The sequence below is a fragment of the Argiope bruennichi genome, chromosome 7 (assembly GCF_947563725.1).
Source record: "Argiope bruennichi chromosome 7, qqArgBrue1.1, whole genome shotgun sequence".
Lineage (NCBI taxonomy): Eukaryota > Metazoa > Arthropoda > Arachnida > Araneae > Araneidae > Argiope > Argiope bruennichi.
The window spans coordinates 103,190,704-103,334,882 of NC_079157.1; the positions used below are offsets into that span (position 1 = coordinate 103,190,704).

Genomic DNA, 144,179 nt, shown 5'->3' on the forward strand with positions numbered 1-144,179 from the left:
TAGAAAATATTTTGCTGTTTCTATTGCAAAATAAAAAAAATGAAAATATGCAAGAAAAGGTTTTAATAGATGATGAATTAAAGCTTTCAAATGATAAAATTAATATAGGAAATCGGCATCTGTTACCACATTTTTTTAAACATGAAAACAACAAAGAAACTCTCTTAAATTAAAGCTATTGTATTACCTTCTCCTTGTCCTTTTCAAAATAAGAATTCTTGTTAAATGTTTAAAAGTGACTCTTTGAATTTAATCGGAAAATCGAAAATGATATCGAATGGTTAATCGAAAATGATACATAATAAATCAGATCCAATCACTCATACACCAGTTAATAAGTGATTAATAAATTCAAATCATCAGAATGAAGGAGAATGTGAAGGTAAAACTTATTTTTATAAATGTAAATATAATGCGTTTGACTTTGCTTTAATTTGCAAAATTAAGGCTGATTAAATTAAATTTTTTTCTAAAAATATGACAAATAGTGTACAACATCTTATTTCCTTTAATTTAATTCCGAAGTTATCTTCTTAGAATATGTCTTAATTAGAAATGAGACCTCGCGGTACATAAAAAAATCATTTCACCTTAAGTAAAATTTTTATTCAAAACTGAATGTTTAGTAATAAGTTAATTCCAATTTGCACTGTAGTTTGTGAAAATGCGATTAACATCACAAAAACATTTTAAAAGTTAATTATGAAATATTATTAAATGCACTGAATGTATAAAATTATACTTTAATATCTTTTTGTCATTAAACAAAAAAAACCGTTTTTTAATTGAAAATTATTGCAAGATTTTTAAAATTGTTGTTAAAGAAAGCTTGCGACACGACCTCCATAGCCGTCACCAATATTGCCTGCTCCTGCTGCGGCTGCAATTTAAATAAGAACATCATAATTTTTTAAAGAAATTTTTGATGGTGTAAATAATACTTGAAAACATTGTTATCTGCTCAAATAAATGAGAATTGAAAATATACAAGCAAACTTTTTAAAAGATGCTGAATTTTATATTCAAAATGATAACACAAAAACGAACCTAAATGATTGATTTAGAATGTGTCTGATATTTTTTAAGGCCTCAATCAAGAGCGATTATAAATTGCAGATATTATCTATAGAAAAATTTGCAATAGGGTAATTCTTTTCTTTATTAAGATTCTTATCTCGAAGATATTTTAATTTATAAAAAAAATTCTAAATTAATACAAATTTATTATTATTATTATTATTATTTCCTTTTTCTTTTTCATCGGTAAAAAATGAATGACATTATTGATCCTTTTTTATATTGATTTCAATAGTTACTTTGACGAATCATTCGGATACAAATACTTTATAGAAACATGCAGGATAATAATAAAAGAAATATAACATAAAACATGCAAGATAATTATGATAGAAAAGTATTTTTAGTTTAAAGCAAGATCTTCGTTTCTCTTAATTCTGAATTCATCATTTATAATTTTTTTTAAATTAAAGCAAAGTTGCTTGTTTTAAAATTTAATCGTTTATATTTAATAAAGTTATTAACTGATAAATTTATAAAGTTTTTGTTTGGTTACGCAGGAAATCAATTCCTATCCTGCCCTACAATTAGTGAAAATGAATTTAATAAAATAAGATCAAGCAAAACAAACAGAAGGTAAAGTTTTACTCAAAGAATCAATAAAAAAAACAATACTTGAATATGCTTTACTAATAGACAAAGCAAAATATTTTTAATTTATCATTAGAAGTTTTATACTCTTCCTAAAAATGTATTGGCTTACCGCTTCCAGGTCCACTTCCAAAACCACCTGCAGCTCCGGCTGCTATATTTTAATATCTTTGTTGAATAATAACAAACATCAAGTAATAAATAATAATAGTGATAGATCGACAGATCGATCTTTTTGACATATAGACAGACAGACATTTCCCAAAAATGTATTTTTCCGTACTCGAGGATATTTAAAACGTGGAGATGAAGGAAAATCTCGTGTTCGAATTTTTTGATGATTACAATATTTTCTCTATACCTGGTATATTAGAAAGTAAGAAAAGTCGCTTCGTACCAGCTTAAATGCTTAAAGAATTAGTTGTCCTAGTTCCAATTAAAGGGGTTTGGAGTAGTGTTTTCAAAGGACATAAGGTGGTACTAATACATGGTTCATAATAATTAAAATTTAACTAATAAACTGAGTATCATGGAAATTTAATTGAGAAATTAAATTGTAAATTGAAGAATTCTTGTGCATTCTAATGTTTCTGAGAAAAATGTGCAACACACAGTTTCTATAACATACAAAATATTTATGCATTTCTCTTCGATTTATATATATTTAATAAATATAAAATATTTTTCATAAGTTTTCAATATTGCATATTTTATATCAAAACAGATATCTCCGGATTCCATCCCCAAGTCTAAATTATGAATACAAATTAAATTTCAGTTACGTAAATAAAATGCTGCTTTGGAAAATCTACATTACGCAATCAATATATACTTTCAGGTAAAAAAAAAATAATAAATTATTATTTTAATAACTGATAAAATTTTCTAAATCTTTTTTACTTATTCCACAATTTTTTTTATCTCGTTATTGATTTAACTTGAGAAACTCTCTAGTATTTATTATTGAAAATAGTTTTAATGTAATCGTAATTAAATAATTCTTCTAATTAATTGTTTATAGCATATAATACACCAATATAAATTCTGATTAAGTCCGATTTCCCCTAGAAAATATATTGATTATTATATTTTATAATTATTCAATCATAATCTCTTCTGAATACGCAACGTTCAAAATAAGAAAGGCAGGCCATTAAAATTCATTGGGAATATTCTAAAATATTGAAATAAAATATTATTTATCGATGAAAATGAATGTTATGAAAAGTAACCTCAATTTCCATATTTCATAATATTAAGCTTATAGTTAATCTCATCAGAAATTTAAACGTTATTATTAAAATGAAAAGTAGACTGCTAATTTAAGACTGAAAGAAAAAATTATTATTTGTTCGATATGCTGATGATTTACCAAAATAAAACCCTCTCTTAGTTAATTTTACATGATAAGTATTGTATACTTTATAAAAATGAAACAACTCACCACCTGTGACACCAACTGGGGTTAAGCCAGTACGCCGGCCATATGCTGGGAAACAGAATAGAGATTTTAAATATAGTTGCAACACTCAAGTTTGGCAGTTTTTACTAATTTAAAAATAATAATTCTTTAATGGTCAATTTTCAGAATAACACAGCACAAATTTACAAATTTATTCATTCACTTTACAATGTTACAAAAATACACATTGTATTCACAAATGACTGTTCTATTTCAATTTTACAATTTGATTAGCTAAAAAGTGAACAAACCAAAAGTTAACAAAGGATTGAAACGAAATTGGACGAATGTAAAAACCAAAATATTTTAATAATTAAAGGCGAATATATTACTTACAGTATTCGTTATTGATTTAGAAAAATCGAGTCTTAAATTAATTTTATCATATTTGCATATTTTCTAAAAATGCAGCAATTCATCGCTTATGGCAACATTTCACAAACTACCTGCTATTATTAAAATAATAATTTTACAGTTTTAAAATATGAGTTTTAAATTTTCAACGAAATAAAATAAAAATTAATAACTTGAAGTTGTTTTGATAATACTATTGTAAACAGTAAACTGTAACGGAGAATTGTTCTCGAAGATGATGCGATCACATGCAGGAGCTAAAATTTTGCTTTCTTATTATACTTTAAAATACAACAAATTAAATTTGACAATTTAATAAACTGTCATTCTGTAACTGAAAAAACAACGAAGATTTATGAAGTCTTTTGGTGTTTTATACAGACCATTGGGTTTGCAATTAACATAAAACAGAGAATGATAAGTAATAATCCAACAGCAGCTCGACGTTGAAATGGGAAATAATTTATTTTATTTATGAATTAATTTAAATTTTAAGGTATTATTTGGTACAAAATATACTATGCACAGTGAAAGTTTATAAGCATTCCTCAGTAAAACAAGATTTTTGTCATATTAATTCTGATCTACGAAGATCAGACTCTAAGATAAGAATACTTCAACTTCAATTCTTTAAAATTTTACATTTTGGTCGGCTGAAATGTGGGGATTAAAATCAGGAATGGAACTAAATATTGATAGCAGAAATTCGAGAGTATTCCAGGGGGAAAAAAACTAGTTTCAATGTAAGTTCTGAAGAAAACCACATTTAATTTAACGATGCATGAACAATATTGAATAGTTTATAAAAAGCTCTTAATTCACAACTAGTGAAAGTGATTCATAAATTTAAAAAAATCAAACGATAGCTATTTTAAAATTTAAATATAGAAAATATAGAATTTAGCATTTTAAATGAATCGAAAATAAATATTAATTACGTTAAAATTACTACAAAATTGCTAAAAATGGTTTTACTCACCGCCTGCAACACCAGTTCCGTAGCCACCTCCCATACCACCTGCAGCTCCAGCTGCTACAAATAGAATATCGAAGATTTAATATAACATTTTGATATGTGCAATGAAGAAATTTCAGAAATGAGCATAGATTTTTAAAAGGAAGTACAAAGTTTTTTTTAAAGGAACGGAATACTGAAAAAAATATTTGAATTTAGAACAAGTTTAATTTTATAATTAAAAATATTACACTTTTGGAACATATAGAACTGTAGTTTATAGAATCGAATTGTATTGTGAATCACTCGTCTCTTTTTTAAATTGTCATTAAAACATCTTAAATCCTAAATATTTTATTTAGAAGAATGTCCATTATCAAGATTTTTTTTCCATTTAATGAATTACATTTCAAATAATAATAATTTTTTTAAAAAAAATAAGTATGTTAAATTATTGTTACATTTTTATATCTCGTTTCCCTAATTATGGGGAAAATATAAATTTTATTTCATATACATATTCTTTATTTAATCCTCGTCAAAATGCATTTGAATTGAAATAAATTCTGAATTAACCTTATCATCTTTTAATTAAAATAAGATATGTCATTGCATATAAAAATGATATAATTCCAATTTAATAATGTTTTCAGTCTTAAATGTTTGGCTAACTAAATAAATAGAATATCAAGTTTCTTCCTATTCTTTTCATATTTTTTAATTTCCGTAAATATAACATTTCATATTCGTTAATTTTGGACAGCAAAAGCCTTTTCATTCAATTTGACACGGAAAAAATTGCACAGTTACTAAAAACGTAGTAACTCACCGCTTGCGGCACCACCTCCGAAACCGCCTCCCATTCCACCTGCGGTTCCTGCTGTTGCAATTTTAATAAAATAATACAATTTTAAAATAAGCTTGATTAATAAACAAGAAAGAAATTTGAAATTTAGCTGTAAAATGTTATCAAAAAACATATTTCAGTTTTATTTTTAACGGTAGGATTTGGATTTTAATGAAAAACTGATTAATACCACATTAAAATCAATGCGACAACTAGAATGTAAAGTTTTAATTATGACTTTATGTAAAAACTCAATGCTCGTTGTCATAACGCAATACCTTTTCAGCATTAAAAGTATTATGCAATTATTAAAAAATTTAGCGGCACCAAATTTGTAGCCATACCATCTGCAGCTGAGGCTTCTGCGAGTTGCATAATATCATAAATTTCAAACAACTATTTATGCTGGTTTATGATAGAAATGCGCCTATTCACCAGAGAATATTAATAGAAAATATGACGGTTCACTTGATGAAAATACGGAACATTGAAATGCACAAATTATATTGTCAAAAGTTAAATTATATTTTATTTAGAAAAGAAGAATGTTAATTTTGCATTGTTCCTAAAGTAAATGTTTATAAGCTATTCATATTTAAGATTTGGTATTATATTTTAAGATAAACTTACTGCAAGTAGAAAAGTATTTCTATTTTAACAAAATACATGTTAGAAACTAAATTCATTTTGCAATTCGATTAGCCAAACCGTGATTGATAACCGAAATTATCAGAACGGAAACAAAATATGGATAATGTAATAGTTGGTATTTATAAGATTTTAATTTACAAAGTATGAATTCTATTATCGTTATCAATACACTAAAATTATCATACAATAATGCAATAACTTATCGCTTATGGCACCACAGTTTATACTACCGTTAACCCCAGCTGCTGCAAAAAGAATAAGAATATCTAAACTAACACTTTTAATGATAAAGTTTTATAATAACCAGTGCAGATGATGTTATCAAAAAATTGCTATATAACCTAATTTCCACAAAAGATTTATATTGTATTTTCTCAATTTTTACCTTCTTGAGTTCAGAAATCTTTCATAAAAACAAATATTATTTAAAGAAAAAATTTTCCCAAATTTTGTAAGGGAACAAGTTGCACAATTTTTACACAACACAAAATGTGCAGGTTATTCCCATAAAAGTTAAATAAAAATTCTTCTCTTAATTTAATTAAAATAAAATTAACCGTATAAGAAGATCTAAAAACACTTGTAGAATTTTTAAAATAAACTATTTTTAGATTGATAAGTTAAAAGTTCTAATGTTGATAAGTTAAAAGTTCAAATGAGTTAAAACCACAAAACATACAATTAATTTCAGATTAACCAAATAATTAAACTACTTAAAATGTAGTAACTCACCACTTGTAGCACCACCAGCAAAACCACCTCCGAATCCACCTGCAGCTCCTGCTGCTGAAATTAGAAAATCATAATTTTTAAATAATCTCTTAGTACTTACAAAAGTGAAATATCGAAATGAACATAGAGTTTTGGGAGGAAATACAACGCGTTTTCTTTTGAAATATGAAAAACAAACCTTCGAAAGTGTTTTTTTTTCAAAATGCTTATTTTTTTTATATTTGCAATAATATGGCTCATTGATCGTTCTTTCTCACATATATTTTTTAAAAAAATGAATGCAAAATTTCCGCTTTATTTTTAGATAGTAAAGCAAAATATTTATTTTTCAGGAAACGCTTTCATTTATCCTAGTCAGAAAACTTGAAAAATATTATATCGTCATAAAAAAATATATTAAACTCATCGGTTCTGGCACCAACTCCGTAGTCCATACCACCTGCTCCAACTACACTGCACAATTAAAATTTCATAATTTTAAAATAACCTTTTTTTAATTTGCAAAAATTTTTGAAAAGTGATCTCAGAATTTTAAAAGGAAATAAATGCGTTTGTTTTTGAAGCAATTTGGAAAGTGAAAATGTTAAAGTAAAAGTTTTAAAATATGTTTACCTTTACATGTTTTATAAGGCCAGCCAAAGGAAAAAAAATCATCAATCGTTCCTACAATCGACCTCTATTCTGAATCAGCCCTCACTCATATAAATCAAGAAGAATGTAACAAATTTACTATCACTAAAATTATAATAATTTTCCGCTTAAATTATAACTACCTCCCATACCAGCTGTCTCAATTAAAATATCATAATATTCAAATGACTTTTTTTTAATTGTGAAGAAATAATTTCATTACTGACAGTAGAATATTAAAAGGAAATAAAATACGTTTTCTTTAAGAAAAGTATAGAAACGAGCAAAAACAAAATAAATTTTGAAACAATGTTTATATATATTTTATATTACGTTTCATTTATTATATCCATTTTATATATTTATATTTTTATATTCAAAGTAATACTAATAAAAGGATATATCTTAATTCTTGCCTATAATAGAACGTTGTAAATAAGCGTTGTAAATTAAATAAATTATCATTTATAAAATTATTTAAAATTTACAGAATATATTATATATATATATACAGAAATTTATCATATTTATACAAAAATATTATAGAGAGGACTGTAGCTTCAAAGGTATTCTACGCCAAGATATCATTTGGTATCTATCAGAAAATGTAGCCTGATTAGCAAAAGTACCTCAATAATGCAGGATTTTAGTTATATTAATTATATATTTTAAAGTTTTTCACTTTTAATATAAGAATTTTTCGCTTCAAGCTTATCAAAATTCTGCATTCCGTTTGATTGAAATGTGACATAATTTCATATGAAATTACATATGAAAAAATTACATATGAAACAAAATATTGATAGCATAGTTAAGAATTACTGAAAGGAGAAAAAATTTAAATTGTTAATGTTGGTAACCGAAAAACAGCACTTAAATTTTATCTCACATGAAAAATATTGCTGAGATTGTAACACGGTAAAAGCTTACCACTTGCTGCACCACCTCCAAAGCCACCTCCAAAACCACCCGCTACACCTGATGCTAAAATTTCAATAAAATATAATAAATATAAAAACAAATCTTCTGGAATATGGCAGGAAAAAATTGAATGTGGGGGAATACACATTGTTAAAATAAAGAAACAACAATTTTCTCTTGTAAAATAAAGAAAATGATAATATACAACTAATTTTTTTAATTATTTATCTTTAACAAATGGTAAAATTAATGGAAGAAATAAGCATTCAACTTCATAATAGAATTAAAACATTTTTTGACATATCTATATTAAAGCATTAAGTAAAAAAGCCTTTAAATTTACGATATTATATAAAGAAAAATTTAAAATATCAGGTATTTTGAAAATCAACAAATTAACATGAGTAAAATCATTCCAATTTTCTAAAACAACTTATTCACTTAATGTCTAGATTTGAAAAAGTCAGAATATTAATAGATATTGTATCTTGCATAAATTTTAAAAATCATTTATTTCTGTGCAATATACAATATCCAAGATTACTGAAAATAGCGAAGTAATTCTGCATTAAAATATAACTTCCGTTTAATCACTGTTAAAGAAAACTTCTCTTATTCACACTGAGAATAAACTTCTTATTAATGCTTAAAAATTAAATCTATTCAGTGTAATCGGGCTGTTCTTTATTTGAAAGAGAAAGTTTCGTATGACAATAACTCTTACTTTATGTTCTGGTTAGCGTTAGAGATTAATGAATTGAAAAAAATCAGACAATTTTGCAATTGAAATTTAAAATTTATATATTTGAAATTTTAATTAATCTGGAAAAACTAAAAAAAATAATTACGTCAAAAAATTACAAAAACTGCTAAAAATGGTTGAACTCACCACTTGAGGCACCACCTCCGTATCCAACTCCCATACCACTTGCAACCCCGGCTGCTATTTTTTAAATATCATATTCTTAAAATAAGCTTTCGCATTGTACAAAATACCAATTTGAAATTTTACTGCAAGGAATTATCAAAATTCGTATTTTTTTTCTCCAAAGAATGATATTTAAAAAAGGTTATGTAAACTTTTTATACGAAATATTCCAATTTCTGCTTAAAATAAAAACACTAGTTGAAAAAGACTGAGCGCACTTTCCTGAATCGAATTATATTGTGAATTGTCCATATCTTCTTTAAATCATCAGGAAGAATTCTAAAAGCCAATATTATATCTAGTAAAGTTTATATTCGAATGCATTCCCCCCCCCCTTTAACATATTATCTTTGATGTAATAATAATTTTTTTCTGAAACGGTACTTTTAATGTAAAGTAAAATAATTTGTGTCTTCATTTTTTATAGAAATAATTATTAATATTTATTTTAATTCCAATACCTTATTTAAAGTTACCATTACGCAATTCAATTAATATATAGGATACTGAATGATCATTGGTAAGCGTTTCTACATTGAAATACGATTTCAGTTTATATTAATAATAACAAAGTTATCTAAACTTCTTTCAATCAAAATAATACTTATCATACCTGCCTAAACGTTATAAATTTTCACTATTTATTTCAAAGTCAATGATTCGCGTTGAAATCCAGTTCTGCATTAAGATAAATAAAGGTTATTCAGGAAAATGCTATGAATAACAAAAAAAACATGGAATAATAACAAAGAAGTAAAATATAAAATTTTATTCTATGATTTTTCAAAAAGCATAACTCACCACTTGCTCCACCAAATCCGTAGCCACCTCCCATACCACCTGCAGCTCCGGCTGCTGCAATTTGTATTATATGCATTTAAATCAATTGCTTATGAAGAATCTAGATAGAAACTTATACATTATCCAAACAATATTACTATAAAATATTATAGTTTATCTGATGCAAATAAGGAACATTAAAAATATACAAATTAAATTTTTAAATAATGTGGAATTTCATAATGAAATGCAGAACACTAATTTATATAATAATTTTTTCGTATTTAATATAAGATTTCGCATTGCATTTTGCAAGATAAACTCACGGCAATTAGAAACTAATTTTAATGTTAAGACCATATTTATTAGTAATTAAATCAAATTTTACACTCAGGTTAGTTAATTTATGATAAACAATATTAGAATTAAAATAAAATATGGTAAATGAAATAATTGGCATTTATTTTAAGATTGTAATCCACAAAGTAATACTTTAATAGTCGTTATCGATTTGCCAAAAAAAACAATTAAAGGTGTTAGTATACTAAAACTATCCTAAGATTAATAAAAATGTAAGAACTCATCGCTTTTGATGCCACCTAAAGCAGCAGCTGATGCAAATTAGATTAAGAATGTTAAAGTTTAAAAAAAAACTATTCTAGAAAGCGCTATCGAAAAATTTGAAATATAACCTAATTTCCACTATACAATTAATTATATTGCTCCTTCGCAATGTCTACCTTTTAGAATTCAGAAATCACATAAATGCAAATATTATATCTATAAAATGTAATAAAAGCATTTTTCAATGGAATAAGTTCCATCTCTTGTCCTCTATAAAATTTTCTAAAAGGAGGAATTTGTAGAAATCCACAAATTTACATCTTGTTGCCATTGTCCACTTTTAAGGAAAAATAACGGACAAGTATTACAAAGCGTTTTATGCTATCAATTATTTTCTAATGAAACTAAAATTTACCTGACAAATTTATGACTAACAGACATTTCCTCTTTAAAATATGAATCTGATTTATTATTTTCGAAGTAACAGTTTTTAACATTGTTCCTCATTAATATAAAGTTTTTGTACCACATTTTTGGAAATTAGATTATTTCAGACCAACAAGGAATTTTATCTTAATAATTATATTCCGCTTAAAAGTAATTCAAAATTCTTCTTTCCATTTAGTTGATATTTTATTAGTAGACGCAGAATATCTTATGAAACTTGGAGAATACAAAGTATATAGCTATTTTCTGATTCATACGGTAAAAATTATTTCGGTGATTTGCCATAAAAGAAACCGTCATAGAATTAATTTCACCATATTCCACGGTCGCTAAAAATGTAGCAACTCACCGCCTGCAGCACCACCACCGTAGCCACCTCCAAATCCACCTGCAGCTCCTGCTGCTGTAATTAGAATATCGTAATTTTAAAATAACATCTTGGTAGGCATAATGAAATAATTTGAAAAATTAAAATAGATTTTTCAAGAAAAGACGAAACATTTTCTTTTGAAAAAAAAAATTGTTGTAAACAAAACTTCAAAAGATAAATTTCAAATTATTAATTTTTAAAGGTTGCAATAATATCAGAAACTGATCGTGCTTCCTTACATATATTTAAAGAAACAAAGATGAATACAAAATTTGATCTTTATTTTCAAGTAATTAAACAAAAAATATTTATATTTTTCCGGGAAAAAACTCGGTTATACTGATCAGTTAACTTGAAAATTATTACACAGTCACTAAAATTGTAGATACTCACCGTTCATAGCACCACCTCCGTAGCCCATACCACCTGCAGCTCCGGCTGCTGCAATTAAAATACTATACATTTAAAATAATGAAAAATTTGGGTAATTTACAAAACATTTTCTAAGGGAATGTAATGCGTTTTCTTTTTAAGAAATAGTGAAAATTAAACAACCAAAGGTAAATTATTTAAATATATATATTCTAATATTTACAATAACATCCCTAAAAGGATAAATCATAATTCTTTCCTATAATCGATCTATACTGTGAGGGTCCAATTTTAATATAAAACGTGAAATAAAATGTTCAAAATTAAATATTATCTTTGAAAGTTTCGTATTTTCAAATACTGTAATAAATAAAGAAGTAATCGCTGTTGCAAATGATCAAACCTTTAGAAAACTGCATCTACATTGAATGCAAAAAATCTACAACGTATTACCACATTTTCAGAAGAGTATAATATGGATGTCTGTAGGTTTAAAAGGTTTTTTAAGAAATTGCTTTTTTATCAAATTTTTGGTGGTAAATTTGTCATTTGCCACAAAATATAGCATTCTTTAAAATAGTGTTTTAGTATTACCTCAATATAGCAGGATTTTTTTTTTTGTAATATTAATTTTTATTTATGGATGTATGAATTTTTCCCTTTTAATAAAAAAATGTTTCGCTGGAAATTGATTGAAATTCTACATTTCAGCTGGATAAATGCGAAGATTAAAATCAGATATAAACGAAATATAGATAGCATAAATTTCAGAGATAATGAAAAAGAAAAACTAACACTTCTAATGTTAATTATCAAAAAAAGGCATTTAAATTTAATTTCATATGGATAATATTGGTAAGATTGTGAAACACCAGTAGCTCACCCCTTGCGGCGCCAATTCCGTGGCTGCCTCTGAAGCTACGTGCTATGCCTGATGCTATAGTTTCAATAAAATTATCATAATTTGAAGGTAACCGCTTTGAAGAAGTAGGAAAGGTTTTGAACGTGGAAGACCGTACATTTTTATAAGAAAACCCCAGGCATTTACTATAGCAAAATAAAGAAAATGAATATAGTGACGTTTTTTTATGAGATTTTTATTTCTTTTATCAAATGATAACACTAATGGAAGGAATCAATATTCGATTCCATCTATTAATATCAGACATATCTGCATTAGAGCATTAAGGAAAGTCTTTAAATATTATATTAAGCCTTAAGATATTAAATTAAGAAAAATCTGCATTACCAAGAATTTTATAAATCAATGAACTTAATTTTAATATAATCGTTCCAGTTCTCTAAACGATGTATTCATTTTATATCAAATTTTAAAAAACTGCAAGAATATTAATAGAAAAAATTATAAGTTTCTATATTCCATCTGTTTCAAGAATCAATTATTTTAATTAAATATAAAATATACATGAAGGTAATATTAGAGACATATTTCCATATTAAATCATAATTTCACTTATATTATTTCTGAAAACATTTTCTCGTATCCTCATTTAAAAACACTTTTTATTAATATTTAAAAATCAAATCGCTTCATTTTATAAGATTTTATTCGAAAAAGAATTCTTTGTTAGAAATTAATTCTAATTACACATGCATATATGTTAGAAATAGACTAAAAAAAATCAAAAATTCAGACTACAACTTTTTTTATGATTAAAACGCAGAAAATAATACGTTTCACGTTGCTATCAATTTACAAAAAAAATTAATTAAATTCTACGGTAAGAAAATTACCAAATTGCTGAAAATGCTTTAAGTGACCACTAGCGGCACCACTTCCATAGCCACCTGCTATACCAGCGGCAGCTCCAATTGCTACAAGTTTTAAGCAAATCTAATTTTTAAATATCCTTGCTAAGCATATAAGAAACAAATTCGAAAATGAGCCATAAAATGTTATAAAAAACATTAAATGTTTTTTTTTGCAAAAAGTAGAAGACGGATATATATAATTACATTTATAAAAGATGATCAATTATAGTCTTAAAATAACAATACCAAGAAAAAATTGACACACGATTCGTGAATACAATTATATTGCAATTTAGTCCTCTCTTTTAAATAAACCAGGAAAAATTCTAAATCCCAAATACCGTATTCAGTAAAATTTTCATTCCCAAACTTTTTCCATTCAAAATAATATTTTTGATATAATAATTCATTTTTTTTGTAAAACTATGTATTTAATACTTTATCTACTTCATTTTATGAAATATTATATGAACAGATATTAAGAATTCCAATGCCTAATTTATAGTTGTTATCATGCATTTAAATAAAGTTTGTAAGTTTTTATGCATTAATATATGAACTGAATTTATATAAAAACGAAATTAAATTTTCCAAGTTTTTCTCAATTAAAATAACACTTTCCATTTCATGCTTTAAAAATTAAATTATTCAACTAATAACTTTCAAAGTCCATAATTGTCTGAAAATAAACTCCAGTTCTTCATTATAGTAAGCAATGTTGATTAAGAAAAATACGATTAATATCATAAGAAAATCAAGTACAATCAGTAGTAGGTAAAGTTTTATTCTATAATTGGAACCTAAAAATTAAACTTCGTTATCAGCACGATAAACCCCAACTTATTTGATATTGAAAGTAATACACAATTATTCAAAAAGGTAGTAACTCACCGCTTCCACCACCAAATCCGTAGCCACCTGCAGCTCCGGCTGCTGCAATTTATAAATCATAAATTTAAATAAACTATTTATGAAGGTTCTAGATAGAATCTTGTAAATTAACCAAAGAATAATACAATAAAATATTATAGTTTACCTGATGCAAATAAGGAACATCAAAATAAACAAATTAAATTTTTAAATGATGTGGAATTTCATAATGAAATCGAAAATACTAATTTTACATTATTTTTAAAATATTTAAGTTTTTTGTATTTAATATAAGATATTAGAAATGAAACGAAAATAATATTTATAAAATTAAGTATGGAAACTATAAGAGTCGACCTTTATTTTAAGACTATTAACAACAAAATAACCTATGATTGATTAGTCATAAACAATTTACCAAAAAATTTCCATGATAATAAACTATCAATATCACAAAGTTAATAAAAAAGTAAAAACTCACCGCCTGCGACTCCACCTCTCATTCCACCTGCAGCTCCGGCTGCTGCAAATAGAATAAGAACATGTAAATACAAAATAACCAGGGCTGGATGCAAAATAGAAAATTTCGGAATATAGCATAATTTTCATAAATTAATCATATTTTCACAATATCAACTTTCAAGAATTCAGAAATCTTTCTTAAATGCAAATATTATATAAAAATTATAATACAAGAATTTTATATTGGAACAAATGACTTTTCTTATTGTCTTTAAAATTTTCTAAAATAATATATTTGTCGAAAAATATAATTTTACATTTTGTCATAATCGTCTACTTCTGTACAAGAATTACAGAGAAGTCTGTAGTATTTAAGTATTTTATACAAAGCAATTACTTACATCAAACTTAAAATATTGCTTATGAATTGAAGACTGGACCCTATTAGCAAAAGATTTTGTACAAAATCTTAATGATATTCAGTTATTCTAATACCAGCCAATATCGTGTAGGTATCGTAAACACTGTTATTGGGTATTTTGTGCTGATAGAGGAAAGCATTTCCATGTTAAGATGTGAATATGTTTCGTTTTTAAATTTTGAAAAAAAAAAACACAATATTTGAGAGTTTTCCTCATCAAAGTAGGACTTTGCATTTCATATTTCAAAATGACATCAATTAAATTTAAAAAAGAGTTTTATTTGAAAAAGAATGTTTCGCTAAAAATTAACTGATAATTCGTCCTGTCATTTAGTTGAAATATAATTAGTAGCATCAGAAATTTTAACTAAATTTACAGAATGTATAGAAAAAATATTTTCAGATTCAAATATTAGAAGTTCTTTCTAGTGTTCTCTAAAGAATTGATAAAAGAAAACATTACACAATTAATTTTGCTTTAACCATAATACATTCATTTAAAATATGGTATCTCACCGCCTGCGGCACCACCACCGAAGCCACTTCCGAATCCACCTGCAGCTCCAGCCGCTGAAATTAGAATATCACAATTTTAAAATAACCTCTTAGTATATGCATGGAAGAAATTTGAAAAATGGACATAGATTTTTTCAAAGAAATACGACGCGATTTTTTGGGGGTGGGGGAAGGGGAGTGATAGAGGAATTTGGAAAACAAAATAGAAGTTAAATATTTTAAAGATGTTTATTTTATATTTTCAATAATATTATTAAAAGGAAAAAAATTATTCTTTCTTAAAATCAAACTCTATTGTGTATTAGCCATTCCCATATATCTTCGAATATAGATATCCCATACAGATATGGCATTCAAGATATTTTTAGTAAGGATATCATTTGGAATTGTCACAAAATGTCCCGCGCTTAGTAAAATTCATACGCATCTACTCAACAAAACATAATTTTTTCATATTAATTCCCATCTAAGCATATATAAGTTTTCCGCTCTTAAGATGCGAATATTACGCCTGAAATCAATTAAAATTCTACATTTATTTGGTTAAAATGTAATTAATAAAATTATATATGAAATGGAGAGCCTAAATGTATAAGTTATTGAAAAGGAAATATTGAAACTTTTAATTTAATTTAAAAAACCGCATTTAAATTCAATCCAAATAAACAATATTGCGAAGTTTACAAAATGAAAACAGCTGACAAACGGCACCACTACCGCAACCGCATCCGAAACCACCATCTACTCCTGATGCTATAATTTCAACAAGATATCCGAATTTGAAAAGAATATTTTTGAATATGGTAGGAAAAAATGAAGAATATACACAGTTAAAAGAAAACATCATGCATTTTCTATTGAAAAAATACGAAAATGAAGATATACATGTAAAATTTTTTAAATTATTAATTATATTTATCAAATGGTAACACGAAAGAAAAAATAAACTTTCGATTCTATAACAGAATTAAAGTTTCTTTATGATGTCTTTACATTACTATGGGACTTCCAAATCAATTAAATAGCATTAATATAATCATTCAAGTTCTCTAAGACGATATATTCATTTAATGTCAAACTATTAAAGAGTATAAGTGTAGGAAAAGGTTTGTGTATCTCATGTGCTCTAAATAACAGTTATTTCGGCTTAATATAAAATATGCATGATAATTTAAATTAGAGCAGTATTTCTAAATTAAAACATCATTCTAGCTAATAATATCACTGACGAAATCTTCTCCTATTCCCTCTAAAAGAGACTTCTTATCAATTTCTAAAAATTATATCACTTCAGTTTTATCAAATTTTCTTTTATTTATTTGAAAGTGAATGTTTCATAAGAAAATCATTCCAACTATACGTTCACATTAGATAAAAACAGTTCAGTAAACTAAAAAAACCGAGCATGTTAAGAGTAGAGAATAATATATTTAGCATAACTATAAATTTACAAACAAAAAAAAATTAAATTTTACGATAAGCCAATTACACAACTGCTTATCGTACAACAACAAAAAAAAGATGGTTTAATTCACCTTCCGTGCCATAACTTGCAGCTCCCACTGCTGTTTATTTTATAAAATATATTCTTAAAATAAACTTGCTCAGTATACAAAATACCAGTTGTAAAATTAACTACAAACTGTTACCAAAATTCGTAATTTTATTTCTTTTTGCAAAAAATAGGAAACAAATATATAAATTTTATTTATAGAAAACACCTGAATCTATATTTAAATTTTTTAAAAACTAACTGAAAGTATTGAATTATTGTTTTCTAAATAGAACTATATTGCTAATCGCCCATATCTTCTCTAAACCATAGGAAGAATTCCAAATTTCCAATATTATATTTAGTAAAGTCACATTCTCACGAATTTTTTAATTTAGTATATTAATTACCTTTAAAGTAATAATAATTATTTTTCTAAAAGTATACAATATATTTTGTACATTCTTTGTTTTTATAGAAATAAATATCAATATTTATTTAGATACCAGTAATTTATTTACACTGTCATTTTACATTCAATTTAAAATAAAGTATGCTAAAAAGATTGAGAAGTAATATCTCAGTCGACAAATAATATCTCATTTAAATACGGCTTGTAATTTATATTTAAAATGGAATTAATTACTGTATGTTTCTCTAGATTAAAATAACATTTCTAAATACATTTTTTATCTTTAACAATTTCAACATAATAAGATTTTTGATTCAAAGAAAATGATTGGTGGTGCATAAATTAGAAATTCTTCACTGTAATAAATCAAGATTATTATGGGAAATGCGATTAATAGTATCAGAAAATCAAGGAAATAAGCAGAGGGTAAAATTTTATTCTATGATTTAATGTAAAAGCTAATAATCGTTATCTATATACAAAACCAAACTTTTTTGACGTTAAAAGTAATATAAAGTAATTCAAAAGATAGTAACTCACCACTTCCGCTGCCAAATCCATAGTTACCTCCCATACCACCTGCACCTCCGGCTGCTGCAATGTATATATCATGTATTTAAATCAACAATTCATGAAGGGTCTAGAAACTTGGATATTAACCAAAGAATACTTCTATAAATATTACGATTCATCTGATGCAAATAAGGAACATTAAGTTATACCAATTAATTTTTTAAAAGACGTGGAATTATATATGGAAATGAAGAACACTAATTTTGTGCTATCCCTTAAGCAATAATTTATGTTATTCATATTTAATATGGGATTTCTAATTATATCTCCAAGATAAACTTTCTGCATGTATAAAAATATTTCAACATAAAAAAATATTTCTTAGAAATTTCAATCCAAAATATGGAAAATGTAATATTTGGAATTTTCTTTAACCCTTAACTGTGGAAGTGAGACCACTAGCGATGGATTTTCTATCACCCCTATTCTATTTTTAGCTCAATTGAATGGATGGACCCTGTAGCTTCCTGTTTTGTGACCTTCAATACACGTGCACTTTTTCAACCGATTTCAGCAGATACTTCTTAAAATAATTCAGCTATTTCTTCGAGGGCGGTCTCTAAGACCGCATCTCCCTGTTAGTGTCCCGGTAATAAACAAGGCTTAGCAGATAGTGCTAAAACTTGGGCCCCGAAATATCATCCAATTTACTGGTCCTATTATGAAGCAGTGCTCCAGACACTTTTAAATGAATCAGACAGTGATTTTAGTGATAAGGATAATTGTACAAAAGAGTTTTTCGATGAAAGTTCGCATTGAACTGATTTTGATATATATGTTCAAACATAATCAATTTTTCTAGTGATAAGTTATTTTGAAAAATTTATAAAATGTATTAATATAACAAGAGATGTATATACAGAATTTATAGATTGATTTTTATACTAGTTCTTAACTTGTATATTTAAAATGCCCTAGAAAACTGAAAGTCACTCAAGTCGAAAGTCACTCAAGCCGATAAAAAAGGGCCAATTTTACCCATTGTAATTTGAGAAGAAAATGTATGCTCAAACGCAATTTACTTTTTTCAATGACAATATATTTTGAAAAATTTCTAAAATTATTTAGCCTTGATATATAGATATTATTTATCTATATATCAAGAAAAATATCTGCAAAATATATTGGCAGTTTTTCATACTAATATATTCATTAGAAAATTTAATTTGAGTCTAAATGAAATGCGGTCTCGTAGACCGCACCTCCCCAGTTAAGTCCTAAAATTTCCCCTCCCCAGTTAAAGGTTAAGATTTTAATCGGTAAATTAATTTTTAATAAACTTTATCAAATTGGAAAACATAATTTGTAAAGATAAATGTTATATTCAAAAAAAGTAAGAACTCACCGCCTACGGCGCCACCTCCAATACCACCTGCAGCTCCGGCGGCTGCAAGTAAAATAAGAACATCTAAATTTTATAATATCCTATGCTACTTCCGCAATAAAAAAATGTTATAATATATCCGCGAAATGCTGAAAACTATATGCGTTCTCTGTTGCAAAATAATGAAATATTATTTTAGAAACATATTTAAAATATGTAGAATTCTATATTTAAATCATTAACAATAAGATGAAAACAAAGCACTTATTTCCACAACAGAAGCGCATTGTGCTCTCTCCGTGTCTATTTAGAAACATTCAAAAGTTGTTCTGAAATTCAAATATTATAGTTTTAAAAATAAGGATGTTAAATATTTTATAATGGACAAATTTACAATTCTCACCACCATAGCCACCTCCGAATCCACCTGCAGCTCCAGCAGCTGCAATTAGAATATCGTAATTTTAAAATAACCTTTTAGTATGTGTAATGAAGATAATTGGAAAATGAAAATAGATTTTTAGAAGGAAGTATTGCATTTTCTTTCCAAAAAAATAAATAAATAAACGGAACAATTAAATTTACATTGCTAAGATGTTTATTTTTATATTCATAATAATATTACAAAATGATCGTTATTTCTGATATATATTTAAAATTACAATGACTGAATACAAAATATGAGCTGTATTTTTAGGAAAAATGCACTTATTTATCCAACTCGGATAACTTAAATATAATACATAGTCACAAAAAATGAATTAACTCACCACTTGATGCTCCACCTCCGTAACCCAGTCCCATACCACCTGCAGCTCCAGCTGCTGCAGTTATAATAAAATATATAATTTTAAATTATCTTTGACCATTTTACAAAAATTTAATTTAAAATTTGACAGTAAAATGTTACCAAAAATCTTAATATATTTTTGCATTAAAGGGGGAACTATATAAATTTCATTTGTAGAAAATGCTTAAGTTTATATTTAAAATAAAAGTACTAATTGAAAAAAAATCTACGTTTTCTGCATCTAATTATATGCTGGATTTTGCATATTTTAAATCTCAAATATTATATTTATTAAATTTTACTTCTTATTTTCCAATTTAATTCATTAACTCTGTTATGATAATTAATTCTTTTCGAAAACATTATATTTAATAAAAGACAGAAAATTTTTTATTGCTTTAACTGTCATCAAAAAATACAAATATTTATTTAAATTCCAATATCTTATTTAAAGTTATTATTTTGCAATTAAATATTTATTTAAATTCCACATTCCTATTTAAATATATTGTTTTGAATTTAATTTAAAACAATGCATGCTTAATAATAATCTCCGCTGGAAACAATCTCACTTCATATGAATCATTAAATTGCTTTTTCCAATTATAATAAAAATATAAGATATTGTTTCATATAAAATAACACTTTTCATTACATGTTTCATAATTAAATAATTTCAACCTAATAAGGGCTTTTTTATTTAAAAATCAAAGAATTTGCAGGAAATTAATTCCAACTGAGCACTTAGGTAAATGACGGTTATTTTAAGGCCTTTGTTAAATAAAATAACGAAATCGGGCAATATCAGTAGAGTGTTGAATCTCATATTGGTCTATAAAAAATATTTTTAAAGTTCTTTACCATTATGAAATATCGAAGTTTTTTGATATGAAAAGTATTACACAGTTGTTAAAAATGGAATAACTCACCGCTTGCGCCACCATATCCGTAGCCACCTCCCATACCACCTGCAGCTCCAGTTGCTGCAATTTGTAAAATATCATATATTTAAAATAACAATTTATGTTGGTTCATGACAGAAATTTGAATATTTATCAGAGAATATTATTATAAAATATTATCGATTACTTTAAGCAAATAAGGAACATTAAAATATATAAATTAAATTTTTAAATGATGCAGAATTTCATAATGAAATTGGGACTACTAATTTTGCATTTCTAAAGTAAACATTAGTATAAAACAACTAAAGTATAAGTTTTCGCATTTTATCTTTAAAATAAACTCACTGCCACTAGAAATGGATTTTAAGAACGGATTTACTAGAATAAATGAAATGTTACAATCAGATTTTTTAAATTGTGATATACAATATTAGAATTGAAATAAGAAAATAGGAAAATGTAATAATTGGTCTTTAGTTTAAGATTACAATCAACAAATATACAATATTATATATGAATAAATACAAAATAAATTAATATATCAATATACCAGTAGAGTGTAGATAGAAATAATATATATAATAATTAATAATAATTGTATAATAATATAAATAATATTGTCAATATAAATAAACAAATATAAAGTAAAATTTATATTATAATCAACTGTAATAATCGTTATAAGTTTACCGAAATAAAACTATTAATGTTTTTATTACACTAAAATTATCATGAAATTAACCAAAATGTAAGAACTCACTACTTATGGCACCATCTCTTATTCCTCCTACCTCTCCATATGCTACCAATGGAATAAAAATTTCCAAGTAGACTCTACTTTCAAGAATTCAGAATTCTTTCATAAATACTAATATTATGTCAAGAAAAAATATAATACCCAGTACAAATTGCCTCTCATCCTGTCTTTAAAATTTTCCAAAATGAAATATTTACAGAATACTACTATTTTACATCTTGTTGCCATCGTTTACTTTCATGCAAAAATGACGAAGGAGACTGTAGCATCCAAGTGTTTTATGTGAATTATTTTCATCGAACCTGATATATAGCTTACAAACTAAAGACTGGCAAGCATTTTAGATTTTTTAATTTTCAGCATTTCGGATTAAGATGTTAATCTGTTCCTATTAACTCTTCAGTAACAATTTTTTAAATTTAACCTCATTAATACAAAACTTTGTATTGCACATTCAAAAATGAAATTACAAGGACATTCATCAGAAAAATTATATTCCACTAAAGTTTAACTCATATTTCTTCTCCGTAATTTTATATAATAAAATTAATAGTATAAGAAATTCTAAGAAAACTTGGAGAATATATAGAATGCAACTATTTTCAGATTCAGACGTTAAAATTTCGTTAGTTAACTTAACAAAACATCATACAATTAATTTTAAATTAAGCATATTATACAATAACTTAATATGTAGTAACTCACCGCTTACAGCACCACCACCATAGCCACCTCCATATCCACCTACAGCTCCAGCTGCTGTAATTATAACACCGTAATTTTATAATAATCTCTCAATATTTGCAATAAAGAAATATCGAAAATGAATGTAGAATTTTGCAAGGAAATACAATATGTTTTCTTTTGTAAAAATATGGAAAATGAAACTTCAAAAGTTAAATTTTTTCAAGATGTTTATTTTTTATATTCGCAGTAATGTATCAAACTGATCGGGTTTTTTTTTACAAATGTTTAAAAAATAAACAAAAAAATGGATACAAAATTTCGAACAACATTTACGTTTTCCAAGGAGAAATTCTCTTCCATTCTAGCCGGTAAATTTGGTCAAAATAACGGATGATAAGTGTGTATACATGAAAACGAGTTTTTATTCATATTGATTCTGCAGTAATTTTTGTAAAGTTCCCTCTCAAAGATTCCTCATTATATCCTTAAAAAGTAAGCTACAATAATTAAATAAGAATTTCATTTGAAAGCAAATATTTCGCTAGTTAAACCTTCAAATATTCACTTTAATTAGTTAAAATATAATTAATAACACAGAAAATAATTCTAAATAAGTAATAAAATATTTATACAGACGTTAAAATATAATAAAAATACAGAAAATAATTTTTAGATTATAAAGTTAAAAATTATATAAAAATAACAACTAAAAAATGATACTTTTAATATTCTAATATTTATATTTTTACTAGAATTTAATTTCCCATTAACAGCATCACACAATTATTAAAAATGTAATAACTCACCACCTGCAGCACCAAGTCCGTAGCCACCTCCCATACCACCTGCAACTCCAGATGCTACATTTGGAAAAAGATTATAATTTTAAAACAACCTTTCTGATTGCATGATAAACAAATATAAAAATTAACCACAAAATCCCGCCTGAAAACATTGCGTATTTTGTATGAGAAAAGGATAGAAAAACAAAATATACAATTAGATTACAATTAAACTAAACTACGCAATAAAATATGCAAAATATACAATAAATATTCAATTGAAATAAATAACAATATATATAACAAAATTCTTAAAAGATTTAAATTTTTTAATTAAAATAATCGCCTTGGATGACCAACTGATTTTCTGAAAACACAGAGTTTGTTTAAATTTAATTAAATATTATTCGCTTAAACTGATATATATTTCCTTTGTAACGGCAAATAATAATTATTAATTTTTACAGCATATATTATAAGTTTTTAAAGCATTATTGTAATTTTTAAATATTTTCCATTAACTCATTGCAATAATATTTTTGGTATAACCTGATTTGTTATGAAAAACGTGCTGGCGCGCGGATTGATTCTGGCGTTGCTTTGGTAACCTGTAAGACATCGGAATCGGCACTTTACCAAATAAACAACTTGGAATTTAGCTAAGAAATAGTGGTGGAAATTATTTTTATTCCAATTTTTTATTGATCCTTTCAATTAAGTTATTGAATCTCAATAGTAACTAATTCAACATGGTAGTAACGTCACTTAACACCTTCAAGAAGGCTTTTTAAACATTAGATTATGAAAGATATTAAAGTCAGGTAATTTCACTAATGTTACATTTGGTCAATCATTTTGCCTATGACCATTTTTATAAAGTTTCATGGCAAAATTCTATTATATACTTCATCGTCGGGTATTGTAACTTGAATTTTTCCGCCATTAACCAGATATTAAATAGAATCCTTCTTTATTTTTCAACAATGGAAGAAATTCAAGCGATGAAACATTTGACGAAACAATAAAAATACTTTAAATTTCAGTCCGATAATGAAATCTGTTGTTGAAAAATATTTTAAAATATGCATTTAAAAAAGGCTGAAATTCAGATGATATTTTAATCAATTAAATTTATTTAATTTATAAGACAATTTTTTTAAATGATGTGTAAGTTATATCTATACATCAATAATTTCGAATACTAATGTGAAAAGTTTTCATTCAATTTTTATTTTTTAAAGTTTTAATCAATATTTAAAAAAATAATTCTCATATATGTATGTCAAGATTCAGATCTGATGATCTTTAATATTAACAATAATTACATTAAAATGAAAGATCAATGTTATTTTTCAGAATCGAATTTTACTGCGAAATATCTATCTCTTCTTTACAACATTGCAGAAAAAAAAGGTTTAAATTACAAATATTAAATTTAGAAATTTAAAATGAAGCATTTTAAAATGTCATAAATTGATATTGTTAACAAATACTATAGAAATCATGATGGGAACTCAAAAAAAGAATTACAACGTATTAGATAAAGAAAAATGATATTTTATTCTACAATAGTTGGAATACAAATATTCAGAAAAACACGGAACAGAGGTGGCAAAAATTCATAGCCAAGATAACAAAAACCGCAAAAGCACTAATAAAACAAGTGGACATCATGCCACAAAGTAGAAAACAGTAAAAGAGCAATTAATATTTCAAACAGATAATTGAATAAACTCCTTCAGTCCTCTGATTTTAAATAAATTTCCAGACGGGTCATGGAATTTTCCAGAAGAATCCATAGATTAGAAAGAGCCAACATTCTTGCATTTTCAAAAACCTTCATTTTTTTTTTTCACCAAATGATCGAAAATTTGTAACCAGGATTCGGAGTTATTCACTGGCATCTATTCAACATATATCAAGAATCGCTGTAAATCTCTCTTCGCAACCATGATACTATTTGGGCAAGGAAAACAATATTTCAAATTCTTAACATTATTGTCCTCCTCAAAGATTTCACATCTGCATTGTTTCATAATATAGAGCTATGATAAGTAATCCGAAACGGAAGTAGCTATCTACTGTGATTAGCTTTTGACTTAACATTGGAGGATTCTGTACTCTGTTGAGAGAATCATTCCATTTCTTGCCAATAATGTAAGATCTTTTCTGAATGATATTCTTCTGAATGCTATTGTTCAGGCTCAGATTTCTCCGTCGCTTCAGGCTGTATTGACTAATGGCGTAATCAGTCGCCATTCGTTCACTAGATAAAATAATTCGCTATCTAGCAATTCCTAAATAGGAAATGGTGAAAGAGGTCGCTTAGTGATCAATAATCCAAGCAGAAAATATGTGAATCGCTTTAGCTTCCCTCTTTTATACAGGATTTCCTACAGATAATGGAATTTTCCAGAAAAATACCTTAATTCTCAGTTCTTGAAAGCTATAGTGTCAAACTTCTTGCATTTTCCAGAACATTAATTTTTATCGTCAAGATCATAATACAGTGAAAAAGTTTCTCGCCAAAATCAGTTATTGACCAGGCATCCATTTAGTATCCATTAACATCTCATTGTAAAATCATTGGTACTTACGTGGGAAAAAAGTGATATTGCTTATTCGAACAACATAATCATTAAAAGTTTCTAAAAAGATAATTCAGAGAAGGACACGTTGTGCATCTTTTTCCATTATCTGTCCTTCCTTTCTTCATTTCCATCTGTTTTCATAAATAAGAAAATTTCTTAGCTTCCAAATGTTTTGTGTTAAGTAATTAATTTGCAATACAAATAGAGCATGTTAAATAAATAAATGATTAAAGTTTAGCTAATTGATCAAAGTTATCACATAAAAATATGAATTAAATTTATTTTAATTTTGAAGCAGCCTTCTCTAGACGTTTCGAATTTAAAATAAAATTTTATATTTCATCACTGAAATTAATTTATTTCGGTATTATAAAGATGTCGATTCAAAATGAATATTCCTCTAAAAATCAATTGAAGATTTACATATCGGTTCGTTAATAATCGATAAAAAAAATTTTTTAAATCTAATGAAAGTGAGGAATTTTAATGTCAACAATTATTTTTAAAAACAAATATAAAAAGGACTACTTTAAATATTTGTTATCAGTTTACCAATAAGAAAACTTTTTAAATTTAATCTTACATCATTAATATCATACATTTATTGAAAATAAGTAACTCCCCGCCTGCGGTAACACCTCCCATACCACCTGCAACTCCGGTTGCTGCAATATGATTAAAAAATATCCTTGAATTATGCAGGAGAATTAAAAAATATTACATCAAAACTTTATGTATTTTCGTTAAAAAACACCAAAAAACAAAAATATAAGAATTACATTTTTTTAATGATATTAAAATTATAATTGAAATGGCAACACTAATAGATAAAATAATGATTCGTTTTCATGATAGAAATGGATTGTCCCCAAATTGGCAAACATGGTAATTATATATTTGCTATCTCCACTTTAAAAATATCAAGGAACACATTTAAATTACAAATATTGCAATTAAAAAAAAGTAATATCATCAAGCATTTTTCAATTTAAAAAATTATCATTGGAATTGTTATTAAAATTTTATAATTTATACATTCGATAAATACTGCATTTTATATATGATCTCTGTTATTGAATTCGCTGGAAAAAATTACGATAGCATCTAAGTAATTTATCATGGAAAAAAATTCGTATTTAACAAAAAATACAAAATGTTAAATGTCGCTTGGCATGTATTCATACATTACAATAAAAACATCAATTAAAATGTGATTTGTAATTTATATTAACTCAGAAGAAACAGTTTCTGATTTTTATTATTGAAAATATGATCTCATGGCATCATTAAAATTTAAATTAGTCAATCATTTTTTTCATATGAAAGTCAATGAGTCATATTAAATAAATATCAATGCTACACTCAGGTAAATCAAAAAAGTAATAAATGAAATGAAAAGGAATAAAAAAAAATATTATGTTGTAATTTCTTTACGATTGAAAAATAAAAAGTAATATACTTATAAATCATTGCCAATTTATAAATAAAAATTTAGATTTTATTTCATATTAACAATGATATTGTTAATTGCAGTCTAATGTTTAATAGCATCTGGAAGCTCATCATTTGCTAAGAAAATCATAATATAAAAATAATTTTTTTTGAATGAGTAAGAAATAAACATTAAAATTTACCATTGTTACAAGAAACTTTTTTTCCCTAATGACTGCAAAACGGAAATACAGAATTCGGATTTTTGAAACATGCAAAATTTTATATTTAAAGTTATAATATTAATGCGGAAAATGCACTTTTCTTTTAAAGGCAAGTTTATATTGTGAATTGTGCCTGTCAAAATTAAATCATCGAAAAATGTTCTATTTAACAAATATTACATTTAGAATCATTTAAATGCTTCACAATTTAGTAAATTATCATTGATATAATAATTAAACTTTTTTAAATAATAGATTTTAAAAATGATAGCATTTTTTAATCTTTTCTCTGCTTACTATTTTTATGGAAGAAATTACAAAGATTTTTTTTTAGCTTTGAAGTGTTTTACGCAAACCTGTTATTTTACTTTAACATAAAATATAACATGATCAATAATGATAGATAAATAATTCGACATTAAATGCGTGTTCAATTTTTTCTAAGATGTTCCTGTTCTAAATATAACATCTTTAAAAATTAATTTACTTCAATTTAATATAATTTTCATTTGAAAGCTAAAGCTTCTGCAGAAATTAACTTCACTTCTGCACTCGTGTATGTTAACTGATTAAAAATTATTGCTGAAATATGAAGAAAAAAAGTGTTTTATATTTGTTATCTATTAGTAAAAGATATTTTTTAAATTTTATTTTACATTAAGAATATTACATAGTTACTAATTTGTAATAACTCACCGCCTATGGCACCACCTCCCGTGCCACCTAACACTCCGGTTGCTATAATTAGAATGAGAAAATCATAATATTAAAATAATATTTTTGAATGTGCAATAAAAAATTTGGAAATTAACCACAGAGCGTTACAATAATACATTATGCATTTTTGTTGCATATTAATGGAAATTTAAAATATGCATTTTACATTTTGAAAAGTTTTTGAATTAAAGCACTCAGTGCTCAAAATATTACTTATTAAATAATGATTGAATAAATGTGAATATAATTTTGCTAAGTTCAAAGTTAAACATTTTATTAGAAAATTTTATTACATCTTTTAATATTAATATATTTCATTCTAGGAAAATTCTTATTAGAAATTGAATGTTTCGCTAAAATTATTTCTTTATTTTAATTCTTATCAGCTAAAATGTATTTAATAAAATCAAACGAAAAAGGGAGAATTTTAGTGTGAAATGTAAAAAGTAATTATTTCAGTATTCATTATTTATATTCCAGAAAAAAAAACTCAATTTGATAGTATAAAAATTACTACATAGTTATTAAACCTGTAATAACTCACCGCTTGCGGCACCACCTCCACTGCCACCTCCCATTCCAGCTCCAACTCCAGAAGCTGCAATTAAAATATCATGATAGTAAAACACCTTCAGCTGCAATTTGTATAAGAATATCAGAATTTTAAAAAATAATATAAGATGGGTCAAAATAGAAAATAAGAATTCACCTAAGAATATTACTAGAAAACAAAATACTCCTTTGTCAAAAAAGAGGAGATAAAAATAAAAAAGAAAATTTTTTTAGATAGTTAATTCTGAATTTGAAACAATAGCTTCTACTTTCCAAGCCATGCAACTTGTTACTGATCAAGGCAGTCTCTCTAAGATTCCTTGATTTCATCCTATCCGCTGAAACAGTCCTCTGTCCGTTTATTTCTATCTGTTTCAAGTCCTTTTCAACATTAACCAGCTATCTTTTGGAAGATCTTCGTTTATCCTCCATTCTTAAAAAGGATTTTTTTTTTTTGTCGAGAATAAATCATTTGACCCAAAATTCTGATACGAAATACTTCTACTTTTTTGACAAAATCGAATTTGCAATATTTTTTATAAATTTCGTGATCATGAATAATTCTCTACACATTATTTCGTTTTATTGATCCAAATTACTTTAAGATTTTTGTTTCAAAAAATTCAACAGTATGTTCTTTTATCAATTGTTAAACATTCATTCCATTAGAGGGAAATAGATATGGCCAAAATCTTATACAGATTAAATATTTATGCTGTCCAATTTTATTTTAAGTTGGTTTCTAAGGCCATAAAACATTTATTGGCCATGAATAGCATATTTTTATTTCAATTTTTTTTACCAGTACAATTTAAAATCATTGCGCCCAGATATTTAACTTACTTTAATATTTCAGAAAAATAAATATTGGTTTTCAAAAATAACATATACATAGTTTTGTTTTTTGTAATCATAAATTTAGTTTTATTCCCATTAATGATTAGACCCATCTTTCCTGCTACATTTTCAAGCCAAACAAAACCCTAGCCAGCAGTCTGTTTTGTTCGCTGAATAATATCCATCCAGTAATAGGATTCTTCTTTGCAGAATAGTTAAACATAAATTTAATTCAGAGGCTCACAGCATTGTCCAGAGTCAATTATAGAGCAGTCATCATAGTGTCGCAGACTTTTCTTAGTATAGAATGGTTCCAGGAAATGCAATATAATTTTTAATTATTCAGTTCGTCTTCTGTAATTAAAAGCCATCCTTATAAAACTCAGTAATTTATTTGGGAATGTTAAAACACAGCCTTGCTTCGAATATTTTAATCTTTTGACACTCCCATAAGCAACTTCAAAATCAAAGGAAAGATAGTAAGAAACAATGATGTATTCCTTTGTTCTTTCCAAAATTTAACTAATAGAGTTAATTTGATCAGTCTCTATTTTCCTTCTCTAAAATACATCGATAGTTCCCAAAAACTTTGGAGGCTTACAAAAGCAACCATTCATATAATACGACAAAGAATATTTCATATGCTGTATTCAATAAAAGTAATTCTTCTATAATTAAAACATTCCAGTTTGTCTCCCTTTTTATATATATATATATACGTTAAACAGATCCTAGTACCCAAACGCAAGAGAAGAAAACAGACTGGAAAATAAATTCAGGATGAGATTTAGTATTATAATTAAGTTTAAGTTATTTAAATTATTCATTCATACAATTATTTATATCTTCAAATATTTGGCTCTATTTAAGCACAAATAAGTTGACAAGTAGCCAAGCAGAGCAATTGTCAAGTTAAAGGCTTCATATCCGTAAATCAGGAATCAGTTCTCGATGCGTTTTTTTTTAACTTTGAAAACTATTTCAATTTAATTAATTATTTGCAAATATTTTTTTTAAATTTAAGTTACTCATTCTTATGCAAAAATAATTGGGCATGACTTATTATTTCAATTACATTGGGAATTAAATTTTTAAACAGTGGAATTATTATAAACGGCTTTAAGGGTGATAAATAATTTAAATTACTATTGCCATTAAAGAGTGATAAACTATTTGTTCTAATCAACGAAACTATGTTTGTCTTGCAAATTTAAGAGAGAAACTCATAGTTTATGAAATACATAAGTATTGTAATAATCATAAGAAAATGGAAGACATGATATACGATATTGAATGTGGCGGCAGATGATCGTAAATTTTAGCGACCTTTAAGGACAAAATTTAGGGATTCAAACAAAATTTAAGGAAATAAAGCGTTTTTCATAAATACAACATTTATTGGAGGAGAACCAACAAAGACTGAGAATTACAGCAAACATCGTCAAGTTTCCAACTTTACAAATTTTTGAATTCAATTCACCCATTACAAGTCTTAGATCATTCGAATGGCTTCGAGTATAGATCCTTCCAAGATAATCATGAAATTCAGCCTTCTCTTCCTGATTTTTATCGTCGGTGGGGGATGATTACAAGTAACTGAAATATTTTGAGTCATCTTTAATGTGCAACTTACAAATCTTCCCATTCACAGCCTTGAATTCAATAACTCTATTCCTAACTTGTATGTTGACAATTAAACCCGATACAAAATGGTGTGTCTCACCATAACAGTTATCATAGGCATTGTCATTTCGTTTATCAATTACGCCTTGATTTGTACGTTTCATTTCTTACGCAGCTTTCTGCAGGGTTTTTTTTCTGACAAAAATTGAAGGAAAGTGGACATCATTATTTTTAAAAAGATGTTTCATTCTCTACATAAAACAATACTGTTAAGAAATAATGAACTTTCACTTTGACAATCGAATTATATAGTAAAGTTTCTATTCAAATATAGAATTACATTGTGAAATTACAAATAGAATTATGTAATTTGGAGGAAACCTTTTTTAAATTGGCAATATTACGCAATAACAAATATCCAGTAACTTATCGCCTACATCCCTACCATACCATTTTCAGCTATGAGTACTGTCATTTGAATAAAAATAGCATAATATTAAAATAATCTTTTTTGAACTTCCAGTAAAATTTTTGGAAATTTGTCACAGAATGTTTCAATAAAGAGTATGCATTTTCTCTTGCATGTTAAGGGGAAAAAATTTATACATTCCAAATTAAAAAAAAATATCCTGAATTATATATTTAAAATGGTAACACTAATGGGGAAAAATCAACATCCACTTTCACAAAAGTATTATATTGTATTATATTATCAATAAAATGTAAATGACGTTTATTAAGTACTTCAACAGAAAAATGAGATAAATATAATTATTTCTCAAGTAAATTTTTCTTATTTTTTTTCTAACTTAAAATAAGGCTTTTAATTACATCATTCAAAATTAGTGTAATTCAATAAAGTTTTCATTTGAAAATGCTTCATTAGAAATTTATTATAGTTCTGCGTCCTGGTTAGTTCAAATGCTATAAATAAATTCAGAAAGGAAAACAAATTTTGGTGCATATAAATATAAAATAGATGAAAATAATATCTTTAATATTTGTTATTAAATTTAAAAGGATTTTTTTTTGCAAATTAATTTCACATTCATAATAACATATTTTTACTAAAATGTAGCAACTCACTACCTCCATAGCTACCTCTTACGCCACCTGCATCTCCAGCTACTGCAATTAGGATAAATATATCAGAGAATACGCATGATTTTTTATTACTTTGAATGTATATTTTTTTAGGATGTTTGTGGGATTTAACATCGTTTTCCATCATCCAACTTGTTGGATTAACACTTAGCACCACACATCCGTTTCTAGAGCTTATTTGGCCCTTTCCAGTCGTAGGTTTATTTATTATATCAAAAAAGAATTACGCAGCAATCAATTTGAACGAAACAAATGACCGAGTCACAGTTTGCCATTAGTAGATCCTCGTAAAAGTATAGCGAAAATTTCCTAAACTTTCTCAAAAGATATAGTCATAACAACCCCATACTTTTGTAAATTACCTTTATTATTAATCATTGGTAAGAAATTGCAAAAATTTATGTAACTTCCAATTAATTCATCGACCTTTTTCTTAATTATAATAAAAATGTATCTGAATAATGATAAGATAAGAGTTTTCACTTTAAAATGTGGTTTTAATTTAATACTAACTCGGAAGACAACGATTATTGAAATTTTTTTATTAAAAATATTATTACATCTTCAAAAAATTAAATCAGAAATGTTTAAATTTTCATTCAAAAGTAAATATTTCATAAGAATTTAATTTTAATTCTCATTCCAGTTAATTAAAATTATTAATAAACTGAGAAAATAAAATGAAATTAGAACATAACAATATTGAAAGTTATTGTACGCATAAGGAAAACAAAACAATAAATATATTTTATTCAAATATATTTATACTTAATCTGTAATTTGTTATACTAATACTTAATCTGTAATTTGCCAAAGCAAAACCATTTAATTTAAAATTTAAAATATTACAATGGTATTAAAAATTATAGTAACTCACCGCTTGCGGCACCACCCATACTAATACGTCTAACTCCGATAGCTGCAATTTGAATAAGCATAGTTAATAATTATTTTATCAAATAAATAATTCTGGGATTTAATCGAAGGACACAGCACTGAAAAAATACGTTTCATTTTGCAAAAAGAGAAGTATACAAGATAAATTTTTAAATCATATTAAATTCTGAAGTAAAAATAATAAAAATATAAAAAATGAAGATTTGTTTCGGCAATCGAATAATATTGCTAAATCGCCATTTAAATACCGAATCATATGGTAATTAAGGAAAATAAAGCATTTTAAGTTTATTTTCACATTAAAAATATTACTAATATTATATTAAAATATTACTAATATTACTAAAAATTACTAAACATGCTGTAACTTACCAACTGCTGCGCCATGACCTATGTCATCTGTCTCTCCGGCTGCTGCAATTAAAAATATTATAATATTGAATAAACCTTTAAAATGGGCTAAAAAAGGGAAATTAACCGTACTATGCTGCAATTAAATAATATGAACTCTCTGTTATATTTTAATGGAGAATGCAACTATACGCGTTTATTTTAAAAATATGTCATATTTAAAGTGGTAACACTAATGGGGAAATTCAACATCCATTTTTACAACAGAATTATGTAATATCTTAGTCATTTTTACTTGAAAACATTTAGAAATATTTCTGAATCACAAATATTATATTGAAAATAATTTGCAGTACCATGCATCAACACATCACATTCGAAATCAACACATTATTATTAATATAATAATTTAATTTCTCAGAAATGACATATTCGTTAATTCCACTCTTTCATATCGTCGTCGATTGCTATGGAAAAATTTACGAAACTTTTTGCAGTTTTCGAGCGTTTTATGCAAAACTATTATTTTGCAATTAACATAAGATATAGAATGAAAAAGGGCAAGTAATAAACATACATAAAAAGTTTTTTTTTTTAATTTCCAAATAAATGAGAAATAATTTCATTAATTCTGAAGTAGCACTTTCTTAATTTTCTCATTAAAAAAAAAAGACTTCTCATTGCTCCTTTCAAAAGTAATTTTCCCCAGTTCATTAAAGTTTCGATTTCATTACAACATTATGATATGTAAATGCCATGCAAAAGCTATTTTACAGCATGGGTAAGGCATCATCAATACCATTATACATCCGCGTATAAATTTTGGATTGGTAATGTTAAAATTGAAGTTAATACCTATATTTTGCTTTGAAATTTTAGTTACTACTATGAAGTGTATCAGAAAATAATCCAATTTTCTGTATATCAGTATTTGTTTGCCATTTATCAGCTCAATGTTTAATGTTTTATGAATTTTCTTTCCCTTAAAATCTAAACACATATCATAGAACGGATTTTGTAATATGGAGCCATTCAACACTAGAAAAACTCAGCATCGTGAGAGAAAATAACAATTTATATTTATAAAAGGAAAGGAGTTCGTGTATATCGATGATGTCCACATAAATCTATTGCACTTACCAAGCGAAATTTGGCACTCAAATAGTCATAATAGTGAAAGCACCTTAGCATCAAAGCACCTTATTGCCAGAAACTTACAATTTAATGTTAAATTGTTTTTATTTAACACGTTCAAGGACAAGACTGACATTTAAAATTCAGTTTTTCTATCGAATTAAATGATCCATTCGTTGTTATTCCATACATTTATTAGATAACGGTCGAATCATTTAATTAGATAGGTGGCTCGGTACAATAAGATAGTAAGTGTGAAACACAGACGAGTATCACGACATTCAACGTACTAACGTTTAGTGACGTTTTGAATGAATTGACGTTCTCTTCTAAAATCCATTTTGTTAGATTTCAGTCACAGTTTACCACTGGGCGATTTTCGTAACTATATAGATATCAAAATTTTCTAAACCGATATAATCATGAACTGCCACATTTCTGTTAATTGCCTTTATCTTTAATTATTGGTAAAAAATTGCGAAAAGTGTGAAAACGACTCTTCCCATGACAAACAAATTATTGTTCAAAAAAATTTGCTTTGCATTTCTAATGAATTTTGTGAACTTTTTAAAAATAATTAATTCATACCTAAAAAATTAGAATAGAGATTAAAATTCCTGTCTCTGACAATTATTCTTATTATTTCCAAATTTGTTTTAGGTTATTATTCTAGCATTTCTCTCTAACTTCTAATAGGAACGATCATATCTTTAGACATTATCAAGAAAATATTTATTATAAATTAATCTCAAATATCTTCTGTGATTATCATTTGAGGAAAATCCGATGTGTGTGTGTGGGGGGGGGATTTTTACTTTTTCATAGATTTAACAAGAACCCAGTTTTTTTTCCTCTGACTTACCTGCAGAAGATCGCCGGTAGATTTCATCTATTTTTAGCTAGTTAACACATACAAGAATATATTAATCAATCGTATGGATCTTTAAATTATGTTTAATAGGACCTGGAGGTTATATTGAAGTTATTGAGGATATATATGACATACCATGTATCTAGTTTTGATATTCTAATCAACTTGTAAATTAACCATATATGAATAAGCAATTTATTATTTGACGGTCAAGACATTAGAAAAAAATAATCTATTAGCGCATACTTTTAAGCTCTTACAAGCAATACTATTTTTAATTCCATACCAAACTTCGTTCTGAATCGATTGCAAAAGCATTAATCTAAGGTGTTTATATAATTCAATTTCGTTTAGACGAAAGCAAAATATTATCAAAATTCAAGTTATGATATTTATTTATGAAAGGTTGAACGAAAATTTAGAGAGGAATAAATTACCTTACAGCCAATTACACGTATTTCTTCTTCTTAAAGGTACATAAAATAATAGAATGTAAGAATTTAAAGGTTCATAACTTCGAAAAAAGTAGTTAGCAAGATTAACTTCGGTATTTGTGTTTATAGCATTATTTCATTCTTGTTCAATTTCTTTAAAATATAAATTTCTATAGAAATACAATCTTACCTCGAGAGCTATGAAGTTCTATTAGAGGAAATGAAAAATAGGTTAAATTATAATCTAAAATATATTGAAATATCCAAAAAATTTGAAATGTATATCAAAATAAAAAAAGAAAGGATCAACTTTAAAATAACATTTCAAAATTTATCTTTTAGTTGGATCTCGAAAATTATTTTCGTATTTTAAAAAAAACCGTTATGATAATAATTTAAAATATATTTAAATGTACGCCAACTTTTATATATTCATTTTCAAAAAAAAAATGAAACGAACATGGAAAACATTTTTTTTCGTTCAAATATTAGTGAAAAAATTTGATTTGATTATTCTATAAAACTTTTTTTAAAAAAATATGAATTAATTTAAAAGTTGAAGTTAAAAAAAATTGCATTTCACCACTTTTTATCATGTGAATTAAGATCTTACATTAATTACAGAGAAAATTTCTAATTGTTCATCAAAATCTATTATCATTGGTCCTTTTAATTTTCCGTTTTTGCTTGATTAAGCATTTTTCAACTATGTTACTAAAGATTGGTTGTGTAATTTTGAATAATTGCATATGAAAGTATTAAACATACATATTTTATGGAAATAATTGCATACGAAAGTATTAAATATGCATATTTTATGGAAATGTATATTTTATGGAAATAATTGCATATGGAAGTATTAAATGTGCATATTTTATGGCAATCATTGCATATGAAAGTATTAAATATGCATATTTTATGGAAATCATTCCATAAGAAAGTATTAAATATGCATATTTTATGGAAATCATTCCATTTTTTAATCAAAAAAAGCAATCGTTTTTTAGAAAAATTACAATAATCTGAGAAAAAATAGCTTCCTAATACAGATGAAATTTTTTTCTATACTAATTTCTGTATAAAAAAATTCTATATAATGATATTACCTTGATGTACTTTACTTCCTTCAGCTCCAAGAAGCTCTATATACAAATAAATTAGGAACATAATAAATTTCAATGTTATATACAATAAAATCATTGCATGACAAAAGAATTTATATAATTTCATTTTAACATAATTTTTAGCATAATATGTTCAAGGAAGAAATTTAAAAAAATTAATAATAAAAACGATATATTTCATAGTAATAATATCAATTGTAATCATAATAATAATAGCTTTCTTTAATATAACAACATTAAGTTTTTGTATAAAATTCCATTACGAATTTTTTTATTTATTTTCATTTTTCTTATAAAATATCCTAAAATGTGAACTTTTAATAATATGATTGCTTTCTATATGCGGAACCTTCATTGAATAAGAGTAAAAAATATGGCGAATTCATAAACATAATTTAAAATTTAAAAATTAGGTAAAATACAAACTAAAGTACTATTTAAAGGTGAAAGAAAAACAAACTACTGAAAATTCCTGCACTAACACAAGAAGATATAAAATTAACTGTGGATTCATTAATAGAATTCAAAATTTGAAAAACAATCACATTATACTTCTGAGCAATACTTATTAAAGTTGAAAGAAAAACAAACTATCGAGATCCTTACACAATTGCAAGGACAAATAAAATCAAATAAAAATAAAATTTACGGTGAAATCAAATGCAGAATTCGGAATTTGCTGTCCAATTGCATTTATAGTTGAAAGAAACAAAACTGATTAGAAACCGCACACTAACACAAGAGTGAAAAAACAAACAGTTCAAATGTTTAAAACACTTAGTAGCACAAATAAGTTGAGCATAAAAATTTATTATGCGTAGTTATACGACCAAGAAAGAAAATGTATATTTTATGAGAACGCATTCCACAAATTAAATCTTTTTCGCAAATTCTCGACGGGACTACCATTCGTTGTTATGAAAGTACACTATTGATAAAACCGACTTGTCGTATATCTGTGAACATGCTCACGATGATCAAACCTACAGCCGGACCTATGGGACTGCAAAGGGTTCTAGCGTAAACGGCACTGCGTTTCTGAGGGCTCTACATCACGGACTGGTTTTACAAATGGAAAATATCACCGTTTTTTTAAAAAAATTATATATCGAATATAAATGCATCTAAATTCATGATATTTTTGAATATTTCACATCTCCCACCCCCAAAACAAGTTACGTTATGCGCTTTGAAATTTCCCACAAAAATTCAATATAATGAAAAAAAAAAATTCTTCAAATCCCTCATTAGTCCAAGAATGACTTACATCCTTAGGCATTTTAGTTATTAGATCAGAAATAGACAAAAAAATTAAATTATGATATTATCAACGAAGCTACTATATGTAAAAAAATGAAACAAAAACAAATATTCCAGAAATTGCATTGTTTCTGTACCAAGCCTTTTTACTTTTTGTTATTTTAACATTTATTTTGAGTATAAAATATCACTTTTATAAAAATAGTTTTATTATTTATCAGTTTTATGCATTCCTCAGATCTTTACTACACCAATTTCTACAATGAAATATATATCGAAATGCAATTTAACATCATTTTATCGTGTGAAATTTATTTTTAGGACCTGAAAATAAACTTTCTAACAGACGCCTCTTTTGTTCTGCCCAATTCAGATTAAACTTAAATTTAAAAGTTCTGATTAAACCAACTCTTTTTGATGTTTTTAAGTAAATATTTGCTGCAATTTCCTTGATCTTGCTTAACGGAATGACTTTTATGAAATAATAAAAAATATTTCACATTTTTTCAGCTATTACGCATTATCACCCTTAAGAAAAAAAATGAAACATCTCGAAATAAATTTCATTTTCATTTAGACTTATAACACTAATATTCACACGTAGATATTTATTAACAAACTTCAAACACAACACTACTAATATGACGATGAACCTGTACCTTGTAATTAATATTTTAAGAACTACTCCATTATGGAACTAACCAACATATTTGTAACATATTTCACATTAAGAAAAGTAAACAATCAAGCTTTTAAATAAACATCTTTCTTTCTTTTTATTGTTTAAAATATTTATTTTCATTTCTTGTATCAGTTTTGAAATTAAAAATAATTCTTTATATATTCCAATAAAGTATCAAACGCTTGTAAGTTTGTATAAAATAAAATCTCACCATTTAGGCTTCCTTGGAATTGTCCTAAGAGTAAAAAAATTTAAATCATTTCATATTTGAAAACATTATTATTTTTATATATCATATACACACATTCAAAAGTGAAAAAGTTTTGAAATTTTCAAAGAGAAGTCTCTAAATTTACAGTACTCTTATGCTTGAGTAACATACAAGTTACAATATTATTTTGAAGGAGATTTAACATAACACTTTTTCAAATCTACAAACGCATCTTGTGGATCCAAAAATAATAATTAGAAATTAAAATTGTCATGAGGTATTAAGTACACTGGAATGTATGTTAATTAAAGATAAAATATATATAATAATATATATATATTCTTATACTACAAAAGTCGAAAAGACGTATTGTAGAAGTATTTAAACGATTTCATGGTTGCATCCTAAAGGAATCAGCTGCCAAGACATTCTGGGAAATCTGAATTACTTACGTCACGACTGCATAAGCGAAACAGTATATAATCCTGAAGGTCATTGTCTGACACTGCTCTTCCCTTGTTGTAGAAAGTGGAGTCACAAAAATAAAAAGAGATCTCCAGCTTTATTCTGGGCTCGTTCATTGTACAATCATAAAAAAAGTATTATTCAAAAAAAAAAAAAAAGGGAACGTACTCTTAAAGATTTTTGAATTAAAAACAATTCATGTGGGAATACGGTGAACTTTAAAAGTAATAATCATTTTTCTCATCAAAATTCAAAACTACATTTAAAGTTCTTAGTAGAAACTTAATTTCATTTATCGCCTATTTGTTTCGCAATTTTGGGCTGAAAATGTTTGAACTTCTAATGTTAAAAAATAATTTTTGACTTTTATTCATAACTTTAAAAATATATTTATTGGGCAAAATTCATCTTGCTATGAAAATATAGTCTTCTACATATTTTGCTTAATATTTAATCATTAAAAAGCAATTTTTAATAGAAAGAAAAAAATTCAAAATTAGAATTAAGAAATTTAAATGACAGCATACTTAAATGTGTGCATAATTGAAGGACAAGGTCATTTTATGGGGGTATACAAATTTCACCCTATTCTTACGAGCTGTTTTTCACTAAATTAAGTTTCCTATATTGTCTCTAAAACGATGCATTTAGGAGCGTCCGCATACATTTTAAAATTTTGGCAGCAATTTTTGGCATTATAATGCTACTACTCATTCATTTCTCGAATAATTTCCTATTGCAATAATATATTTATTAAAAATTTCGTCAGAGGCAAAATATACGAAGTCAAAGAAAAAAAAATGTTTCCCATTTTAATATTTTATTAATAGTCGCTGTTTAAAAAAAAAAAAATTTCATTGCAGCTTTTATAGAATGATGTTGTCAGTTTGTAAAATGTTCCTCTTACATTCAAATATGCATACACAATGTTTCACGCTGCTATATAAAAAAAAATTGTAGAAATATTTAAAGGCAAATTTATTAGCTTACACAATTTTTTAATAATTATTTGATCGAATCTCTTGTTGCACATTTCACAAAGGTTATGTAAAAAGAGAAATTAGAAAATAATATTGCATTTATTAATTATTATCACTGTTTCAAAGTGATTAAATGACACATTAATCAGTATTATCCAAACGCTTTTTTTAAATAAATACTTTTGATATCTATACAGAGCTGTTTTTTAATAGTATTTGCATAGAGATATAGCTAGCTGCATTGTACACATACACCGTGAATCGTACTATTTCAAAATATTTTTCGAAGCTGAAATACCTCATTCTCTAGGAAAGTTTATTACTATGCGCGCAACTGCGAGCAAAGAATTTTTTTTCTGTTCGAAATTATACCAGTTATCTTAGGTACCTTAACTGTTCAATTTGTCAAGTTTTTTTTTTTTTCCTTTTTTTTTTAACCAAAATTGCAAATGTCATATAATAAAAGTGAAAAACGATATTCATTATTAATAGTTTTTTTTTCAAGTCATGTTGCATCCGTAAATGCAACATGAGCAATGTTTCAAGCATTAAATAAATTTGCATTTCTAAGAGAAATATTTTTTTATCTACAATTGTGAAAAGGCTCTCTGAATTTAAAACTATAAGCATCCTGCAATTTTTGTAGATAGAAGTGAGAAACTTTATATGTGCATAGATGAATGTAAAAAAAAAAAATATTTTACTACCTAACAATTTTAAACCACATAATTTTTTAAAAATCTTTTATCACCAATCTCCCCAGGAATCAAAACGTTTTTTTAGAATTTTGAAATCCATTTAATGATATTTAGTGACCACGGAAGTCAAAATATTTCCTTTGAATTTTAATGAAAATTAATAGCTATAAGTCTACATCAATTTTTGAAAAATAACAATTTGTTCTCTCTGTATAGCTCTCTATATATTTCACCAAACTTTTCGATGAATAAAAGAATATGAAATTAAAACTATCCTAATATTTCACAAATTCTTACTTATAAAAAATTATCATTAGAAAAATTATAATGCATTATAGACTGATAAATAATTAGGTATAAAAGGAACTAATGCTTTTTCCCACGATCATTTACAACATAATATTAAATAGCATACTGTTTTAAAGTAAAATAAAATGTGTAAAGAAAGTGCTACTATATTCTTTAAGCTAGTAAAAAAATATCTTTTTATTGCTATTAATCGTAATTTTTTATCTCAGGGTATGTGAATACTCCTGATGTTATATATTTCAGTATATTTACTCTTAAAAAGAATAATATTACAAACTAAAAAATTACCTGTTGGCAGCCCTACAAATAAAAAAATAAAGTTTTAGTAACAAAATAATAGTTCAATAGTTTCTACTATAGAAGTGCTTGACAAAAATCATTTAATAATAATCTATTAATTATATAAGTTAAAATCATGGCTGCAGTGTTTTCCAACTGGAAATATAAAATGTTAAATTTTTAATGTTACATTTATTAAGTAATTTTGATAATTTATCTTTTTATACTATTAATTAGTTTTTAGGCAATGTTAAATAAGTCCTAAAGCTTAAAAAATATTCCCTTAAAATTCTAGTTTTCATATTGCTTTGAAAAATAATGATATACATTGTTTTAATTTTTAAAAAAGATAGAGCTACGAATTTCAGCTGCAAAGACGATTAGAAATAGATTACTCTATGAACGACATTTTCAATGGTATTAAGCACTGAAGGCTTAAAATTCAATAAATTGCATGCCAATTTGAAATGTATGTATTTAAAATATATTTCGTCTTCATAGATTCACTTATTGATAATCATTTACTACATTTTTTTAATTCCCCAACATTTACTAACACATCTATGCGCATGGAATAATTATCGCAAAATTCTTTTAAAATGTAATTATTTTTCCTTTTTTCTGTTACGTACGACCTTAATAGCCTTTCTGTAATAATAAAAAAAAATTTTAGCGATATCAAAGCAGTAGTTGAATGAAAGTATATTTCTTAGCAGCCAAAAGTAACTGTTTGCCTCAGAATTAACTTATCTACCTTGAAATTTTTATTCATATTATTTATACACGTTATATAACTATATCATTTCTAATAACAATTTCACATCAACAGGATTTATTTCGCCTATATCATGACATTGACATGAATATCATAGCTGGATTAAACAGTGTCATGATATATATTATGGAAACGATTACTTAATCCAATGTTAGAATTGTAATAGAATAGTTATGAGTATTGCAGTTAAGAGAAATAAAATCAATCCTATTCTTATAAGGAAACGTTATGTTAAAAAAATTATAATTTCTTTGAACAAAAATAATCTATAATGAGTTATTGTACGACGCATTTTTAATATTCCTATTCTTCTAATATATCTTTTGACAACTAGCATTATAAAATTTTTATGCAATTTAATAAAAAAGGAACTTCAAAATTTAAATTAATTTATAGTTGGTCATTTCAAGAATAAGTTAGTTTTAATTCATAATTTCTACACGTGACTTGTCAATTTGCATAAAATTCCAAAAATAATAATAATAATTCTTACCTCCGGGGACAGCTGACGCTAATTGCAATAAAAAAGAACTATATTAGTTGTGGTTTTAAAATGTGATAATTTGATATTCCGAATACCTCTGAAAGATTACTTTCAACCATGAAATGAATGGCATATCTATCAATGGATATTTATTTCTTTTTTTTAGAAACTGAATTGAATCTTCTGATAACGTCGTTCTTAGCATATTATTCCATGCTGCTTTTTAGGCTAAACCAAAATAATTCTCCAAAGACATTATAAGCGTCAATATGTAAAACATATATTCTATTCTAAAATCATGAATCAGATTTATTCTAAATTTATTAAATTAAGAATAGATCAAACAAATAGAAACAAGTTCTTTTTTTGCAACAAATATGAGGCTCAGTGAAAATAAGATGGCTGAAAAGAACGGATACACCTGAAAAAGTATGTTATTCATAATATTTTTGATCGATACTTGTTTATTTTTACAACCTCGCATGATAAACGCAAAAAAAAAAAATGCGATCTATCGTCAACTTGGCGTTGAGAATCTTTGCCGTCTTCTCAAAATTGTCAAATAAATCCGGGAATACAACTATCTCGACGAAATCTTGGCCTATTATGTATAAGAGAATAATTTCGGGAGCAATGGAAATAAATACGGATTTTAATTTTTAATGGCCCAACAACTCAAAAAGAAATAAGAAAAATGCAAAAATGATTAGTTTAATACTGTAAATTCTTTGAACGCTTAAAGTACTTCTCATTTGCATATTTTTAATGAAGTTCTTTATAGTGTCAACCAGCTGGTTCGTTTCATTATCTTCCTTAAAAATTGTCAAGTAAATAAAATTCTTATCCCTCAAGCCATTTCATAATATGATTATTATTTACATTTCAGTTGTCTATGAACTTATTTTCTTTGCTTTACTAAAAACAAAGAAACATGAATACTTTTCATTGTAACAAAATAGTAAAAATGTGGAAACCTTTTCTTCTTAAATTCTACAAGCTAATGCTTGCTTTAAAATGATTTATCTCATTGTCTGAATGACCTTAAAAGTTTTTATTATAATGAAATTTTAAAAAAATTTAAACTGTTCATTTTTTTTTATTTTAATATTATTCGTTCCGTTTAAAATTCAAAAAATTGGTCCGATAAAAAAAACACAATGAAAGTGTAATCAAGCAAAAATTAAGATAATTTTATATTAAGACACGAACCTGGAATAAATATTCTACGGACACCTGGAAAGAATAAAACTCAAATTAATAAAAGAATGCAATAATAAAAACTTTAAATAAATCAGTATTTTACAAATGAAATACAGTAAAAGCCAATCAAATTATTTTTGCCTGAATTTAAAAAAAAATCATTTCTACCATAAATTATCTAATAAAACTCTTTATTCGTAATTATTCACGGCATAATAAAGATTATGCTCAAATCTTTTTAATTCAATAAAAGTGAATTCATTACTATACAGAGCATATAAAAAAGAATGTAAATTAAGATTTTATTCTCCTATTTTAATTTGCTGTGAAAACGAAATTGAATCATTATCGAATTCGGGATAAATCGGAGGCAATGCAGTTAGCAATATCGTTGAAAGAAGTAGAAAAAATACCTGCGCTGTGTAAAATTCTGATATTTGGGAGTTTGAATATACGACGGATTGTTTTTTGCACTATCCCGTAATTTTTTTACTAAATATTGAACGGGTAATGCTAAACAACATATCTAAATAGTAACTTTTAAATCGCCTAATGTAGTCGGTTGTGTAAAGGCGGTTTCTTGAGATGAATTCCTTGAGATAGAGACCATCTTTAAATCAAGTCCTAATAATTGACCAATATTACAAGACCCCTTTCGACAAACCGGTCAAGAGAATGGCACGTCGAATCAGCACACGGGACAATGAAATGTGGCAATTATATAATGAGCTGACACGCATGGTCCATCAAGTGCACGCAATATGAAAAGTAGACCAAATCACCCGGATAGTTGGGAATCGTAAAGATTGTCACACGTGAATAAGACGTGCCCCTGAAGGGCAAACACAGAAAATAAGAAATGAAAAGAAATATAAAATGTTTATTCACAGTGTCGCTGATAAGTGTGTAATTTTACAGTAACTGTAAAATTGCAACCACCGATGGTAATATATATTCGAACCTATAATGTAACTTCAATTTTATATATATAACTTCATTTTATATCCTTAAATTTCTTATTTCCTATGTTTGCGTTTCAGCGTATTTACTCTCATACATCTCTGCATAATAAATGGCCATTGCAGTGTTCCGTACCAGAACTATAAGTTTCTACCATGAATTCAGGATTACTTTTTATTTTTTAAAAAGAATATCTGTTTATTTCAGTTTTCGACCGATCAAAGAATTTTTCATAAGTCGATATTGTTCCTATTTTTTGTACACATCACTTTTGTAGATCTCTTTCCAATTTTGTGTGTAATTCATAGGCAGGAAGGTTATGGGTTCAATTAAAAGAGAACATGCTAACTACAAATTGTAAAATAAACTGAAATAAATGAGATGGAATTGAACAAATTATATTAAATAAATTTGATGGGAATTTACATATGCTATTTATACAAATAAATCAATTTGGCAGTGCAAGAACTAACAATTTAGAAGAATAAGAAATTCAGTCATGAAAAGAAAAATTCTTGATACTTACGCCAAGCACCAGAAGGGAGTCTTCTACGACCTAACGTATGAAAAAAAAATTATTGAAAATAAAATTACTGCGCACTTAAGAATTTAAATATATATTAAATGCTTTGTTCCATTTTTTTATAAAGTAATAAAGTCTGAAATCTTGTCATATTTCAATAAAAGTTCAAGTTCACTCAATTACGAAATCAATAATGGAAATAAAAAAATTATGTTTGCGATTTAAATAATTCATATCGGGAATATTCAAATAGCTTCATTTATGAAAAATTACTTTCATCGTAAAATAAAAGATACAGCTACTTTTTGAAGAATTTTTACATTCAGATATGTTAACTTTCAGTTTAAATTTGATACATAACCCAGTTTTTAATTGCATGTGTTCCTCCAATTATGCAAATTATAATCCTGAATTATTATGAATGAACCTGCGAATTTCCATAACTCATACAAGTCTAAGAAAAATATATTAAGCTGACACGATATATCGAAAGGAAGAAATATCAGCAGATAATTGTTATTCAAGATTATATATAAAAGTAAAAAAAACAATTTAAATATAACAATAAAAACAGTAAACAAAAAGGTTTCAAAAGTGTAAATTTTCATAGAAATTTGTAATAAGTATTTTCAAATAACAAATTGCAAATGGATTTCATCAAATGTTTATTACAAATATTGATTTTTAGTTAAGTGTTTTTTATTATAGAAACATTATTCAATGAAATTCTAAAAAATTGCATCAAAGAAATTCTGCAATTCTATTGTTTAAAATTTAATAAAAGTTTTTTTTTGCACAGCTACAGATATTTGTTGCTATCATATACTGGAAGATTCTGTAATATAAGAAAAATAATAAAAATATCCTTTAAGAATGCAAAAATTTAATAATCATAAATATTAAAATATAGCCATTTAAAATCGTAAATGTGTAGTGATTTTTCAACGAATTACATTTACATATTGAAGTCATGCTCATCACCGGCTTTACAATATAAGGAAATATTAAAAATTTATTTAAATATTTGCAATTAACACATATTTATTCCTTTAATGTCAAACTTTATAATTGAAGCAGAGTGTGATGTGATATTTTCAACAAGAAATTTCAAATTTAATATTAAAAACAACATTGTATTTCGAACAATGAAGAGTTTGGAATTAACTGATAGAATTGTTTAATTGATTAATTAAATTATAAAAAAAAAGATTCAGGAAGTTGTTCTCTGACATGGTGCTAATAAAGTGTATATACTACTGTTACTTAGAAGCCAGATTAAGATTTAATGTCCCATTAAGATAGGACCAATGTGGAAAAAGCTGCACTAATTGGAATTTGGGTTTTTTTTACAACTCATTTAGATTACGACTCATTTAGATGATCATAGATTAATATATTGAGTGACCAACCTATCTTCTATGATTCTAGGCATGTTTTAGATTTAAATAAATGCAAAAAAAAACTGAGAAATCTTAAGTTTTAATTAATTCGAAATAACACTAATATTTTTCTCAATGATTAAATTTAACTTTGCGATTAATATATTGTCATTACTTTATATTTTCCTTCAAAATAATAGAAAAATTTTTCAAGACATTAAAATGTTTGGATCTGAATTATAAAAATGCATATTTCTTTCCACATTTGAAGTTTCTAAAAGTTTTATTCATTTGTTTTTAAAATTGCTTTTGAGGCTATTTTTAATTTATTTAAAAATGTTATATATTACTACTGTATTATTACTATTACTAGTTTACATCAAAATATTTTTATCCATTTTGAAGATATTGAAATATTTATCACAGTTACGCAAAATAGAATGCCTACTTTAATGTCATAATTGCGACAGAACAATTATAAACATTGCAAATAAGCTAATGGAAATTTAATTATTCATTTACAATAAAACATTACATTAAAAAAATTCTAATGCTACTATACAAAAATTTGAAGCGGGTTACTGTATAATATATTTCTAATAAAAACGTTCTTTTAATAGTCACCTCAACAACTAACATTTTAAAAGTTTTAACCTTTTATTAAAAATAAAAAATTTCAAAATTCCCCTAATTTTTTTTAAATTCAAATCTTCATTCATCATCATTTTGGGAATAAGTAATTTTCAATTCATAGTTTCAGTACACCATAATAAATTTATATAAAAATTTTGGATGAAAAAGATTAATTCACACTTTTGCTAATAAGTGACGCTAATTGCAATAAAAATAAAATATATTAATTTTTAGATTTAAAAAAATGGATCTTTTGGTATGGCAAATTTTTTTTATCAAACATGAAATTAAAGAAAAATTCGGAACCTATATACTGTACTGTAAAAATGACTTGTTCCCATGAAATACATTTAATTAAGTATACTCTACTTATTTCTACAAACGAACGTATAAATGTATTTCTTTAAACGAAATACATTAATACATCAAATTAAGCCATGGTTTTCAAATTATCCTGTATAACTCCCTCAAACTTCACAAATGTATAAAAAATGCCTAGATATTTTTTTAAAAATTCAATAAATTCTATTTGATCAAAAAATAATTTGTAAAAAAATTCAATGCATACTTTTGTGTATGAAAAAAAAAATATATTACAAACAAATGATATAAACAAATAACAAATAAGAATTTCTCTGGGTGCAATTTCATTAAAAAAAGCGTATCAAAATATCTCTAAATGTTATAGTTTATCATTTCAAAAATAAGCAACTCTGAATTCCTAATTTAAATGCATAGTTATCATTTTAAAATAATATTTCAAACTTTATTTTAAATATATTCACCTTTAGAAGCAGCAGTTGCAGATTGTAACAAAAAATAAACATTAAATTTTGCTTCCTTAGGATAGTTTGATTCATTTGAAAATGGGAAATAAATAAGCCATCAAATCGCTCATATACTCACTTCAAAGTTAAGATCAAAATGAAACGTATTCCAAGAAACTAATGAACGCACTTAAATTTAATTAGAAATTTCTAGAATTATCTAAAGTGGATGGTTTTAAAACATGTTGCCATTAAATCTTTAACAATTCAAAAAAACTAATTAAATAAAAAGCAGAAACATTTTGTTCACGTGCATCTAGTCTCGTAGTTTCAATGTAAGAAAAAGAAATAAGTAGAGATGTTTATTACTTTTTTAATGTGGCAATGTTTTAACTAAATAATATTATCTTTATAAAACAAAACAAAAAAAAAACATTTTGAATATGCGATTTATGCTTCTAATTTCTAAATAGAGAAATTAATCACTCATTACAATTATTCTGAAAAATTATTTTTAAGTGTAATCTGCTTAAAACTCTTGATTAAGAATCCAAAATCTCGAATGCCTCTCGCTAACTTAAATAATAAATAGTTTTAAAAAATTTACTGCATATCGTAATTTCTACAAATTCTTGTTTCGATTTTTTTGCTTTGGTTCTAATTTTAATCAATCTTTGTAAAATTTAGAAACTTTTCCAATCTTATTATTTGTATAAAACCTCAGAAAAACTGATTGCATAATATAAAAGTCTTAGAAAACTCTTTTCTATAAATTTCAGCTGAAGTTAAGCAAAGTTCATCCTTTAAAGTCAGAAATTCAAATACTGACAACAATAAAAATGTTTTAAGAAATTCTTGTTAGTTACAAAGAACAGAGTCTTTTTTTCCAAAATAAAATTCTCAACAACATTGAAATTTTAAAGTTGATGGAAATTTACTGATACAGAATATGAATAAATCTGCATACATGTCACATCTCATTTCCCTTCGTACTTCAATCAGTCCTCTGCACAATTTTTAGATAATTTACTTAATAAAACATTTTTGCTGTTATTAAAAATTTAAAAAATGTTGTGTTTTTAAATATCTGTTTTATTCTAAAAGTCTAATTTCACAGAAAAATATGAAGAATAAACTTTTTTTGAGGAATTATTCTCTAACATATAGAAGAGTTCATTGACATTAAAATGATGACTGTCAATACATTACAATCCAGGTCTATCAGATTTCTCCAAAATACGGGATGGGCATAAAATACCTTTTCCTGTTTGATGGCATCTGCAACTAAAGCGAATGAGCAAAATGAAGTCATATTTCATATACAGAATTGTGGAAGGCATTGGGAGATGAATTCAGCAGAAAAAAAATTGCCCCAAAAGTTGCCGATAAGTGAAATACTAGCGCTGTGGGTGTACAATTATGAATGGATTCATGAAACTCACACTCACAGAAAAATAATTTTTCATTCATCAATATTAAGGTCCTCTGGACGCCGTGCAACATTTTTAGTATTCTGACCTTCACTTTGCACAACAATTGCATACCGCGTACGACGTTCTCCACTTCGGAGTGTAACCTGTCAGTTTCGATGTTCATAACAGCCCGTCTTATATTCTGTTTCAAGACATGCAGATTTGCTTAAGAGCAGCCACGATATTACAATGTATAGTGTAGAACAGTTTTTATCAGCAAAGCGTGCTGAGGTAAAGTAGGACTCATTAAACACACATCAACAGTCAATCACGAAAATAGTCAAGAATGAAATGCAAATAGGTGATCTTTCTTTCTCTTTTTACCATGAATGCACAGTACTGCTGTCACGCAAGCACTAGGAATTTTACATAATCCTTCTTGATATGCAAATTTCCTCTTTCGTACGTGACAGCATGCCAATATTTCTCCTGTAAGCAATTATTAGTACTAATTTTTTTTTCTGCGGAATTTTTTCCCCATTCCTTCCACAGTCTGTATATGAAATGTGATTTCATTTTCATTCATTCTTTCTAGTAGTAGAAGTTATTTTATGCCCATCTTGTAAATAACACGCAAAAAATCTGCATCAATGTACATCATAAAATATAATAAATAAATCTTTACTGGAATTTAAGTTACTGTCAAGACTCCTTCTCCTACGCTTGAGTTCTTCCTCAACAATCTCCTCCCAATACACTTCTTCCACTATATATCCAAATTCTGGGGAAGATAAGGAAATAGATAAGCCGAAATGAAGCATGTAATTTAAATTGATCAAAATTATTCGATTAAAGCAATTCTTCACCAAATAATTTCTTCTTCCCTTAACCCCAAATCTGGACTGGAAGAAGTGTATTTTTTTTCACGATAATACTTTGCATGTCAATATGAGTTTACCGAATATTTTAATAACATTTGCTTTTAGTATGGAATTCTTTTTGAATAAACTTTTCCAACTCTTTGGAATTTAAAATTAACAAGTTCAAAATTATCTTTAAAATTCAATTTATGCATATTCATATTGCATACTATGTTTGCTTCACTATAATACTAAATAGAATATATAAGTATGCGGGATTTTGAAAATAATAATCAGAACAATCGTGACGTTGACAGACTCTCTTAAAATTCACTACTTTTATACACTACTTTATAACACTTTTATTAGGAATATGATAGAAATTTTGATGTGCCCATTGCTGCTGATTCGCAAGATGATTAATTTTGTGTCTATCTCCGGATGCATAATGCAAAGTTTCTTAATATCTCTCAGATGTATTATTATCACACAATTTTCTTTAAAAAGAATTTAAAACAATTTCAGCATTAAAAATTAAAATGAACACTGAATGCAAAGAATTCATTTGGAAAAACACTCCTTCCAGCATTTAATACCAGATACTAAATCTTAAAAAGTAGAACTCATTCGATAGAAAAAAAATAAGAAATTTCTTTAAATAATGAAAAATGCTAACAACTTAAATTTATTTAATTTTATGATAATTTCTGTAATTGTCATTTTATTCAAATATTTAACAAAGGTGATGTTAGAAATATTCAGTTAATCCGGTATTAAATAATAAGGGAAGAAAACAAAAATAGTTCCATATATTTGTTTCATATTAATTTACAATGCTAAAACATTTTCAGGTAACTTTTAAATTATGTAAGAATAAAAATGTTAAAACATTTATTTAAAAGAATATAATTATTATAAATGATATGTAACAAGTAATAAGTTTGATAAGTAAAATCAATAACAAAAATGGAATTTACTTTTAAATATTTGTGTTAATAAAACAGTAATATCAATGAATTTATTTCATTTTCTTGATAAATACTGTAAGAATTGAATGTAATGACTTACCATCTGCAACTTCTGGCACTGTTTCGTAAAAGAAAATTGAATTTACATTAAGGGAAAAAATCATGAATTTTGAGAAACTATATGCAAAAAAGGAAGTTTTTTTTTCTTTCTCGTTCAAAATATGCCGATGAATTGCTTAATGACATGTTATCCTGAATTGATCACACTTAGAATAGCAATAGTTTTTTTTTTTTTTTTTGAATTGCTGTTATAGTAAAAAGAAAACACAAGATGCAAAATCTGAAAAAAACCTTCTAATCTAGCCATGTATTTATTTGATTTATATTACTTCTTAATATTTCATTTTATTAATATGTTTAATTATATACATTTGTAACTAATATTTCTTTGCTAAAATAACCCATCATATTGTAAAAAATCAGGCATCACAATATTTCATTTTTATACCAATTTTTGTAGCTATTGCTTTCAGAAATCTACACATATTTTTGAAAATATTTTTTTTAAGAAATTTTTTGTACTGATCCTTTATTCTGTTTATTCCATATCTTCCCTTATCATGTAAATATGCATATAAATGAATAATAATTTTAAGATGTGGAAATTTCGGTAGATCTTTAGCATCTCATTACACTTCTTCGGAACTTGAAAATCGTTGCATCTTAAGCAAATTCTTCATCAGAGAAAAAGAGTCACACGCTGCGAGATCAAAAGCAGAAATGATTGCAGAATGCTATGTTTTAATCGGAAGTTTGACATCTGGAGGGATATCAATATTGTGTTATGTGAAGGAGAACCCGTAACATAACCATGGTCATGATAGGATGTTTTGGATACTATAATCATGAGTGAAATGTTATGCATATTTGAATGATACCTGATCTGAATAGTCAGTCATATGTTACTCTTGGAATGTTCTGTGGAAAGATACATAATTCAATTACATAGAAAAAATATTTTTAAAACTCCGGAGTTTTCTGAACACATTAGCATAATTTGTAATTAGTAAGATAAATTATATTTATCTTAACAGTGTTTCCTTTTAAAGAAAATTTTGAAATTTCCATTGAGTTTGAAATCATTTCCTGGAATCTTTGTTCATTCAAAAATCGATTAGAAACGAAAGGCAAATGTTGAACGCTTTTTAGTTATGAATTCAGAGAATGAGTAATCTGGGGCAAATTATTATATGTATGGATACAGAATTTTCACTGGATTCAAATTGTCGGTTCCAGACGATTTTGAGTCAATATAATTTATTTGAGTAACAAAATTTTTCTCATGCATATTGCAGGTATTTTTAAGTTCAAATTACAAGCATTTAATTTTTTTTATCTTAGTTATGTGAAATAATGCAAATAAAAAGTTGTATAATGAAATTAAGTTTTATGAACGGAGTTTATCAAAAGAGTAAGATCAAAGAGTTAAGATGCTTAATATAATGCAATGCAATGCATGATTGTAACTGTAAAGACAATGTTTCTTAACATTAAAATTGAAGGTAATAAAGTACTAATACTTGAGTACAAAAATTAACGGATAAGAAAGAAATCATTCCATCAAACGATACTTCAAAACATAAGAATGAAAGTTTTAATCATGTAAAATTAGATAACTCAAATAAGTAATTAATATAGATATCGCATGGAAACATTAGCTTTTTTATTTAATTAATAATTTTAAATAATCTATAGAAACATAACTTTTCCCTCAAGCAGTTAATGTATGGGTGGAAGCAATAATAAAAAATTAAAATACTAATCTCCATAGTTCCGAATTCCCAAAATATATTTCTTTATTAATTTTATTAAAATGAAATTCATAAATTAAAATGAAAAATTAGGACAGAGCAATTAAAATTCTTACCAAGTCCTCCTATTTAAAAAATAAAATTCATTAACGAGTTAATTAAAATATTTATAATACGAATAAACACAAGTAAAACAATAGATTTTATTCATTAAATATTTAATTAAAATAATGTTAAGAAAAAAGAATTAGAATCCTCACCTGAGAGGATCCCTCCTGTACACAAAATAAAATATATTAAATAGTTAATAAAAGTATTAATAATACGAAAATATCTGAAATTAATCAATGGATTTTGTTCATTAAATATTTAATCAAAAGAAATTTAAGAATGAAAAATCAGAATAAAATAATTAAAATCATCAGTTCTAATGCCTCCTATTCACAAAATATAAATATTCATCAAATATATAATTATTAATTATACGAATAACAATTAAAATATTTTTTTTCATTAATTATTTATGTTAAAATTAAAGATTTAGAACAAAATTATTTAAATACTCACCTCCAAATCCTCCTATTTTCAAAATATTGCTCATTAATTAATTAATTAAAATGTATCAAATAATAGAATAAAGAATTCATAAATCATAATTCTGGAGCATATATGTAACAATGAATGCTATTAATGTAGTTCTTAATTATGGAATTATATTCTTATGTAAAATTCAATCACAATTTATATACAAAAATTTGGAATGAAATTAATGAAAATGTTTTATATTTACAGAATTGAAATAACAATTTCAGATAATCTCAACTATAAATGAGTGTCTTTCTGTTTAGAGTTTATAAGATAATATCTAAAATATAAATTTATTTAAATTGATGCATTATTCAAATTATGCATAGATAGTGAATTATAATTTCCCGGAAATATTGGGTAGACATAATCAGGTTCCTTCCATATGCAATTAAATATAAATAGCATAATTATAGATTATTTAACAACTTTAATATATGTTCATTAAATTTAAATCTAATTTCAATGTGCTAACAAAAATTTTAATGATTTGAATTGTAGGTGTATTTCTAAGGTCATTATCTCTGATTTAATTTAGAGATTTAATTATCTCTTAAGAATTTACAAAATAGATTAAGAATTTAAAGCTTGTTTAAATAATTTAAATATTACCACTAGGGGCTGTTCCAGCTGTATCTGTTCCTAAAATAAAAAAAAATTAAATGATTAAATGTTAAAAACGAATCACCTATAAAATTATTTATTATTTATTTAAGAATACTTTTACTCAAGAAATTTTAGTTGACTCAAAATATGGAAATCCCTTAAAAATTATTAATGTTTCGTATGAAAAATATTTAAAGCGCAAATTGTTTTAAAGTTTATAATCCTGATTTACCCATGATATTTAGAAATTAAAAGTTCAAAAAAATATATATATACTGTATTTCAAATTTTATTCCCTTCGTATGAGTGACAAATTCAGGAAATTATATAATTTTTTTTCTGATTAATTATCAATAAAATCAACATAAAACACTTAAAGTTGCGAAGAAAAAATTAAATGGGGAGCACATATTTTAGAGAACTTTAGAAAATATATTTAATTACAAAGACGGTAATATGTTATATAAATATAATAGACATTCAATAATCAAACAGGTATCTGGCTAAACAAACCAACGGATTATTGAAGGTTCATTTAAAAAGTTTATTGGAATAGAAACATTTAATATTTATAACAGAAAATGCAAAACATTTTAAAAGAGATTATTCATAATTGAACAGTAATTCAAAACTATTTTTAAAAAATTTAACAGTATTCAAAATTTAAACAGTAACTATAGTTTGGAAAAATGTCCGCACATCCGCATTTAGTTAATTGATTTTCATTTAAAACTCTCCATTCGTCCTGCAGTAAAAAAAGGCCGGATTACTGAGTAAATGTATTCTTAAAATACAAAGTATCAGGTTCCTTTTATATGGGTCGAATATATTGCAGTTTAAAAAACCCAGAGTAGTCAAATAGAATTAAGATATTTTTAAAACTGAATTAATTATTATATTTAATTAAATGAAATAATATTAATATAATGTATTATAGAAAAAAAAGAAGTGAAATATCCGATTTATTTCTAAACAAAAAATGTTAAAATCATAAGCTTCTTAAACTAATAATGAAACATTATAAAGGTAATACACAATTTTTTTATGCAAGAATTACTTACCAGGTCCTTTATGAAGAGAATACAAGAAAAACATAATATTTAAAATTAAAATAAGGTCTTTATAAAAGAAATAACTAAAATTTCAGAGCAATTTAATATATATTAAGATAAATATGTAAAACTCTCATGTATTTGCAATAATAACAATATTTACATTCTAAAAGTAAAATGTGCAATAAAAATTTTCAGATCCCTCCTGCGTATAATACATATAAAAAGCCAATTAATTGCCAAAATACTAGAAACTATTTGTTTTTATGAATAGAAATTATAAAAGTTCTTTAGACAATAATAAAATTCTATACTTTTAGCTGCTTAATAAAAAATATTCATTCCAATAATATTTAATAACAAATCCTTTCGATATTTCTGACTCAATATATCTTATAGAACGAAACATAAAAAAGTAAATATTTAAATAACTAAATAATATCCAAATAATAATTATTGTATTTTATTGCAATTCTTGGCCAGAAATATCAATATAAAATGAAAGAGAATATTCGCTCATTTATTAATGAACAAATTAAAATTACTTATCACGTGACAAAGTTTTTAATTAATATAAATGCCGGAATTAGAAAATTATTCCGCAATAAGTTCTGCTTATACAGTGCTTATGAAACTTGTCAGTCGGAGAATTGTATGTAAAATATTAAAAAAAAAAGAATATGTATGCTGACATGTTAAAAGATAAACCAAAATTACTCCTTTCATGCGACATCTATCTCTAACTATAAATTCTAAAATTATGAAAGTAATCCGTAATAATGTCGACTTATAGTTACCTCCCATGTCTGTAAAAATAATGTAGATATGTAAAATCTCGATTAAACTTTCAAAAACAAGTTATTAATTTTTTTTTTATACTTAATCGTCAAATGAACATATAATTGCAGTGAAATGGAGTACGATTTATTAGAGCATGCACAAACAATTTAAAAATGTATATAGAACTTCCATAATACATTTCAAACCACTTTATATATAATCCGCAAACATAAAATTAACAATTATTTTATGTTAACAATAAATTCCCAGAGAAGAAAAATTAAACCAAAGGAAATCCCCACATAAAACACAGCTCTATAAAATCTATAAAATCTTTTAAAATGAAAAAGTATACCAAATTTGAATTTATTAAAATCTCTGAACAAATATCGTAGGAAACGCGACCCTTATAAATAAAGGGATTTAAAACAGGATGGCCTGTTTCAGAAGATGAATGATAGGCTAAAACGAAGGAAGTGGGCATTTTAATATCCAAAAATCACAAAAACAATACAGAAATGTAAAATCTAGATCAAATTTTCATAAATGTATTATTTTTTTATTTATTTGTCAAAAAGCACATAATTGCATTAAAATGGGGTATGATTTCTCTGGGGAAAATATTTTCTGTGCATAAATAGAATTTCCATAACAATTTTCAAAATTAGAATAACAGAAAAACAGTGAATATTATCAATAGTTCTTAAGAGAAAAAAATATTCAACAAAAAAGAAATCCCCACAAAAAATACAAGGTATTAAAAGTTTTTAAAACACAAAAGCATATCAGATTTTAACTTATTGCAATATTTTTACAAATGTGGAGAAAAATTTAAATTTTATAAAAGAAGTGAATTAAAAGACGGTGATTTTTTTTTCAAAAAGCTGTCGATGCGGGTTTAATAATAACACTAAGTTTTGTGACAGGAAAGAGAGGCAAAGTAACTTTTTGCCTTATTTACTTTTTTGGAAGATCAATAGTCGAAAAAATTTTGGTGAATGGGAAGCAATAACAATGATTAAGTACACATTACTGAATTTATAATAAAACCACTATTTTAAATACAACAATAAAGATATAATTTTGAAAAGATATAGTAAAGAGTTAAATTATATCATTTCCTTGTTAGCACAAAATGTTCAATATTGTTACGATACCCAAGTAGTATTGTACGGCATTCTGAATATTGAACATCATTGCGTATATATTGCATAATATGTTGTGCTTATAAAGGTCAACTTATTATCCGATAAACAGCAATTTCTTTATTTTATGTAAAGGAGTTTTACAATGGAAGTTTTTCGAAAATATTAATATCTAGTTAGTCATATAATGTTTTAATATGGAAATAACATTATGCACTAAAAATTGGCTTTCATAAAGACCTTTCTTTTACTATAATAGTAATATGGTTCAAAGAAGAATAAAACTTTTTGTTGTCAAGAAAATTTCTTGGAAATATTGGAAGGTGATCTGTAACTCTTATTAAGTAGAGAAGTAGAAGGAAAAAAACTGAAGTTTTTATGAAATTTATTAAATGTTAATAGAAAATACCAAGATTATCTATTAATCAAATTATAACAGAGAGAGCCATAGTTTTGAATTCTTTTATAACTTCTTATCTGAAACAAAAGCATTTGATTTGTCTCAAGAATCCTCAAATCATGTCGAGAATAATTTCGTTAAAAGACTACTTTTACTTGTTTGGTTTTATTTGGTTTTATGCACTTTCTGTTTCTGTTTTCCTTACCAGTCATTTGAATAAATGAAAATAAAATTTGTTTATGAATACGAATTTTATTATTGAGCTTTTGAAAAAATATTAGATTGAAAAAGATTTTGATATATAAATTGCATTAGTTAACAGGTTTATTTAACAAATTGTTTTCAAACAACAATTCGCATTAAATGGACAATTATCCGGAAATAAATTATGTTATTACCTAAACATTGCAATGGATAGATAAGAGCATAGTGTCCTACTCATTTTAAAAGATTTTGCATATGATACGCGTTTTGTAGTTAAATAAATACAAATAAATGATACATTTTCTCTAGCGTTAATATTATTTCATTTGAAAGAACAGAAGTATTTTTCTAATAATTATTAAATGGATGACCACATTATTTTTTTAGAGAAAAATTAACAATTGATTATTAAAATACTCACTTTCAGGGCCTCCTGAATCAGGAAGAAAATAAAAACACTTTTATTTAAGAAATTTTTAATATAAGCTTTGAAAATAAAATATGGAATTACTGAGAATATCGGTAGAATATTTATAATTGATAGTAGTTTGCAATGGAAATGCAGTTTCAAATTTGGATCATTATTTTAGTCAAATCGAATGACATTTTAAATTTTTTTCAATAATATATAACATTAAGAGTATTACTTATATGCATTACACTTCTTCCAACTTTTATCAACTTTTGTATATCATAAAACGATTGTTTTTTATCTTCTCAAACTATTTCACAAAAAATTTGGTCCAGGAAAATAATTTTTCAAAAATACCTACGTCATTCTATTGTTGCTGTCCATGTATACTGATCAGTTTACAGCTATATATAAGGTATCAGCACTTTTAAGGACTTCGGTCATTACTTCTGTCAGCTTTCTTTAAAATGCAACATTTATTAAGGAAAAACTTTTTAATGTAAATTAATCATTAGAATTAATATAAAGTATAAGGAGCTCTATAATAAAAAGCATGGCGTAATCAAGAAATAAAGACTGTACAAAAATCAAACAATCGTATTTTGAAAAAATTATGATGAAGAAATAGCAAAATTTATAGTAGTTTTGATTGCTTATTCTCAAAACGAGACGACTGAAAACGTCCACGAAATATATATAAAATAGTATTTAATGTCAATACATAGTTTTCATAACTATTTGGACAAAGTTATTCTTACAAAAGTTGTTTAAGAACTGCTTTTTTATCTAGCAAATAATCAAATATTCACAGATGCCACTATATGGTCGCTAATATTTACTATATAGTCATCCAGTAGTTATTTACATATTAAATTTTAATTTACTATTTATATAAATACATATTTTTTCTTAGTGACCGAAACACTCGGGGGCATTAGATAACGGCTGCGGAAAATTTATAGTAAAAAATGTCTTAATAATTTAACAAAAGTTCATTATTATTCAAAAGATATTTATGATTATTAACGCTCCAATTAAGCCCAAATTTGAAGATTGAAAATACTTACCACTCTCAGCTGCAGAGAAACAGAAAGTAGAATTGAAAAAAAAAATTTTAATAAAAATTCAAAATCAAATATGAACCATGATTTTTTAATCATCAAATAAACAAAAAATTTATTTTTAAATTTATAATGTGTTCTTATAAAATATATAAATTATGCACACGTATTAGCACAAACCATAATAGAAAATTTCAGAATAGTTCTGAATACATAAAAGAATAACAGATTTTTAAAGTAAAAGATAAAAAAAGAACAGAAATCTCAAAATAATTTATAGCATATTAAAGGATTTGAAGACAAAAAAAGATGATATTGAATTTTAAATTAATAAAATTGCTGAACTTTATAAAAAAGCCCAATAAATCCTTTATAAACGCAGAGAATTAAAAAGAGAACTAGTTGAATACAGCGAACAACAGATTACAGGTGAGAATGAAGGAATCAATTATTTTATTCCAAAATACTTGAAGAAATGATTCAGACTTACAATAATTCCCAATATTTAATATTTCAAAGAACACATGTATAAGGATAAAGCAAATAAGGAAAGAGAATGGAACAAAGCAACAGAAGTGAATAAAAGTGCTATCATTGATTCAAAGTGAAATACTGTTATTTTTCAATTATGTTCACTTTAATAAAAATAAATGTTCGATTATAAAAATATAGAAATAATTTAAAATCTTCTATTTAGATCTATTTTTTTTTCTGTCTCGCACAAGAAAGTTCGTATAACAATCCAGGTTCATTAGAACGTATTGTTCGTAGTTATGCTTTAATACATAACTAATATGTATTAAGGCAATATCTATATTTATCAATCTATTTGAAACTATAACTCTATTTTTACGATGTACAGAATGTTCTTTTTTTACTATCAAATTACTTTTGTGGTAAGCGATTCAAAGAGCAAACAAAATATTTTTTTTCATTAAAGAAAAAGTGAAAATCTAAATGAAGAATTATTTAATTGAAAGACGAAACAATAATCGCTCGAAGAATAATTCTCATTTGTGGATTAAAAAAGTCTCAATAAATTGCATCGTTTATATAGAAAAAAATATTAATCTTTAAAAGCAGTCTTTACGTTACTAGAAAGCTTCAATGTGTTCTAAAACATAATTATCAGTGAATTCTCAACCGAGAATAATTCCTGTTGAATAATGCTAATAAAGGAATATCTAAGAACTATCAATGAAAATGTTTTCAAATTATTTTTCGTAACGTTGGCACGTATGTAGCTCGTTGGTTTATTTCACCATATTTCCAAACATCAAATTTTTTAAAATTCTAATTATCAAATTAATAATATTTTTATCCACAGATGCTATAAATAAATACAATTACCGGTTTGGAAAACATTCAAATACATAAGAGCTAGAAATATTATTCCTTGAAAGTTTAACATATATTATCTAACACTGAAACTCTTTTTTTCGCTTGAGATATCAGGTTTCATTTTAAACAATTAATTAATTTCGAAAATTCCAATGTTAAAATTAATAAGTATTTAAATAAAAAAATTTGAAATAATGATGTAGACTTAAAAAAAATAAAATACTCACGTCCAGGGCCTCCTGAATATCAAAAAAGCAATTCATTAAGATTTTAATTTAAAAAATTTATATTATCACAAGAAATGAAACGATAAATAAGAGAAAATGTACGTCAGTAAACAAAATGTTTTAATATTAATTAAAAATTTTCTATTATTAATAAAAAATGGAACAATAGTAAAAATAAAAGGAAATGTATAAGTGTAAAACAATTTATAATAAAAAAATTGTCTGAAAGGATAATAACGGTAAAATAAATCATTAATATTTGAAAAAAAAATATTGAAGATGAGAAAACTATTACTTTATTTCAATCTCATTCTTTATTTCAAAAATTTTGGAACATATTTTTGGAAGGAAATGGTGTTTATTATTTTCATTAGTATATATGTTTCAGTTTATACAGCAATTTGACTCTAGATCCAATTGAAATTTCTTAAGTGCAGGACTATTATAGGACTTGTGGGATTAGCATGATCAAAATTATAATACTAGGTTATGTTATTTAGGTTATTTATAACAGAATTCAAGTTATTTTAGTAGATTATCGTTTCTATCTCCTTATCTTCAATAATTTCAATACAGAAAATTAATTAGATAGACATTTAATAATTATGGTTGATAAGCAATAAAAAACTATACACCCAAGGCAAGTGTACAAATATGTCTTAGGAATCATGCATTAGAATTCTTTTCAAAGTATGTCAGGAAGGATGAAACTATAATTGAAAACTTTCTAATTTGCGAAACATCTTGTCTTAAAGCTTCATAATTATTGAATATTTCGATATAAATTTAGTGATTTAATTTTAAAATATTCTTTTGAAATAAGAGTTTACTCGCAATATTTCAAAATCCATTCAAGTTAACAATAATAATTTAATTATCACCGATCGATTACTTCCTTTTTTCAATTTCATACGAAAAAGAAATTATTAAACTTTTCTCAACTAATAAAGAATATTTTTCAACTTTGATAGAAACATGTGCTTTAGATTCATATCAAAGGTTAAAATGAAAATTATTTCAAGTACATCAAATACATTTTCAAAAAATTCAAAATATTGAGGACATTTCTGATTTAAATTCCGAATTAAATGTTGAATTATTTTGGAATTATTGAGTTGTAATCACAATTAAATAATTATTTGGATAAGCAATAAATAAATCGTATAATTATGGTACGATTACTTTTTTTCAATTTCTGAACATTTTGCTTGAGACAAAAATTTTGATAAATGATCGGAAATGTGAGTGATTGTTATAATTAAAGATCTCTAAATAATGTCAAGAATTTAGACAAATACTTACCAACTCGTTTTCCAGTTTCAGGAGCACCCCCATCTATGTCAAAAAATATATAAAACTTAGATGTTTAAAATTCAAATGAAAATGAAATATATATTTATTCATACTTATTATAGTCTTTAGCAGTTTTTTACTGAATGAATTTGAAAATTCACCAAAATTCGAAAGTTGGAAATCTATTTGTAAAACTGATTATATTTAACATAGTTAATTTTAATTAATATTTTTGCAAGCAGAAAATCACTTTTCTGAACGTTTAACATCAAAATCTTTATTAATTAAATTTCAAGGGAAATATACCTGAAAATTAAAACTTTTCCCTATCATGATTGATTTGTATAATTATTTAAAAAATACTGCTGAATTATTAATTAAATTCTTAAGGGACCAAAAATATAAATGTATTAAAATACTCAAGGAAATAAATGGAAGGTCAATGTTTGAAGAAAAGAAAGCTATAAAAATATATTAAGCTTTCAAATACGAAAATCATACATTATTTAAATATTTAATAAATGTAATATAACATATTTACGGAGATTTAAAAAAAACACTTTGTTCGCAATAATAACAGAAAGATTTTTATAACCTTCATAAAACAATTAAAGATATTGCAAAACGAATTTTGACATACTAACAGAATAAAAACATGATAAATTATTTTAAACATCAGTTTCTTTCATTTTAAAATATCAAATTCAATTTTAAATAAATAATAAATGCGGTAGATTTGTCAAAGAGCAAACAAAATTTTAAATTAAAAATTAGTAGCAATAATTAAAATACTCACCTCCTGGGCCTCCTATATTCAAAACACAAATAATTAAATTTTTAATCAAAACACATTTAATATTAATTAAAAAACAGAAAAAAATTGAACTAAAAATTTATATGGATAAAAAAAATACAAAATTATAAGGATAATTAATAATGAAACAGTTAAATAAAACTTTGGTATTTAAGGAAATAATAGTTAATATCAAATTTCTGTCATGGAATTATCCAAATAGTATAGCATTTATAACAGTGAAATTCTCAGTTATTTTAAGTTATATTTTAAGTAATTCTAATCTATTATATTTTAAGTAACACATAATATTAAGATTATAATTTATATATAGAGAAAGAACACTTGGAGTTTAGTTCCACGTCATATTTATGAAAGAAATAAAAAATATTATTATTTTTTTGATACAAATATTCTAATTTTGAAAATACTTAGGTACTTTAGAGTTTTAAGGTTTCTCTTTTATTGTTATATTAAAACATTTCCGTATTTTTTTCCTTCAAATCTGGAAACACAGTAGAACCGAACGCAAGCGCCTAAAATATATAAGATAATCTAGCGTTTTAATTATTTTTACAAGTTGCAGGAAGACTGACATTGTAATCCAATATTTACTTTCAAATAAATGCTATTTAAAATTTATCGATGATACTTTTTAGAAAATCAGAATTTTCTGAATATATTTCATAGCAGTTATCTGAAATAAAAGTTTAGCTGATTTTTTCATATTTCATTAAATAAATCTGAAATCAGATTACGCTTCTCATTTCTGAATTGTTAACTTGAATATTGTTTAAAAATTTATTATATAGGTAAATTATTTAAGGAAAGAAAAAAGGAAATGCATATATCACATAACATCTGGTATAACTTTAGTATAACTTTATATTTATTAATGAAATACTAAATAATATTTAATAACTTTAAATACTTCTTGCTTAAATTTGTCCTATCAACAAGAACTGAAACTTCAAAGATATTTTAAAAATTTCTAAGGACATATTTAAAAATTTCTACGACTACGTAGCAGGTGACAAAACACCTTTTTTATTACTGTAAAGACTTTCTACGAACCTTACGACGAAATAATTCTTCAAAATCAAAGTCATTAATTAATTACAAAAAATAATGAACCAGCTTTTAATGTTCTAATGATTTAGCAGGTATCACTCAAACAATGGATAAATACTTTTAACTATAAATATCACACTTATTTTTATGAATAGGAAAATATGTCAACACTTACCAACCATAGGTGCATCTAACAAATAAAAAATGGAATAAATTATATTAAATACACAAATATAAGTCAAGCAAATTTTAGATTGCTTCAATAAACAAACTTTAAAATATGGTATGATTTTCGTAAAAATTATGCGAGGAATCTCTACTTTCATAAAGCACTTCAATCAATACATTTTCTCTAACAAAACTAAAAAATAGAATGTACCCTTTAAGTACTTGTAAGTATTTAATATCTGTGGCATAGATTAAGTACTCTGATGATAAATCTACCATCCGAAAAAAGTATTACAGAGGAATAAAGGATCCTTATATATTGCTTTAAAAATTGGTATATTATTTAAAATTACAAAAACTGTTGCTCCCTTAAAACATGCATCTTCAGTAATGAAAATATAATAATTCCATTAATTATTCATTTAACACTTAATTTCTCTATCTGTGCCAGATTCCTTCGTTTAGTTCAAATATGTCATTTTCTGGAATTTCATAATAACATTATAAATTGTCAATACATATATCATTAAAAAAATTCATTTATAGAAATCGTAAATTATCTTTTTTGATTAGAAAGCTATTAACCCAATAATTTAATTCAAAGAAAAAATATCTGATTACTTTACAGATGAAATATGAAAAATAATGTGCATTTATAGAATGAAATAAAAGATATTCCTTAAAATTTCCTCGATGATATCTTACAAGGCGAGAGCACGCGTTGGAGAATTGAGCTCGGGATTAAATTTGGTATAATTGTAATATGCCTTTAGAATTTTCCTTCATTAAAATTTTAACACAAAACAGTCAGCTTATTTTAGCAAAATGGCCCTCAAATTTTCAGCTTAGCTTATATACCAATAATATGTGGCGTCAGGATAGCGAATTCGGTATGGTGTAGAAGCAGCATTCATTAGAGTTCTGGGTTGGTGTTTATTTCTGGGTTGGTGTTATTTTGCTTATTTGTTTTCTATCAAAATTATTTCAAATAAATTTTTAAATTTACAAATACTTTTAATACGTTTTTTTATTTTTTTCCTGCGAAAATATTTATTTCCCAAATTCTTGAATTATAATTTAATTTTTAGAAGAAGAATAACTATAAATGTATATGCAACTATAATAAAAATATTCCAAATTACAATAACAATTTAAAAATAGCTTTAATTAATGCTATTCATTTTTGTATGGAAAAATGTTTTGTCTCTTAATACTTGAATTATAATATTATTTTTAAAATAAAAAAATTATAAATGTAAATTTATTTTCCAAATAATTAATTTCAGTCGATTAATGAATACATAACATTTTAATATACGAGGAAATAATTTTTATAAAAGGAATGGATAAAGAAGTATTTAAATACTCACATTTGGGAACTCCAATTTTTTAAATAATATATCCAATTTTAAATATAAAATATAATAATTTAATAAAATATAAATAAAATGGTTATGGTTTTACAATGACTCCAACGTTTTAGAATTTTGACTTTTCTGCTTCATTATCATGTTCATACATTCGAACTTATCTTTTCTTCCAAATGTGAGAAAAGGTAGACCCGAAAGCAAGCGTCTAAAAATAATTCATATAATCAAATCTTTTTACACGTGACAGGGAGAGGAAAACCGTAATCTAATTTTTAGTAAGAAAAATAATGACTTGAAATTAGTGATTTTTTTTAGTATATGCACATTTTCTGAAATTGTTTGATAGAATTTATGTGAAAAAAAGTTAAGCCAATTTTCTTCATCTTTGAAGACAAACCTGAACATTATTATAACTAAAGGTATTCCAGTGTTTTATTTCTTAGTTAAATGGAAAAAATTGAATTGTTCTCTAATTATTAGAAAAAAATACAAGAATAAACGATGAAAACATTAAACTAACTTACAGAGATAATATATATATATATATATATATATATATATATATATATTTAATGATAACTACCATCTCTCAATGACGCGAAGTTTACGTAGTTAATGTAAAACTGATTTAACGTTTTATGAAAAATAATAACTCATTTTATAAAAGTCAAATAAAAAATTTATATCAACAATTTCAATTCAATATCATTTATTATAATTCAATAACATTCCGTCTTGAAAGGAAAGACCTGAGTCTTTTGTAAATACCAAGAACAAGTTATTTACATTAAAAAAATACAACTGGGCTAGTTAAATAATTTAAAACAAATTTTATATTTGAATGGATTTTAAACGCGTAATTACACATTTCTTTTTAAACAATCTTAATTTTACAAAAAAATTCATTAAACGTTGCAAAATTTTCAAATGATATTGGAGTTTTATGGAAAGAAACAAGATGGTTAAAATATTATTTTACTCGACATGTACAAAATTTTTTTAAAATGCAGATGACTCACCTCCTAAACCGGGACCTCCAGCAGTAGGGACAGCTAAGTGAAACAAGAGAATAAACTCAGGAATTAAATTTAAAAAAAATATTTAAACCACAAAATGAAAGCAAAATGCAAGATCTTCATGAAATTTCTGTTATTGAAATTACATTGGAAGCATTAAATTCTTGTTCAGAAAATATTATTTTATGAAGTAATTTATGAAAATATTAAAAACTCAAATTTCATAAATATCAGTAGGGCTCCTAATTTATAAATGTCAGTACAAATTACGCAAAAAGATTTTGCCATCGTAGAATATTTATTAGTTCAAACGACACAGTTTTCTTTTATAAAAAAATAATTCTAAATTGATTGTAATTTTATGCCTCAAAATAACCTGAAAGTATTTTGTAAAGTAAGAAAATTTATAATTTTAAATCTATTGAAGAAATTGCATAACAAATTTATATGTGTGAAAGCGAGATGTTAACAACATTATTATTCAAAAGTGTGAAGTGTAGAAATTACAATGTCTATAGTTTCGGCGATAGGTTTATTCGGAAAATATCTAAGATTTGGTCAGTTCCTTTAAAATATGAATTTCAGTTCTGTATAAATTACATAAACTCGATTTAAATTACTGCTGGTGATTATGAAATTTTTCTTGGAAATTTTGTATGTTCCGATAAATTTTTCAAACGAAATTGAAAGTTTGCCGAAAAAATTAAGATGATAGAAATATTGTCTTGTGTTTGAAAATTACTAATTTTTTGCAAATACATGTGACTCACCACCAAAACCAAGCCTTCTAGCAGTATTCATTATTAAATGCAACAAGAAAATAAATTCAGATTTTAAAATTAAAAAAAAATATGACATGAGCCGAAAGTAAAAATTAAAGTTCTTTATGAAACTTATTTTAGAAAATTTAAATTTTTGTTAGTAAAATTTTGATTTTTGTAGGAATTTTTGAAATATTTAGGGGAAAAAAATGACAAGGAATGTATTACTTTCTATATATCAATAATATAAATATTTCACAAAATGTAATTGTACATGGAAACAGAGATGAAACGTAAATATTTACCCCTGGCTTCTCATTTAATAATATATTTTCGTTATTATCTCAGTGTTATAAAAGTAATGAGATTCTAAGCAAACATTTGAAATTTCTTTTAGAGAAAAGAAAATATATTTAATAAAATAAATCTAAAATACATAGCAAAAATTCTGCAATAATTTAATATAAAATGTTCCGTTTAGAAATTACTAATTCTGTTTGATTATAAAACATAATGCAAATTTCATTTAGTAGCAAAACAGAGAAATCAAGTACCATTATAAAATTTTTAAAACATCAGCAATGCTCGTAGTATATAAATGTCAGTACTAGTTATATGAAAAAAGAATCGTATAATATTTATTTTCTTAAACAACCGATAAATATTGTGAATTCAATTTCTTTTATCAATATTGCCAATTTAATTTCTTTTATAAAAGTTATTCTAAAACAATTATAATTTTATGCTGAAAAATAAAAAGAATGTTTTACCAAATAAATTAGGAAATTTCTTAATATTAATCAAATTAAGGAATTACATAAATTATTTGAAATACCCTCTTATTTAAAAACAATATATTTTTAGCATAATTATTCAAAAGCGCAAGCTACAAAAATTATAACTTCAAATTAGATCAAGGCGATAGTTTATTCTCGATAAAAAGCCTGAAGTATGCAAAATTCCTTCAAAATTTATATATACGAAGGAATTTAATTTCGAATGAATTTTATAAACTATAAGCAATTTTTTTGAGATTACATATCAAATTACAGAATAGAATTCTAGAAACAAAAATGCAAATTTTCAAATCAAATTACATTTGTGACTTATCAATCAATAAAATCATATTATATTTAAAATTCATTCGTCTTACCTCCAAACTCTGCATCTCCAGCAGTAGGCACAGCTAAATGAAACAAGAAAATAAATTCAGAAATTAAAAATAAAAAAAATATTTAAACGACAAAATGAAAGCATAAAGCAAGTTGTTTATGACATTCCTGTTGAGAAAATTATATTAGACGCATTAAATTCTGGTTTAAGAATTATTAATTTCTGCAGAAAATTTATCAAAATTTTTAAAAAACAGGAAATTTATTATTTTCAAGGCACTTAATAGATTAACTAATTGCTGAGAAAAATAAGACGATTAATATACTATCTCGTAAACGAACATTACAAAAATTTTAAGAATGCAAGTCACGACTCGCCTCCAAACCCTGGACCTCCAGCAGCAGGCCCAGCTAAATGAAACAAGAAAATAAATTCAGGAAATAAAGTAAAAAAAAAAGTATTTAACTCATGAAACAAATGTAAAAAAAAATTCTTTATGAAATGATTATTTAAAAAATTTTAAATTTTAATTCAAGAATTTTTTTATTTAATCAATATTTTCAAAACTTTAAATGAAAAAAGAATTTTAAGGTTTACTGTATTCTAAATAAATTAGGCAATTCACAAAACAAAGTCTTGTTAGAAAACAAAGATAAAATATATTCACTGAACACCAACTCTTTATTTTAAATAATATAGTTCGGATTCGTTAACATCTCAATCCTACAAATAAATGACATTCCAAGCAAATATTTGGAATTCCCAATAAACGATGGAAAATATATCAAATATAATAAGGAAACGTAAAATATATAACAGTAATTTGATAAAAATATTTCGGTCTACAAAGAGATAGTAATAGGAAGAGAATTAATGTAATTTTCTGTTAATATTACAAACTTTAAATTTCATTTAATAACAAACATAAAGGAATTAAGCACTTATTTAAAATTTCAAAACTATCTTTCGCCCTTTTAAGTCATAAATGTCGGTACTAATTATGCCAAAAACTAAATCTATTAGTTCGTAGAATATTTATAAGTTCAAACGACACAGTTTTTCTTTTATAAGGAGTACTTCTCTATCTGTTCTATTTTTATGCTTCAAAATGACCTGAAAATGTTCCGCGAAGAAAATATTAATTTATGAAGAAATTTATCAAAATTTTAAAAATTCAGGAATTATATTGTTTTCTAGACACTAAATAAATTAAATAATTACTAAAAGAGATTAAATGATTAAAATACTATCTTGTTCTCGAAAATTGCAAACTTTTAAGGATGCAAGTGCCTCACCTCCTAAACCTGGACCTCCAGCAATAGGTACAACTAAATGAAACAAGAAAATAAATTCAGGAATTAAAATTCAAAAAATGTTTAAACCACAATTTGAAAGTGAAAAGCAAAGTTCTTCATGAAATTTATATTATAAAAATTATATTTAAAGAATTAAATTCTGGTTCAAGGAATATTAATTTATGTAGAAATTTAAGCCGTGATTCTAAAAATATTTGATACTTAAAATGGAAGGAAAGAAAGATATTTCTTTTGTAAATTCATTTGAAGTTAATCGTATTTACCTGAATTAAGGCTATTTACTTTTTAAACAAAATTTTTTTAAGTATTTTGAAAATCAGAAATTTATACTTTATTAACCAGAAAATAGTCGAATTTTTGAAATTAAAACTTTAAACATACCATTGTAACCATTTTTAATCAAATACCTCGCATAAATTTTTATGCGAGTAATGAAAATGAAGCAGTTATATGGAAAGAAATAAGAATGTATGCAAGAAAGGAAAAGCATAATCAAAAATAAGAAGATATACATATAAAAACCGAAGATAAAAGCGCGTAAATGCGGAATTTACCTTAAATGAAAAAAAAATAAAGTTCAATTAAAATTCTCATCTAAAATCCTTTTATCAAAATTAATCATTAAATTAATAATATGCATTATTTTTTTAATTATATTTTCCATTCTTGTCATTTTATATAGTATAGATTAGCTATCATAATATACACAAATTGCTTATTTTTGAGCCTAAAAGTAAAGTCGAAAGAAGCTAAAGTTATTTCCAGATACAGAAAATAGAAGACATTGATAGTTGAATTGAAATTCAAATATTTTGAAGCCCGTGAGAGAAAAATAGGTCAAACAAAATTTTTAAAAATTAAGTTTTATGCAGATATTAGTTGTATTATAAATATGTAGTCCTGAGAGAACAATGAGGGCATATAAGAAAAAGAACGTTCATTCATAAGTATTATTCATAAATTCTAAAAAAAATTTTATTGGGCAGTTTTAAAAAGTTTTTCTGAAACTGGAATAATTATGACATATTTTATTTATAGTTAAGATGCCCAAATTACTTTGAATATCGATCGTTTATGTACAGAAAAGTAATTGTCAAATAATTGCAGCCAAATATTCATCACGATTACAGACAATCAAGAACGCAAGATTACTAAAAAAAGGGTTGATTGGAAGATTTCATCTTGCGAATGTTTTGTTTGTAAACAAGTAACAATGAAGTATTACTTAGGAAAAAAAGATATATGAGTAATATTATAAAAGCGTCAAATAAGTACAGCAGTTTTAAGGATATACACTATTTGCAGATTTTATTTATCGTTCAGTATTAAACTTTAGTTTTTGTAAATCTGGAAATTCCCATTTTCTATAAACATGATGGAGGAGGAACAATACAAAAAAATTTATAATGTAATATTAATATATTTTCTGGAATATTTTTGTAAAAAAAATCAGTGTGAAAAACGAGGACAATGATTGTTTTTCAAAAGCGTTATATACTATGATTATACATTAACATTTTCGATATGGAACAGTTTTGATAAGCAAAGCGTAGTTTTCATTGAACTATCTATAATACATGAAAAGGTTATTCCAAATAAATAATTACGTTCAAAATTATTTATCAATTCACAATCTCAAAATTATATAATGAAACAAGTATTCGATGAGTTTTTCAGAAAATTAATACATTAAAACAAAGTGGGGAAACAGTACAATACAATATAAATGAGAAAGTAAATAATGCAAAAAAAAATGGAACAAAATATGGAAACTCGATTAACAATCACAAATCTAAAACGTTTCCCATCCATTTCTAACATGAAAAAAAATGAACAAAACAAAAATATATTCCATGAAAGTTATTATTGTAATATAAAATTTAGTTTATGAAACGTAAAACTGAAATTATTAAACTTTTATGTAATGTAAAACTGAATGAATTATTACTTTTAAGAGAAAACGATAAAACACTTATTCAGCATTAAATATTGTGTGGTAATTCTATAGACTTTCGAGACATTTTCGTGGAAATAAAAATGTTTCCTAGAGATGGAAACATAAGAAAGAAGATATTCGAATTATCCACAATTTTAATATGGCAGATGACTAGATTCAACATCCTTGGCCCTCCTGCAGCGCCGATAACTAAAGAAAAAAAAAACACCGCCGAGGAAATGAAAGCCTAAATAAATTTTCAAAAACACACATCAATCAAAATGGCAAACCTTTTGTATAATTTTTTCCATGGATATTGTTAAACAAAGTTTAAATTTCAATAAAAAAATGAATAATTTTTTTAGAAATTTACGAAACATTTTGGAAATAGGATATTTGATGTTTCCGATACTTATTGCTTCACAAAGTGAGAAGAGAAATATAATGCTAAATAACATTCTTCTCTAAATCTAAATTAAAGTTGAAGTTCAAATAGCGAAATATTTAGGTGGCGTTTTATTCTTATGGAAATAAGAAGTGAAATAATGACACAGAAAACATTAAAAAAACATGTAAAATTGAATAAAATCAATTAATTATTGCATTAATAATGATGAATTTCATTTATATTATTTGCAGTCTAGCCATTCTTGAAATTCGTATTTGCTGGGTCATATGCAAGAAGATTTTCTAGATTTCATTTATGAAAAGGAAACATTTCTAGGAAATTCTAAGTGGAAACATCTTTAATAGCTCTCATAGGATTTAAAATTATTTTGAAGTTCAAAGTCTATACGCAAAAACATGCTTTAAATATACCATGGAAAAATTAAGATTTTTATTATTTCTAATTAAGAAATACTTGCCAATTTCTGTAGTTTGCAAAAGAATATTGCCCTCTAAATAATGGAATTACAGGACAAAGTTTATCTTACTATTATTTCGCAAAGCAATGGATTTTTTTAATCTCTAAAGAAAGAAACTATAGGATAAAATTTATCTTATAATAATTTTACAAAGCAATATCTTCTGTTTGATTGCTAATAGACTCTTACTAAGAATAACTGACTTATACGATTTTTCACTGATTTCATTATGGTAACCGCCTCCTGAATTCTATCTGCATTTTTAATTCAGAGCTCTGTAGCAACTATTGGTGCTTGCTTTTGGCGATACCATATATTGCATTACAAAATATACAAGTATGATCTTAAAGCGCCATGTGCTTTCCTTTTTCATTATTGTTATGTAATTAAGCGTCACATTTTTGAAAAGTTTATTTGAAATTTAGAAAAAACTGCGGTATCATCAGTAAAATGGCAAAGTAGTTTCATTAATGATGATGTCAAAATAAAGAATGACGGATCTAATAGCCATTTACGTAGTTAGATCTATACGGTCCCTACATAGTTACCATCTATAGTCTCCACATAGTTAGATCTATGTAGAGAGATAATATATTCTACACGCACTCAAAAGAATTACGGTTATGTACATGCATTCAGATGCCAGTGGAAAATTTTTATTAACTGGTCGAATGCCTAAATAAAAAAAAGCATATTATTAGTTTCATTTGAAATTATTAAGCTATTTAATAGTTTCGAATGAATTTTTTTTAAAGTAAAACAACGTCAAAGAAAAGAAAGATGGTAACTGTTTGGGTAGCTTTCGAAGTCAAATATTAAAATACCAGTAAATTATCATGATAAAACTGAATTAAGTACTTTTAAAGTACGATTCATACTTTGAAGGATTACTCATACTTCTAAAACATAAAATTGAGCAGTAATTCTGAAGGATATTTTAGTCTGAATTTGATTTTGGAATATCAGAAAGAAGCGGAAAATAAAGCTTTCAGCATTTATAGAAAGGGTTACTTTTAAATAAATAATTAAACAGGCAAGAGAATAATTTAAAATATGAAATTTAACATAAATTCAATACCATAAAACTAGTAGGATTTTGAAAATATGAAATTCAACATAAATTAAATATCATAAAACTTGTAGGATTTTGAAGAAATTTGAAGATGGAAAATTTTGAACAAAGTTCACAGTTAGTGGTAATAGAAAACACTTTCCAATGTAAGTGTAAATACGTTTAATCAAGATTGCACAGGCCTTAATCACATTCGAACTTATTTATGAGTGTCAGCTGTGGTGTTACCTTCTCCAATACGATCAGATGGATACTAGCTAAAGAATAGAATGAAAGTTTATGTCTTGCATAGGAGAGAGGCTCTCCTCTAAAGTTTGACACAATTATACTTTTTCAAGTTCTTTCACAACGTGTCTGATTTGATATAATTATATCTGGAATTAACACTTTACTAAGTTCGGTGGTAAAATGTTTAAACGAAATTTCATTTGATATTTATATACTTGAGGGATATTTCAAAATCCGGCATTTATTCGTTAAGAAAATAATGTCAAGGATAGCGAAATAGAATAGTGAGCATTATTATTAAATAATTTAAACTATCGGATGTTTCAAATTTAAAATACAATAAAATTCCCAAATTAAAAAGTAGAATAAACATTCATTTTGATCTTTTCTCTGTATACTAAATATCATTAAATTTACATATTGGCAAAAAGTTTTGAAATAAAATCATTTTTTACATTTAGATCAAAATGATGCTTTTCTTTGAGATATCACACAATTATTACGTATAAAAGAAAAAAATAAGAATTTTTTACATTAAAAATAGATTATTAGCAGAAATTGTAATACATTCTGTTTTGAAGAAAACCAAATTCACTCACCAGGTACTGGTACTGGTCCTATATGCACAAAAGGAGCTAATGTGTGAAAATAAAATTCAAAAATTTCAATAATTTGTTTTTTGAAAAACTATTATTCAAAGTCACAAAATAGTTTTTAAATTAAATAAAGTGCGTGTTCAAGGAATTATGTTTTAAAAACGACATTGAAAATATCAAAATATTGCGTTGCTACTAATTAACATATATATATATTTTTTTTTCGAATTGTAATGGGCGTACATTTTGAGAGACTAAACACCTTTTCCCAAACAGTTATCAGGATATGTAAAACTTACTTAAAAATGGAATTTAAAATACAGAAAATGTTCATTTTAAAGATTATTTTTGTTGTAATAACAAATTTTACACGAATATTTGCTCTCTCTTTTTTTCAAAATATTAGCAAACGAAATTATGTTTGTTCGTTGAACTAACAAAGCAACAAGGAAATATCTTCTATTTGAAAATTACAAAACTTTAAGAAAACAAATGATTCTACTCACCACCAAAAGGTGGGGGACCAGGTACAAACATTGCTAATGGTAATAAGAATGTAAAAGTTAGAAAATAAAAGTTTTAATAAATATTCAATAGAAGGCATTATAGCAAGAAAAGAAAATTCTTTTGTACAATTTCTCATGCAGTTATAATAAAATTAAAAAATTTTGTAAAAGAAAAAAAAAAATTATTTTGCAGAAATTCGTGAAAAAGTTTTTTTTTTTTAAGCAAGAATTAATGTTTGATATTCATAATGCTTCTGAAAATGAGGAAAGTAAGTTAATATTGTAAAATAAACTATAAGGGATATGATTAATCACCGATATTCCCCAGTAAGTCCTGTTTGTAAAAATGACATTTATAAATGTTACTATCTAAATGCGAATAAAACTCTTCGATTTGCAATGAATTGTATATAACTTTAAATACTGTAACGCTTATGAAATAGAAAGTATTAAAAAATACGAATTTCTATTGCAAGTATTTATATTTTACTATGTTTAAGTGTTTAGCAAAATAAAAAACAATTGAATTTTCATTAAAAAAAACCAAGTGTTTTCTTGTTTGAAAAATTGCGTATTTGGCATAAAATATTGACTACAGTATTCACTTTTAAGCAAATTAATATATAATACAAATTCATAAACATTTGAACAAATAATTCTTAAAGAAATAAGGAATGAAATAACGAAATATAAATACATGTAAAATTGTATAAAAACGATTAATTATTTCGTTAACGATGGTGCATTTCCTGTGCATTAACTGCAGTCGAGCCATTTTTGAAATTTGTATTTAAATGAATCGTAAGCAAGAAGATTTTCTAGATTCCATTTATGAAAATGCATTATTTCTTAAACATTCTTGGCGGAAGCATCTTTAATATCTCTCATATGGTTTTAAATTGTTTAAAGTTCTGAGTCAGTAAATAAAAACATGCGTTGAACATTTCTAATTATGAATCACTTGCCAATTTCTTTAGTCAAGAAAAAATATTGATCTCTAAATAAAGGAACAATAGGATAAAGTTTATCTTATTATTATTTTCCAAAGCCAAAGCTTCTATTTGGTATTTATTTGTCAAGAAAATTATGTTAGGAATAGCGATGTTAAACAGTTAACATTAGTATCAAATACTTTAAACAACTGGATGTTTCAAATTTAAACTACAATAAAATTGCCAAATCAAAAAGTAGAAGAAACAGTTATTCATTTTGATCTTTTCTATGTATATTAAATATAATTAAATTTATATATTGGCAAAAAGTTTTCAAAAAAATTATTTTTATACACTTAGATGAAAATCCTGCTTTTCTTTAAGAAGTCAGCTGATTTTTGAAGTAAAAAAGAAGTAAAGAATTTTTTTAAATTAAAAAATAGATTATTTGCAGAAATTGTTATGCATTCAAATTTGAAGAAAACAAAACTCACTCACCAGGTGCTGGTCCTGGTCCTGGTCCTAAAGGCATAACAGGAGCTAATAGTGGGGGGGGGGGATAAAATTCACAAATTTTCAATAATTCATTTTTTGATAAACTACTATATATTAACCATACTATCTTTAATAAACCGTTTTTCTACTCCTTTATTAATTTAGATATTTCTCCCGAGAACATATGTTTATATTTACATGTTTTAGCGCTGTTTAAGCAATAAAAGTTAATCATGTTATTAAATTAAATTTAAAGAAAAGAGCATGTTCAAAGAAATTATGTTTTAAAAAGACATTGAAAATATCAATATATTAACTTACTGCTAATTAACAAAAATATTTCATTTCTAACTATAACGATCGTGTCATTTTCAGAGAAACAAAAACCTTTTCCAAATAATTATCATGATATGTTAAACTTATTAAAAATAAAACTTAAAATGTCAAAAAATTTTCATTTCAAAGAATATTATTTTTACCGTAATAACAAATTTTACATGAATATTTTCCCATTTTTGTACAAAATTTTCAAAGAAAATTTCTGTTTTTTATTGAATTAACTAAGTAACAAGAAAAGTGTCTTCGATTTGAAAATTACAAAATGTTAATTCTACTCACCACCTAAATCTGGTCCTCCAGGTACAAACATTGCTAAAGGTAATAAGAATGTAAAAATTAGAAGATAAAAGTTTTAATAAACATTGAATAGAAGGCATAGTAACGGAAAACAAAAATACTTTTACACAATTTTCTCGAGTATTTAATGAAATTCTAAATTTTAGTGAAAGAAAATTATAGTTTTTGTAAAAATTCTTGAAATAGTTTAAAGAAAAAAAATATATATAAACGCACTTCACATCGTTTCTATAAATGAAGAGAGAAATTTAATGTTATCAAATAAACTTTCGAGGAATAATTAATCATCAATATTCCCCAGGAGGTCCTGTTTGTAAAAATGACATTTATAAATGATACTATCTAAAAACGAATTAAACTCTTCGATTTGCAATGAGTTGTATATAATTCATAAAATATAACTCTGGGTGGAAAAGGAAACAATGCATTGCAGAAAACTTTATATACTGTAATGTTCATAAACCTAAAAGTAAATATAAAAAAACAGAATTTCTGTTGCAAGAATTTATATGTTAATATGTTTAGTTGCTTATAAAAATGAAAAGCAATTAAATTACACTTCCGTTAAAAATTTTATTAAAACCGACTGTTTTCTTTTGATGAAGTTGTTTTGAAGAATATAACTATCCGGCGTAAAATATTAACTGAGGTATTCAGTTGCAAGTAAATTAATATAAATCACTAAATCATGAACCGCATAAATATTTTCAAACCTAAGCATTATCGAATTAAAATTTATTGAAATCGCCCTATTTTTGTGTGACTGCAAAAAGAAACTTAGTATACATCGATATAATGACTAATTTCTTATATAAATTCCTATATCATTCAATTAAGTCAATATCTCAGTCTTATTTTAAACCATCAGAATTGGTCTTCTCACAACTTTCTTGCATATTGTAATAAGGGTATTAAAATTATGGATCTTTCGTAAGAACTTTCATTGTTTTGCTAGGCGAATAATAGCTTTAAAAAAATATGGCGTGCTTTTCTGAATAATTTACTAAATATAGCGCGCGATATTCCACGGTTATCACTAGGTTGAGGTAAATACACAAGTACCAGAAATTCAAATAGGCTTCCAGTTGAGGTCAAAATTTCACGTAGAAATACAAATGTAGTCACAAAATTAAACTTTAGTTATTAAAGCCATTGCATTAACATAGAGACAAGAAAATGCAGATTTTTAAAGGTAAACAGATGTCGGATTTGGTTCAAAAAATCGAGTTGATAGGGATCAACAATTTAGATACTAAAGTGGTGCCTCCAATGCATGCAAAATTTGAAAAAAAAATATTACGTTTCTACAAATACCGAGAGAATACAGATGATTCCACTCACCAGGTCCACCAACAGCAACTATAATTAAAGAAAACAGTGTGATAAGACTTGTGTCATGCAGATTTGATAAATTTTGTATAAAAAACATTTAAAGCAAAACAGAAATTGATGCATTTTTCTCAATACTCATTTTTAAAGAAATTTTAAATTTTGATTTCAGAAGTTTTGAATTTTTTCGAAATTCATGACCCAGTTTAGAAGCAAAAAAGGTTTTTCATACAATTCTCATTTATCCACAAAATGAAATGATATTAGAAAATGGTCTTGATATATATTGTGACTTACTAGGACCTTAATGATGTCCCATGTGTAAAAAAATGAAATTTATTAATGTTAAAAAAATAATAATACGAGACAAATAGCATAAAGATATTTATACTTCCCTCTTAAATTATGAATTTAGGAATCTCAGAAACATAACGAGCCTAGGAGAAATTTTAAACGAATGATGTATTTAAAATAGAAAAAAAAAACTCCGAATAAATTACCGCAACCAGTAACTATTAGAAGAAAATAAATTTCTTTCATTTGCATACAATAAAGGAAAAATATAACTTTCGTAAAAATTTCATTATATGCAGGTGTTCTCTTTTATTTGAAGTTCTTACTAAAAAGTAAGTGCTCAGTACAAAATAAGTTATAAATAATAATATGAATTAATTAAATCTTAAGACAATAAAATGTGCTCAATGTTGCTTTATTATTTAGTGATTGCGAGATGTAACTTAATGTAGAAAATAATTCATACTCCAATATTTTTATATTCTTTCAGTGACAAATAAGATGCTACCTTACTTGAAATTTGAAAAAAAAAAAAATCTCATCTATTCCTTTACTTATTTTGATGCTTCTTCTTGGAACATATATGCTCATATTTCTATGTTGTGGTGCTTTTGACATATTTAGTTTTAACCTCACAGCATAAAGGAGAAACCAAAACCATTTTATGCAATAATCAGGTAAATCAAACTTTACAAATTAAATTAAAGAGAAAAATGGATATAAATCCAATCTTGTTTGAAAAAAGACACTGGAAACATCAAAATATTTAACTGCTACTTACAAATCTAACCTACACACACTGAGAAAAACAAACGTTTTCCCTAACATTTATCGGATATGCAAAAATTGCTTAAAAACGGAACTTGCTTAAGAAATGTTCATTTAAGGAATACTATTAATGATGTAATATTAAATTTTAAATGAATGTTTTCTCATTTTTGATATTTTCAAAAGTAATTTATATTTATCCATGAAAATATCAAAAATGAAGAAAAATTGTATCTTCACTTCGAAAATTAAAAACTAAAGATTATTCTACTTACTACCCAAACCTGGCCATCCATGACCGCCCATTCCATGTGCTAAAGAAAATAGATAAAAATTGAGAAATAAAAGATTTAATAATTATTAATTAAAGAACATTAACTAAAAAATGGATAATCTTTGATACATCTTTGATATATAAATGATATCTGTATGCTTATATTTAATAAAATTATTAGTAAAAGAAATATTAATTTTTTTGTAGAAATTAGCGAAATAATTTTAAAAAATTAATATTTGCTAACCCATTGTTTCTTAAAATGAAGAAAGATAGTTCATATTGTCAAATAACCTTTAAAGGAAATAATTAATCACCGGTACCCCTTCAGTATGTCCTGTTTGTAAAAATGACATTTATAAATGTTCCTATCAAAATATGAATAAAACTCTTCAAATTGCGATAAATCATTTATATCTAATAACATATAACCGAGTGGAAACGGAAACAAGCATTGCAGGAACCTTTATACACCATTAGATTGATAAAATAGAAAATAAGTATAAATTACTTTGATATTGTAATAATTTATGTTTAACAAATTCATTTACTGAAACTTATTGCTTCATGATTTAATAAATTACTAAAAAACACAATAAGAAATAAATTTTCAATTTTTCAGTAAAATAAAAACTAAGAAACTTTTATTTGTAAATTTCATTAAAACCAGCCATCTGCCGATTTGAAGCTATTTTGGAAGAATATAAGTATTCGGCATAAAATATTAACCGAGGTATTCAGTTGCAAGTAAATTAATATATATCACATAAGTCATGTAGTAACGTATTTATATTTTGAAACCAAAAAATTATCGAATTAAAATTTGTTGAATTCCTTCATATTATTTTATGACTGCAAAACGAAATTTAGTATACATCGAAATAGTGCTTTATTTCTTGTATAAAGGTTCTTCCATTTCAATCAAGTTGATATCTCACTTCTATTTTAAACAATCAGCATTTGTCTCCGCAAAATTTTATAGTATACTCTAATAAAGGTATTATCTTTGTCTACCCACCAAAAATTACGAATCTTGGAGAAGAACCTTCAATGTTTTGCAAGGCGAATAATAGTTAAGAAAAGTCAAAATATGATGTGCTTTTACTGAAAAAATTACTAAGTATAGGGCGCGATATTTCATGGTTATCACTAGCTTGCGGTAAATACACAAGTAATAGAAAATCAAATAAGCACCCAGTTGAAGTCAAAATTTCCCATAGAAATACAATTGTTGGCACAAGAAAAATTTATTAAAGTCATCGTGTTTATATAGAGACGAGCAAATGCAGCAGCCAGAGGTAGGCTCTTTGTCGGATAGGGTAAATTGTTCTGACATCGTTTTTATATATCGAATACATTTAAAGCAAAGCGACCTTCAATTTATAAAATTTTCTCAATACTCATTTTTTAAGAAATTTTAAATTCAAATTTCAGAGGTTTTGAACTTTTCCGAAATTTATGACTCAGTTTAAAAGCAAAAACATGATTGTTATTTATTTTTTATCGTATTTATCCAGATAACAAAAGAATGATGATACCAGAAAATGGACTTTTTATAAATTGTCACTTACCAGGTCTTCCATGATGTCCTGTTTGTTAAAAGAAATTTATAGATATTAATAAGCAGAACAAAAAAATGCTGGAAAATATTTATACTTCCTTCACAAAATTTAAATATAGAAATCGGAGAAACTTAAGGAATGATGTCTTTAAAAAACGACGATGATGTCTTTAAAGAAAAGCTGAATAAATTATCGAAACCCGTTCAGCGAAAGAAAGATATCTTTCAAAAAATTATTAATGAAAAATAAAATCTAATAACAAATGGAATTTTAAAAAACGCCAATAACTGTTTTAATGGAAAAATAAAATGTGAAATGTTACTTGAATCAGCATGCATATGTTTAAAGCTTCTGTATACGTAAATTTAATAAAATTTTAAATTTTAGTAACAGAAATATTAGCGTTTTTAAGAAATTCGTAAAGTATTTTTTTTTTAAAAATAAAAGATGATGTTTGTTTATCCCTTTGGTTCTATGTAAAAACGAAGAGAGGAAGTAAATATTTCCAAATAATCTTTAAAGAAAATAATTAATCACCCGGAAATGTAGGAAATTTATATCAGTTTATGGAATTAACAAAGCAACAAAAAAAACTTCTATTTCAAAAATTACAAAATTTAAGAAAACAGAGGCTTCTACTCACCACCAAAATCGGGCCCTCCAGGTAGAAACATTCCTAAGGATAGTAAGAATGAAAAAAAAATTGAAAATAAAAGGTTCAATAAATATTGAATAGAAGCATTCTAACAGAAATGAAAATACTTTTGCACAATTTTCAAACATATTTAATTAAATTATCAATTTTAGTAAAAAACAGAATATTATGAATTTTTTGCAAAAATCTGCGAAGATGGTTCTTTTAAAAATAAAAATTAATGTTCTATATTCACAAGGTGATAAATGAGGAGAGAGCTTTAATGTTGTCAAATAATCTTTAAATGACAGAATTTATCATTGGTACTTCCTCTCCCCCCCACAAGTAGGTCCTATTCATAAAAATGGCATTTCTAAAAGTTACTAACAAAATACAAATACAATTCTCAATTGCAATGAATTATTTACCATTCAAAATATTTAACTCTAAGTGGAAAAGGAATTAAAATGCCTAGCAGAAAACATATCTTATTCTCATGAAACAGTTTCAACATTGCAAAACTTTACACGTTGTAATCACTTTTACCGAAATTTATTACTTATAACTGAATAAACTATCAGAAAACATAATAAGATATAAATTGTCAGATTTTTTTTTAACAAAATGAAAATTAAAATAACAACTTGCCTTTAAAATTTCATTAAAATTAGCCATTACTTTATTTGAAGTTATTTATGAAGATGTAAGAATGAAATTAAATATGTTATAAAGTCAGAAATCATATGAATAATTTTAAATTTAACTTGTGTATATAAAGTTTTAAAAATTTCTTCATATTATTTTGTTTTGGTTACAAAACAAACATTATTATATGGAGGAATGCATATTTTATTTCTGATATAAAATCCCTTCTGATTTAATATAATAAATCACAATCAGACAATTGACTTTTCAATGTCATTAATAGTCATAACTATTTCAATTACATTTTTTTGGATCAATATAATTTATATAACTTTTCTGAAACTATATAATTGTAGATTTTTATAAAATATTTTTTAGCATCTTTAAAATAAATGGTTAGGATCCTAACTTAAAAAAAACTCTTTTTCAGAAAAAAAATTGTTTTAAAATTTGCCTTAATCAAAAACAAGTCTACGTAAGAGAGCAAAACCTGATTTGTCTTCACAATTAAATTTTGGAAATTTATAAACAATATTCATGATTTTCAAAGTTTTTCAATAAACCTCCATTTCAAAGTCAGCTGTGGTAGATCGTAACCTACAAGAATGAATCGAAGATAACAAAGGACGGTCTCTGTAACTAAATTTTATTACTAAATTAATAACATATTTTCATAATATTCTTATTTTAATTCATTAACTGCTCGTAACAAATTTGAAATTATAAAATTAACTGAAATATTCAAATTGAAATTATTGGATTTATATCCCGTGTCAAACAAACTATGAATTCATTCAGTTTTAAATTTATATGACTTATTTTATAAAGCATTTTTAAATACCTTTGGCATTTTTTTCTCTCTAGATTTTCTTCATCTTATTTATTAATAGAATTTTTCCAATATTATTCATATAAAGATGAAATTTAATGATATTAAATTTTCTCTCTCCTGCTCGTTCATATTTCACTGCTACTGTTTTTACTGAATTCTGAGTTAAATAGAAGGATAAAAATGAACAAGAATGGTCTTTATTTTTGATTTCAAAACAGTAAATAGATTAGAATTTTAATTTTGAAAATTGTGGTGTTTGAGATGTTTAGAATATAAGTAATTTACAATTATTAATCTTTGAAATGGAATCGCACTTTATATATTTTTTAAAACATTTTGCAGATATTGTATAAACTGGGAATCATTGCTGAAAGGGAATATAATTACAAAATCTCCAAAATCCCTTGAATTTAAAATCATTAATAACAAGTGAATTTTTATGAACTATATCAATCTGAATATAGTTATGCTAGTGTTTGCTCCCAACGTAGAATGAGTCACAGTCTGCTAAATAAATTGAAATAGATGCGGTATAGTTTTGCATGGAACCTTTAAAACAAAATTTTGGATTTTATTATTCTGGAAAAGGGCATTTCATTTGTTTCAAAATATTTTTGTAATTTTATAAATTTTGGATTTCAACGTAGTATATAAAAAGTACCGCAATTATATATGACAGAACTAGAATTAAAATTTTTTATAAAGGTGTTTTAGGATGCATTAATTATAGTTTTATAGCATTTATTTTGCTTTAATTAACTTTTGCTTTAATGCAATGCTTAACTTTGCTTTAATGCAAAACTATACCGCATCTATTTCAATTTATTTAGCAGACTGACTCATTCTTATGCAAAAAGGTAAAATTAATAAAATCAATGATACTGACTAATCACTGAATTATATTAATTTTAAATCTAGGATTTAACCAAGTTCCAACGAATAAAAATTAAATGTCCTAAATAAAACAAATAAAAGAACATTCGTATCAAATGGTATATAAACTTACCTGCAGGACCTTTCGCAAAATAAAAATGCGTATAAACTGTTAATACAAAGAATATCGAAGTTTACACAAATTCAAGAAAACGATACAATGGATCAAATAAAATAATCATTGAAACAAAATGAACGTAAACTCACCTCCAGGACCTTTAATAAAATAAAAATGAATATAGAATATTAATGCACAGAATATCAACTTCAAAAACATAAAAGATTGTGCTCAACAGATAACATTTACACAGACTGTATAAAAATAAGACATTCTAACATAATTTTTTTAAAATGACAGATCAAAATCAAAATTAGTATTTTCTTAATTCAATTTCTGAGAATTTCTCTTAAAATTTACTTAGATTTAAAAGCACAAAAGCATAGGATATGATTTATAAAGTATCGTTAAATTATTTAGGTCCATAAAGAGAAAATGAAACAAATGAAATTATTCTGTAAGTGATTGTAAATATCACCATAAATCTGGTGTAATAATATAGATATAGTTGATTTAATTATTGCCTACGTAGACATTAGAATGATATTAAATATATGTTTGTAAATATTTCTTTATATCATTTTCTTGCGAGATATCATACTCAATAATAATTCGATCGTAGATAATTTTTTTGGAAAGTTAAAGAGCAAAAATTCACATATTATTACGTATCAAATTATTGCTTAATAAAGATATATCTATATAATACACTTTTTTACAGTTTAGAGCATAACTGAAATAATTTGAAAATTTAAAATTTATTATTAGTAGTTGAAGAAAAAAAAATAATGACTTAAAAAGGTTTGCATAATTGCTGCAATGATATTCATAAAAACAGGAAAAAGAATATATTGTAAATATTCGTCTTTTAAATATAACATTTTTTTACTATGACGAATGATTCAGTGAATACTTTGGCTTGTTCAACTTTTTCTCTGAGATGTTATAAGATTTGCAAATCATACTTTGAATTGAAAAGTTTATTTATAATATAATCAGTTAAAGAAATTTTAAAGAAAAATGTGAAATTTATATGGTGGTATGTTTTATGCCTGGATTCCAAGAAAGAAATAAGAAATTTAATAATTTTTAAATTTATTTAAAAAAATAGTGAGAAAAGAAAAAAAATTATATTAAAAAATTATCTTAGGTATATGAAATGAATCTAAACTGGTCTAATCATTATATGAAAGTATGACTTAATTCCTATAGGTGAAAAATAAAAATTTATGCACGTATCTAAAAATAATCATTATAACTAACTTACTAAATTGATATTCCTTTTAAATAATTGAACATAAATAATTGAAATTTTAAGATTAATTTATAATGTAAAATATATATATACAGTGGTGGCCAAAAGTGTGGACATTTTTTGAAGGTTTCATGTTTTTCAAATTTGAGTGCTTGTAGAATATATTAATTTTCACTTAAATACATATGTTTATATATCAAATTGAAGGTAATTTAATGTAGAATTTAATAACAAAAACAGTAGTACAATATCTGTATTACAAAAAAACGTTACACTCATTTCAGTAAGATCTATCTTAGATTTGCATTTTTTTAAAGTGATACTTACACAATCAATACTTAGTAGGATAACTTATTTTTTAAGACAGCTTCACAGCGTCTTTTCATCGAGTGAACGAGTGTTTGGAGTTCATCTTTCGGAATAACATGGTGCCAAGAATCAATTATAGATTCAATAAGTTGTCTTTTATTGGATGGACGTTTTTGTCGTACAAGAATTTTCAAACGTCGGCACAAATTTTCAATTGGATTGAGATCAGGGCTGTTTCCTTGCCATGATAATACATCTATGCCTTTATTTTGAAATCATGCTTTGCATGCTTTTGCTGTGTGGCATGGAGCTGAATCCTGCTGAAAAATAAATGGTGCTTTATGGGGAAGAAATCCCTGATGGAAGGTATCAATTTTGGTTCCAGACAGTTTCGATGTATTTTTTTGGCATTCAGGATGCCATCAATCACTCGAATTCGGCCACGACCATCTGCAGACATACATGCCCAAATCATGGCATTTGTTGTTGTTTTCATAGTTGCTTCAATGCAATCAGGATGAAGCACTTCACCTACACTACGTCTCACGTAGTTTCTTCCATCACTACCAAAGAGCGATAATTTAGTGTCATCGCTCCAGATTACTTGCTTCCATTGATTTTTCTGACCATTTAATGTGTTCTTATGCGCACTTAACTCGTTTTTCGCGTTGCTTTTGATTTAAATATGGTTTTTTTCCTCGGAATTCTAGTTTGAAGTCCAAATCCTAATAACCTTCTTCTTATAGTTCTTGAACTTACTGCAATACCCGTTGCATTCATTTCTCATCTAATGGTATCTGATGAAATTTTTCTATCTTGAAGGCATAGCCGTTTAATTTTTCTATCGGCAGTAGCACTCGTGCATTTTTTTCGGCCTGATTTGGCCTTATTTCCCACTGATTTCGTTTTTTCATAACGCAAACAGAACTTCCGTACACCAGAACAAGTCACTGAACCACCAACTTGTCTTGCAATTTCAGCATAAGAGAGGCCTTTTTCTCTCAATATGACAATTCGGCTTCTTTTTGTAGATGTCCAATCAGTTCTTCTTGTAGGTGACATTGTTTAAAATTAGTTTAATTAAAAAAAGGACTTAAAATATTCAAAAACAGCAATACTCTATTTAATTGTACTAGTATGCCTCATTCCACAAAATATTTCCACAACAATAACTCTTTTACCATCCAAATAACCTAAACTATAGTTACAGACATTTGATGGGTCCTCAGAACAGTGTTTGTGATTGGCTAGTACGCTTTTATTACAAAACACGTCATTATTCAAAACGATTTGTGTTTGTACGTTCTACTAAAATAAACGTAACTTTTTTTTGTAATACAGATATTGTAATACTGTTTTTGTTATTAAATTCTGCATTAAATTACCTTCAATTTGATATACAAACATTTGTATTTAAGTGAAAATTAATATATTCTACAAGCACGCAAAGTTCAAAAACATGAAACTTTCAAAAAATGTCCACACTTTTGGCCACCACTGTATATTTAGATATTAAACATTTTTAGTTTTTCATTCAATTATTGATCAAAATAGTACAAACTAACTTCTCTTGAAAACGAAATAAAAAATTCTTTTTTTAGCTACTTACGTTGCACAGTGGTGCTATAGTTTTTTTTATATGAACTCAATATTTATGTAGATGTAAGGAATTTACCCGTTTTTTATTCCTTAACTATTTTTATATAATATTTTGTGCAACAAATATCTTCATGTATTTAAACATTTCTACAATTCCTCTTTAATTTACTGCATAATTAGAAGATATATTTTCTATTTTAAACCTTTTACAGCTTACCACATTCGTTTTATCAGAAGAAAACTACTAATATTATATATATATATTCGAATAAAATGAAACAATCGCTTTGATTTTATTTCTTTGTATTTTAGGGTGACAAATTATTTTAAAATTTAATAAAATATTCTTGCAGATTCTGTTGCATTCTTACTTTTATTTGAAGATAAGAATGCACATTTTAATTATTTTAGATTAATATTAAGATCTAAAATATTTAAATATTATGTAGAAAACAATTTAAAATTTATTATTGAGGTTTTAGAAGCTTGTTTAAGTATCTTTAAAATGACTGAGATATGTTGATAAGTTAATTTTGATATCCATAATTTATAATTTCAAATAATGATGCTAAATTTCCAAACCATTGGACACATCTTTCGTTTCCAATCTCACAAATGAAAAAAATAAACATTGAATATCTTAAAACTCACCTGCAATACCACCCGGAGCTATTTTCAAGAAAAGCAGTTTTGAATCCAGATGAAATAAAAATCCTTTCAGCTCAGATGAATGATTAAAAAAACTCAAATGATGATGATGAATGGCGAGTTATTATTCGAAACAACTTAAGAAGGATTTTAAATTATGTATATTAATAATAAATCAAAAAATTTTAATACGCATTTCATGTATAATTTTTTTAAAATTTTACATGAAAAATTTATTTGAAAATTATTGCTAGAACTGTTAGCCTGATTCATTATATGCCCCCTATAATTTGGTTTTACATATCTGGTTTCAACAAACAGTTTTACAGATTTCATAATATTTTTCATATCACTCACATGTTTACTTTAACAAATATTTATTTCTTGATTCAACCCATAGTTTCCAAATAGTAAATTCCATAATATTTCTCATTTCACTGGTAAATAAGAAAAGTGAGAATAGAATACAACATTTAAAATAAACGATACAGATAAATGTTAGACAAAAATAATGCATATTGTTAACAATGAATAAAATTTTTCCTAACCTACTTCACAACCACATTTTAAATGTATCTCACTAGAATATTTAATTTGTCACTTATAAGCAGAGGGTGTAGTTATGTAATGTTGCATGATCATTTGAATAATCATCTTTTGCATGTTTCATATTTGTAGTTGAAAGAAACACTTCCAGAGATTGAAAAGCAAATATCGCTTTATTCTTCCTCATTACAAATTCTATTCTTCTTCTTCTCACATTTTGTCTGTCAAAATCAGATGCTAAATAGTCTATATTACAAAAGTTTTTAAAAGTATGATTCACTGTGCAGCCCGGAACATCCCGCCACCTAAAAAGATGATTCACTTCATTACTTTTCTCCCCTTTTTAAGAATCAAAATACATTTAGAACAGCAAACAAGATTTTCATTCAAAAAGTGAATAAATGGAGAAAAATATTCTTTTTTTTAAATATTTACAAGTGCAATATTAAAAATAAAATCTCTCTTTGTAAATTATTCAGAATTCGGGTTTAGACAATGTGAGTTTTGTTCGCAAATCCGGATAGGAGGCAAGTAAATCAGACTTCGGAAGGAAATCTTGGAAATAGAAATTTTATAAACACCATTTCCTTCCAGTGTTAAAGCATTAGTAATTATATAAACTTATTTAACTTTTTAAATAACCAAGAAACAATGTAAGTGCAGTTGATGAAGGGAATTATTTCGTCTGTGATCTTATTATGACAGCCGTTTGGCCGTCTGGCAGTTAGTTAAACGGATGAAAAAATAACTCGTTACCAAAACAACAATAGAAGATATTGAAACACTCGAGTAATATGTAGATTCTAATCTTATCTGTTAAAGAATACAAATTCGGCATAAATTTTTTTATATAACATGGACGTCCAATTTTAAAGCACAGTTAATACAGAAGTGCAGATATCAACCCTTAATCACATAAGTATAAAAATTGTGCTCGGGTGCATGTGGACACCAAAGGAAAAAAAAAGGAAATATTTCTGGGATTATATTACATAAATAAAAAAAATATGCATGCATTAGCAACTCTTATTTGTTTTATTTACAATATATATTAAAATAGATAGCATTTATCGTAGATTAAATTATTATGCAATGACTTACATATCTACATATTTTACACACAGTTTCTTCTCTTCAGTTCGAATGTATTAAAAATATTTTGATTTTCGTATTGCTTCATCGCTTTATTTATCTCCTATTTAAAAGGCTAAGCTCATGAATCAAATCATTGAAATTTCTCTTTTCGTATTCTCAAAGTAATCAGATGTTGCTCACTTTTCCTTTTTCTTCAATGGATGCCATTAAAACAATTGAATATAGTTGTTTCTTAAAGAATAGAATATGATTATAGGCAAATACTTAATTCTTCTAATCACAAAATATTTTTGTACACAATTGATAAATCACGCCACTCAAACGTAAGCTAGTGGTAATAGGGAAACATTTCAGGTTTCTATATCTATATTAACATATTCGCTTTCATACATAGTAGACAGTTAATAAATAACTGTAATTTCTAGGAAGAATTGAAATGGTAGTCATTACTTTGTTAAATCCAAATTCTAAGGATTCGACTCTACACCTGTCCTTTTGTTTGTATTGGAGTAGGATTTCATATTTATGCATTTTAAGATTCCTAAAATTTTCATTGTTTTTTTTCCTTTTCCACTGTCATTTCATTTCTTTATTTCACTTTTTCTCACAGATCTATTGATATAAACAAACTGTCAACAGTTAAGTTTAAGCTTTATTTCTTCGTAGGTTGCATAACTATAACAATGTTCTTAATTTTTACCAATAAGTCATTTTTTGAATATTATTCTCTCACAGAAAATATAGATATTTTGTGCATAAATTCGTTGCTTAGCGGTACAATAGCCTAACCTTCACACCAGATTTTTCTGATTTTTTTATGCACACATTAAAAAGAAAATTATCATGGAACATTTCAGAAATACAGCATTTATTTCAGTGGCTGCAAATTATTTTTCTGGTACGTAGAATAAAAAGAACTTATTCATTAAGAAATCGCAGAATTCTCTAGATTCCATTATTCTTTCAATTCATTCTTTTAAAGTTTTGTTGATGTTGAGTCCGATCAGTTTAATCCGATCGTTGTTTAACTTATTTTCAAAAATAATTATGAAAATAAGGTGACTTAAGACCTTAGAATCAGGATATTAAAAACTAAACTAATCAAGCTTATATGACTGATATTGGATTAAGGGGAATTCAGATGGGTTATTTAATTTTTTTGGTTTCTAAAAAATTATGTTGCCAGATAATTTGATAATATTTCAATGTTACTCTATTCAGATTTAAATTGTAAAACAATTGATTTGGTATCTTTGATTGTTGCAAATAAGTATTTAAAATCCTGTGATCCAGAATAAGTCATCTTTAAGATCTGTTTAGGTGCACTTATATGAAATATGACTTTTAATAATATTTAATTTAAGGGATCTAATCTCAAATCTAATTTTATCTTTGGAGGTTTCGGAAAGTAAATTGGCTCTTGCAAATTAAATTATAAATTTAGAACTTAAATACTCAAACTACAAATTAAACTGAACCAAATGCCTTTAGCCTCTAATACTGGAAAAATCTCGCCAATTAAAATAAATTTCAAAATTTGAAGCGCAGAAAGAATCTTATAATACTACAGAAACAATATTAAATTTGCCACTACCTGTAAATAACATTTCAAATCGTGGGCATGGTATACTTGAAAGCAATATTTTTATTAATTAGCACTATACCTACAAAAAATATGACTTAAATATATATACTGTAGAAACAATTAACTTTTTATCCGTGTCCAATTCATGCAATTAATGTTATATTCATTGGTACAATACCAGCAGAAAATCGTTTTACATTCACAAAAAAACGATATTTCACAAGCAGATCAAAAAGCAAAGTGAAATCGCATGGATTTGACTGTCAGCTGCTGACAAATTTAGAAAATATAAACAAATATTTTGATTTTAGCTCCACATGCACCCAAGGAATATGGTTAAGGGTTAAATAGCAATTAGCATTAGAAAAACATTAGAATAATATTTAAAATAACAAACAATAACGTTAAAAAATGCAATCAATCAATTTATTTATTGAAATACATCAGTTTCAAGTTGTGTCAATACTTCAACTTTCCAGCAAGAGATTTAAAGGCAAACAAATTTTTGTCTCGGTTAATCTAATAATTAGAAAATTAAAAATAACTTATACATATACAAAACAAATTCCTTAATTTCCCCCATTTATATAATTTATCAGTTTACAAAACTTGCGCAGCAAAATTTTTAATGCGATATATAATGTTGTGCTTGTTGACATAATAATACGTTAAAAAATACAAAATGCTGCAGATATAAATTAAGATAAATGTAATAATTATTAATAAATAATAAAAAAATTAGCTCACCTGAAATAGTTCTTCATTTCTTCTCTTCAGATTCTTCATTTCTGTATTCTTCCGTTAAAATTTTAATATTCTTATATATTTAAGGATATTGCAATGAATTTCATTATTTTGCCACTCTTGTAGTATATAATTCGCTTGTTTTATTTATTGCTGCAATTCTTATCGTTCGGATTATAAGTCTTTGGATAATGTTTGCACAATTCAACCAAACGGATTGTTTCATACGGCACGAATATACTTCTCGATCGGTTTTCTTGAAATCAATTTACCAACTATAGTTTGTACGAATGTAAGACAGCCCCGAGAGTCAAATTAAAGGTATAAAAAGGCAAGATTGATTCAATCGAGATTTGATTCCAGAGGCTGCCTTGGAAGAAAACCTCGCACTGTCTAAACCCATATAAATGTACAAAAGGAAAGACATTTTTATTAAAAAAATTATTTAAAATAGAAATATTTATGAACTTACCAATACCAATGCCCCCTGTTTTGAGAACAAAAGCTTTTAAGTATATATTTTTAATAGCAAATACATGTCAAATAAAAAAACTGCGCATCAGCATTTTAATAAGATCGTTTTTATAATATCAATAATGTTATTATTTTTGTAGCTCGAAAAATATGTTTATTAGTTAATGAACATCTCAATTTTAAATAAAAGCTGCATAACATTGGATGAATTATATAAAATCGCTTTCTTTGTTTCCAAAGCAGAAGGATTAAAATATTATATCAAATTTCATCTAGGATGTTAGCAGAAAGAAAGCTGAGTTTACCTATGAAAACTACTGCTAGCAGAAAGAAAGCTTGTTTTTGTTTTTTTCCCCTTAGGTAAGAATGTAGAAAATTGAATTTTTGCCCTTGTATGAGGACTAGTATTAATACCATATTGCGAAGAGCAATAGAACTTTAGACTTGCCGAACCTACACTGCACCAAAGATTCTTTTAATTTATTAACTCTTTCAATGCAGCTTAATGCATGATGGCTAAATTTCTAACTTAATTCGAGGAATAAATAAGTTCCTTAGACAGGTTGCTTAAAGAAACTAAATCTTTTATTCTTTTACTCTCAAAGGTAAGTAAAATCATCTTTGTGTTGTTGTTGTTGCTTTTTTTTTGGGGGGGGGAGGAGTACGTTATTTTGAAAAGTTATTTTTAGGTATTTCTCCTTTGAAATCTGATGATTGAAAAAATAAGAAGAGAATTATTTTTATATATATATATATATATAAATATTTTTATATATATAAAAAATTTGCCAATAAAACAGTTTCCAAAGAAACAATTGGAAATTATTTTTTAAGCTTTAGTAATTAAGCGGATGACGAAAGTTCAAACACTTGATAGACTATTTATGAATATTTACCCAACAATAAAAAAAAATGCTCTGATGAAGGTAAAATTCTTTAAACTTAGTATTACCAATTTTAAGAATTCCACAAATCATATTTTTGCACTGATGATAATTCTACATTACTGGTGAAAGGCAAAAATCAGACAGTTATTTTATTTATCCAATTATTGCTTGACAAATAACATACAAACCTTAAATTATAATTTTCATTTAACATACTGAAGTAATTCTGATAAAAAATAGTTTTCTTTTAATTTTTAATTTTTTTTATGCATCTAGTTAAGTAATGTTGGAAATTATATTAGTTTTGATCTTCCTGAAAACTTTAGAGGTTTTCATTCTTATATTTAATATGAAAAGGACTTCTTTTTACAGAAGCTCTACATTTTATTCAATTTCATTATTTTTGGAAAAGAACCGAATTACTGTTTGATTTATAATGCCTAGTAAATATAGTTGTCAATTATAATAAAAAGTATAGGATTTAGAAAAGTTTTTACTATCGTTATACTAATGACAATTGCATCTTTCGATGTCAATTATAATAAGAAGTATAGGATTTAGAAAAGTTTTTACTATCGTTATACTAATAAACCTCTTAAAGTAATAAAAATACCCTTTAATTTCTTATTTATGAGTAGCTATGATACTTGGAAGTTCTTGGATTACAACTGTTTTTAATAGAAAAATAAAGTGAAAGCTTGCAATTTTATTGAAAAAATAAGAATTCTATTGAAATAAATTGAGATTAAGTAACTTATTTCAGCCTTAACATTGTCCTCTAGAATTAGCGCAATACATTTTCAGCTATCTATATATCACTAAGTAAACTGATTTGTTTTTAAATCACTTAATTAAGTTTATTGGATTGTTTTTGAATAACCTTTATATATATAACGAAATATATTCGATATAATAAATTTTAATATTTATTAGTACAAGTAAAAACATAATTTGGCTTATTTTTTTCGTGGATTTTTTAACTTTAAAGAATAAAATGCGGTTTAAAATAAACCACGCTAAATAAATAAGATATGTTTTAATTTTCAAAACGTGATATTACTACTCGAACTTCTTAGAAAAAGAATAGTATAATACTGTAAATAGGAAAAAACTGTTTTCTGAAAATAAAGGGGAAAAAATAGGAAACTTAATAAAATAAGATATTACTAAAATTCTTCAAAATTTTACTATGAGCAAAAGATCTACGAGCATTTTATAGATTCCTATTTCTATATATTTTTTGATAATTTCTGTATTAAAAGTAAGCAGTATCAGTTGCTGCGAATTAAATGTAGATTCAAAATATGTTATATTTGATGCTAAAAAACATTGAATATATCTAAAAATTTATTTCGGTATTCTAATTGTTATTCATTTATTCTTATTTCATTTGCTATCCAAATTAGGAAAGCTTATAGTAGTCAGACTGACCATTATTATATTACATTTAAGGCCTACATCTCATTTATATTATTCAATGCGATTTTGCGTGGAAGTGAAATATTTTCAAAATTCAAAGAGCAAATAAAAATATATTTGAATTGCATTAAAATGAAAAGATAATTTTTGCAAATATATTATCATTAGCATATAATATAAAATATCAATTTAATGAATGTTAGGAAAGTAAATCCTAAAGGAAAAGCAGAAACTTATAATTCAGGCAATTGCCGCAGTAATGATATGATCTTAGAGCACAATTTATGAATGGATATGCAAACACATGAAAAATAAATCAAATTTATCTTTAATACTCACCGATACCTCCTATTCCTAGGCCAGCAGCACCTTTAAAAAAGAAACACATTGATTAATATTTTTACCATCATTGTTAAAGCAAATAAAATTAGCACAATTAATTAATGATAAAAATCTACACAACAGGAAACTTTAAAATAATTAAAAGAAAGATACTGCAAATGCATCGCACCATGTTTGAGCATTTATTTATTCTCCAACTAAAATATATATTTAAAAAATAACAATTCATAAAAGTCTTATAATTTTGAAAATTTCTGAACTTAAGCTATAAACAAATAAAAAAAATTAAACAACTTAAAAAATTTTTTAGAAAAAAATTTATATTCATTTTTTTTAAATGCAAATTATTAAATTTGATTTTTTTTAATTCAAAAACAATTTATCAGTTTAATCTTACTCCAAATTTTTTTGTAAGAAAGTGACAAAAATTTATTTATAACTAAAAACTTTTTAATAAGAAATTATTCTACTTACTTGCTGCACTTGCTTAAATAAAAAATATTGCAATACATAATAAATACATTTTTAATAAAAATATTACTATACAATGCTTAAAAAATACTTTATAAATTATTATACTATAATTATATCATACTTATATAAATTAAATACATGCTTGTAAAACAAATGGAACTCATTCATATCCACATAAAGTACTTCGAATTGCCCACACGAATTTACTTTGGTAATCCATAATACATTTTATTGGAGAAAAAGAATGGCAAGGTGCAGTCATTTATTCATCATTTCATTTCTGTTTTTTCTATATTTGATAGTGACAAAAAGCGATATGAATTGGTTTTAATGTGTTTGAAGAAATGTTTCATTTTCTTTCTACATTTCTTTAAAATTTTAATATAAATTATAAATGCGTTATAAAAAGAAAATCAAAATTAAATTAATATCATGTAAACTATTTGAAGCAACAGTATTTAGATGAAAATAAATTACATCTGATCTTGCCTTTTCCAATCGACTTTTTAAAAGAAAATTGCTTATGTCCTTATTTCTAATAGCAAGAAAAAAAAATCACAGTTGTAAGCGCTCTTTGAAAATTTACGAAGGATTCGTGTCATTAATTCTAAAATTATTTTTTAAACAAAATATTTTAAATATTTCTATCTCAATTCTCACTGTAAAATTTAATAATATTAATTTTATTATAGTCCTAAATATAGTAAACTATTGATAATAACTTAACTAGCATCATTAATGCGGTATGTCTTTTCGTCTGATAAGAAATCAACTTGCTTCTTTCAATTGGTTTCTAAATAATATGTTATTTTTAAGAATTATATACAAAGATGGATATAAATATTTTACACAGCTTATCATTCAGACTTAGTTACTGCATTAAATATTTTTTATAATCGTATTTTTTTTCTATTAATACTTTAATAGGTTCCGGGATGTTATATATTTATTCGTTTTTAGAAATACGGTATTAAATACCAATTATTAAAATAATCTAATAGCCTTTTTAAAGTGATTTGAATAAAATCAATAAGCGCCAAATTAAATATTATAAGAATAACAAATTTAATTCACAACGAGATAGCTTGTTCTTAAGATAATATATATTTCTTATTACGAAGATGGAATATTTTTAGAAGCATATTCAAAAATATTTTTACATTCAATTACAAAGGCACAAGAGGCCATTTGGAAATTGATTTATAATTTTAGATGCAAAAACATGATATATATAGAATCAATGAATCACATTTACACGAAAATTAAGATTGCATTGACAGAGAGTCACAGGCTTTTAAATATCCTCAAGGAAGAGAAAGCCTCTTTAAAAAGTAAATTTCGTGTGGTTTTTTTTTAAATTTAAATCTGCTTCGTTTGATTTAAAAAAAATAAACGAAACGAATTTCCAAATTAAAAAGAAAAGAAAAGAAATGTTAAAAAATTAAAAGATAATATACTGACATCTTGAAGAAATTAAAGACATATTCAAGGAATGAAAGTATTTCTCATTTTAGCTGATAATATTATAAAGAATGAAGATTGAAGTCAACTTTGAAATAATGCTTTTAATTTAAATATGCGTAATGAAATGACAGAATTTAGATCAATTAGATAATAATTACGAGGAGTTCAGACAATTTTACATTGTTTAAATATACGAAAACTTATTTAAACAAGAGTATTTATATTAAAGTTTATACATTCATTGAATTTTAAACACTTTTAATTGAAACTTAAATTCGTTTGCCAAGAAGATTAATCTTTAAAGATTTGAAAATATTCGTAAATGATAGCAAAATTAAATTGAAATAGGTACATAAAAACTTCATTGTACTTTTAAATTTAAATTATATACTTTATTAAAAATAATTTATGAAAAGAAAGTTTTAAATAAACTTCTTCCTTTCAGAAAATAACTATTCATATTAACAAGTAAATAAAACATTTACTGTATGAAAAGAATTACGTTCTAAACTTACCAGCACCTCCGCCTGATCCACCAGCAGCTGCAGCAGCAGCGGCTTCTCCAAATCCTCCACCGCCAGCTGCTCCAGCCGCAGCGGCTTCTCCAACTCCTCCACCGCCAGCGGCTCCTGCCGCAGCAGCTCCTCCAAATCCTCCACCGCCAGCTGCTCCTGCCGCAGCAGCTCCTCCAAATCCTCCACCGCCAGCTGCTCCTGCCGCAGCAGCGCCTCCAAATCCTCCTGGTCCACCACCAGCTGCTCCTGCCGCAGCAGCGCCTCCAAATCCTCCTGGTCCACCACCAGTTGGAGCTCCTCCAAACCCACCAGCAGCTCCTCCTATTTAGACAGTCAAAGAAATAAACATGGCATATATAATACTATTTTCAATCAAATAGATTTCTTATCTTCAAGTAACTAATATTCGTAAACTTCTCCTTTTGCGTCTTTTTGATTTCTGGTTTAAAGCTTTTTGATTCTAAAGAATGATTATTGGAAATTGCTATTATGAAGATCATATATATATATATATAATAAATGTATTAATTACATTTAACAACTGTGTTTAGAAAATATCGCAACGAGTTGTGAAATAATACAAAAAATTTTCATAACTGCTCTTTATTTTTAAATTTAAAGAGAAAGAATTCTATCTCGAAAAGAGATTCTAAAGCTCCCGCGTTTTTCTAAAAGAACAAAATAATGATACCAAAAATCAACTTGAAGACAAGCAAAATAAGATTTAAGGAATAATTTAGTTATCAACGTTCAGATCTATTTCCTAGCATTTAATGATTTTGCGCTGTTTTTTGAAACTTTTATAAAATTTAAAATTCAGACAAAAAAAAAATTGCTGAATGTTAAAAGTTAAGCTCATAAATTGAATGAGCGATGATATTTAAATATAAAACTAAGCATAGTTCTATTTAACTTAATTCCTCTCGTGATGGAAAGTTTTCATATAATTTCCTAATTTATAAAAATGGAAATTTCCGATGGAATTTCATCATTCACTTTCTGATATACAATAGTTTTAAAAATTTCACAAATTTTATTCATAATGCAAATACACTATTTTATCATTATTAGCATTTACGATCTTTAGGTTGTCTTTAAATAAATTTGGTTCATATATGAGAGATGATTTCAGGTGGTGAATATGTGGGAAAATTGAATATTTGCCTCTATCAATATAATAACAAGACCATTAAAATATGCTGAAAATTAAAACAAAATTTTAAAAAATTTTCATTGGTGTACTAAAATTTAAGAAATAAGTTTTTTAATCAAACAACGGATATAAAGAACTTAAACGCATGAATTGATGGAATGGCACCACTATGAATATGATTTAAAAAATTTGGAACATTCTTTAAAAATTAGAATAAATTATGAAGATGATAAAAATTCTATTTTAATTTCCATCATTTATATAAGCCTATTTAAATTAAAATACATTTCAATACATCTATTTCTTTTACGATTTTTTTATCAACAACAATTTTATTATATTATATATATACACACATTTCTTATCCCTTAGTACCCTAATTAAAGTGTGGTTTTTAAAGCATTTTATTTAAATTTTTATATGAATTATTTAACGTAAATGTCCCAAAATTATTTTTAAATTTAAATTTGAAAAGAAATATAGAATTCACCAATTAAAAATTCAGGTAATTAAATAGTAGATAATTAGAATTAATTTAAACAGATTAGTAATATGTTGCGGAACTGCTTTGCATTTAATAATTTTAAATCAAAATATATGAACTGAAAATAAGAGCTTCTGTTTTATAAATAAATATTTTCCTAGATAAAAATTTCTACAATTCATTTTTTGTGCAATCTTTTAACGCACACTTAATAAGGCAATTTTTGTTACAACTAAAATATATGTAGATGCAAAAAACGATGAAATTAAATGAATAAATCCTGAAATCATTAATCATAATTCTAGACCAATTGTCTAATAAATTTCTGTCGAATATGCAAAATTTATTAGCGGGAATTTTACAATTAACATAAATGCAAGTATATAACATTCTGAAAATTGTTTGGAAGTTATAGTTAGAGGTGTCCAAGAACAATTTTAAAAAAAACACGGGAAAATAGAAATTTTAAGAACTAAGGTTTGGAATACATTTTTACAAATATTTTGAAATAACGTTTTACTTGATCAAGCCTTTAATTCTTGGCATTTTATGAAATTTGACATAAAAAAAATTTTCAAATCCATTTTTCATTCTCGAAACATAATGAAATATCTATATATTTTATGAAGAAACATATGTTATTGATATTTTTTTCTTTATGTTTGAAGGATTAAATTACGATTAAGATTGAAACAGAAAAAAAAAAAAGTGAAAAATTTGAATGCTTACCGTACGGCCCTCCAACTAACAAAAAAAAATCAATAAAAAATTACCTTAATATTTGCATGTAAGTAAGTTTTTACCAAAATATAAAAAAAATATTCATTTTTATATGTTCATTTGACATTTGAATTTAATTCAATATATACAAATGTATAACTTACACCATGGTCCAATTGGAGCTATTTGAAAAATGATAGTCATTAGTAAATGCAAGCGGATTTATTTAATACAGAATATAAAAATTCTTAAGTGATATACTTAATATTTATTACAATAACATGATTTATTTAACATATTTTGTAAAAATTTCATTTCATTAGAAAAAACGTAGAAAATATAAAAAATCTGATAAAAATTAGAGAAGAGCATGATTTTCCCAAAATGTAAACGGAATTTATTTTGATTTGAAAAATTAGGTAAAGACAATCTTTAAAGTTTACGCTATCTTTGAATAAAGATGGGTCTCAGAGTTTTAAACAAAATTCAAACGGAAATGAGTTTGTTCCAAGCTGCACATTTTCCTTCAGCTTGTACAGAGTTTTAAGATTTTATAGAAGGACTAATCACAAATTTAGATGGAAAAAATCATTTCAGAAATATAGATTATTTAATGCATAAAAACTGTTACATGTAATTATTTTTCTAGTAATAATACATCATCCAATTTTGATTTTTAAAAATTTGCTAATTGCATATAATGTTGTTCACTTATTGGTCGACAGTTGCAAGATTTAGACTTTTTAGAGGGAAGAGAAAGTTGAGAAACTGAAAATTTAAGATATTTCAGAGAAGTACTAGAACGTTGAACAATTATTTCTTAGCACTTGTGTGCTTTCTAAATGAATGACTTATTCAGTAACAAGGAACTGCTGGATTCGCTGATGTTTTATGTTGTATGTAATTGTAATGCCATCCTAATTGTAAAAGAATATAAATTTCATTTCCCAAATTCCCAGCATCTTTCTAGTAATCGTGATTATAGAACGGTTTAGCGATTACAAATTATAATATCCTTATAATTGAAATTTTTCATGTTACCCTCATGATAGTGCATGAACATTTTGTCCTGAGCTCAGCATTCCAAACCAACAGTATAGATATTATTTAAATGTAGTTTCACTTTTTGTATAAAGTAACGGTAAACGTAATTTCATAAAGTAAATTTTGTGCAACGGTAAGTTCTCACAATATTTCTTCACATTCTTCCTTTTTCTTTGGCGATGTGGGGAACCCTCTGAAAAGTTTCATCCAAAAAATCGAATAAATAATTATTTCCTTAAGTATCGCAACCAGGCATATATTTCTATTATTTTCCATTACTTTCGTTAAATAAGGTATGCGATAGTATAAAAATAATTTGGCTTCTGTGAAAATTGATAATGGAAAACTAAAAATATCACATTTTTATGCGGTTTTCGAAATGTAAATTAGAAATGATTTATTTTACATTCATTTATACCCACAGAATGTTTCACTCTTCTGAATGCAAATACCGCGTGTCCCATAAATTTGTAAATACTTTAAAAATTCATAAAAATTGAAGGACTGGGTATATTTGAATGCTGTTTGCGAAACTATTATTCTCATAAAGGGGGAATTTTTTTTTTTTTGATACAGAAAAAAATAGTTCAAACATTTGTCAATAGAGGGCGCTGCACACAAGCAAATCAGTGGAAATATGCAAATTAAAGTCTTATGAAAGGCAGAGTGAGCGATTGACACATCATTTCTAAAGGTTTGCATAAGGTTTGTATTAAGATGTTGACACTCGTGGATAAAGCACTATTGGTAAAGTAGTTTTATGTCAGCAACGAATCGGCGGCTGAAGCCTTACAAAAGTTTAGGATTGAAGAAAGGTTCAAGTCCGATCACTCCTGCTAGACTTGTTTCCCTAGTACGTCGTTTCGAAGAAACTGGAAGTTTATGTCATCAACCACACAGTGGTACACCTCGTTTAACAACAGTCCGTACCCCCGATGTCTCTTCGCAAATGGACACGCTAAGGGAACAATCTACAAGTGCAGTCAGTAGCGCACGAGAAGTGGCACGAATAACTGGTGTACCAAAGACTTCGGTGCACCGTATCCTTCATGGTGTATTGCAATTGCACCCATACAAATTGCAATCGCTATATCAGCTCTTACCAAATGATACAGCTAAGAGACTGGAATTCTCAAATTGGGTTTGGCAAAAATTGAAGATGATCCGCGATGGCTGCTGAAAATATTGTGAACAGATGAGGCTCATTTTGCTTTGCATGGAGCAGTTAATACCCATAACTGTAGAATATGGGCACATGAGAATCCACATGCTTACACTGAGAAGCCCCTGCATTCACCACGGGTTACTGTTTGGTGTGGTTTCACTGCATTCATTATTATAGGCTCTTTTTTCTTTGAAAAGCCCTGTAAAAGAGCAGGATGGAAGACATGTTCAGTTAATGGAACAAGTTACTTGGAAATGTTACAGAAGGAAGTGATACCGTCCTTATTGGAACGTGATGTCCTTGACACAGTGACATTCATGCAAGACGGGGCACCTCCTCACATCGACACCGAAGTGAAGGCATTTTTGAGAAGAACCTTTACTGAAGAACGGATAATAAGCCGTCACTTTACACATGAATGGCCCCCACGCTCACCAGATTTAACACCCGTTGATTTTTTGGCTATGGGGTTACCTCAAGTCTCGGGTGTACCGCCATAGGCCAACTTCGTTAGTGCAGCTAAAGGAAGCCATTCGCCACGAAATCTCATGCATTCCTCCGGATATGCTGTATGATGAAGTTACCAGTGTTGTCTCCCGCTTCCAAACTGTTATTTGTGGTGATGGCGGACACATAGAACAAGTACTGTAGTACTGGTGTGATACGCATGTAAACAATTGCTTGCATGCAAATAAAAGTATTTTTCCCGTAGAATTGTATTTTTTACTTGTGTTTAGCGCCTCTATCGACAAATTTTTGAACTTTTTTTTTTTGTATGAAAAAAATCCCCCTTTATGAGAATAAAAGTTTCGCAAACCGCATTAAAATATAAAAATTCATAAAAATTGAAGGAATGAGTAAAGTATTTACAAATTTATGGGACACCCGGTATATGCTTATTCTAAAATTTAAAGACGCTTATTACAAATTTAAATGTAATAACTAATCGAAATTAAGATTTAAACAACAATTATGGCGAAATTGAAGTAATTAAACAGTCATATAAAAGGCAATACCGAAAAAAATACTTTACAGAAACTAAAATATTTTCATATATTTGGATAAGGTATTTGATGCAACTTTACAAATTGAAGTACACGTCTAATTGTAATAGCACTTCGAAATAGCACTAAATAAATAGCACTAATTGTAATAGCACTAAATTGTAATAGCACTAAAGAAATAAACACTTCGTTCCATTTTTAGAAAACATTATATATACAGGGTGGTCAAAAAAAAAAAAAAAAAGACTTCCCCTATATATGAAATTCTAGCGGCCTATCCACTCAACCAATCGAACCAAAATTTCAGACATGGTTATTTGAAAGTATGCGCTGGAGATTGTGATGATTCTAAACAACGCAGAGCTCACGGTTACGGTTACAGTGAGAGAATTTTGAAATTTTTGAATGGCAACACCCATTTTTTCCTTGCGCAAATTGATCAGCGTATTGAAAAACCATAAATGGCGTTGGAACGATTAGCGTGTGACGAAAATTGCCGCCGTAAAGCATATGCAAAGAAGAGCATTATAAAGGACTAATAACAACACAGAGAGGAAAGAGAAAAAAAGTTTTTATTGGAATTAAAAGTTATAATTACAGGTTTTCAACGTGTTCATCTTCGCAGGCAACAACGCATTGCATTCGGGAGATTGTGAACAACAATGCCGAACGTAACATGAAAGGAGGAATCTACATAACCTCACGTGTTATGGCATCTTGCCATTCTGACACATCTCGTGGACCAGTCGTGTACACCTTAGATTTCAGATAACCCCAGAACCAAAAATCCATAGGAGTGGGTCGGGGGATCGCGGTGGCCATGAAACTGCAAAATTACTAGAGATGACTCTATCACGAAAGTGTTGTTGCAGTACTGATCGAACACATTGGGTGACGTGTGGAGGAGTCCCATCTTGCATCCATATAATGTCACTAATGACATTTCGTTATGATGACTGTTTATATAATGTTAATATGTTCGTTATAATGACTGTTTAACCCTGTGAATTATGCAAAGTGCGTCAAAGCTCTTCCTCTCTGTGTTGTCATTAGTCCTTTATAATGCTCTTCTTTGTAAATGATTTACGCCGCTAATTTTCGTCACACGCTAATCGTTTCAACGCCATTTGTGGTTTTTCAATACGCTGATCAATTTGCTCAAGGAAAAAGTGGGTGTTGCCATTCGAAGATTTCAAAATTCTCTCACTGTAACCGTAACCGTGAGCTCTGTTGTTTAGACTCATCACAATCTCCAGCGCATACCTTCAAACAACCATGTCTGAAATTTTGGTTCGATTGGTTGAGCGGATAAGCCGTTAGGGCTTCATACATAGGAGAAGGGTTTTTTTGACCACCCTGTATATTATATATATATGAGATAAAAAAAAATAATCACCTCCCCAAATGCCTCCTGAAAAACAAACATTGCAGGCATATTTCATTGGGTAAAATTAAGTTTCATCAAAAGTTTGAATTCATTATTTAAAGAAGATGAAACAATGGTATGAAAGAAAGATCGACAACAATTTATGAAAAAAGCCAATTAAAGCATATGAAAAAGTGAAAAAAAAGAATATATGTATTTATAGTTCAGAACAAAAATATTGTTAATGGACACTAAATAAATATATGAGCAAAAGAGTAACGTTTTAATATTTAATGATACTGAAGCTGCTTTACAAATTTCATTTTAGCACTGATATTAATTACTTAAAAGATATTCTAGAAAACGCTAAATTACCACATAATAATATGATAATGACGTATTTTCTTGTTTCGATTTTAAATTAAGTATACTTTATACACTAAAAGTAAGGAGATGCATTTTTCTTCACGTATTTCGAAAACCAAACAGGCTAAAAATTTTTAAAAAAACTATTAAATAACATTAATGACTTTGGAGAAAGATAAAAATAGAATAGTTTCTTCAAAGATTTATTGAATTATTTGTAGTTATTTTCTGATTAAGGATAGAAAATACAAAAAGTAATTTCTAAATATATTACCATGATCCCCATCTGAAAAATTACAGAAAGTCAAAAAAGTGGCAAGAATATGAAATGAAAGTTATTTTATTATAAACGTCTTTTTATAATATGCTAATAATTTTAATTAGTGGATAGTAAAAAAAATTCGTAATAATATAGAAACTTATATTACAGTGATAATCACCTGAAAAATTATAGGAAATCAAAATTTTAGTTAAACACGCATTTAAAATTATTATGCTATAAATATATGTTTGTAATATGCTAAAACTTTTATTGAGATACTGACTATAAATAAAATTTGACCAATAAGAATAATATACTACCGTGATGATCACCTAAAAATTAAAGAAAATCAAGAAGTTGATAAAACTATGAGTTTAAAATTAATACATTTTAAGTGCCTGTATGTAATATACTAATAACTTTATTGGACTATAGCAATAAATGAAATTTGAAGTAATAAAATGTATTACCTTGATGGTCATCTGGAAAATTAAGAAAATAAACGTTTTGGCAAAACACGCGTTTAAAATTATTATATTATAAATATCTGCATGTAATATAACTTAATTGGATTACTGATAGTAAATAAAATGTGAAGTAATGAAGAATATTTTATTAGCGTGATGGTCAGCTAAAAAATTACAGAATGTTAAGACGGTGGCAAAAATACATATTAAAAATTATTAAATAATAAATACATGTTTATAATATGCTAATAACATTATTGCATTAGTAGTAGTGAATAAAATGTAAAAAATAAAGATTATTATATTACCGTGTTCTTCATCTGAAAAAATTACAAAAAAATCACATTGATGATGGATGTTTATTATAAAGAATGCATACAATACCAAATTTATTTAATTGAAGGATATAATAAAATATCTTATTACCGTGATGAACGCCTGAAAAGAAAAAAAATAGCTATGTTGAATAAACATATTATATCATTGTGTCAATAACAAATTAATCCTTTTAATAATTTATGGGTTATGAATACAACTAAAAATTATTAGAATATATATTACCATGATCAAAGCCTAAAATAGCAGAAAGTCAACGTTTATAGCAAAACACATTTAAAATCATTTTATTATGAATAATTTTTAATATATAACTGGTTTTATATGATTGAAATAGAAGAGATTACTGAAAATAATAAAAAATATATTACCGTCATCCCAACCTAAAAAAAAGCAATTCGAAATATTTGCAAATACTCACGATAATTATTATAAATGGTGCGCTTATATTAGTATTTTTATTGATTTCGGTTTTGAACTAATAAAAAAATAGTATATTACCATAGTGAAAGCCTGGAAAATTAGGAAAAGTTCAAAATAACGACAGAAACCACAATTCTAATTATTTTAGCAGGAATGTGTATTTTAAATAAATGAATAATTATTTTGGATTTGATGTAAAAAGGTAATTTAAATAAGAAAAATATTACCGTGATCCCAGCCTAAAAATTTCAAAAATCAAAATATTAGTGCAAACACATTCTTAATTACAATATTATGAACAAGTATTAAAAATATATTAATAAATTTATTAAATTCAAGATAGAAAATACATCCAAAAATAAAAAGTAAAAATATTTTGTTACCTTCATCGAAACCTATAAAATTATCGGAATTCAAAATGTTGGCAAAACATGGACATTTATAGTTTTAATTTATTTATGAAATATTGAATATAAAATACTTTGATTAAATTTAAAAAATATTTAGTTGAAAAGTTAGAAAGGAAAAATATTGTATTACCATGATCCCAACCTGAAAAATACCATAAAATCAAAACAATGATAGAAAAAATGCAAAAGAAATGTTTTATTCCTTGATAAGGATAAAAGATAATACATTATATAATATGATATTACATATAATGTTGCAACCTCATATTATATATATATATATATATATATATATATATATATATATATATATATATATATATATATATATATATATATATATATATATAATGGACTTCAATAATGATTTCTGAAAAGATTCAAAAATTCAGGAACTAATTGTTCGAGAGCTAGTCCGAAAGTAATGCAACGGTTGGATTTCTTTTTTATATAAATTAATTGAACGTCGCTCAAATTCTATATGTTTGAAGAATAATTCTTCGTTCGTACACACATATAGATAAGTATTCCAATAAAACGCAGCTAGCCATCAGTGAGTTTTTGATGGAGGAACGAGGCTGGTTGTTCAAGAATCTCAGAATGATACTGACTTTTAAGAATTTATACTATTTGCAAGAACTAATATATGGAATCCATAGCCTAATCATATTCTCTGATTTCTCTTGCCAAGAGAAAAGTAATTAAAAAAGACTCAACAAATCATTGGGTTAAGTCGATCTGTCCAGATAAATGGGGAAGATTGGACAAATAAAAAATGAACAGATTCAGGTGCCCTTTTTTCATATATTTTTCAATGTTTTAAGGCCTCAATAATATTTTGTATACAACTGCAATCCATTAAGCCAATGAAGTGCGATTCTCCTTCAGTTGGAGATTTTTAGCATTATTGATTGCAGTTTAATGATTTCCTATTGCATAGGTTCCTTGTTATGAAAGTATTACTGTCATCCGATGCCTATATCTTGAAATAAATTAGGAAAAACAACCTTCATTTAGAATTTAATTGTTTTTTGTCTCCACTTCTTTTTTAAAAGACAAATTTTCTTATAAGTCATTATTAGTTTCAATGTGGAGTAAAAAAATTTCCTGAGTAAAGAACGAGCAGTGTTCGTCAATTTTTTCTAGAAGAAAACCGGTTTCAAATAAATTCTAAAAAATCTTTTAAGCTTGGTGACGATGAAATGTAATAATAAAATGAAAAATTATTACCATGATGGTAATCACCTGTAAAAGCATAATGAATCAGATTTTCATTTTAAATGACTTTTGAATGCTTAGAGATAAATAATAATTAATATAAATAAGTATAATAATGTAGAGATAATTAAAATATAATTATGTATTACCGACTGGTTAAAATGCAAGTAAATATGAAGTTTCAAATTAACATTTAGCCAAATATTTGAGACAAAAATCTAAAACAATAAAGTAAAAATATATTATCGCTATTATCTCAAAAAACGTAATAAACTGTTATTTTTGAGATACTATCGCATGATAAAAGTGAGTAAGTTCTGCAAAATAAATTTAGTTTCCATTTAGTGAGGCCAGATGAAAGGGAAAACAAATTTATATAATGTGTGAATAATTTATAATTGGAAGAAAAAAAAACTTATGTTTTAAACAGAGTTAGTCAATTTAATTAATATTCAATATAAAAGGTTTCGAAATAATTTATTTGCATCTGCACCATATCGGGAACTACAATGTACCTTGTTCAACTCCTATAAAATAATTCAACTACTTTAACTCTTCTTAAAAAAAAACATCAAATGCAGAAAAAAATTATGTAAGTAAAAAAGGTTTCAAATATAATATTTATTTTTTGCTTAACACTTGAAGTAAACTTGGGACATCCATCAATAAAAATATTAATACATCCGACATCGGTGAACCAGACATTTCTGTTATTCAATATCATTGGATAAAATATTATCAAAATATAATATCATAATAACCAGAACGATTCAAATTATGACGCCTGAAATTTGTTTAAAGAAGCAATTTTAGTGTTTCAATATAACGACGAACCAATATAAAGAACCTTTGGAGACCGGTTGGTCCTAGGAAATTTACTGTATTTAATTTAGTATTTTCTATTTGTTTCCTTTATTTAGTAATTATTATTGTGTTTAATTTGTTGTAATGAAGGCGTAAGCATCTAGTTCACATATTTCAAAATTAACAATATTGGATAACTTCTCTTTCTTATTTATTATATAAATTCTTATACAGATACTGAAAGAACCTCTTCCTTAGATTTGAAGAACAATGGAAGAAAATCATTTGATTAAGTATTTGACGAAATAATAAAAACGAGTTGGATTTTATTCACAATAATGAAAATATTGTTGTAAAATATACTTAAAAAGTTAATTCAATTTAAACTAAAGAATTTTACAAAAAATAAATTGACGTGATCAAAAAGGTAATTTTTAAAACTTTATAAGGGTGTAAAAATTTTTTTGTAAGAGAATAATTTTGGAAATAATCATAAAAAAATATTATAATCTCACTTAATTTTTAAATAATTAAAATGTCAAAAAAAAATCTTTCTGAAGTGTAATCTCGCTTCCCAAAGTATATATCTGCCAAATTTCATGCCTGTAGGTCAAACGGTCTGCCCGCTTTATTTCCAGCACATACAGAAACATATTTTTAAGCATATTATTCTTCTTGTTATTAGAAATAAAAACAATTATATGGTTAGATAAAAATAACCGAAAATAATTAATGCAAGAATTATTACCGTGATGGTGATCTAAATAAATAAAATATTTTAAATTAATCCAAGCACGAAACTTATTGTAAGAGATCAGTGAGTAAAAATAATAGAGTAAAAAAATATATTACCATTATGGTCGTGATAATCTGAAAGTACATAATGAATCAAATGCTTAGCTTAAAAATATTTTCTTAAAATAAAGGATAAGTAAGCACAAGAATAACAAAAATATACTACCATGATGATGCCCATCTAAACAAATATTAAGTTTCATACTATCATTCCAAAAGGACTTTTTTTTATTCTTTAAGATAAATGAATCATGAAATTAAAATGAAAATACATTACCATGATGATGGTGGTGATCTGAAAACGCATAATGATTCAGAAAATTATATATTTGGTCTTAAATTAACTCGCATTCTGAAGAAAAGTAGTAGGAAACAATAATAGTAATAGAAATACATTACCGTGATGGTGGCCATCTAAATAAGTATTACATTTCGAATCATTATTCTAATTTCTCTTATTAGTTGAATTAAATAAATTATAATATTAAAGTATAATTTTTACCATGATGAGGGTGGTGGTAGTGGTGGTGGTGGTGATCATCTGAAAGTGAAAACGTATTAATTGTTTATTTATTTAAATCTTGAATTATCTGTAATTCTTAAGATAATTTCTTAAGAATAACAGATAATTCAAGTTCAAATTTCTTAAGGTTAAAACAATGAAATAAAAATGTATTACCGTGATCGTGGTCATCTGAAAACGCATAATGAATTAAACTCTTATTTTAAAAATATTTTCATTAAGTATGATAAATAAAACAAAAGATAACAAATGCATTATCATGATGATGAACATCTAAACATCATCATGGTCCAAACAATTATTATGTTTCAAATTAAAATTCTAAAATATTTTTAAGATTTGAAATAAATAAATCATAATATTAAAATAAAAATATATTACTATGATGATGGTGATGATCTGCAAACAAAAACCGTTTATTCATTTTTTTAATTAATTCTTATTCTGAATACATTTTTTTAAAGTAAGAGATAAGCAAACGATGATAATAGAAATATATTACCGTAATGGTGGTCATCTAAACAAGTATTACATTTCATATCATTATTCAAAATAATTTTTTTATTTTCTGAGTTAAATAAATCTTAATATTAGAGTTAATTATATTACCATGATGATGGTGGTGGTGGTCATCTGAAAACGAAAAACGTATTAATTGTTTACTTTTAAAGGACATTTACATTCTTATATAGAAATATTTAATTATCAGGATTCAAAGACAAAATACGTGTTTGCAAATTACAAATATATATCTTTTTTTACTGAATTAAAAGAGTTTTTGACGAGTAAAAATGAATGATATTTTAGACTATGTTTATTTATTCAAGAACGAAATGTGTTTCCCCTTTTCATCGAATAAAAAATATGCGAAATTGAATTTCTTAAAGGGTATGGAAAAGTTTAGAGAGTGGTATTTAAAGTGGATGGAAAAATGTTTTAAAATCAACCCATTTAAGTGGGCCCAATTACTTTTTGTGTCATAGAAGTTTCTTGAAAAAAAAGCAGGTTTCGCGGATAGTGGTGGGGGTTGCTGCTACAACAAGAGGAGAAGCGTCTTCAATAGGCTCATTTAGGTCAAACTGCATCAAATTCAGTTCAGTTGTAAATTCAATTCAAGTGCATTGCATCAAATTCAGTTTCAGTTATGATACTGGAAATATTAACTAGCACAAATACAGTTTTGGGGTTTACAGGTGGTGATTCGGTTTTATTAATAATTCTAGATTCATCTTGCAATCGTTGAAATGAAGTATTGTCTAAATGTTTAGTAGCAAAAGACAAAAACTTTAACGACGAAGGTGTATAAAATTCAGGCCTTTTTTGAAACCTAATTTTATATTTTATTATAGGTTGAAGCTATTTCATAAATTTCTTCCCCTAGCTGACAGTTTTAAAGCTATATAAGTTCTGTGAAGCAACACTACAAATTGAGGTGGGATTACAGTTTTCAATTCCAGTAATTGGAAACTTCCTTTCAGGTATTACAACTTCCAGATTTGAAATAGAGTGCATTTGTTTAGAAGTAGTGAGTGTTTTCTCCAAAAATGAACCCTTCTTATTTATATTTTGAGGCTCAGTTTATTTAACCTTGAGCTGAGTTATAGCTGATTAGCTGTTGCCTAGGTCAGCTACTTTGGAAGCAACGATTTTCTGGACTTCTGAATATGAAATTTGGTTTATAATTTGTGTTGCGATAACTTCTTTCTCCCGCTTCCGTGTAAAACAACTACGAGAAAAGGAATATGGTCTCTTGTCCAGCTGATTAACTTCTCTTTATTGATGCATCCAGCACTTTCGTGGCCAACTTCTGCGAAAAGGGCGCATGTTCAGTATTCCGCAGTTCAAAACTGTAGATTAGCTTTTAAAAATAAGATATTTTATATCATGTTATCATAGTTGTATGGGACAATTAATCTAAACAAATGTGTATATAATAACAAGTAAAACTGTGTTTCTCGTTTATTAAATATACTTCGATCATCTTTTTAGATTTTTTTACTTACATTCAAATTTTGGGGTTGAGAAGAAATAATTCAATAATTCTTAGTTACAGATCGTATCAATGAACTTTATTAAGTTTTTAATAAGTAATTTACATTTTTTGTTCTTTTATAATTTGAAATTTCATAGCTAAATATTTCAATTCAATATCGGACTTATAAAAAAACATATCTCCGGTAAAAGAATATTTTCAACTGAATATTTATTTCGTAACTTAATAATAAAAGAAAGTGAAACGCACATACGCATATTTAAAGTACCTGATACAGATAAACCAATCATTTCTACTTTCAAAGAATAGTAATTAAAAAATGCTTTAATATGATAATGGTCATTACAACGATCAAAAGGACCCAAATTAGGAGTACAACATCTCAAATCTGTGTTTAAAAAGAAATGTTTATATTTTAACTTAAATAAACAAATAAAAATTTTAACGTAAAAGTTTCAAATATTATATTTAATTACAAAACTGTTCATATACAAGTGAAAAAAAATACGAAAATTATTACCGTCATGATGATGATCTAAACATATATAACATTTCAAATTATAGTTAAATGAATAAAATGAAAAAAATAGTGAAATGAATGGATTAAAGCAGTAAATTAAAAATACATTACCATGATGATCGTGGTCATCAGGAAACAAAATAAATTGCTGTTCTAAACATAATTTTAACAGTAAGAAATAAAGTGAACAATAATAGTAACAGAAATATTACAGTGCTGGTTGTCATCTAACCAACAAGTAAGTTACAAATTATTATTCAAGATTTTTGTTATTGAGATAATCATATTATAACATTAAAAGTGAAATATATTACCATGATGGCCGTGTGGAGATCGCATAGAAATGGCTGAAATGGAAAAGAAATATTTATTTTAAAAGGTATTTAAACAAAGAAAAATGTATTGAAAGAATATAGTGAATAAAACAGCTATTCTAAAAATATTTTCTTATGGTGAGAAGCAAATTAAGAATAATAGAAATATATTCCCATGATAGTGGACATATAAACAAAAACTATGTTTCAAACTACTGTTCAGAATTACATTATTATTATTTGAGATAAACATATTATAACATTAAAGAAACAAAAAGTATATTACCATGATGCTCGTTTGGAGATCGCATAAAGATTCCTGAAAAAAAAAACGAATTTAAATGTTAATATAAAATAACTTTCTTCTGGTAAGAGGTAAATAAACAATAAGAATAACAGAAATATATCCTTGCGACGGTAGTCAAGAAAGTAAGAATTATGATTCAAACGATTGTTCAGAATATTTTTGATTATTTGAGATAAATGTTATAAAATTAGGGAAAAAATATCGTACCCTAAATTTTCTATTGAGATTGCTTAGAAATTCCAGAAAACGAAGTTTAAAATAAATTGTTATCTAAAATAACTATATACAAAGAATAAGTGTGGAAACACATAATGATATAAAATTTTATTCTAAAGATGCATTTTTGCGGTAAGAGGTTAATAAATAAACTATCAAAATAACAGAAATAGATCCTCATCACGGTACTCATCTAAAAATATCATATTACAAATTAATGTTCATTTTTTTATTCAATTGATTGTTCAGAATTTGTCTTTATTATTTGATATATTATAAGATAAAAGAAGAGAATATATTATCAGGCCCTTTTTGTGGAGATGGCCTAGAAAAGCCTAGAAAAGAAGGATCAATTAATGATCCTTCTTTTCTAGATTGATTGTTGTCTAGATCTAGTTTGATTTTTCTTCCGCAGTTCATTCTAACAGATGTTGTTCTTCCCTTATCTTTATATGCTGTCATAATCTTCGACACAGCTCCTATTGCTAATACTAATAGCTGGGCTACTGTGATTACCAACGCACCAACCAGACGGGCTCCCACTAACTGTCATCTTTGGAACTCTAATAGGTGAAAAGAAGTGAAGCAGGCAATGCTGTACACTACACTCTCGCCCATTCTTGAGATTGTAAGCAACAAAGTTGCATAAAACATTGTTAATTACGTATTTAATTTTGTCTTATATCATCATATATGGAAGTAACTGTCTTTAGCTAAGCTTTTCCATTGTTTCAGACAACCCTATATATCCTTCCGACGGTAGTGACTTAAGTAAGAATTATGATACAAACTATTGTTCAGAATTATTTTTTATATTATTTCAGATAAATCTATTGTAACTTTAAAACCTTAAAGAAAAAATATCGTACCTTGATTTTTGTTTGGAGATTGCTCAGAGATTCCTGAAAGAAAGGTTTGAAATAAATGGTTATCTAAAATAACTTTATACAAGGAATAAGTGCGGAAATACATAAGGATTTAAAATCTTATTCTAAAAATGCATAATTGTAGTAAGATGTTAATAAACGATTAAAATAATAGAAAAACACCCTCATCATGGTACTCTTCTAAAAACTAATGATCAAATGTTTTTATTTTGTTTAAGGGCTTTTTATTATTTGAGATATTACAAGATTTTAAAACAAATATATTACCTGGACCATTTTGTGGAGATCGCATAGAAATGTCTGAAAAGGAAGGATCATTTAATTTGCTACTCTAAAAGAACTTTCAATAAATAATAAAAAAAACTTGAATTAATTAAATCTTATTCTAAAGATACATTCTTGATGTTAAACAATTAGAATAACAGAAATATATCTATGTGATGGTAGTCATCTAAACAAGAATAATGTTACAATTTTTTAGACATTTAAAGAAAAACCATGCGAAAGTTATTTTCGGATCCGAATTTTACGGTCCTTGTGTTGTTTTTCCAATCCCGTTCCATGATCTCAATGAAAGTAAACAAAGCGATGATTCGAACCCGACCTTTTTGCGAGTTTTGTGGTTGGCAACAATCGCAATGCAAATCGAGCGACTATTTTAATTTCGGCTCGTGTCGTAGTTTTTGGAGAAGAGAAGGATAGGGAATATGAGAAATGTGTTTTAGCTCTAAGAGGGAGAGCGTCACTGTTTGGCTATGCAACTGTATGTTGCTTCAACATTTTAACTATGCCAATTAGTTATTTTAGACGGTTCGAATCTGAGGTCTGGTAATGTTGATTTAAGTTTTTATTATTCAACTTATTATTTTGAGTGCTCCAGTTACGAGAACATTGACTTTATTCTTGATTTTTAATAAAAGTCATTTTTTAAGAAACTGCTTTCATCTTTATGCCTTCTTGACACAAAAATTTCACTGCTTGCTTTACTAAAGTTTGGGTTAGTTTACCCTAAAGTATAACAGAGTTGATTATGAGCCTAGAAGGATAACAGTTGGTTATAGGCCAACAGGTTTAACACAATTGTTCAGAAATTGTTATTATACGCGGTAAATATAATATTAAAGCAATATATATACATATTACCCTTACCATCATCTAAAGATTGTCTAGAATTTTCTGAAAGAAGGAGAATAAGTTAAATTGCTATTTAGAAAAGCAGAAAACAAGTAATGAATCAAACTCTAATTTTAAAGATGCATTATTATTAAGAAGTAAATAAACTATAAGAATAACAGAAATATATCCTCTTGATGGTAATAATTTAACAAGAATTATGTTATAAACTTTTGTTCATTTTTTACTATTTCAAATAAATAAATTATAGCATTAATATATATTACTCTGATCATTTTGTAGTGATCGAGTAGAGAGGGTTGGAAAGAAGGATGAATTCAAATGTTATTCTAAAAGAATTTTAAATAAGGAAACGAATTTGAAACACTTAATGAATCAAACTCTTATTCTAATGATATTTTCTTGTTAAAAGAAATAAGCAAGCAGAAAGAATAACAGAAAATATCTACGCTATGATAGTCATTGAAACAAGAATTATATTACAAACTATTGTTTAGAACTCATTGTTATAATATGATATCAGTATATTATAATTATAAAGAAAAGAATATAATACCCTTATTATTATTATGTGGAGATTGCTCAGAGTTTCCTGGAAAAGAAAATTAATTAAATAGCCTTTCTAAAAAGAGCTTTAAACGAAGGAATAGATCTGGTATCAACTAATGAAAAAACTTTTTTAAAGATACATTCATGCAGTAAGAGATAAATAAACAAGAAGAATAAGGGAAAAGATATCCTCGAATTATTATTCATCTAAACAATAATTAAGTTAAAGCATCATTAAGAATATTTTTCATTGTTTGAAATGAATATAATACAAAGAGAAATATATTAACCATGATAGTCTTCTGGAGATCGTTTAAAGATAACTGAAAAAAACAGAATGAACAGACCCTTATTAGGACTAGAGAAAAATATCCAGAAAAGCATTCAAGTGTCTTTTATATGTCGTTGTATCTAAAATATCTTTGCCGGATTGTAACTACACAAATTTTCCTACGTTAGCATATCCACATTCATTTACAATTTTGTATTAACAATTTTCAAGATTATAAAATATTTTAAAGGATAATTGGTATGCAGATATTCTCAATTTATGATTTTAGCGCTGGTTGGATCGTATGATTTAGATTTTTAACAAGAAATAATTATTTATGCAAAAATATTTATAAAATAAACAATAAATGAATATCAAATTTTTAAAAATAAAATTTGAAAGAATCGGAAAAAAAATAGTACATAATTAAAATCAAACAGACGGAAAACTGAAATCGAATTTTCCAAGATCAATTTCGAATCAGCATTGATGAGTGCATGCTCGTTAGGTGAAAGTAAGAAAAGTTGAATGTTATGATATTTATTCAAAAATCTAATCATGATTAAAATTTCAATAGTCAAATTTAAAATATTTTTAATATGTTTTTTATTAGGATTATTTGGTTTATTTTGATTTGTATGAAATTAAGATTTATTTTGCTTGAACAGCATAAAACTTCATTTGATTTCAATATTTCAAAACTCGGAAACTATTAAATGTTTAATTTTTCGGAATAAAAAATATAAGAAAAAACTTTCAGGATTTCTGTTATCAAATATATCAAAAAAATGTAAACAGAATTTGATAATACATTTCCCTCCCATGTTGAAAGCATTTTTAAGGAATACTAATACTTATTACTCTATACTTACTATATTACTCTATACTTACTATATTACTCTATACTTATATAAAGCTCAACGTGTGTGTGTATGTGTATTGGCGCTCTACAGCTACAGCTACCAAATTTGGTACGTATATACCTTTTTTTGAAATTTTAATTATTATTATTATTTAAAAACTAACTTTACCGCCAAAAAAGTTTTCCTTTCCCCACCGCCAAATGAGTAAGGCTTCAGCATTTTTTTCCCATGCTACTAAGGCTTAGGCTTAACATTTTTCGGTCGATTATTTCAAAGATTCTGTTTATTTTCTTAATGTTTGATGCATTTAAAATTAAACGTGGTTAATTAATCGATCTTTCAGATTCATTACTTCAAGTACTTTTGAATTAAAATAAAACAGAATACAGGAAATTAAAAATTTGTAATCTGCATAGCGTTACCCCAATTGGCGTAAAAAAATTCCCGCATGCGCATTGTGTTCTGATTGTTTACATCTATTTTCAACGAAAGCAGACTTTATTTAAATTATTTTTATGTTAGTTGTATGCTTTTGTAATTAAATTGTATTTATGTTAGTTTAAGTTCATCGTTTTTTAAATAATTATTTTTTTACCTGTTTTCGACCGATTATTTTAAACGATTCTGTTTATTTTCTTAGTGTTTGATGCATTTAAAATTAAGCATTGTTAATTAATATACGTGCTCAAGATAAATCTGAAAAACTTTTGTTGACAGATTCTTGAGATATTACATAAACTAAGAAAAATATTCTTTGATGCCTATAAGGTTTAAATGTTCAGTGACTCTGTTTTCAGTAATCATATTACAAAAAAATGCTTTGTTTCAGTAAAAAATATTATTATATTAACTGCAGATTAATCATTTCCACTTTAATTTAAAGCATAAATTCTACGGGAGCTAACAGAAAATTAGAGAGATACAGATTACGTTATGACTGAAGGCCTTTATAATATTCTGAGTGAATTGAAATTTGAAGTTTTAAAATATTTTAAATCAAGAAGCTATTAAAGTAGAAATTACATAAAATATTTCATTATTAAAATTTTAACGAGCATTAAGATTGGCGAACCGGCTGGTCGCCAAAGGCGGCTAGTATAAAATAAACTAATTCAAACATATTACCGTGATGTTGACTATCTAAAAAAACAAAATGAGGCAAAAAACTAGCAAAATGGACTCGTTGATGTAAAAAAAAGTTATGGTTGTACAAAGAGATTAATTAAAATGATGCGAAATAGATCAGAGTTACTTACAGTTGATTACTTAAACATGCATAATATTGGGCTTCATTATTAGAATTATTAAAATAACAAAAATTATTAATTCTTAAGCAGAAAAGAGCATAAAAAATAGAAAATATCATATTTAAGAAATTATTAATTTCAAATTGCCATTCCGAAAAAATATCTTGATTAGAGAAAAATTTTAAGATAAAATATATTGTAGGCATAAGCATGATTATTTAAATGTAACAGCAAATAAAATCATTATTTTAACATAATTTTTTATTCTTAGGAAGATGTATAAAATAATAAAAAATCGATATATAGTACTGTCATGGTGACCATCTGAAGAAAATTAATGGAACAAATTAAAATTAAATTTTTTTTTAAGTGAGTTATAAAACAACGAAAAGAATGAATTGACAAGCACTGCCTCGATCATGTTCATCTAATGAATATAGTGATACAACGTTTCAGCACCAAGAAATATTGTTACTGTAATTTAAATGTTTTACTGTGAGATGCAAAATGAGATAAGAAACAATAAATTATGTCTCGCTGGGGGTCATCTAAATAGCAATTACTATTCAAATTATTATTCGGAATGAAATTTTTATATTATTTTTTCTAGTTATTAGATACATTAAAATAAAAAATATATTACCATCATCATCATCGCTTAAAGATCGCTTATGGGGACCTAAAAAATAGAATGAAATCAAACTGATAATCAAAAAAAAATTTCTTATATTTAGGGATAAATTTAATTTTTAGTTAAGCAATAGCTAATAATAACTTCATAATATCAATTAATATTTTTTAGTTAACATTTATGCCAATTCAAATATCAAAATAACGCACCATATTAAAAACATAAGCATATATTTATAAATACTCTAATACTTTTCAAGAGTAATATATATTAGAGAAGATTATTAAATAAGTAAATAGTCTTTGCTTATCAGCCTCGATTATATTTATATAGTGGGAGTAAGCAGTAACTGAAAGTGAAAAGCACTAAAAGAAAATTCAAAGGTACTCCTAGTGCATATAATTAAAATTGAATCAATGATAAAAGTATATGGAATACCCAGAAAGATGGTAGATGGAAAAACTAAAATTTCTGAACAGTTACCTATAGAATAAACTATTGCAGAAATTTCGATATTAAAAATTCTAGGAATTTTGAATTATTCGATTCGTTTCAATTTGAATAACAAAAATATTTACCTTGTTCCAAAAACCTTAAGTACAGTAATTAAGTAAAACTTTAACACACACACACACACACATATATGCATATGCATTGAAGTACACTGCTCCATTGAAAATAGCGCAAATATTCTCATGTTTTTATGCATTATTAGTGTTTGTGTCTGCATTTATGTAGTTCTTTGCATTTATGTAGATCATTTATAACTACATAAGATGCAATAAGCAAATAAGTAGAAATAATGATTATGGGTATGAATGTATGATACTATGTCCTATTTCTTGGGTTCCGAACTATATTGATTAAATAGTTTTGATGATATGTTGCATTCATACACAGTCAATATTCTTCGAGATTATTGAATTTATTGATGATGATTCATACTTATATATTTTTTATATAAAATTAAATAATATGCAAATATATTACCGTGGTGGTGATCATCTAAACAAGTAAAATGAATCCACTTTATCAGCAAAACTGTTCAAATTATTATTAAAAAAATAATAGACAATATGAATCATTAAAGTCCTGTTGTATAGAATACAGAGCTACAGGGTATTTAAAAAAAAGGAATGATGAACAGAAAATTATTATAAAATTTTCATTAATTTTATAGTAAATTTATTTATGGTTGGATATTGAAAAGTAGAAAAAAATGCAAAATCTATGACATTGATGACAGTAATTTAAACAAGAACTTGATTTGAAATTATTATTCTAAAAGAAAATTTTGATTTTTAGAAAAAGTAATCAAAATAACCAAGACTTTAATGTAGAAAATACTCTTACTATTGTGGTCATGCAAATACCAAAATTTAAAATTGTATTTTTTGTGCTAAGAGATAAAGCAGATTAATAACATTTAAAATTACATTGCTTTCATGATTTACGTTTGTGTCTATATTTATATAGTTTTCTTTTCATTTGCAATCTCATTAGACGAAGTCGGCGATTCTTAATATAGATTGCATTTTTCCATGTTCATTCAACCACTCAGTACAAATAATGAGTATGGATATGATTGTATATTACGATGTCCTATTTCTTCTGTTGCAAACTATATTGTTTAAATGAAATCGAATTTTGATGATGTGCTGCATTCGTATGTAGTCAACATTCTTCGAGAATATTAAATTTATAGATGTTCCAAACACAGACATTTTTATACAAAATTAAATAATATGCAAATATATTACCGTGGTGGTGATCATCTAAACAAGTAAAATGAATCCAATTATCATAAAATTACTATTATTAATTAAAATTATTATTACAAAGATATAAAGGCAATAAAAATGATTAAAATGATGTAATATAAATTATAGAGACACTAGGCAACTAAAATGGCATAATGATTTGAATTAGTTCTAAGTAGTGCCCTTAATTATTATTGTAATTAAAATTAATAATGAATATATATTTAAAAGCAGAAAAAAATGCAAAATGTATGACTGATGACAGTAATTTAAACAAGCAATTTATTTGAAAATTAAAAAAGAATATTTTTATTGTTAGAAAATATATTCAAAACTTGAATGTAAATATATATATATATATATATATATATATATATATGATATATGCATGATTGTAGTCATGTATATATAATAAATTTAAATTGCATTTTTTTTCTAAAAGGGGGATTGTATTAATAACGTATAAACTAGTATTGTCTTCATATTAATCACCTAAAGAATAATAATGGAGCAATTTATTAGCAATATAATTCACCTCAGTTTCATAACAAAATTTCTTAAATAAAGTAAGAAGCATAACTTTGATCGTGGTCATTTAAGCAAGCATAATATAAATATTTGGCATAATTAAAAATATTACCATTATATACTGAATACTAATGGTAATATTCAGTATATAATGGTATTTTGCTTTATTTAAAAAAAAAGATTGAAAAAATATAAATAGTATTAACCTGAGGGCAGATATAAATGAGAATTTTATCCAACGTATTGCTTTGAAAGATTCTTTTAATGCTTAGAAAAAATAATTTAAATGCTGAAGTAAAACAAAATTTCTTTAATGGTCATTTGAATACAGAATTAATCAAAAATAACCTTTCCCTTAAGAATGAATATACTTCAATAATGGTATAAAAATGTCTTACCTTCATGATGCTCATCTAAATAAAAAAGATGAAGGAAATTATTAGCAATAAAAACTCACATTATGATCAAAGACTTATTTTATGGTAAGTTTAAATTAATTCTAAATAAAGTAAAAATCATTACCGAGATCATTGGTCATTTAAACAAATATGACGACTTAAATGTTCATCTGATTCAATACGCAATCTCATATTTTTAAATGAAGGGAAACGCAAACAATTTTAAAGACACAAATTTATAGCTTTCTAAAATGATTTATGCGGAAAATCTTTTCTCTAATTCATCATTTGTATCTTAAGGAATTGATGAAACATTATGTTTTGGAAAATAAATAGTAAAATCGTTTCATTAATAATTCATTTCCATAATTTAAAGAATTTTGCAGTTCACTTTAATTTTTTACTTATTGAAGTGAAAAATATAAAGTTTGATTCAACCTTTTTGCAATATCTAATATATCTCTATCTATATACGGATAAAGGTATAAAAATTTTGAAAATTCATAGAAAAATTCAGTGCATAGAAATTTAGAATTACTGAGTTATATATTGCAAAATCTTCATTTCTCATTAAAATTTACTATATATAAGTAATATCCCAAAGTTTGACAAAACAAAATAATTGAAAAACGAAAAATTTTATGAAATTGCTAATTTATACATGTTGAAATTTCATATTTGTCTACGAAAATCAGTTTTGATTCGTTATTCTACCCATTTTTTATTAATATGAATTCCTCTTACACACTTTAAAATTTCCGTTTAAGAGTCATACTTAACTAGAAAATGTAAAATAGATCTAAATTTAAAGTAAAAATCTCACTCAAATTTAGGAAAGAGGCTTATAGAATAAATGATGATAATAATATAATAACAATTCCTGGTGTTTCTTCGTATTAAAAAATTTCCAAAAATTGTATTTACAGCAAAATTTGGCGAAACGATTTTTTTATTCATTTATAATCAATCAAATCAAAGAAATCAATGGTCGCTTTTTAACAATAAACATATTTTAATGCGAAAAAGTTTGTTCGATATTTAATAATTTTAATCAAAAAATTTTTTATAATTAAGACAAAAACTGTTCTTTACGAAAAATTGAAGTCATAAATATAGAACTTCAAAGCGTTAAAGCTAAATATATAGAAATCCTATTATGTATCTAAAATATCCAATTGAAATGTCAAAAGTGCAATATAATCCTATTGAAAACATTTGTTTCCAATAGCAAGTCAATGTGTTTCAAGAATATTAGTATTATACATGAATATCAATTATGTAAATATACTCTTACTGTGAATATTATCACCCTCTATCTCGCTTCTTTTAAATTCATAATATTAAGATAGAATAAATAATAATTCGAAATAAATATTTTAAAATACAACTAAAAGATAACAAAAGTAGCACTTAAGTAAAATCCAATAGACTAAGAAATAAGATGGAATTATAAAACATGAATGATAAATGTGTGATTTATAAGATGAAAAAAACACGATATTCTATTTAATTTCCTTTTTTTGAACTCAAGTATCTTTGCAAGGGATGTTCTTTCAGAAAATAAATTGGTTAGAGAAACTTTCTTTTAAAAAAATTTTTATAAAGTAAACACGAATTTTGATTTATTATCTGCGTATAACTTCATTTATATGCAGAAACATTATTCGAAAATATTATATATTATTGATATTAGCGATAAAAAGATAGTACCGTGATCATGGTCGTCTACACAAATATAATAAAGAAAATTATGTAAAAAGAGTGAATTTATCATCATAAAGTCATATAATACAGAATGATTATAAAGTTGTAAAACATATTATAGAGAGAGTGGTAATATGAGCAAGCATAATATTAGAAATCCTTATCTGAATGACAATTTATAATAAAGGATATAAAAAGTTCTATTGCGTTCATTTCAACAAGAATTCTATATGATATTATATTTGTTATCATGTTTTTAGTTTATGAGAAAATATTAGTCATAATGTTACATCCCATGCATCAGGTTTTGTTTCCAATTGCAGCTTATGTTTGTAAAACAATACTTAAACTGGTTGATACAATTTATAAGTCTAAAAGTTTTAATTTGCGTATTTTTAAATTTAACAATAAAATTTCCAAATGATTCATGCACCCACATATTGCTGCTTTGCACTAGATATCTATCTTCTGTAATCATACAGCACAATTATAAACGTTTCAATATTTCTCAGGCATTCTTTAACAATTAAATGCTAGGACAAGCACACTAAAATATTGTACCAAGAAGAAATGACTATTAGCACAAGATATTGTACAGTATATCTCCACAATGTTTGTTCAGTATCCTGAAAGCCGGCCAAAATAAATTTCGGAAAAATATTATGGGGCATTTTGTGCTAATGATGGTATGAAGAATAACTCATATAAATCAAAACAGAGGAGTGGTTTATATCTTTCATTAATCAATTTATACAAGTTCAATTTCAGATCATGGTAAGGATTTTCAATATTAAGAAAATAGATATAAAAATTATTACATTTTTGTATATTTGAAATAAAATAAAACAGTGGAAGAAAACCTAAAATTAAGGAAATATCTTTTGTTGGTTTCTGAATTCAATCTTAAACAACAAACGACAAATTCAAAAATCTTTGGAATATCGGGGTCAAAAAAATTAAAAACTTTTTTTTAAATCTTAAAGTATTGCACTACTGTTGTGAACATCGATTAACTACTACAGTCACATAAAGATCCGGATTGTAATAGAACTATCAAGAAACACTTCTAGGACATTCAACAAAAATCATCATTTCTGTCTGTCATTCACGAAAAGAGATTATATTTTTGACACATAAATTTACTATTGATAAAAGATATCTGGGACTGAATTTAATGAATTACGGATGAATACTGAAGAAGAATGTTACAGGTATCAAAGAATAAAGAAATCACCAACTCCAGCATTTTACAGAGAACAGTGACAGACAGATATATGAAAAAGTATGTACTTTTTCATTCTAATTTAATCTAGATGACTGAAAACACTATACCAAATGGTGTCAAATTATTTGCATATCTGAAAGTTCAGAAGTAAAACCCTTTGAAAATACAATATTTTCTCATGTACCGAAGAAAAACTTTTTATTATTACTAAAATTACCTGTGTTATTATTACTAAAAATTATTTTGATATGTAGAGAAAAATTACAATAGAATAGTAAAAAATGTACTACCATCACGATTATGATTATACGAATGCCAGAATCGATTATATTAAAAGTTATTATTTTAAAGCAGGAATGAAATAAGTTAGAGAAAGCTTGGAGATAAATATCAATTAGAAATAATATGAAAATATATTACCTTCATGATGTTCATCTAAACAATAGTCATGCAGCAAATTAAAATTCAAAATATAATTTTAAAAATTTTAATGGTACGATATAAATTAATAATGAAAGTAAAATAAAAATTTGCATGGTGACTTTTGTCTTCTAAGCAAGTACAACGATAAAAATTTTTTTTAAAAATTAATAATAAAGTAAACGTTTAATTTTAAGACAAATAGAAATACGGTTAACATAAAATAAATTACCGTGATGATGCTCATCTGAAAGAGAATTTCGTTTCAAATTTTAATTCTAAAATATTTTTTTTATTGTTGCAGATAAATGAATTATAAATAAAAGTATAGAATGTAATATCAGCACGACAGAGGCATTTAAATGCCAGAATCGACAAATGTCATTTTAAAATAATAGAGGAAATCCTGGAGGACGAATATACATTAGAAATTGCATAAAAATGATTCACCTTCATGCCCATCTAAACATCCATCCACAAATTTAAATCCAAATTATAATAGAATTTTTTAATGCTAATATAAATTAATAATGAAGTAATATTAAAATTAGCATCATCATCGTTGTCATTTAAACAAGCACAAGGATACAATTTAAAAAATACCCTGGTAATTATTAATATGAAACAAACGTATATTTTTAAGACGTAAAATGAAATATAGATAAAGTAAAATAAATTATTATGATGGTCATCTGAAAGAAAATTGCATTTAAAATTCCAATTCTAAATTATTTTTATCTTTCTAAATCAATGAAATATAACATTAAAGTATAAACTGCACTTGCATCATAATTGTGGTCATAAATGTGAGATTAATCATTGTTTAATAAACAAGTTCAATAAAATAGAAATAAATAATAATATGATGATAATCTGAACAAATATCAGAGGAAATTTTTTAGTCAGTAAAATTCAATTTATTGTCTTAAAACTTTAACTTGGTTACATGGAAATTTAGATAAAAATAAAGTAAGAAGTTTAATTTGGTCGTAGTCATTTAATCAAGCATTAATATACATATTTTTAACTGCCTTACTAATATTACTATAAAAAATGTTTTACAATAAGATGAGCTAAAAATAATGAAAAATATACTACCATGATGGTGGTCTTCTAAAAAGCAATTACGTTTAAGATTATTATTAATCGAAAAAATTTCTTGAGGTAAATAAATTATACTATTAAATAAAAATATATTACCATCAAAATTTAGTAAAGATCGCTTATATATTCCTAAAAAAATGCAGATAAAATCAAACTGTTATTTGAAACTATATCAAATATTACATTATATACCATATCAAATATCGCATTATATGCATATATGTGTATGCAATGATATTTTAAAATCTAACTTAAATCTTAATTGAATGCCAAATTTTTATCTTAAAATAATCTATATTAATTTCATTTTCAATTGTTCTTTTATTTCCTGATCTAATTCCACTTTTTTTTATTTAATTAATTTTACACGCCTTCTAGAATGATGATCTCAGCATTTTTACTCGCTTCGAGTGAAAAGATAAAAATTCCTAATAGTTACAACATTCGTTTAAAGATATATAAGATTCCCTTTCCCAAGACTATAAACGTAAAAGAAACCCCTATCAATCTCAGATTAAAATCACAAAAGTTTAAAATTTCGCACTCTTTTGCTATTGGGTCGAGATATAGATTAATGTATCCTTTTGCCGTTTTTTATCTGTACAAATTATTCTCCCCAGGAAAAATAAAATCTAATTTAAAATTTCAAAAGTTTCTTCTTCTCGGCCGAGCATCTGCTGAGTCATTATATATATATATATATATAGTGTGTCCTTAAGTTCTTGGGCGAAACTTTAAGGGTAGGTAAAATACATAAGCTTTTTTTTGCACAGCAATAAGAAGCCAGAAATGAAAAGTGTTGGCAAAAAAAAATAAAAAATGCTAAGGACCTAGCGACCTGTGTTTGGTTTTTTTGACATGAAATGAACGGTATCGCAAAGCTGGCAGTTTAAACACAAAAAAATTTTGTGATCTGGGTTTTTTTTTTTTTTTTTTTTTTTTGCTGTTGTGTTGCTTTTTTTCTGTTTCCTGTTTTTTGCTGTTGTGTTAATGCTTCTCTACCATTACATTTCGTAACTCTCACATAAGATGCATTGCGCTCTCTGCTTCCTCACAGAGCGTAAATTACTATCACGCAAAAATATTCTCTAATAGCAAGAGAATTGTTTTATACTTGCATAATGCCATTTCAAACTGAATAAAGGACTGAGGACTGTTTGAAGATGCAGAATAAATAAATCTCCTCAATTATTCAATAGTTTTCGTCCCAAAAATTAAACTTTATTTAAGCTACGTCCTTAAATTTGTACATCATCTGCTCTAAAAAAGTTATTTTAATAAATATATTCTTCATTTCCGCAGGATTTTCTATTTTCACCGTCTACACTTTTCATCTAATACCCGATATTTTTAATTAATAAAGAACAAACTACTGTAATGATGGTAATTTAAGCATTCATGAGGAAATTTATTCGTAGTAAAATAAAAACCCAATAAAAAATTTAAGGATAGACAGAGTAACAAAATCTATTCCAGTGAGAAACGCCATCTAAACTAGCATATTGGTGAATTTTGATAGTTCATTTTCTAATTAGTAATATAAAAAATACTGTTCAATGATAAAATTAATACAATTCAATGATAACAATTAAGTTATGGAAAAGAATTGAAAAATAAAAATATTGTGATTGTTATTAAGTAAATTAGAATTATTATTAAATTATAATTCTAAAAGAATTTTCATTTTTCGTGTAAAACAAATTGCACTATAATAATAAAAAGTAAACTTCATGATAATTGCTGTTGTCTAAATACTAGAATTTATTAAATTATACATTTTTTAAATAAATATATAATGCTGATGAAAAAAATTATGATGGTCATCTAAACGAATAGAAGAATAACAATATTTTACAAAATTTTTAATGTTCTTATTTTAAATAAAATTTTTAAAGTAAGACAAAGAAAAGACTAAACAATATATAAAATATATTACCATGATGGTGGTCATCTAAGAAAAAATTATGTTTGAAATAAAATCTGGAGAACTCCTTTCATCCTTAAATAGAATTAAATTATAGCATTAAAGTAATATAGTACCATGATGGTGGTGGTGATGGTGATCTGCAAAAGTTGAATGAATCGCATCAATATTCTAAAATGTTTCATTTCTTTCAGATAAATATATTTCAACAGTTATCCACAAATTTTTGCCATGAATGTAGTTATCAACTTGAATATAAATGATCACCATGATTATTGTGATCATCTTAAAAAGAATATAAAGAAAATCCTGTACAAAACGTTTCTCATAGTGATGAAATAAAACGTATAGCTTTGATGACAGCAATGTAGGCCAACATAATAACTCAAATTTAAGCATTATCATTTATGTAATTACTTATAATTATATAATTTATAGCCTAAATGTTTTGTACTTCAGACATAAAAAAAACCTTGCAAAGTATATCAAGCAGATAATGCAATCTAAATGAGAATAAACCTTTGAAACAAGGCTTATATGTTTCTGGGTGCCTTTATCCTAAAACATATAAAGATTAACATTAAATAAAATACATAAGCAAATAGATTGTGGTCGTATTGAATAGCAAAAAAAAAGTCAAATTAGTGTTAGAAAGCAATTTTGAACTGCTTAGTGATAAAATAAAAGCATATGGTTGGTTGATGGTTGAGTGAACAATTATGATAATACTAATTTTCCCCATGTCGACTCATTTTGCTATTGTAAACTGAGGCTATAATAATGAAATACAAAAAAAGTGAAGGAAATTATTAGCATATATTACCATGATGATGGTACCCTAAGCAAACAATAGACTTTCAATTATTATTCTGACAAAAAATTTCATAGAAAAAATTATTATACTCTGATAACTTAGTATGGTGATCGTAATCATCTGAAAAGTAAGAATTTATATTTAATTGCCGTCTAAAATTTTCTAGTTAATGACCGTGATGGTGATAACCTACGAAAAAAACTAGGTATTCAATTAATATTCTAAAACATTTAATACATAGAAAACGTTATTATACGATAATAACTTACAATGATGATCGTGGTCATCTGAAAAATAGAAATTTATATTTAATTGCAGTCTAAAAATTTCGTTCTAGCTTAGTATATACAATATACCTATTATAATGATAAAAAATGATGAAAATACATTACCGTGGTGATGGTAAACTAAGCAAAAATTGGATTTTTAATTATTATTCTAAAAAACTTTAATATTTAGAAAACATTATTATAAAATGATAACTTACCATGATGATCGTGGTCATCTGAAAAATAATAATTTATAATTAATTTTAATCTAAAATTTTCTTTCTAGCTTATACAATATGCCTATTATAATGATAAAAAAATGATGAAAATAATTAAAATAAATTACCATGATGATGGTAACCTAATCAAAAAGTGGGCTTTGAATTATTAATCTTAAAACATTTAATATTAAGAAAACGTTATTGTACGACAATAACTTACTATGATGATCGTGGTCATCTGACAAATAATTCATAATTAATTTTAATCTATAATTCTTTCTAGATTATAATATACAACATGCATATATTATAAAGATAAAAAAGGATGAAAATAATTAAAATACATTACCGTTATGGTGGTAACCTAAGCAAAAATTGGGCTTTTAATTATTATTCTAAAAACATTAGTATTTAGAAAACATACGATAATAACTTACCATGATGATCGTGGTCATCTAAAAAATAATTTATAATTAATTTTAGTCTAAAATTTTCTTTCCAAATAATGATATACAAAGATACTTAATATAATGATGGAACACAAAAAAAACTGATGAAAATAATTTAAATATATTACCATGATGGTGGGAACCTAAAAAACATTAGGCTTTAAATTATACAGAAAAAATGTAATACTTAGAAGAAGTTATTATTCGGTGATAACTTACCATGATGATGGTAGTCACCTAAAAAGTTGAAATCAATAGCAATAATGAATTTAATGGCTATTCTAAAATTTTCTTTCTAGTTAATGATTTACAATAATACAACTCAACTTCATGGGTTTTATATCCACTTAAAAATAGTGGAATCAAGAAATTCTAAGAGTAATCAGCACCTATTTCGTCATTTAATCTATTTTTGAATAACTTTTTAGTATTTCGAATAATTACCAAAATAAAATCCATGATTAAGTTTCATCAAACCTCTCGCATGTATCTTTTGACTGAAATCGAAGAAAGTAGCAACTGCCCTGGCCACATAAGATGAGTAGAGAAGCACACCTATGAATAACTTTAGGACATGGAGAGATTCTTTAAAAGAACAACAGTTTTTTTATCATTCGAAAAGATATCATTAAATATTAATATGTGTAAATGAGATTTCATGTATTCTATTTTATTATCTTACTTTTTACATTACTCTAACGCATAATATTTTTTTGAAAAACAAGTCTGAAGTCTTGATAGATTTCCATTTTCCCATTACTTGTTTCATAACTCAGTTTTAGTTAGAAATAATAGGAACTTTTTTTATTTACAGTATTAGTGTTTTAAGACTATTATTAAAAATGACTCATAGGACCACGAATCTGTATAAAAATTTAAAATTCATATTTATCAGAACATTCAATGATTCAAAATACATAAAATATAATTATTTGCTTCATTTAGACCATTATTTTTATTATTATCGAAATGGTTAAATTGGGATTATTAGCAACTTAAGGCTGCCATTCCGAAGAATGACAGTTAAAAGATGTCAAAAATCTTTAGGAAACGAAAAAAGATTATCGATAGAGGTTATGAAACTTTAAGAGATGAAATTTCTTGATCATTAAAAAGAAGTTTGCTCCAAAAGGTTTATTATATTTGAATACTTCAAACAGTGCACGAGGATTCGTTCTATTTATTTTCTTGGGTAGTAATCAGATAATCAGGATCACTATATTTAGACCATTTATTATTAGATATACATGCTTATTACCATTTTAGAAATAGCTGTTGTGTCTGATTAAAGAATACCCTGTATATATGCCTGTATTCTGCATGTATGTATGTTTGCCTCACATGAAACTGAATCATTGAATTAGTAATATTAATATTTTAAACGATCACAAAAAAACTTTTTTTTTTTTTGCATCTACTTTTTTAGAAAATATCGTATTTCAGATTTATTTTAATACATATATTTGCTAAAAATTACACACTTTTCTAGGTTTAGTTTGCAGTGACAGTCAACTTAATCTTTTGATTTGAGTTCTTGTCGATATAATATCAAAACATTCATAAAAGTTTAATTTTACCTTTGCACGCGCAGCGTTCCCGAGCAGGTTAAATTTTAGTTTTATTCTGTGCGAAATAAATTATTGAAAAATATGGTTAAATATTTTTTTTAATTCATTAATAATAGGAAGTTAGTTTATGAGTTAAAATATTGGTTTCATAAATAAATAATGATTTGAACTTTAAGATGATGTAAAATAATTTTAGTTGCAAAATTTTTGGAAGTTATCGCAGAAAAATGCCAAAATTTCTCTTAATTTTGCAATTCTTAAAATTTTTAAAAACCGCTCTGAGGTGTTATTTTTTACCCTCTAAAAAATGCATATGCCATGTCTAGTAACTATGTCAAATGCTCTGGCATGTAAATCGCCAACAGACAAACACACGCAAACACAAATACACATTCATCTAAACTATAAACAAAGAATAATTAAAACATAGCGATAAATTTAAAAAACGGCAAAGTATAAAAAAACATAAGGGTTAATCTAAAACTAAATAGCCGTAACTTTAATTGCTCTAATAAAAAAAATATTTTATTGTAGAAACAAATTATGAATTACCATAATGATAATTTAAACAAGGGTTATACTTAAATTATTATTCCATAAAACATTTTTGAGGTAAATAATATAATAAAAAATATTTTACCAAGATGATCGTGATCGTCTAGAAAAGTGAACGCATAAATTGGTTATTCTAAAATATCATTATTAAATTTAGAAGTAAATACACACAAGCAAAATATTATATATATTACCATGATGGTGATGACCTAAAAACAAAGGGAAAAAATTACAAACCATTAAAAATTATAATCAAACTTTAAATAAAATAATAATCTATACTTATAATAAAGCTCAATGTGTGTGTGTGTGTGTCTGTGTGTGTGTGTTGGCGCTCTATAGGCAAGGTCATTTAACATACACCTATCAAATTTGGTACATGTATACCTTAGAGGTCGGGAATGTGCACCTGGAGTCCCTTTTTTTGAAATTTTAATTAGAATTTTAATTATTAATTAAAAACTAACTTTCCCGCCAAAGAAAATCTTCCATTTTCCCCACCGCCAACTTTTTCGCCAAAAAAATCTTCCATTTTCAAAACCGCCAAATGAGTAAGGCTTCCATTTTTTTCTCCCAACAGTAATGAGGCTAGGGTTAATATTTTTCGGCGGATTATTACAAACGATTCTGTTTATTTTCTTAATGTTTTATGCATTTAAAATTAAACATTGTTAATTAATCCATGTTTCAGATTCATTCTGAAGTACTTTTGAATTAAAATAACACAGAATAAAGGAAATAAAAAATGTATAATCTGCATAGCGTTACCCCAACTGGCGTAGAAAAATTCACGCATTTGCGTTACCGTAATTGGCGAAGAAAATTCACGCATGCGCATTCTGATTGTTGCCATGACAACCGTTATCAACGGATGATTTAAATTTTTAGGTTAGTTGCATGCTTTTGTAAGTAAGTTGTATTTATGTTAGTTATATATTTTTTGTATATGCTTATAGTTTTAAGTACATCGTTTTTTAAGTAGTTTTTTAAACCTGTTTCCGACCGATTATTTTAAACGATTCATTTTATTTTCTTAAAGTTTGATGCATTTAAAATGAAACATTGTTAATGAATCGATCTGTTCATGATGAATCTGAGAAAATTTTGTTGACAAATTCTTGAGATATTACATAACTTAGGAAAGATATTCTTTAGTGCCCATAAGGTTTAGTTTAAATACTCAGCGACTTTGTTTTTAGTACACATATTTTTAAAAAAATGCTTCATTTCAGTAAAAAAATTTCCTTATATTAATTGTAATTTAACCCTTTCCACCTTAATTTAAAGCATAAATTCTACGGGAGCTAAAAGGAAATTAGAGAGATACATATTACGTTATGGTTGAAGGCCTTTATAATATTATGAATGAATTATATAACTATCAAAATTTGTAGCTTTAAAATATTTGATGAAGAAGCTATTAAAGTAGGAATTACATAAAATATTTAATTATTAAAATTTTAACGAGCATTAAGATTGGCGAACCGGCTGGTCGCCAAATTCGGCTAGTATAAAATAAAGTAGGAAATATTACCGTGATGATGGTCATCTAAATAAGGTTATTGGTTAACATTTTCTTATAACGTTTCGCATTATTCTTAAAAATACTAATTTACAGTTAGATATAAAACGCAAAGGAAAATTTAAAAATTTTACCATGATGGTAGTAATCTAAACAGGAATTACAATAAAAATTATTTTCTGAAAACATATTTTTAAGTTATGAGGTAAATCAAAATAAAGGCTCCAATCGAAAATAAAAAAACACACAAAATCAAATTATCATTACCATGGTCAGGATCTGAAAAAATAGAAAGAATGAGTTCGATTTCTTATAATTAACGATAAATTTACATTATCGGAAAGATAAATGCCTATTATGGAAATGAGGATCATATAAAAAACGTAACAATAATTTTTCCTTAATAAAAATCAATTATAAGAAATGCTTATGGTTTAAATGGCATCGACGATAAAACTAGACAATTCTACCTTGAAAGTAATCAAAACAAGCATATTCAAATGCAAATTCTTAATATAATGATTTGTATAATTATTTAATATTTAACTTATGCTTAAAATTCATCAGGAGGGGTCATCCTATGGCTTAGGCTATATCGGGTTATGACTTTTTTTTATATTACAATGAATATAATACTGAGGGACATGAAAACATTTGACGAGAAAAAAACTTTTCTAAATATTTCGGAATATATTACTGGAATATATTCATTTAAATAATATTCCATAATGCAATCTATCTAAATTCTTTTTTTACGATCAGATTTAACTAAAATAATCATTTATTACTATGGTAATCAAAGTGATCTGAAAAGGCACAATAAATAACAATTTTATTATAAATGAATTTTTGTATATTACCAATTAATTTAAATTATAAGGAAATAAAAATATATCACCGTGGCGGTGGTGATCTAAATAAGCAAAATGAAGAAAATGTTAGCAATATGTATTAAATTATTATAATACAACCTTTCGTATAAATTAAAATAAATTAGCAATCAAAGTTTTAAAATATTACCGTGGTGATGGTCATCTACAAAAGTAAAAAGATATAAATTTATATCAAAATGACATGCATTACTATTTATTATAAATTAACATTTTTGAGGGAAATTTAAAAAACTATCATATTATAGTAAAATATATTATCAAGATAGTAGTCATCTAGTTCAGAATATTGTTTTAAATTATTACTTTAATTTTTCATTCTTATGGTAATGTCAATTATAAAATTATAGCCGAAATATATTATAGCGTTGATCATAATACTTTAAAGAAGCACAGAGCAACAAAAAATATTTTTTTTGTTTTATCTGAAATCTTTTAATTCATTTTTGATTATAATTGAATTGTTAATTTCAAACGTGAAATCAGGTTTTCCTGGTTGGCTATTTTTTAGAGATTTAGAGTTACTGCTTTATAAAATATTTAGAACAATTAATGTAAGTCAACAAATTATTATATTACGATCATTATCTCATGATAATTGTGTCAATCACGAAGCTATTTCCCAAACAGAAGAAACATTTTAAGAGGGAAAAAAAGAATATTAATAATTTTTTTCACACAAAGATCCTTATGATGAATAAAACCAATTTTATAACTTTAGTCGTGGAAAAAAATAAATTCACGAAAATCAATGGGTAAATCGTGTAGACTTAAAATACCTCTTTTGTACCATCAAAAGGGTCATATTAAATATTCTTCTTAATATTCCTTATCCTGTACAATTCTTGGGACAGCATAATAAAACAATTTCACTCTAAAAGAAAAGTGTGTTCTACCAGAAAGAACATGGCTACAGAAGAAATAAATAATTTTCGCGAATCCTTAGACGAATGAGGTAGTATATTCTTGTTTCAACAGCCTGCAAGGGTAATTAGTGAAACAGCTTCATGAAAGCAAGGTCAAAATATCCTGCTTTTGCATGGTCTCAAAAAGTGCTGGGAATAAATTAAAATTTAATGACTGTCAAATCAGATAACTCAAACAATATTCATTCCGAAATTCGCTTATCTTTTCTTATTAATTAATGAGAATTAGCAAAAAGCATTGAACTTATTTATCAGGGTTGTCAAGAACTTCCTGAGCAATGGCAAAGCTGAATACTGTTTTGATTTAATTAATAGTTTAGAACTAATAGTTTGAGAAATTCCTTATTCTTTCGAGTTATTTAGAAGGCTTTCCTGAAAAGAAGGGCTTGAGACAATATAAAACGGGCCATAAAGACAATAGAAAACAAATACCACAGTGGCAGATGAGGTATTTATATGACAATAAATTACTTTTAAAATTTACAAAAGATTATATAAAAATGCTCACAAAAGAATACGAAATAAAAGAAAGTTTACGTAGTGAAACAAAGTATCTGCTTGTTCCAGTTTTATTTTATTTTATTTTCTAGTTGCTAATTCTTAATTTCGCCATTATAGGTTTACAGGAGTATTGCTGTGTTTATTCCAAGAAATTAAGATTTTCACAAAATTTATTAAGAGAAGGTTCTGTTTAACTTAATGCTCTTAACTTATACACAGCCAATTGGATAATTTCATTCAAAATCTTGATGAACTACTAAGAAAATAAATGAATCCACAAGGGCATAGAGAAACTGAAATATCAATACTGGACAGATGAGATACTCATTACAGATTACAGAAAAGAGGCTGCGTAAACAAATATCGCAAAAGAATGTCAATCAAATAGGAAGCTTTCGAACCAGAATAAAATAAATTTCTTTAGTTTTAGTTCATTCTCCCCATTTCTTTCTTAATAAAGCTATCTTAAATTAACAAGAATGTTGTTGAACCTTCGAAATGATTTTTTATACATAATTTAAGTTGGAAAAGAGATTTTAACATTTTTTACTATATTTTAAATTGAATAACACTACATCGTACTATGTAGAGACGAAATAATGCAAAAAGCGATGTTTTCATTGCATGAAATCAATTAAAAAATCTTCCTGCATCAAAATGTGTATTGACCTATGAAGGCAATAGATTTGTTATTCTAAAAGGCTTTCTGAAATTTAAAGATAAATAAAAATTAATATATATTACCATGGTAGGGGTGATCTAAATAAGTAAAAGAAAATTATTGGTAAAAAGATTGAATTTTTTATTCTGCTTATATTTATTATTATATTTAAGGATTGCACATGAAATAAAGAAAAGCTAATATAACTTTTTTTCGTGATAAAGTTTTGAAAAGGAAAAGAATTTGAAAAGAAATAAAGAAAAGAAATGATTTATATTTTATCATCTAACCAAACTTAATGAAGAAAGTTCGCATTATGATGTTTTTAAAATTATTTTATGGGAAAACACAAGAAAACTCAAAGTAATGCAGAATATAAAGCATAACCTCAAAAAATAGAACAAACGTTTTTACTTTAAGCATTGGATTTAGAAGTTAATTCCAATTAACTTCTAAATAATTAATAATTAATTATATTGTCCACGTTAATAATTTCATTATATAACGTGGACAATTATATGAATACACTTTGGTTCTTAGAAAGCTGATGTAAGAAGTAGACAATCGTATCTGACAGTTTTTTCGGTATTCAATAAATTTTCAAATTTAAAATGAATATTTTCCATCTCTATTTGTGTTAAGTCTTCAAATTAAGAAGAATCAGGTTTCTGAAAACTTTCCAAATAGAAATGTGAAACCTTTTGTGTGCATAGATAAATTTTACTATTTGACAATTTTACATGCAAAAATGCAATTTTATTTACTTATTATTATTAAGTAAGAAGGAGTTAATAGAAGACAATGTATTTTCAATAAAATGCCTAACTATTTAATAAAACTATAACCGAAAATATATATAGTAAATGCAAGATTCTGGGAAATAAAGGCTTGTTCAATTTTTCAGGACAACCTGTATCACTACTGTATGAACATACAAGTAACGTTTAGAACATACATAACAATAACGCTTTATACAATTATAATGAAATAACCATTATCTTTTATTTTAACATCATTACAGAAGGCCTATATTTCTATGGTGATGACCATCTAAATAAATATAGTGAAAATAAATATATAGTGAACATAACATTTATTGATGAAAAAAATTTAACACTATAAATAAAACATTTAAAAAATTAAGAAAAACGCCCTGGAATTGGTAATCTAAATATCGACTAAGTTTCAATCTTTTATTCTCAAATAATTTTGTATACTTATATTTAATTTAAATATTGCTTTAAAGTAAAAATATATTTACCATGGTGATCATGGTGACCTGAAAGATGCAAAAAATTAAATCCTTAATCTTAATAGTCTTTTTTAGTTGAAAAATAACTTTAACATTAATAACAGCCAAAGTTTTATTCCCTTGATAACAGTGAACAAAATAAATAGTAAAATACCATATTAGTAAAAAGTTATAACTTGTAATCAAAAATTAAACCGTTTTATAATTAGACACAAACATTATGTGTAAAATCATTACTCAAAAATATTTTATTTTATTTTTAATGATATATAAATAATAGGAAAGAAATTAAAATGCTTTGTCATGATACAATAATAATTTTAAAAAGCATACTAAATGAAATGTTTCTTCTAATATGGCTTATTTTTTATCAGTAAATATAAACCGATAGAAAAATAATTTATTACCGTGATGGTGGCCATCTAAATAAGTAAAATGAAGCAATTTATTAATAAAATGACACAATTAATCATATGAAAAATAGTTTATTTTAAAATTATATTTTTATTAAAATACTGAAAAACTTTTTCCATGATGGTGGTCATCTAAGTAAGAACAATGATACAGATATTCTTAGCATTAGGTTATTATAATAAAAAATAAGAGCCGTTATATAGTGAAATACAAAAAAAAGTAATGTGAAATATACCGCTATATTGACGATCATCTAAACCAATTTCATATATTATCTAGGTGTTCGAAGTAATCATGAAATGCATAGATAACCCAAATGCATACGTAAAGGGACTTTCGCATATTTAGAAATATAAAATTGAATTAAAATGGCATATTACCATGATGATGATCATCTAAACAAGCAAACGAGAACAAATTGTTTATAAAAAGTCCTGACTTATTACAATCAATTTAATATCAAACACAAAGATTAAAGATAAAAATCAAATATAAGAGAACCTATGAGTATTTTTGTACCATTATTTCTCACTTTGTATAGTATTATGTTCAAAATTTGTATTATAATTATTTCGAGGAAGGAAACCGACTCTATAAGGTTTGCGTTTGAACAACACCTTCTAATCCCCTAGGATATAAGTGACGATGGCGGGGGAGGGGAGAATTAAGTAAAAAAATATTATAGAAATTAATTAAAAGATAGCAATAAATTAATTATAATTTGAAACACTTGGTATAAGACAATCAAATTCATATAAATGATGATAATAATATTAAGTCAAGTGTCTTCTGAAATATACCAAATATAAAGACCCAATAAAGAAAGAAACATTAGGATATGAAATCAACGTGCCTTAAGAATATACTTAAATACCTACTTCCTTCTCGATAATGACGATACTAAACGTCATACCAATGGCATCTAGTTTATCTGTCTGTAAATTTTATTCTACTTAACAAAAAAACTGATTTTTATCAATTATAACTGATAGAATAGCTTTCAGATGAAACTCATTTTATTAAGTTTAATTTTCCCTACACATTAAATTATCTATCTAAATAAGTTTCCCAAATAGCATTCACCCATCTAAATATTGCTCGATATGAATACATTTATAAACGCAGCGATCATAATAGAGATTTGAATTATTAACTGAAACTCTGGTATAATCTATGAAAATCAATTTAAAATGAAAAAAATCGATACACTGTATGATCAACATTGTTTCAAAAGATGAATATGCAAGATACATCTCTAGAATTTAGTTATATTTCTCCAAAAACTTATCAAAACGACAACTCGGTTCTAAAACGACCGATTATTATATTATTAAATTCCACTTTGACAAAAACTATTTAACATATCTCAGAAGCAAACTTTTATCAACGTAAAAACTGATTTGAATATTCTGCGTTTTTTCCTGCAATGCTATAAACAGAATACCAAAAACAGCAAAAGAAAAAACCCAGTCAAAATATGGCCTAATTCATCACAAAGTGTGCACTCAGAGGAATGAAAAGGATAATAGTGCAAATATTTAACGTATTACACAATTATTATACATGAAATATCTGTCTTTGAATATAAATAAACGATAAAAAATGTATAAGAAATATTATCAGGATGACGATTATATAAATGATAAATTTACAATTATCATTTAAATTATTTCTTTTTAATCAGGAATAAATAAATTGTAATATTAAAAGGAAAAATCAAATAGTGTGGCGATCTTAATATTTTAAAAAAATATTATGAATTATAAAGCAATTTCAAAATGATTACTTTGATTTAGACATAAGTATATATTAGATTCCATACAATATATTTATTATTAAATATATAATCATCTTCATTAAGTTATTCAAATATATAAGCATAGTTATCGCTATTAAAGCAATTTCAATTATTATTACAATTAATTTAGTAAAATGACAATGATTAAATAATTATTGAGAATAATTTTTTCATTCAAATATTAGTATATTATATATATATATATATATAGTAAAATCTTTATCTTAGTAAAATCTTATCTGACTTTATCTTAGTCGTTATAGAAACAAATATAATTTTTCGAATTGTCAGGGTAACAATTCATATTAAGATTATAAAAAAATATAGTACAAAAGTGTAAAAACGTTCAAATTATTACAGAATATAAATTACTGTGATGATGATCACAAGTTTAAACTTATTCTTCTTAAATTACTTCTATATATTAGGTATAAATATAATATTGTAGCAATAAATTACCATGGTGATGATGACCTGAAAAAACATCATTTCAACTGTTAAACTGAAAACTTTTCTCAGATTTATAATGAAATATAAAATAGTAATGATAAAAGAAAATATTACCGTGATGATGGTCACCTAAAAAAAATAAAGAATCAAATTTTCAATACAATGATTCAATAAATTACAATTAAAAATATTTTATGATTAGATATAAATTTACCTTAAAATTCTAATATAAACATACAAAAAAAGAAATTTCTGCAATATTCTTAAATATGATTAACTATTAATAGGTGATGGTAAGAATCTTGAGTCGTTAAATTTTTTCTGCTAAATTAAATTCAAAATTTGTGCTTAATATTTTAAGTGAATTATTAAAATTCGATAACAAAATATGTTTTAAATTTAATGGTGCGATCTTCAATCAAGGTGAAACACATATTGCTACTCTTATAAGTTTACACTTAGCAAACATCCACTTATTGTCAGTAAAGATTGGAGTCTTTCTAAGTACATTTATAAAAAAAACTTGTCCGTCCCGTGTCTGTTTATAACTCATATAAACGGGACAGACTTTTGCATATTGCTCATATTAAATAAATATAGAAACAGAAAATGATTCAGTAAGATTTAAAGTATGTGCCAATTTCATTGCTATTTTGTTTATAAGAAATGGAAGATTATGACATAGAGGTGAATTCTTTAACGAAGAATCTTCTTCTCAATAAAATAACATCTATTGTAGGTCAACACGCTTCTGCATTTCGTGCAAGTCCAACAAGAAACAAAATTCAAACTATGGTATATATCAGCAAGCAATATCTTGTATATCATTTCAAACTGAATTGGTCCTTGACAATCACAGTTCGTACCGCAGAAATCAAATAATTACATTGGTAATACAGTCTTTCATTAGAAACAATAGCTGTAAATATGTTACAATAAGATTCTTGGTGCAAAATACATTAGATAATGCGATTGAAGGCGTGGATACTACACCTAGGGTCTTCTGAAGGACGAGTCAAAGAATTATATACATTGTTTAAAAAAACGTTACTATTACTTTAAAGTAAAAAAAAGCAATATCCATTAAATTTCCATACAAGTTCTATTTTTCGACGCAATTACCATCTTTGCTTCTTATTAATTTGATGAACAGCAGTGCAAGTGTTTCTTCACTTTTTACGAAGAATTTTTGTCCAACTATTGTTGATCACAGTTCGACATTCGAAGGATACCAGAATTATGTCATTTTAACAGATAAACAGCTCGATAAGTTTAAACATGAAAAATACAATTACACAACAAAAAAAATTGAATATCATATTGATGATAATCTAAACAAGCATCATGTTTCAAAATTTCAATCTAACATTTTATTTGTGATTAGAAAAAATAATTTATTACCATGATGATTAAAGTAATCTGAAAAAGAAAAAAAAATTATTACACTTAAAAAGCTTAAGTTTGCAAATAAATTTAAAATCAAAATAAATACATTATCTATATTATCATGATGGTGGTTATCTAAAAGAATAATGAAGCAGTTTATAGCAAAGGAATAAAATTTATCATGATAAATAAGGCCTTTAGAAATAAGATAGAAATTAATGATGAATATAAATAAATATATTGACCGTAGTAATAGTCGCTCGCCTAAACAATAATTACATTTCAAATAGTTATTTATAAATAATTATATCGATTTAAATGCATTACTTTAATGTGTGTTGTATTTTTTTTCTCATGTCACTTCAATCATCATGAAGTGATACGAGAAAGCGAAATGAAATAAAATTTAATTCATAAAGGTCTTTCTAATATTTAAAAATAAAATTACAATTATAATAAAAATATATATTATCATGATGATAGTCATCTAAACGAAGTTAAACACCTTATAGGTAAACGGGTACACATATGATCAGTTTTATAGTTATACGATATTCAAAGATAAGAAACATTTAATTAAAAGTCGTGATGCTCTTAAATATGCAAGAATTAAGTTTGACTTTAATATTACAAAATAAATTCCTATCCTTTTATTTGAATAAATACTTTTTAAAAAAATTACATATTACAACGATTATCGAAATAAATTGAAAAGTCAAGAGAAGTTAAACATTTACTGTTAAAAAAAAAGTACTGAAGATAAGATTAATTACTAAAGATAAATTCACAATAAAAATAAAGTTATATATTACCAGGGTGATGGTCATCTAAAAACAAAATTAAGCAATTTATCAGTAAAAGCTTATCATCTATCATCTTTATAGATAGATATAATTTTAAAGAAAAGGGGAAGGGGGGGAGATTTCGTTGATCAACAAAATAGCTAGTTCTGAATTATTTTTTATCAAATAAATTTTTATATTTAAATTTAAAAAATTCAAATTAGAAGAAATTATTGAAATAATTAAAAGAAATTATTTTAAAGTAATAAGACATTACCATGATGATCGAAGTGTCCTGAAAAGTTAAAAGAAATTTAATTGTATCTTTTAAAGGTATTTATATTATTTAAAGATAAATTCAAAATGAAAACAAAATATGCATAACCATGGTAATAATCATCTGAAAAATCAAAATGAAAGAGCATATTGGTAAACAGGAAATATTTTGGAAAATTTAACGATGAGAAAAAAGATTAAAGATCGTGGTATTGATCAATAAGCAAAAATTATGTCTCAATTTCATATTATC

General features: G+C 25.7%; 2 protein-coding genes across 2 annotated transcripts; both read right to left on the reverse strand.

Moving 5' to 3' along the window:
* Positions 1 to 818: 818 nt before the first annotated feature.
* LOC129975505 (uncharacterized) lies at positions 819 to 33,808 on the reverse strand. Its single transcript, XM_056088567.1, has 24 exons — positions 33,794 to 33,808; positions 28,953 to 29,043; positions 28,388 to 28,429; positions 23,470 to 23,523; positions 22,682 to 22,735; positions 21,244 to 21,297; positions 20,295 to 20,348; positions 19,928 to 19,966; positions 19,546 to 19,587; positions 18,168 to 18,221; positions 15,724 to 15,777; positions 14,806 to 14,847; positions 14,346 to 14,387; positions 13,437 to 13,517; positions 11,703 to 11,750; positions 11,289 to 11,342; positions 9,950 to 10,003; positions 9,110 to 9,163; positions 8,230 to 8,283; positions 6,670 to 6,723; positions 5,269 to 5,319; positions 4,464 to 4,517; positions 3,113 to 3,157; positions 819 to 880 (listed from the first exon to the last, which is right to left on the reverse strand). The coding sequence occupies exons 1-24, from the start codon at positions 33,806 to 33,808 to the stop codon at positions 819 to 821; spliced, it is 1,248 nt and encodes a 415-aa protein (XP_055944542.1).
* Positions 33,809 to 50,999: 17,191 nt separating this feature from the next.
* On the reverse strand, positions 51,000 to 115,100 carry LOC129975506 (uncharacterized). Its single transcript, XM_056088568.1, has 24 exons — positions 115,040 to 115,100; positions 113,459 to 113,578; positions 98,658 to 98,978; positions 96,202 to 96,231; positions 85,451 to 85,459; positions 85,317 to 85,352; positions 82,843 to 82,875; positions 82,209 to 82,226; positions 80,639 to 80,677; positions 79,314 to 79,331; positions 77,955 to 77,987; positions 77,340 to 77,381; positions 75,910 to 75,942; positions 75,407 to 75,442; positions 70,637 to 70,717; positions 69,767 to 69,799; positions 69,430 to 69,462; positions 67,519 to 67,551; positions 65,137 to 65,151; positions 63,894 to 63,905; positions 63,107 to 63,139; positions 55,189 to 55,218; positions 52,281 to 52,298; positions 51,000 to 51,133 (listed from the first exon to the last, which is right to left on the reverse strand). Exons 1-24 carry the CDS (start codon positions 115,098 to 115,100, stop codon positions 51,000 to 51,002), a joined length of 1,251 nt encoding a protein of 416 aa, XP_055944543.1.
* Positions 115,101 to 144,179: the final 29,079 nt, after the last annotated feature.

What these genes read in the sequence shown, in the direction of transcription:
- LOC129975505 (XM_056088567.1), bottom strand. An exon ending in CGGATTTGGTGGAGCAAGTG is followed by an intron (nt 9,164 to 9,949) that starts GTGAGTTATGCT and finishes TTTAAAAAATAG; the next exon opens with CAGCCGGGGTTGCAAGTGGT. An exon ending in CGGAACTGGTGTTGCAGGCG is followed by an intron (nt 3,158 to 4,463) that starts GTGAGTAAAACC and finishes TCTGTTTCCCAG; the next exon opens with CATATGGCCGGCGTACTGGC.
- LOC129975506 (XM_056088568.1), bottom strand. Translation starts at nt 115,100, where the DNA reads ATGACAGTTAGTGGGAGCCCGTCTGGTTGGTGCGTTGGTAATCACAGT. An exon ending in TCACAGTAGCCCAGCTATTA is followed by an intron (nt 113,579 to 115,039) that starts GTATTAGCAATA and finishes TTTTAAACACAG; the next exon opens with ATTTGAGATGTTGTACTCCT. An exon ending in GATTGGTTTATCTGTATCAG is followed by an intron (nt 98,979 to 113,458) that starts GTACTTTAAATA and finishes CTGTCTAAATAG; the next exon opens with GAGGAGCTGCTGGTGGGTTT.